Source organism: Salarias fasciatus, chromosome 12 (genome assembly GCF_902148845.1).
Source record: "Salarias fasciatus chromosome 12, fSalaFa1.1, whole genome shotgun sequence".
Classification (NCBI taxonomy): Eukaryota; Metazoa; Chordata; class Actinopteri; order Blenniiformes; family Blenniidae; genus Salarias; species Salarias fasciatus.
This window is the reverse complement of record NC_043756.1, coordinates 12,542,357-12,685,871: the sequence shown is the minus strand read 5'-3', so window position 1 is coordinate 12,685,871 and position 143,515 is coordinate 12,542,357. Positions and strand designations below refer to the sequence as shown.

The 143,515-nt window shown below is 43.5% G+C and overlaps 6 protein-coding genes and 1 pseudogene across 13 annotated transcripts in view; 5 read left to right on the top strand and 2 right to left on the bottom strand.

Moving 5' to 3' along the window:
- Positions 1-245: 245 nt before the first annotated feature.
- LOC115398608 (kinesin-like protein KIF2A) lies at positions 246-14,406 on the bottom strand. Of its 4 annotated transcripts, XM_030105455.1 has the most exons (22): positions 14,254-14,406; positions 7,018-7,112; positions 6,753-6,863; positions 6,135-6,189; positions 5,743-5,859; positions 5,413-5,457; positions 4,173-4,273; positions 3,961-4,056; positions 3,829-3,883; positions 3,577-3,739; positions 3,406-3,496; positions 3,236-3,299; positions 3,044-3,135; positions 2,818-2,960; positions 2,529-2,733; positions 2,318-2,428; positions 2,158-2,225; positions 1,848-1,973; positions 1,081-1,228; positions 888-989; positions 663-798; positions 246-554 (listed from the first exon to the last, which is right to left on the bottom strand). In XM_030105455.1, the coding sequence occupies exons 1-22, from the start codon at positions 14,312-14,314 to the stop codon at positions 469-471; spliced, it is 2,271 nt and encodes a 756-aa protein (XP_029961315.1). In that variant the 5' UTR covers positions 14,315-14,406; the 3' UTR covers positions 246-468. The 4 variants fall into 4 exon arrangements, with proteins under 4 accessions (XP_029961315.1, XP_029961317.1, XP_029961316.1 ...); XM_030105457.1 differs by lacking the exon at positions 1,848-1,973; XM_030105456.1 differs by lacking the exon at positions 5,413-5,457.
- A 6,022-nt stretch (positions 14,407-20,428) lies between these two features.
- LOC115398232 (protein unc-45 homolog B-like) lies at positions 20,429-27,481 on the top strand. The gene is made up of 20 exons (XM_030104908.1): positions 20,429-20,519; positions 20,926-21,087; positions 21,177-21,213; positions 21,314-21,489; positions 21,677-21,766; positions 21,880-22,047; positions 22,129-22,294; positions 22,546-22,716; positions 22,814-22,985; positions 23,115-23,415; positions 23,690-23,784; positions 23,911-24,052; positions 24,504-24,644; positions 24,742-24,869; positions 25,459-25,525; positions 25,605-25,718; positions 26,132-26,247; positions 26,334-26,451; positions 26,551-26,706; positions 27,209-27,481. Exons 2-20 carry the CDS (start codon positions 20,926-20,928, stop codon positions 27,479-27,481), a joined length of 2,793 nt encoding a protein of 930 aa, XP_029960768.1. The 5' UTR covers positions 20,429-20,519.
- Positions 27,482-63,878: 36,397 nt separating this feature from the next.
- LOC115398707 (uncharacterized) lies at positions 63,879-81,647 on the top strand. Of its 4 annotated transcripts, none has more exons than XM_030105615.1 (8): positions 63,879-65,750; positions 78,141-78,208; positions 78,810-79,028; positions 80,395-80,454; positions 80,540-80,590; positions 80,779-80,782; positions 80,892-80,948; positions 81,028-81,647. In XM_030105615.1, the coding sequence occupies exons 2-8, from the start codon at positions 78,202-78,204 to the stop codon at positions 81,422-81,424; spliced, it is 795 nt and encodes a 264-aa protein (XP_029961475.1). In that variant the 5' UTR covers positions 63,879-65,750; positions 78,141-78,201; the 3' UTR covers positions 81,425-81,647. The 4 variants fall into 4 exon arrangements, 3 of the variants coding, with proteins under 3 accessions (XP_029961475.1, XP_029961474.1, XP_029961476.1); XM_030105614.1 differs by having other exon boundaries at positions 63,879-66,387; XR_003932591.1 differs by lacking the exon at positions 80,779-80,782 and having other exon boundaries at positions 78,141-78,204.
- On the top strand, positions 69,962-72,720 carry LOC115398706 (uncharacterized). Its single transcript, XM_030105613.1, has 2 exons — positions 69,962-70,037; positions 70,247-72,720. The coding sequence occupies exon 2, from the start codon at positions 70,763-70,765 to the stop codon at positions 72,179-72,181; it is 1,419 nt and encodes a 472-aa protein (XP_029961473.1). The 5' UTR covers positions 69,962-70,037; positions 70,247-70,762; the 3' UTR covers positions 72,182-72,720.
- A 4,467-nt stretch (positions 81,648-86,114) lies between the features above and the next one.
- LOC115397778 (phosphatidylinositol 4-phosphate 5-kinase type-1 beta-like) lies at positions 86,115-117,471 on the top strand. Of its 2 annotated transcripts, none has more exons than XM_030104236.1 (15): positions 86,115-86,329; positions 96,948-97,045; positions 97,142-97,210; positions 97,930-98,060; positions 100,725-100,842; positions 102,984-103,136; positions 103,722-104,021; positions 110,212-110,405; positions 110,881-110,964; positions 111,663-111,711; positions 111,839-111,923; positions 112,849-113,007; positions 114,807-114,933; positions 116,591-116,714; positions 117,104-117,471. In XM_030104236.1, exons 3-15 carry the CDS (start codon positions 97,142-97,144, stop codon positions 117,104-117,106), a joined length of 1,596 nt encoding a protein of 531 aa, XP_029960096.1. In that variant the 5' UTR covers positions 86,115-86,329; positions 96,948-97,045; the 3' UTR covers positions 117,107-117,471. The 2 variants fall into 2 exon arrangements, with proteins under 2 accessions (XP_029960096.1, XP_029960095.1); XM_030104235.1 differs by having other exon boundaries at positions 86,116-86,329; positions 116,579-116,714.
- Positions 117,472-120,498: 3,027 nt separating this feature from the next.
- LOC115397777 (collagen type IV alpha-3-binding protein-like) lies at positions 120,499-138,635 on the bottom strand (annotated as a pseudogene).
- Positions 138,636-141,046: 2,411 nt separating this feature from the next.
- LOC115397775 (DNA polymerase kappa-like) overlaps positions 141,047-143,515 on the top strand; it is a 5,843-nt gene continuing 3,374 nt past the window's right edge. The window contains 11 exon segments of the mRNA XM_030104234.1: positions 141,047-141,071; positions 141,074-141,149; positions 141,151-141,172; positions 141,379-141,498; positions 141,611-141,741; positions 141,743-141,761; positions 141,945-142,076; positions 142,187-142,337; positions 142,440-142,661; positions 142,870-142,994; positions 143,323-143,489. Of these exon segments, the coding sequence (XP_029960094.1) occupies positions 141,047-141,071; positions 141,074-141,149; positions 141,151-141,172; positions 141,379-141,498; positions 141,611-141,741; positions 141,743-141,761; positions 141,945-142,076; positions 142,187-142,337; positions 142,440-142,661; positions 142,870-142,994; positions 143,323-143,489 (1,190 nt within the window).

Here is a 143,515-nt window from a genome sequence, read left to right as displayed (position 1 = left end):
ATAAAGCAGTCAACTAAAACAGTCGTTTTATTTTCCCACCGGACCACAGTGAGCGTGGAGTCACTTCTGAGGCGACGGATCGTCACGGCGTGGCGTCCGGAGCCTGTCGGTGCGTCGCTCAGTCCATCTGATGGTGTTTTTCAGGGCCGCTCAGGACAGACCGCCTGGTGCCGGGCCGAGGTCTGGAGCTCCGGCCCTGGAGAGCCACCGGCCCCCCTGGTTTAACCCCCCCCCACCCACCCCCACCGCGGTGGAACGCCTCTGCTGCAGTGACGCTCAGGAACTGGGATTTGTTTGGAGCTTGGCAGCGACAGGATCATCAGATTCAGGGAGAGAGTTCGATTCAGAAAGGAGGATCCCCGATAAAGTGTGTCTAGTTTTAGAACGTGGAGGACAGGAGCGCTCCGGGGCCGGAGACCCCGCCCCCTGGGAGTGGTTAATGTTGTGTCACTTAAAGCTCTTCAGGGTCTAAAGACCTCGCGGCTTCTTGGGGCTGATCTGCTTACTGGCTTGCTCCTCCTGCTGCAGCGCGGAGCGGAACGACTTCACTTTATCTGGCAAAGACAAGAAAGCACATCAGAGGGGTTTGAAACTAAAGGCAGGCACTGGAGGTGTGTGTGTGTGTGTGTGTGAGTGAGTGAGTGTGTGTGATGAACCCCTACCCCGGAGTTCAGTGAGGATTTCTATCTTCTGGTCTAGGATCTGTTCCAGCTGTGTGGCGTACGACTCGACGTCATAATCCACCTCCTCCGTCATCTGGATCAACACCCGCTCGTCCTCCAGCCACCGGATGGACTCCTGCTCAGAAACACACCGGCCCTCTCAGGTCTTTCGTTCCGGCGGGGGCCGACCTCCCCGCGCACCGCGGACAGAAGCAACCGGCTCACCTGGAAAACGGCCTTGTGGTCCTCCAGGACCTGCTCCTCCATCTCCACCAGCTGGGACACCGCCTCGTGGAAGGTGAAGAGCTGAGGGGACACTTCCTCCTCCTGCCAAGCACATTCACAGTTTCAGCACCAAACAGAGTCAGTAACAAAAGAACCGCTGGCCGTCCGGCCGGCCGGGCGCCTGTGTGCTTACATTCTGCTCACAGAGCAGCTTGAGGTCGTCCCTCTGTGGCGAGATACTCAGCCAGTCCTCGTCGAGAAGGTCCAGCTGGTTGACGGCGTGGATGTTCGGCCGGCCGCCCTCCATCACCAGGTTGGGGTCCACCGTTAACTCCTTCACCCTGCGGACAGAACCGGAGCGCAATTATTGATCCGCCGCTGCGAACAGCTGTGTGGATGGAGGGGGCGGGGGGGAGGGAGGTGTCGTCATGCACGGGGAAGGGATGGCCGTGATCAATGTGGAGACGTTAGCCGACGCTAACAGGAGCGTGGAAGGTCAGAGCTCGTGTTTAACAAGGCGCTGCAGAGCTGATTAGAGATTATACCGCGCCTGCGGGTCCGCTGCTAATTAAGCGGCGCTGTGAGAGGAATTAACTGCCGAGAGCTGGATCAAGCCGCCGCCCGGTCTGCAGGCGCTCACGTAACTCCTGAAGTCCAGTTGCGAACAACTCTGAGCTCTCGCTTTCCAACTTCCACTCGTCGTGCCAAACGAGTGCGACACAGGTGACGACAACACGGCCACGGATGATCGGCTGTTCAGGAGAAACTGAAAGCTGAGCCACGGATGACAATGACGGCTTGAATCAAAGCGGCGATGGAGAGAAATCAAACGTGACGCCATGCAGATGGAGGACTGGAGAAGCCTGATGAAGTTATAAACACCATGGACCACATGCACTGTGGGTGAAGGGTTGTGTGTGTGTGTTTGCGTGCAGTGCGGTGCTTCAAGGAGTGCTCGACCTGCAGGGAGAGGTTTCAGCAAAGTCATCGTACTCAAAGGTATTGGTGGGCGAGTGGTCGGGGCGACTCCCCTGACCGCCCTGGGAGAAGGGGATGTCTGACGGACTAATCCCAAACTCCTTCACTCTGCACGGCGGCAGAGGGGGCGGAGCGGGGACACGAGAGGGAAGGACAGCAGGGGGAAAAGGAGCGAGAGGAGACACGAGAGTCAGAAAGAACCAACAGAGCGAGAGAAATTCAGTCACAGTAGAAGTACGATTCATTTCAAAGCGGCAGGGAGCTTTAAAGGATTTTTACTGCGTGTTCCAACCTGTTGGCGTAGCGTAGCGTGTTCAGCGTATTCTCGCAGGACGTCATGCCAGGAGAGATGGTGGCAATCTGTGTGGACAAAGCGGAAACCATTCAACTTTATACCTTTACAAAAGACTGATAATCATCCCAGAGATGGTGAACTATTACAAACGACTGACCATGCATGTGCGTGAATTTTCCCCGATGAAGGAATCTCTGAGGACCTGGGTCAGCTTACTGGCCCTGAACGGAGTGTGGGGCTGGTTACGGCCCAGAGCTCTGATGCACTCCTGAAACAAGACGTGACGGATTAAAAAGAGCACAAGCAGGATTATCAAATGAGTCAAAAACGGTGTGAATGAAGGAGGCAGTGCGTGGCGGCACACGGACCTTCAGGGCCAGCAGGCTTTTGTTTATCTCCGCTCCCTCCAGGCGGGTCTGGCGGTCGGCGCTGGAGGTGTCGGCTCCTCTCTCGTTGCCCGCGAGGTCAATGAGGGAAAACTTGCCATGCATCTTTCCCTTCCGCCGAAGAATGATTTGGAAAACAGCGTGGCTGCGGGAGGAGTGCGCATTGGCCGACGTCTGCCCAGATGTTCTGAGAGCAGAAAGAGACACCGAGCGTGAGGAAGTGTGCAAGGAAGGTGCTTCCAAAAGAGATTTCTGGTATGCGTGCATATACCTGCAGCTGTTTCCCACTTCGATAAGTTTCAGGACGTCCTCTGTGCACTTCACTTCCTTCTCCTGAAGCCCCACGACCTGCACTTGCTGCTTTCCGTCCTCCAGCACTCGTAGCTTTGCTTTCCGATTGAGCAGGTCAAACACCTGCAGCGTGCGCAGACAATACAGTCAGCACAGGGTTTGATCTTTATTCAGTGGAAATTTAAAGAAAATGCTTCATCACTTGCCTTTCCACTGTAGATTTCAAAAAACGTAGCATACACTTGCAGGTCTAACTTTTTGTAGTTCGGCTTCTTCAACATCAGAAACACGTCGCGAGCTGAAAGGAAAGACAAAAAAAAAAGTCCAAAAATTCTTCCACCGCAAAGCTTCCTTTATGAAAGCACAAGAAGAAGAAAAACCAAAGCAGCTTTGCTTACCAGCTAATGCATAAATTCCTTTCGAACAGTCTTGGTTTTTTCCTGAAAAATCTCCACCCATAGTCTGAAACCCAACAGAGTGTGTGTGTGTGTGTGTGAGTGAATGTGAATGTCTGACAACCAAAGGAATAAAATAACAAACGCAGGTGGGTCACTTTCATAGAACTCACATGTGTTTTTCCACTGCCCGTCTGCCCATAAGCAAAGCAGGTGGCCATGCCTCTCTCAAAAATGGTCTCCACCAGCGGTCTGGCGGTGAACCTGCGGATAAAACAACACATTAGCTGCTTTACATAAAAACTATTTGTTTTTTGTCAGCACACTGCCGGCTTGTTACGGACTTATAAACCATCTCGTTGGCCGTGCTGTCATCGAAGGCGTAGTCGAAGCGGAACGTCTGGTTCTCTAAGTAGCGTGTCAGGTCGACTTTCTGTTTGGGTTCGTGGACCATCACCACATTCTTGCTGGGGATGGTGATCACATCTAAATCCTTCATGGACAACTCTGGAAAACAGGAGAAATTTTTAAAACGACGAGTAAAAACCTGCTCTGGACACAGCGTGACCGGGAAAAGCAGAGACGGAGGAGCTCACCTTTTTTGTTGAGAGGACGTTTTCTCACACAAACACATATTCTGTGCTCTTCAATCTAGAAGGACATTTTATTATTTAGTTATTGAGGGGGAACTATTAAGAGAGAAGACAACATTTAGAGTCTCCACTCACCAGGTCTGCTGTGGTCAGGGGCCGGTAGTCAAGGCTGGCTCGGAAATCTCGGATCATGTACATGATTTCATAGTTGGGGATGGTGGTGTCCACTTCCTGAAGGGAGACAAAACGATGCAATGGTGCAATATAACCACCAACAGGAAACACTGTGCTCTAAAAACCAATGAGTCGGTTTATAATAATGGAATTTTGTCAAAAGAATTCAGTACCTGAGCTCTCTTCACCCTGAGCTCCTGCTGCTGGAATCGGCGTCTCTCTCGTTTCTCCTGTAGTTTCTCCACCTCCAGCACACAGTTTGACTTCCTCCTCGCTGCCATAGAGCAAAAAAAGAAATAAGCGTTACGTCTCTCTCAGTGTTTCAGTAGAGAGCTCTTTTCTCCTCTCGTCTGTTTCCCAGCCTGTTTCTTCTACTTTCTTGTCACAGAAACTCTGGGCTGTTTCCAACAAGCGATGAAGCAGCCTGAGAGCAGGATGTAACGACTGGCACACGGCATCTCCAGCTCAACACAGGCTGCTTTCACCATCAGGCCAACAACAGGCTTTTACAGGGTCTCTGAAATCTGCTCTCATTTTTTAATCGCTCACATTCATTTTTCTACTTACAGTGGAGAACTATCAAATAACCCTGGCATGTTTTCAGGGAGCACCTTAAAGCTAAAATGGAAATGTCTAAATAAATCCAGAATTTAGCCCAGAACACCACACCCACAGATTAGTATTGTTTTCACATCAATCACAATCTATTAGTAGCCGATATAACAGAACACCAGTTAGCCAACACGTGAGTAAAAGCAACTTCTGATTCTTTGCAAATTTCCTAAAACCCGGTGTTATCTGATTAGCCCCGGCTTGGCTGCCGCGGCTCCAAATTCCCACTGCGAAGCCTGGCTGAAGCCCAGTGAAGCAGCGGCCCTGCTTCCTGCTGGCCCCAGTTCCTGAGAACCCCAACTGATGGAGCAGAGGAGGGATTAATAATCTGCTCTAATCTGGGAGGAGAAGACGAGCTGGGTCGACATCAGGACAAGGAAGCGCAGGAGGAGCACAGAACCGCCGCTACATGTAATTCAATGAATATCGCAGGCGGGGTGACGACGGGGGAACAAATCGCTCCCGTGAGCTGCTCAAGAGATCAGGTTACGGTTTAAGATCAGCAGAGCGACACACAGTACAAACAGCGGCGCCGCCGCGAGCGTACGTGTGCGTGACTCAGCAGAAATCAGAGGAGAGGCGGCGGAGCCACGCGGCAGCACAAATGCTTTTATGCCGTAATACCCAGAAAGCCTGTCTGCTGGAGGGATAGTGTTATAGTGCCGCTTCGTCTCCACGCCGCCGCTCTGATCAAAAACTGATCCGTTCACAAAAATCAGGCGTGTCGCGGATTCTATCGGGGGATCTATCAGAATCACCAGAAAGCAGTGAGGGCAGGGGAAACGTGCAGGTGATACATACAAAGCTGTCCAGACTCCTTTCTGGAAATCGGGTGATGGGAGGACTCTGTGATGAACAGGATTAACAAAAAATATACCACATTAAAGATTACAGATTTATCTAAAATGACTGGAGAGCATAACTCATTAGGAGGAGTCGCCCTTTCATCTGTAGACTGTGTAATAATAGATCAAATCCTTTGTTAGCTGCTGCGCTTGCTGAAGGATTTCCCACGGAAAGATCAGTTCAGCTGCTTCAAAGTCATTCCCTGAATTCATCTTTTTTTTTTTTTTTTTTTTAAGAAACAATAAAAAAGTCACAAAAACGACAGAGGCTGGATTAAAGACAAACCGTTCTGCTGCTGCTGCTGCGTCTGAGCTTGAGTCTGCTGTGTGGGCTGCTGGGATGGAGGAGGCGGAGCCGGCTCTGGCTGCTGAGGCTGCAGGGGTCTCGCCCGGGTTGGAATTGCTAAAGAAAAATACATACAATTAAAAGACCATAAATATTAAGACAGCATTCATGCTTGTAAGGAAAAACGTCTGCATTTTATCTAGTTTTACTAAATATGACAAATTTTGTTGCTTCTCATATCAACTAATTTATTATTTGAGGCAAAAATATACCTTTTCAAAAACAACTTTATAACTCAATACCGGAGAATATACTTCAACTGACATGTTTCCTTCCTTCACTGGATACCAGAGTTCAATGACGTAAACGTCACAGCGTTGCATGAAACAAACCTCGGTTGTCCCTGGATGGAGCATCGTTCTTCACAGGAGCTATTGTTCGTCGGTTCTGCAAGAAATAAAATGCTACATTAACGAAAATCCAGAAATAGAAAAATCCTTGTGCTGGTACCAAATTACGAGGCCAGTTTCAAACAGATTTTCAGAGTTTTTTGGCTTTATCACACACTTGAAAGAAGAATACACTGCACTGCATGCGTTTAACGGAAGCTCCTGTTCAGATTACAGCCCTGATACACAATTATATATTCAGTCTATACAAGGAAACATTTGTGCACCATGTTAGAAGTGTACCGAAGACACCACACTGCGAACCAGGTGACCACTGCCACAATATTTACCCAAATAATCCCACACTTAAGCACGCTGTGTGTAGTGCATGGTAGATTAACAGCACTAATTAGTGGGTTGCCAAGAAGGATCCATGTTCTATATTAAGGAAACTGAGCTGCACGGTAGCTACCAGAGAGAGAGAGAGAGAGAGAGAGAGAGAGAGAGAGAGAGAGAGAGAGAGAGAGAGAGAGAGAGAGAGAGAGAGAGAGAGCGAGTGCTTTAATACAGAGGGTGAGGTTAGAGTTCGTTTTCTTCACTTCAGTTCACCTCTCAACTCACCTTTGCAATTTTGTTGACCTTCACGCATGTAGTTGTGGGAGGAGGCGGGGTCTCTGGGCTAGGGGCGATTTTCTCGTCTGGATTAAGTGCAAATATGCTCTCCAAGTCAATCTGCTCAAACAGACGATTGTTCAATCAATAAATATACATGGCAATAGTTGTATAATCACAGCTGCTACAGAAAGTCTCTGAGTGCATTTTTATTGCTGCGAATAATGAAAAAACCAGCTGCTGGTGGCGGTGAGGGTAATGCATGGCGCCTCACCTCTTTCCCTTTCGTGTCTCCATTTTCTATCCATTCCACAGTGACGCTTTCGTTGTCCTCATTGAGTGAGGTCACCATTGCCTGATGGATACGTCCTGGAAGAGGCCACAGAGAGGAGAAACCCTCCATCAGACTGGCAAGAATGAGTCAGCAGCACCAGGACCCAAACTCTGATGCAGAAGCAGTTTCATAGCGGCATCACAAAAAAAAACAAAAAACATTTAATTTAGCCGGTGTGCTTTATCTGGCTTAATAAACACACATGGGGACAGATGAATTGGATTTCACCGACACCCTGCGCTGCACATTTGCATGGTAACAGAATCATTGGACGAAATACAAAGAGCCTAATGACCACCTGCCACCCCATCGGATCTGGAAGCAGCCCTGTTCAAACACACCCGGGCTTAGATGGAGCAGCACAGTAAAGAACAGGAAAACATTTCATTACGTTTAATACTGTAGTGAATTTAAAACATGTAACGCCAAAAAAAATCTGTCTTGGTCTTACTTGACACTATCAAAAAGTGGCAGCCTGTCAGGATTTCTTTTTTTTAGTGAGCCAATAAGAAGTGCATACAATAACCTGTAAGACATGGACTAATTGATACACTGAGCTCTCCGAATATGTAACTAGTTGGTAACATATGAGAACAACAGTGCACGGAAGCTGCTGCTGACTCGGGAAACTTCATAATAGCGGATATGTCTCCTTGATACATGATGTTCAATGCTGACAAAAGACGTCCTCCGTTTGACATATGATCTGAACCGATTCAACACAGAAAGATTAACCCATTTCACAAGACTATTGACAAGAACGCCGTGGTCAATCGGATCCAATGTTGCACTCATTTCTAATGAATTCACTGATTATTTTAGTGAGAGCAGTTTCAGTGCTGTGGTGTATTTTGAAGCCAGACTGAAAATCCAAATATAGTTTAAATTAAAAAAAAAATGTAAGCAGTAATACTGGCACGAACTGAATTTTTTTTGTAATTAAACAATTATTAAAAGACTATAAAATGAAAAATACATTCCCTTAATCTTGCTTTTTGTGCTTGTTCATTTATAACTCAATACATGTTAAATAAAGGTCAACAAATATAATTTTAAAATATAATCTTTTGAATTTGAAAATTCCCTTCAGCCTTCCCATCGTTGCCGCTGTGGATGTTCGTGCACGATGTGAATTCCCAGCACGGTGACACAACATGTTCCAGGATCCATTATTTAGAGGCACACGCAGCGAACAAGCATGGAAGCTTTCAGCTTCCTCAATTGCTGAAAACTGTTTGATCTACTATGCAGCGCGTTACGTTGGCAGAGGGAAGAAAAAGCACAACTACTGCTCGTAAAAAGAGAGTTGTGAAAAATGATTTGTGGAGTAAGAAGATCAGGAGGCTTCAGAGGGTAAACACACACCCTTAAGATGTATATTTAGATACATATTTTTTCTCAGAATAACATAAACTTCATATTTTTTTCCAGTACAAGTACAATTTCAAAATCATGACCATTTTAAATTTCTATCCTGTTTCAAAATACAGTGAAATGTCTTTTTCCAATCCTGCTGCAATGAAAAAATGCAGCCATGACTCAATTATCTGCACAGTCATCTCACGGGCCGGACTCCACCCTGTAGAGTCCCAGGATTGGCCCATGGGCCATGTTTGACAGAGCTGAGCACATTGACAGAAAGCATGAAGGAAATATTTATTTACTGTCAAAGCTGAACATGAGACGCAACCCGATACAATATCTTCCATCATTTCTTTGGAGGGAACTTTCATTTTTCTTTTTTTTTTTCTTAATTTATTTCCAGTGGTGTGCCACTGCTGAGAGAGAGGGTTTAGCTTTCCACTGCCGCTTATGCTTGCTCATGTGGAATTCTTGGATTTTTTCCCCCCTCTGTTTAAGCCCCTTAAGATGACTGTGTGTATTCGGAGTTACAGAAATAAAATTAAGTTGAACAAACAGATGAACCTCAGTTTAAAATGCAAGATTAAAGTTAAATCTACAACCGCATGATGCAGAACATGTGGCAGGAGCTGAATGAATGGATCATTGAAAAATGTATAAATAGAAATTAGAATTAATTCGACAACTCTCTAATAAGACAAAGTCCACTGATTTCCTGAGAATTATTCCCTCATATTTGCTGCTGCTCTTCTCTATGGGTGTGCACAGCCTAGCTGGTCGCTATGAAAACTTCAAACAATTCCCAATTTTCTTAATTCACCATGAATAAACATTTATTGCGCAACGCATGAGAAGCAAACGGATCTATATCAACATCAAACTGGCAACTAGAATAATAATGAAAGTGTAAATAATAGCATCGAAATGTAACACGACGCCAAGAAATGTGTCAATAATCATACTGTTTTGCCCTGAAGGTCTTAATCATAACACCACACCAACAACAGAGGGATCAGAAATGCTAAGACAATATTTATGATCACAGAAGACTAAAGTCTATTAAATCTGTTTTACTTCCCATTTGATGCAAAAAAAAAAAACAAAAAAAAAAGGAAATGTGTCTGGCTGCTTGGCTTTAGTGCAAACCACAGCCGAGTCACTTAGAGGTGTCAGTTGCCTCCTTCCTTCAAACCACTTCAATGATGAAGTCTAGCAACATATCACAGTAGCAGCTGCACCAGGGAGGACTTGTGAATGTTTGGTAGAAAATACTATCAATCACACACTGACAAAATTATCTCTTGTTAAGAAAAAAATTTGAAGCTGTATATGTAAATATGTATAACATAAATAGTCATCTTTAATAATCTGGCTGTTTTCTCAACATTCAAGATTACAGTGGTTGAGCTCTTTATTGATCTGAAAAATATGAAGCACAAAAAAAAAAAAAAAAAAAAAAAAAAACCCAAAAGGTTGAATACTTGATGGCTCTGTGACCACTGAGAAGGGGACGGGTCATTGACATGAAAGCTGGAACAGCTGTGAGGCGACAGCCTCCTTTCTGTCTTTCTCATGAAACACAATAGTCAGCAGCTCGAGGGGTTTAGGTCCCGTTGAAGCAACGTTCCAGCTGACAACGCCTCGTTTATTTGAGAAAAGTTTAACGTTTACGTGGCAACGTTCTGAAAAAGATCTCCGTTTCCACTGCAACAGCAGTTTGTTATTTTTGTGATGAAACCACACATTCATGCCTGCAGAAACGCAGCCAACGTTCATATACTATTAGGGGTGAATCTCAAATATAAGTCTACCAACATGGACCATAAAACTAGATTACAGAATGGCAGCTCTGAAACTCTGGAAGCGTGTTAGCTGATCTCTGATCGAACATGTCGGATGCTGACACTGATTAAGACGAACAGCAAACACTTGATCTCAGTGCAGATGACAAAAGAGGGCAGCCTAATAGCAACACAATACAACTGTGAACGGCACTGACACAAATGAAGTTATATGAAGCGATCCGTTTTTTCTTTGTTGTGCCAGCTGGCAAATAATGCCTCACATCTTTATCGTACATCGACAGCATTTCGTCTAGTCTGTCAGTGGACATGATTAAAAAAATCTTTATGGACATTTATGGCCACATAAGCCAGAATCATTGAAATATATGAGACAACAGAAAAACCATACAGTTTAATCAAGGGCGGTTTCAGTATGGAAGCACAGTGCAGCACAAAGGGGTATCTTGTGTGTTACACCAACTTAGCATCATGTGATTTTAATATTCTTCTTGTATGTTGTTTAAAGCTCTGTTTAAGAGGTTTCTGAGAAAAGGGGAAAGCAAATCTATTCTACTGAATCCTTCTTGTGGTTATCAAGCAGTCTCAATAAGACAATACACACAACAAACAGCATGGGGGGCCTGCTTAATCTGTCAAAGCCAGAGACCTCAGGCCTGAGCACACACAAGTCCAATACAGTATGACGAAGACCCACGATGTTTGATCTGTGTATCCCAACCTGAAGAAATCTGCAGGGTTACAGCAGCAAAGTGGACAGCATTAATATTAAACAGTGGCGTCACATATTACTCACCAGGTTGTATCAGGAACTTTTCACAAGAAAAAGTGTGAATACATCCTGCAGTATCGACCCGACATTTTCATCAATGCATCCTTAGAGAACACAAGTTTCCTACCAGACATCAGTAAGATACACAGGATGCTTGTGGCTTCTTATAGGCGCTGTGTGCAACTTTTTAATTAAAGTATCTTGAGGATCAAATCACAGATAGCTAGATCGAAGCACAGACCAATGTGACTCCTATTCACCCAGCTTGGCCTGAGGAAACCCCTCGCACACCATATTGTGAATACATCCTCAGTCACGCTGAAGGACGGCCCACTCCACTAACATCCTCTGTGGAAGCAGAAGTACGCACTGTACTCATCTGCCTGCGAGTGGTGTCATATTGAAGTAACACAAGTAGTTTGTACTGACCCAATTGAAAACAAAGTACAAGGACGAATGCAAAATGAAGTGTTTTTGTTCTTCTGAGGTGAAAATACATCCACACAAACACACAAAACAGCCCTTCGCTGAGCCGTCTTGCAGCAACTGATGCTGACATCCTTGAAATGAGTGCAGCATCCACACTGTCCCACTTTTACACTAAAACCTAGCTCAGTGAATATGCCGACACCTCCCAGTAGAGCTGGAGGGGCTTAAAAAGGGGGTGCTTCAAGCTGTGCTAAGCCCGTGAAACAAACAAAGCCTTCAGAGCATCAGTTTCAATATAAGACCAAAGCCACACATTCATGAATGTGTGTCAGCATGTCACAGATGGAGAAATATCACACAGTGTAAAAAGACCAGGCCAGTGGGTGATCAATGCCTTGGAAGGACAAAACTCAGTTTTATCAATCAAAACTCTAAAAAAAAATTTCTAAAAAAACAAAACAAAAACAAAATCTCATAACTGCTGGAAACTCAGGCCCAATATGAAATCGGACCCAGCTGATAGCATGACAGCATGAAATACTAACTAGATTAGATTAACTCGGTTAAATTTGACACACAAAAGCAGTGATCATGAAATTAAAAAAACATGACACAAACACACTCGGGGGAGAGAGCATCAGTCGTGGTAAAATTGAGGGAGCTGGCTGCAACAGATGGGGTGGCGGCTAATAGCCTGAATCTGGCTCTTGAATCTGAACCAGCCCTGCTGCCAACCCCCAGAGAGAGGGCAATCCCTGCTCTGGATACAATACAACAGCAGCTCGCACAAAACTGACAGGCGGGACTGCTTCCCTATCTGGGCCTGTTGCGCAATTAGTTCACATTTCGCCTCTGATCTCATCATATGTGCGACATGACTAAATGTCTCAGAGTTTCGTCTGCAATGATCACAATAGTTAAAACACACACCCTGAGTGATAGGTTTCGACAGAATGCTTTCAGGTGCTTCATCGAAACAATTATTTGTTGTTGAAATGTTTATTGCAAAACACGATCACTGGGTGTATCCCAGTCCTGGAGCAGCCTGTAGGAATGACACAAACTTTTCAGTCATCCTTGGCTGCTGGGCCCTGGAGCAAAGCTCATCAACCATAGAGCACAGGCAGAATAAAGCCGACATTCACACAGAGGGGAGTCACACAGGCAGCAGCCTCTGCGCTTCTCGGTCTACTCCTCTGTTAACCTTCAAAAACAAACTGAAGCTCAAGAGGGAGCATTGTAATCCCATTTTCTTCTTGAGCTGCTATAGCTACATTATGTAGATCTCCTATAATAGGCACAGTGCGGGCTTTGGCCTGTCACCTGGTCATCTTCATGATCGTTTTATCTTGGCGTGAGGTTAAATGATTTCTCAAACACAGCGGATGATCTCAACCAATCCGGTCACTGAAACAATATGATCATTCATTAACACTACATAGTCGGATCAGTCACAGAGAGACTGGAGTACATCGTGATACGTACGCCAAGGAGATTAGAGAAGAGGGTGGTGGATAAAAGCGACCACCAAAAGCAACTGGAAGCTACAGTATACTGTGGATCCAAATTAAAATATGATCATTTCTATTACATAATTCACCTTATTCATATACAATCTTAGGGACCTCAACAAAAACACAAGAGGCTACATCATCCCATATTTGAAAGTTTCAATTACTGCTTGATTATTTGTCTTTTTTTAAATTACTTTTTAATAGCCATCCCCTGAAATTTTGTGAAAATACTTTTTCCATGTACTTGACTAATTTTAAATTTGCCAATATCAGTTAAGGATCAGATGTATGACCTATGCAATTGTACATTTACTTGCATGGGTCTTAGACCAACTTTTTGTTATAACAAAATCAACCATATGATCAAGCCTTACATATATCCTTAAAAAACAATAATATGATATGTTTTTGTCTGTCTGTCTAATGATGGAAAAGTATGATTGAATTTACATCCAGGTAAGTCTATGGTAATTTTTCGAGGTTATGTTGACTTCGATATGTTTTGTATATCAGATACACTTTTTTATGTAATATTCTGAAGTCTGGAGGGCCAACAACAAAATGGCAATAATAATAATTGCGTCAAAATTGATATTTTGAATGACTTTTTGTAGAAAAAAGGGCACACATTACAGTCTTTGGGCAAGTTCAACCATGGGACTTTATAATCGGTCATTTATATTGAAACATAACCTGATATGCCTTCCCTCAATATATACATTTAACGTGAAATAAATGTGTGAAGCTTCACATGTATGAAGTTTTTATGGCTGACCCTGCAGGCTACACGTTAGATATTGTTCTTGCTTTGGGTTTCCATAACAGACTCCTCTGTTTCTGAAAGCCATCAGTGGTTACAGTTAGCCTCAAGCTAATGACAAGCTAGCATCGCTTTCTTACCAACTGAATCTGGTTAGCTTAGATTAGCAATGTAGCTAGCCTGGCCAATCTTAAAATGGGATTCAGTTTCACAATAAATCGTTTGCATGATGCTTTTCAGCTTAAGCTGGTCTGCTTTACTAATTTCACGCTAGACGCATTTTCTGCAACGTAACGTTGATAACCGGCAGCTATCTTTTGAATTTCCAGAGAAGGTTTGCTAACAAAGGTAGGCGCCCATTCAGAAGGCTGCTAGGCCGTGGTTGAAACTCCCTGCCCTGATAAAGCTAAAGCTAACGCGACGCTCCGCGGCCGGTTGGGAACCATGGCAGCTACATTCAACAGCAGCCAGCAACAAAGATCATCAAAACAACTTGAGCGGAGCGAGGAGAGGCGAACGAGACAGGGCGAAACTCACCATCACTGCGCTTTATCTCAACATAAGTACCGACGACAATGTTGGCAAAACACGTCGCCATCCTTCATCACTTATAACGTGAACGGATCCCGGAGAGAGAAGTGAGAGCCGGGCGGCGCAGCCTCTCCGTGCAGCCTTCGGTTTGGTGGAAGATGCGGGCAACACAACGAGGAACGTGACGTCGTCTTCTTCTTCTTCTTCTTTTCCTTTCTGGCAGGCTGTACACATACAGTGTAATGCTGCCCTCTTGTGTTTAAAGAATTACTCGCAGTATTTTATATTCTTGGGTAAAGGTTGGTGGGTGGAAAGAAGGAATCTATAGCCTTTTCTATGTCTCGTGAATTTTTTCTATAGGCAAAGATTGACTTAATTGAAAATACAGTAATGTACAAGAGTTTCAAAATAAAGCACGCCATGTACAAGAGCCATGCGATGTGAAGTGAATTTCACCCAGCTCAGTTTTATTATGACATTTGCAATACAATGCCAAACAAAAAGTCTTCTAAAAGTTTTTCATTTCGAAAATTCTAATTTTTGTATCAGATTAATACCAGAACTAATTCTGTAAAACATTTTCAATTTTTTGTCTATCTATAAGAACGAGACAAAACAAAGCAAAAACACATGTCAAGTTTATTTCTCCACAACCACACATATACATAAAAATTCAGTACTTTACAGTGTAATTAATTAAAACCAGGTAGTTTAAAAGCTTAGTGTGAAGAAATTTAGATCATTAAAAAATAAAATGTTTCAGAAAGGCGTGAAAATGAGAACAAATGAAATAAAAACTATGTTTCAGATCAAGTGTAAAATAACATACAGAGGATCTCAGCAAAAGCAGCTCAGCACTGACAGACTTATTATTCACTTTTAAAACAAAACTACTCCGTTAGCAGAGTTATTTATTTTTATCCAGTCGGGTTACTTTTTCCCCTGCTAAGCATCAGTAAACATAGATTTGGTAACATCCTTTTTGGGGGGGGCTGGTTCTTCCAAACAAACCCAATGAGTCAATGCAAATCACAATATATATAAGCTCTGACATACTGAAAACAGGCTTTTTAGAATGACTACAAATCAAGGGGAAAAATGTATTTTAAACATCCCCTGTATCCCCTTGTGTTTTGTAGCGTTGACTTCAAAAATCACCTTTATTCCAGCTAGAACACGATTGATGCTTCTGAAAATGTCATAAAATTCAAAGATCTAATACACTGTGTTTTATCACAGCACTCAAAAAAAAAGTGACAGTAGACATCCATGCTTTGCTATACATCACATTGCTTCTACATCTGATCTAAATGACATTTTAAAGCCACTCACAGACCCCCGAATGAGAAACATTTCCCCTTCAGACATATTTCTAAGCCATAGTTTATCAAACTTATGCAAGTTTGGCGAATTTTGTATCCACTCATTGATTTTACATCAAATAAAGGACAAATAATTGTGGCAAACTTGAGTGACTGTTTTTCTGTGAATGTCAACGTAAAACCACCAGATGATGCTGCAGCACCTACTAACGTACATAAGGCAGTTCCTGTGAACTCCTACTCCAGAATTAATGTCTCATCTTTATTTACTGGGCTACTAGGTTGTTTGAATTTACCTCGATTACTTCGTCTCTTTCTTCTGTAATCATATGTGCCACTTTCAAGTTTGATTTTGTGTCAATAAACTAGACAGTTCTCCTTACTGTGCCACACTGTCAGGACCATTGGAGTCCCATCTCCTGGCTGGGTCTCCCATCCTCTTCGGTGTCCTAGTCTTTCCAAATTTGCTTCGTCAATCCCACCTGTGTCTATCTGCCTCACTCCCAATCACCCCATCCACCGAGGGTGTCTTGTGTTATGGCAAAATGAAATATTATAGTGTTTTTGTGTTCTTTCGGCCAACAGTTAAACCATATGACTGAAAGTTCCTTAAGTATTACCAGTTATCTTCATGATACATTGTTTTAACTTACATTTTAACTCACAAGACCCGTTGTTTTGAGGTTCGGGCCTGGGAAATTTTCTGATAACATGTCCAGTTTTTGCAGAGTTGGGGATCTCAATAATGACTGCATTGTCTTCCAAGGTTGTTTTCCTCTAAACTGCTCAACACCTGCTCTGGACTACTCTCTCTTTGGGAGGTGTATCGGTTTTTTTTTCTGTGTGTGTGTAACAGAGTGAGTTGGTCATGAGGGCAAGCCGGCTGTATGACTCTGTCACGCCCTGTGCCCCTGCGACCTCGTGGAGGCGCTGGGGTCCTGTTCTGTTTGTCTGCCCTCATGCTCTCCTGTCTGGTCACCTGCCTGCTCCTCTTGTTCTCCTGTCAAGTCACCTGCCCTCATGTTCTCCCGCCTCTTTACTCCCTAATGTGCCTCACCTGCCATGCATTTAAGTCCCGTGCTCCAGGTGTGTCTTGTCGGCTCCTTGTGGGTCTGTCTGTGTGCCTCCATGTCCCTGCCTGCACCTCTGCTCTGTTTGCTGTTTTGTTCCTGTGTTCCTGAGTTCCCGGTTTTCCTTGAGTTCTGGATTCCCTCTTTTGGACAATAAACACTTTTGTACCCCGCCTGGGGTACCCCGTGCCCCGTGGGGGGGGGGGGCTCCTTCGGCTCCTTCGGCTCCTTCTGTCACCCGTGACAGAAGGAGCCGACCACGTCTGGACCCAGCAGGCAGTAAGTCCTACCCCCCGGATTCCCTGCCTCTGGCCGCCGCCGAGGCTGCTCGCCCCCGGATCGTGTGCCTATGGCCCCCCGCCGGCGAAAGAAGCCCGCGCCCCTCCAGGGCGTGTGCCGGCAAGGCTGCTCGCCCCAGCGAAAGAAGCCCGCGCCCATTGGGCGTGTGCCGGCGAGGCTGCTCGTGCCGGTGAGGCTGCTCGCCCCGGCGAAAGAAGCCTGCGCCCTTTGGGCGTGTGCCGGCGAGGCTGCTCGCCCCCGGACCGTGTGCCTATGGCCCCCTGCCGGCGAGAGAAGTTCGCCCCCAGATCATGTGCCGCCATGCAGTCCCGACCTGTCCTGTTCCCCTGTTTGCTGCCGGCGACCCGTTCCTTTTTGCTGCCGGCGTGCAGTAACGACCCGTCTTGTTCCTGTTCGTCCCGTCTGCCGAGGTGCTGCCCCGACCCATCCTGTTCCTGTTTGCTGCCGGCGTGCAGCCCCTACCGGTCCTGCCCCTGTCCGTGCTGGCTGCCCGAGGGAGCGCAGCACACCCCCGTCCCCGTTCCGAGTCTGAGTCCTGTCCCCGTTCCGAGTCTGAGTCCTGTCCCCGTTCCGAGTCTGAGTCCTGTCCCCGTTCCGAGTCTGCCACCCTCTGCCTTGTTGTGTGCCAGGAGGCGCACATGGAGAGGGGGGTACTGTCACGTAATAAACTCATCTCAACCTCACCTTCATGCTTTTTGCATCTGGGTCCTTCCTCCAGTTGTGACACACCCCGGTCATGATGTTATAAATGATTTTTTTGTTAATCCAGCCTTGAAATCTGTGTGAGACACAAATATGTCCAACATACTAGTTATTGCTTCTGATATTGGTAAAACAACTGCAATTGTATTTAGAAATAAAGTATTTGTTAAAGATTCAAAAATATTGCAAGTCAAACTGACATTAATCACAACCAAAATGCACATTTCACTCCTTTGGACGTTTGACATTTTAAATTACTTACTACTACTACAGTCCCAGTGTTGGTCACTAACACCACAGGCCATAGCATCGCTTTAGAACCACGTGCTATTTCGAGACGCATTGAGGGGGCAAAGACGATTTATTAAGCTGCCCTCAAGCCTGTCAAAACACAATATTTAAAAATGGTGAATGATCCATTCAGACATTATGGTCTCATTTCCAAACAGTGATCTGAGTGAGGTATGGGACCTCAGGCTGGTGTTGACTGGTGAACAACAGAGTGCAGGAAGAGTAATGCTCAGGGAGGAGTGTGAAGCCTTTACTCGAGATGAAAAACACGTGAGCTGTATTCCCACCCTCTGCATGCACATTAATGACCGGACACCAGGTCAAAAAACTTTTATCAGCGTGCCCAAGCCCCTGTATCAGGAAGTCAAAGCATATCTACAGAACTTAATAAACATAAGGTGGGTCACAAAATTCAAATCACCTTATTCTTCCCCCATAGTGTAAGAAGTCAGGTGAACTCAGACTCTGTGTGTATCGAGAAGTAAATCGTAAGTCAGTGCCTGACAGACATCCTGTTCCAAGAATACAAGACATGCTCGATAGCCTCACTGGTAGGTCCTGGTTTACAGTACTGGACCAGGGGAAGGCTTATTATCAGGGGTTTTTAGATGAAGAAAGCAAGCCTCTCACAGCATTCATTACACCCTGGGGTTCATATCAGTGGGTCAGGATCCCATTTAGATTATGCTCTGCCCCAGCTGAGTTTCAGAGAAGCATTGAAGAATGTTTGTGGGGCTTGTATGATGACATGTGCCTACCCTGGGGATAATTTGGTCCACAGTAAGTAATTTTTCAGGACTATGTTGAACATGTGAGAGCATTGTTACAGTCAATTAGAATTGTACATTGACAATTCAAGGCTGGCACGTCAGAAAACTTCAACAGATGATAGGCACTCATTCTGTGATCTTTGCAGTTTTACTGTTCACACTCTCAGTGTGATTGCATCCTGTCTCTGTACAGCAGAGACAGGATGCAGTTTCCACTACCATATTCTCTCCTGCTGCGTCATACATTCCAGTTTCACACAGTAGCCTATATGTTTCAAATTTATTAAGTACTTCTTTGTCAACAAAGGTGCTGCCATTTTGTCCAACAGTACACATACAAGCTGTTCTGTTCATTGGATGAGTTTGTGACCACTCAAAAAGCTGCAATCAATGCTGGGATGCCTTTTCTTGCAGATCACTGCAGGAATAAAACTGATGTGATAAGAACCTGTCTTGTATTGCACATGCCTTCAGCTGCTTCACAATTCAGCAGCAGGAGTGCTGATGAGAACCAGAAGGCAGGAGGAGCACATTACACCTATCTTAAGGTCAAGGCACTGGCAACGTTTCAGGGTTGATTTTAAGGTTTTATTTTTATTTTTTAGTGTCTTAATGGTCTTGGGTCGCTTCAATTATCCAACCTGCTTTTACGTTATGAGTCCTCGTGGTCCCTGAGGTCCTCTGGCGCCGGCCTTCTCAGGGTTCCTGGGGTCAGAACGCTGACCTATACGGTGAGGCTGCGTTTCATCACTATGAATGAAGTTCAAGAGTGTGTTGATGAATGTGGACAGTGCTTGTTGGCAGAGGGTGGGCGGGAGGTTCCTGTGTGTGCATGTGCTTGTGTAAAATGGGTGGTGCGTTTTTATTTTTTATCTTCTTGTATTTTTAACCTGTAAAGCAATTTGTGCTACAGTAGTAAATAAAATTTGATTTGATTTAATATGAAAATATTCGCTGAGTCTGGTTTCTGATGTGGCACCTAATTGAAGCAGGTTTCCACTTGACTTTCCAGGGTGTATTCTAAACCAGTTTATTTTGTCTCTCACTAAACTCTGCATGCATTGGGCAGAAGACAGCAAAAAATAAATAAAATTAATGAATAAATAAAAATGCTTACATTAGATCTAATTAAAAAAACAGAAAAAAGAACAAAGAAACATGCTAAGTAAAATAGAAATGGGATTCTCGGTTGGACTATTGTTTTACATGATCAAATTCTCCTGACTATAACACCTAAAGCGTTTAACTGCATGTCATGAAGTCAGAGATCACAGTGTTTCTAGAAACTACCAGCTTTCTCTGTGGGCCTACAGCTGTCTCCCCCACCCTCATGGTCTGCCTGCACACTTTAAACCCCCCCCCCCCCTCCCCAGACCAGGCATTTGCTCGTAGGTTCTCAGCTGTCTGTGCTCTAAATAGACCTTATCAGGAGTAGACCACCTTCAAGGGGTTCATGCTCACACAATTTACTCCATTAAAAAGCACTTTTTCCTCATCAAGTTGGATGATAACAACAAGAACAGATGGGATGTTTGCTGCAGTTAAAAGATTTTTCATTAAAATCCTTTTTTAAGACAAAGATGTCTTCAGGAAGGTGTGTACACTGAGGAATGATCCCCTGCATGTCTCCGATGGTCCATCTTAGCCCCGTCCCACTACACTGTGGCCCACTATAAATATAAATCGAGCTGTCGGAGGGGCACGGTTACTTAAGTCAAGACAAAGTTACACTTCGTAGTGACTTGAAGTCCAGCTCATCTACGCAGCAGAAACACGCAAAACCAAATAGCAAAGAAGAAAGGACACACAACCTAAAGGTACAGTACAGACTTCACCTCCACACTGGGACTTCAGCAGGTACACAGTCTGTCTGTCAGGCCAGCAGGAGGGGATTTGTGTCAGTCATTTGGGAAAGAGACAGGTTTGCAGGCTCAGACAAGAGGTATGAGATCATGCCAAATAAGGCCTGCGGGAGGCCATTTAAACTTAGAGATAACACGTGTATGGCCATTTGCTTCAGCACAGCCAGGCCGACGAGACAACGGTAGGAAGAATGCTAAGAGTCACAAATCTACAGAAGTGTTAAACTTGATTTTTACTGGCGCTGTGTTATGATTCCTGCACTCCGGGATGAAAAGATCCTCACACTGAGTGTATACTATTTAAATGATTTATTTTGTCTTTTGTGTTTTGTTATCACTGACCGTCTCCTTTTTCTGTCAGATGGGAGAGCCAATGCAGTTAAAAGATGAGGGAAACAAGCACTTTCAGGCTGGGGATTTCGACCAGGCCATTGAGTGCTACACCAAAGCCATCAAGATGTGCAAGGACAAGAAGGTGTTGGCTGTCATTCACAGAAACAGATCTGCATGCTATCTTAAAAAGGTAAGCAGCTTCATTCGGCAGCACAAACACAAATTAAATGTGTATTTGTAAATGATCTCACTAAGAAAAGACTATTTTTCTACTTGTAGGAAAACTATTCCAGCGCAGCATCTGATGCAAGTAAAGGTAGTGTGATGACTGAGAAACTGAAGAAACTGAAAATAAGCACTCGGTATCGCAAAAGCCTTGAAATTCATCATGACTGTTTTTTTCACCCCTTATAAAGCAATTGACGTCGATGCAGCCGATGTGAAAGCCTTGTACCGACGCTGTCAAGCCCTGGAAAAACTCGGAAAGTTGGACATGGCCTTCAAAGACGTGCAGAGATGCGCCACTATTGAACCGAAAAATAAGACCTTTCTGGAAACTCTCCGCAGGCTGGGGGCCGAAATCCAGGCCAAGGTCAGTATTAGGCACAAATATCCAAATGGAAATGTTCATCCAGGTCTCACATTTTAAAAAATTCATTCATGGGTCATTGAAGGCAGTGTAGATAGAATTCTTGTGGCCTAAAAATAAATAAGGCCCGAATGAAAAAATGTCACTAACGGCTTGAAGACTTTCATTCAGTTTTCTTTTTTCTCCTCAGCTCAAAACAACGTTCTCCACAGATTCACGGGTACAGAACATGTTCGACATTCTGCTTGATGAAGAAATGGAAAAAGACAAAAAGGAAAAAGTAAGAAGCTTTTGATACTGTTTCTGACTGAGTGAAATTCCTACTGGTCAGAAAACAAGATTAATGTTTTTATCTGGGATTTTGACAAATATTTACTTAATTTAACCGTCCAGGCGGCCAACAACTTGATCGTGCTGTCAAGAGAGGACGCCGGAGCAGAGAGAATCTTCCAGAATAATGGGGTGCAGCTTCTACAAAACATGATCGAAACAGGCAAACCGGAAATGATCCTGGCTGCTGTTCGCACGCTGTCAGGAATGTGCACCGGACATAAAGCGCGGGTGAGTAGAAAAAATGCTACAAAATTCTTTTTCCTCTTAACACAGATATGTATGTTTATCAAATGTCTTCCCCTCAAACAGGCCATGGCCATCGTTAACATGGTGGGTGTTGATAAGATCTGCAGCATCATGGCTGTTGACAATGAGGAAATCGCTCTGGCAACCTGCAACCTCTTCCAGTGCATCAATGACTCGCTCAGTGGGGGAGATAAAAGGGATTATGGGAAGGAAGCCTCCTTGGTTTTAGGTGAGCTGGAAAAGTCGTCCGTCCACACCTGCTTTATCATGAGGAATATTGTCACAGCTATAATTCCCTGTAATGTTTAAGCAAAACAGAGAATATTATGATGAATATTGTGAGTTCTGACTGCTCCCTTCATAATATTCATGCTTGATGTAGAACAAATTTTCAGTTCCAGCTACAAAGTCGTTGCTGTAACCTCTAGATCATCAGCTGATTGCACTTTTTCATACTCATTTATTCTTGTTTCTTCTCAGATGCGGCCAAAGACCTTAAAAACATCCTTCTCTCTCTGTTGGAGATGGTTGGTAGTAAGAAGGTGTCTGGCCACGGCAGAGATCAGGCGCTCAATCTCCTGTGCAAGAATGTGCCCCGCAAGGGGAAGAAAGAAAAAGACAACTCAAGGGCCCTCTTCACAATTGACCATGGTGAGTATAACTGCACGAGCTCACTTTTCTGCCTTAAGCTACAGCCTGTCATTGCAGCGCCAGTCTCTGACGGAGTCTCTCCGTGTTGCATTTTCAGGTCTGAAGAAGATCCTGAAGGTTTGTGGACAGGTTCCTGAACTCCCTGACCAGCTGCTCCTGACAGAAAACACACAGCTGATTGCCAGCGTGCTTCTCAACAAGCTGTATGACGACCTCAAATGTGACCCGGAGAGAAACAACTTCAGGGACATCTGTGATGAATATATCAAGTATGTCCACCACTTCGCCATGCACTATCAACACATGTGACAACATGAAGCGTCCTGCATGACAGCCCAGTCGGCTCAATACTTTCTTTGTTCAGTCGTTACCTTATTGTCAATGCATTTTCCAAACAGATCCAAAATCGACCCCAACAACATGGATAAGACCATCCACGCCATCAACACCATCTCCGGGCTGCTCCAGGGTCCCTTTGACGTCGGCAACGCCCTGATTGGACACCAGGGCATCATGGAGATGATGGTGGCTCTGTGCGGCTCGGAGCGCGAGGTGGACCAAATGGTTGCGGTGGAGGCGCTGATCCATTCTTCTACAAAGATGAGCCGCGCCACCTTCATCATCACCAATGGCGTGTCTCTGCTGAAGGACATCTACAAGAAGACCAAGAACGAGAAGATTAAAATACGAGCGCTGGTGGTGAGTGTGTGGGAAGAAGACTTTCTTATGAGTTTATTATACAGGCAAAAAGAAAAACATGGAAAAGTGAAAACAAAGCAAGGAGTTAAAGAGTTGTAGATACACAGATTTAAGCGTTATGCTTAACATAAACATTGGCATATACTTATAGTAAAAAACAAAAAAATACTAGATAAAGTTTTTAATAAATCATGCATGAAAACTAAAAAGAGAACATAAACATAGAAACATTGGATTTGTGTTTCGTGCATGTTCATGTCTGTGTGCTTTGCAGGGTCTTTGTAAGCTGGGCTCAGCTGGAGGTGACGACTACAGCTTGAGGCAGTTTGCTGAGGGCTCCACTGAGAAGCTCGCCAAGCAGTGCAGGAAGTGAGCGATGAGTCACGAAAAATAACAACCGTTTTCTTTTGTTATTGCATATTGAAAAGATTCATTAAAGCACATGCACGGCACTTCTCATCCACACAACTGAGTTCTTTCCCTCTGTTGTTTTAGGTGGCTCTGTAATCCCCAAATTGATGCCAAAACCAGGAAGTGGGCAACTGAGGGTCTTGCTTATCTGACAAATGATGCTGATGTCAAAGATGACTTTGTGGAGGATGAAATGGCCCTGAAAGCCATGTTTGAACTGGCCAAGGTATGGAAACAACCAACAAACATAAGAAAAAACATCAGCTGTCAGTTTTCAGAGTGTGGGCTTTTACTAAAAAATACTAATCAGACAAGGGGAAAAATAACACTAAAATAGAGACTTATGATATTTTTTTGATTATTTGTTTGTTTTAGAGGGATCATATGTGTGCATTACTGTATAACAACTCTACATTCACTCAAATGAGAATTTATGCCAGATTATACCAAGTAGGTCATTTCATAATACACACATTATTTTCTGATTTATGGAGTGGTGAAGAGACAAATCCAAAATATGAGGAAATAATACAAGAACAGTTGGTATAAATTGTGTAGACCTTGGTTTTTCGTCTCAAAGTAAAACTGGATCTCAAAAGTTAATTTGCATAGTGTTACCATACAAATGTCCTGTTTCAGTCTTCCTGTAACTTCTCTGGTTTCTTGTTGGTTTTCAGTCAAAGGACAAAACCATTCTATATGCAGTGGCGTGCATTCTTGTTAACTGCACCAACTGTTATGACAAAAAGGAGATCATCCCTGAACTGGTGCAGCTCGCCAAGTTCTCAAAGCAACACGTGCCTGAGCAACACCCCAAGGTAAACCAGGAAGAAGAACAGGAAACGTCTCGACTGCATGGAAAGTATTAGTCATGTGCAAACTAATTGCACACAATGAGCAACTTTTCTTTCTTAGGACAAAAAAGACTTCATTGAGAAAAGAGTGAAGCGGTTGCTGAAGGCCGGAGTCATATCAGCCCTTGCTGTCATGGTCAAAGCAGACAGCTCCATCCTGACAGACCAGACGAAAGAGATGCTGGCAAGGTATGAAGCATTTTTACAGAAAAGTAGTGATGAAGCCCTGGGATGTGTTGACTGATACGACCTGAAACTCTGTAAAGCATTCCACAAAAATAACAATAATGATAATGATTATTATAGCACTGTAAGTCAGTTTCAGCTGAGCAAAGACCTGCGTCTCAGGACACATTTCCTGTTTCATATTTCATCATTCTATTGTGTCCCCCTGCTGATGCTGACTTACATTCCCGGGCCCACACTCACACAAACACACATGCACACACATTCTCCCCCTTCTCTCTGCTGCAACTTCTTGGAATATTTACATTTGTGTATTTTGGGCGTACATATTTTATCTTAGTTATTGCATTTAAAGTTTCTTAAACTCTATTTTATGCCTTTTGATCCTGTTGAAAGGCTTCGCGTGCACGGCAGCATATAAACAATGACCATAAAGAGATTCTGATTCTGATTAGATAACAAAAGATTGCATTAGCGTTTTCACCCAAACAATGACCTGATACACATTTTATATATAAATCATATATAAAATAAATGCATTTTTTTGGTTTATGTCAGATTCCTAATGCTTTTTTTATGCTTTCAACTTTAGGGTATTTTTGGCATTGTCTGATGATCCAAAAGATCGTGGTACTATTGTTGCCCAAGGTGGTGGAAAGGTAAGAAACATATCATCACTATCCCAGATATGTTTTATCATTGCATTTAAACTGGAATCACATTTTGCTGTGCCCTCAGGCTTTGATCCCACTCGCTCTGGAAGGAACAGATGCTGGAAAGGTGAAAGCCAGTCATGCCCTCGCCAAAATAGCAGCTATTTCCAATCCAGAAATCGCTTTTCCTGGTGAAAGGGTAAGTGACAAACAATTAGCATGCTTTTGTTTACTTCAGTGTACATTGATTTTTACTTATTCACCTCACATTGCCAACTAAGCATGCCTGTGCACGCATTATTTCATTAGCCGTATTCACACATATAGAACTCACACACCAACACCACAGCTGCCAGGCAAGGTGTAAAACGTGCGGCTCGAAAGAGAACCTACTTCAACTGGCCTAAAGCTGCCCCATTTATCCCAAATTTACATTCCCAGAGGCCTCACATTCTACTCTATGTCTACAAATGGGTTCTCATTATGGACATATCTTGTTTATTTGTGCTTTGGATAATTCAGTATGTCACTCTGAGTTGCTGGTAGAAGTTTATAGTTTAAAAAAGGACATTTTGAAATTAATTATCAGTCAGTGTCTTTGTTGTTTGACAGGTGTATGAGGTGGTCCGTCCCTTAGTCAACCTCCTTCACACAGACAGAGAGGGGATGCAGAACTTTGAAGCTCTGCGAGGCCTCACCAACTTTGCTGGATTCAGTGAAAAACTGAGGTGACATTTGACGCGATGATTATTTTCTGACAAAAACCAAGTTTTTCCAGAATGTGTTTTTTACTTGAGCTTTATTTGTTTTTCAGAGTAAAGATTGTGAAAGAGAATGCTTTGCCTGATATTGAGAATTACATGTTTGAGGAGCATGACGAGCTCAGACAAGCTGCCACTGAATGCATGTGCAACCTCGTAACGTGTAAAGAGGTGAGGACAGCCAAGCCAATAGCATGGAAATCCATCCATACAAACTGCAGTTAAAACAAGTTTTTTTATGTCTGAGAGGTCAACTTCTATTTGTTTTAGGTCCAAGAGCGATACCTGGAAGATGGTAATGACAAGCTGAAGCTCCTGGTGCTGCTGTGTGGAGAAGATGATGAAAAACTTCAGATAGCTGCAGCTGGAGCTCTGGCCATGATCACTGCTTCTCAGAAGAAGCTGTGCACCAAAATGACCCAAGTGGTATGTGCAAGAATCATGTGCATGGGTATAAAATACCAGCATGGCAACAATGTTTGATTAGCATTTGCCCTTGACTAAAAGCTCACCAATTACACCCGCTAGATAAAACATAGTGCAACTGGATACACAGCACAGTGGCTAAAACTATTCCGGATAACCAAATGATCCCATCTTACTTGGCATAAAAGACAATACAGCTTGACAGGCAATAGTTCAAATGATTCATCTCACCTCAGGGCAATTTCGAGTCATCAGTCAACTTCAGATGGTAGTACATTGACATTTGCCCTCTGCATTTTAACCACACCAATTAGGAAGTGGGTATTGTGTGGCAAGCGGTAAGCATTTGGGGGTTTCTCCTTCTTATGATCTTTGAGCAAAATGAAACTGTGATACTTTGGACTGGTTGGTAATATTACTTTGCATGAACAAGGGCAACTCATTTTTAAAACCATGAGAGCTCAAATCAATCAGTAACTGAGTATTCTATATCTACCAACAGACTGCCCAGTGGCTTGAGATCCTGCAGAGACTATGTCTACATGATAACCCGCACATCCAGCACCGCGGCCTTGTGATCGTCCATAACATGTTCAACTCTGACGACAATGAGCTGACCAAGAAGCTGATAGAGAGTGAGATGCTGGAAATCCTCACAATTATTGGCAAGGCGGCAGACAATCCCAAGAGGCAGGAGCCCATCGATACTGCACGCGCTTGCCTTGTCAGAGCTATGGATCTTGGTCTCATCAAGCCTTTCAGCAGCCCTTCTTAAAATGCAACAAACCAAACAACTGCAGCTGACATTCTTCTCTATTCCCTCTGTTAAATAGAGACTTTTTTCAATGCGATTTTTAAGTATTTTTAAGTCTGGCTTAAAATCTCTAAGCATAGTCCTCATAATATCTGCTATTGTGGGATTAGCCAATGAAGTATATTACCATAAAACATCTGTTTTACAGTAGAATTCTTTTTTTTTATTTGTTTGTACTGAGCTGTAACTGTGAGTGGAGGTATAAACATAAATTTGTTGTAATGTATACACTGTGTGTCATTGTTTTGTTTTTTTAAACACTAACACCTTAATCTCTCTTTATCTAGAAAGACATGTACATTTCAGTACCACTGGATCCAACTCAGAGTGTCTGGCGTTAGAGCTGACCCCAGCTGACAGAGTTGATTGAGTTATTGATAAGTCAGTAGTGTCATTTTTTGATTCTTCATCTTTTTCAGAAAAATGGATCAGACATACAAATTGATCATTGTTCTGTGTTCTGTAAAATGTTGTCAATGTATCATTTGGACACCAAAGGAATTGAGGAATTCCACACTGTGCTTGTAAGTTCATGCTTTTACATTACATTCGCCGTCACTGCAATGACTGCAAGAAGCTCTTGTGAGAAGTCGGAGCATAGATGTCAAGTCAGGCTGCCAGAGTAGCTGATTCTGAAAGACACTGGTGCTGGTGGATTTGACAAACGTGATGATCTCAACTGCAGATTTTACAGCAGTGCCTTGGAAGGTAAGGTGCTCCTGAGGCAACTGGATCATAAATGGAACTAGTAGCATCAGAAGAAATAACCTGACTCACCAAACCGAAGGAGTCAGTCAATGCAGACCCAGCGTTCACTCAACAAGACTATTACATCTTTGAACGGCCAATCATTTTAATTCCTTAACTGTGACTTCTTGCTTTACAGGGAATCGTTGAGAATCTTTTTTAAAGTGCCATATAAATAAGTGTATAATAATAATAATAATAATAATAATAATTATAATAATATTAAATTGCGAATTGTGATGAGTTCCACTAATCACAGCTACAGTTGTAGGAGGATGCAGATTAGCACAATAGGCTCAGCAGCAGTACTCACAGCTTTAGATGCTTTCTCAGTATTAAGACTGATTGTTACACACATTGTAAACATTAAGTGCTATCCACCGCTGTATATCTTTTAAAAATGAAAGTGTCACTAATGGACGCTGATGATACATCAGGATTCCTTAATATTCTCTGAGGATTTTCCTGGGATCCTGTACAATGACTGTGATGTGGAATGACATCATAAAAACGAGGAAATTTGGAGTTAATCCAAGTTCAATTCAGCAGCATCCCTAAAATTATTGGACCAAAAAGAAGAAAAAAAAAAACGCATTTGAGTGTGTATTCTTTATTCTTGTTATAATTATAATAAGTACAGAAATAAAGTAAATATTCCGAGTTCGTGGTAATTAGAACCCCTCTCTTGCGCATGTGGTTCGTTCCATTAGCAGCGCCTACCTTCATTCATTTGTCTCGTGCGTCGCGTGTGAGAGATTCAGTAATGCTGGAAAAAAAAAAAAAAGACCAGGCGAAAAATAAAAAGACTCAGCGGTGAAGAAAAGACGTTCTCACAGCAGAAAACCAGAGAAAATCATCCAGGTAACGGCCCGAACGCACTGGACGCGGAAGCGCCGCGCGCGGAAGCGCCGCGCACGGCGCTTCTGATCGCCTCCCATGTTAACCTATCTAACCGGCCGCACCGAACGCGCAGTGGAGCGCCGCGCGCGCCGCGGCTCGCGCTCTGCAGCGTGCCCGCTCCGCTTCGTTCTATGTTTCACGCGAGCCGCGAGCGCCGGGAGCGCCATATGTCAAGCTGGATCAAGCAGATCGGACCAGACAGGAAGTCGGAAACAGAAAAGGCAAGAGAATCCGGTCAATTTTCAAAATATAACAAATTAAATGGGGCCCAGCCCGAAGGGACGACGTGGGCCTGACCTCCGGTGGGCTCACCACCCACCGAGGGAACCGTAGGGGCCGGGTGCAGTGTGGATTGGGTGGCAGCCGACGGCAGGGTGCCCGGCGACCCGATCCCCGGACACAGAGACTGGCTCTAGGGACATGGAATGTCACCTCGTTGGCGGGGAAGGAGCCTGAGCTTGTGAGGGAGGTTGAGAGGTACCGGCTAGATATAGTCGGGCTCACCTCCACACATAGCCTGGGCTCTGGAACCCAACCTCTCGAGAAGGGCTGGACTCTCCACTTTTCTGGCGTTGCCCGCGGTGAGAGGCGGCGGGCTGGTGTGGGTTTGCTTATAGCCCCACAGCTCAGCCGCCATGTGTTGGAGTTCACCCCAGTGAACGAGAGGGTTGCATCCCTGCGCCTTCGGGTCGGGGATAGGTGCCTCACTGTTGTCTCGGCTTACGGGCCGAACAGCAGTGCAGAGTACCCGGCCTTCTTGGAGTCCCTGGGAGGGGTGCTGGACAGTGCTCCGACTGGGGACTCCATTGTTCTACTGGGGGACTTCAACGCCCACGTGGGCGGCGACAGTGAGACCTGGAAGGGGGTGATTGGCACCAGGACACCCTAGGTCGGAGGTCGATGATCGACTTTGTTGTCGTGTCATCTGACCTCCGGCCGCGTGTTTTGGACACTCGGGTGAAGAGAGGGGCAGAGCTGTCGACCGATCACCACCTGGTGGTGAGTTGGATTCGCTGGCGGAGGAGGAAACCAGACAGACTTGGCAGACCCAAACGTGTTGTGAGGGTCTGCTGGGAACGTCTGGCGGAACCCTCTGTCAGCATGGCTTTCAACTCCCACCTCCGGGAGAGCTTCTCTCATGTCCCGAGGGAGGCTGGGGACATTGAGTCCGAGTGGACCATGTTCTCCACCTCCATTGTCGAAGCAGCTGCTCGGAGCTGTGGTCGTAAGGTCTCCGGTGCCTGTCGTGGCGGCAACCCCCGAACCCGGTGGTGGACACCGGAAGTAAGGGCTGCCGTCAAGCTGAAGAAGGAGTCCTATCAAGCCTTGCTGGCTCATGGGACTCCCGAAGCAGCTGACGGGTACCGGCAGGCCAAGCGAACTGCAGCCCAAGCAGTTGTGGAGGCAAAAACTCGGGTCTGGGAGGAGTTCGGGGAGGCCATGGAGGAGGACTATCGGTCGGCCTCGAAGAAATTCTGGCAAACCGTCCGGCGCCTCAGGAGGGGAAAGCAGGTCTCCGCCAACACTGTTTACAGTGGAGGTGGGGAGCTGCTGACCTCAACTGGGGATATTGTTGGACGGTGGAAGGAATACTTCGAGGACCTCCTCAATCCCATCGCCACGTCTTCCGTGGAGGAAGCAGAGGCTGAGGTCTCAGAGGTGGACTCGTCCATCACCCAAGCTGAAGTCACTGAGGTGGTTGGCAAGCTCCTCGGTGGCAAGGCACCGGGGGTGGACGAGATTCGACCTGAGTACCTTAAGTCTCTGGATGTGCAGGGACTGTCTTGGTTGACACGTCTCTGCAACATCGCGTGGCAGTCGGGGACGGTGCCTCTGGATTGGCAGACCGGGGTGGTGGTCCCCCTGTTTAAAAAGGGGGACCGGAGGGTGTGCTCCAACTATAGGGGGATTACACTCCTCAGCCTCCCCGGGAAAGTCTATTCCAGGGTACTGGAGAGGAGGATCCGACCGATAGTCGAACCTCGGATCCAGGAGGAACAATGCGGTTTTCGTCCTGGTCGTGGAACAGTGGACCAGCTCTATACCCTCCATAGGGTGCTCGAGGGTTCGTGGGAGTTTGCCCAACCAGTCCACATGTGTTTTGTGGATTTGGAGAAGGCATTCGACCGTGTCCCTCGTGGTGTCTTGTGGGGGGTGCTCCGGGAATACGGAGTCCGGGGCCCCTTGTTAAGGTCCGTATGACCGGAGTAGGAGTCTGGTCCGCATTGCCGGCAGTAAGTCGGACCTGTTCCCGGTGCATGTTGGACTCCGGCAGGGCTGCCCTTTGTCACCGGTTCTGTTCATAATCTTCATGGACAGAATTTCTAGGTGCAGCCAGGGGCCGGAGGGGGTCCGGTTCGGGAACCACAGGATTTCATCTCTGCTTTTTGCAGATGATGTTGTCCTGTTGGCTTCATCGAACCCGGACCTACAGCATGCACTGGGGCGGTTCGCAGCCGAGTGTGAAGCGGCAGGGATGAGGATCAGCACCTCCAAATCCGAGGCCATGGTCCTCGACCGGAGGAAGGTGGCTTGCCCCCTCCAGGTTGGTGGAGAGACCCTAGCCCAAGTGGAGGAGTTCAAGTATCTTGGGGTCTTGTTCACGAGTGGGGGATGGATGGAGCGTGAGATTGACAGGCGGATCGGTGCAGCGGCTGCAGTGATGCAGTCGTTGTATCGGTCCGTCATGGTGAAGAAGGAGCTGAGCCGAAAGGCGAAGCTCTCGATTTACCGGTCAATCTACGTTCCCACCCTCACCTATGGTCATGAGCTTTGGGTCATGACCGAAAGGACAAGATCCCGGATAAAAGCGGCCGAAATGAGCTTCCTCCGTAGGGTGGCTGGGCGCTCCCTTAGAGATAGGGTGAGGAGCTCAGTCACCAGGGAGGAGCTCGGAGTAGAGCCGCTACTCCTCCACATCGAGAGGAACCAGCTGAGGTGGCTCGGACATCTGTTTAGGATGCCTCCTGGACGCCTCCCTAGGGAGGTGTTCCGGGCATGTCCCACTGGGAGGAGACCCCGGGGAAGACCCAGGACACGCTGGAGAGACTATGTCTCTCGGCTGGCCTGGGAACGCCTTGGGATCCTCCCAGAGGAGCTGGAGGAAGTGTCTGGGGACAGGGAAGTCTGGGCATCCCTGCTGAGACTGCTGCCCCCGCGACCCGGCCCCGGATAAGCGGTAGAAAATGGATGGATGGATGGATGGATGGATGTTTTTTGTTTTTACTATTTTCAATCATTGTCAATCCAATCAGAAATCTCGTAATATGACATACCTACGAGCACAAACAATGGAGGGAAGATTAAATCTATAACCATACTCAGCTTGCTAAATGTACATCATGAAGAAACGGTCATTGTGAACTGAATAAAGTTTATTCAAATGTCCGTCGCGTTGCATCTTGGGCAATTTCAGTATGAGTAGTGAACACACAATGTATACTCAACATTTCTGGCGAATGCAGTATGCATCCGGGAACTTCTCGCATACTTAAAATCGCATACTGCCAGTGTAAACACACTGCATACTCAATAAGTTAGTATGAGTAGTACGTAAGTATGCGGTTTCGAACACAGCCTATGAGTAGTGAACACACGATGTATACTCAACATTTCTGGCGAATGCAGTATGCATCCGGGAACTTCTCGCATACTCAAAATCGCATACTGCCAGTGTAAACACACTGCATACTCAATAAGTTAGTATGAGTAGTTGGTAAGTATGCGGTTTCGAACACAGCCATCGTGTGCGTTTGGTTGCAAATCGAAAAGGGAAAGTGAAACTGCACGAGGCAGCGCCATTTTATGCCCCTGCCGTCGAGATTGTTTTTTTTTTTCTTATATTGGTTTTGTTATTACACTGGATGGAATCAATCTTGGATGGCGAGCCGAGTCCGTGGATGAACCAGATTCTTCTACTACACAGCCCGGTGTGGTAGGACAGAACATCAGCCATTTTCCACTTTCTGCCCCTTACACACATTCACATACACGCCCCGGAACTCTCTTTATTCTTAATTTTCTTCTTTGGACATTTTTCTTTGGGACTGAAGGACAATTGCATCGACAGTACAATTCTTCACACACACACAGAAGTGGAACTTGAGCTACTGAGTGAAAATCACTCCAAAAAGGGAAGCGTTTTGTTAAGTGGTTGATGAACTTTTGGTTTATGAAATGTTGAACATGATTTTGGTGATTAACTTGAATTGTAATTGATTGTATTGGATATTAATTGAAAGAAGGGTGCACCCAGGTAAGAAAGTGATTTAAACTGTGAACCTTACTAAAAGAAAGTGGTACCACAGGGAATTTTTGTTGAAAATATTGTATTTTGTTTCATTGTATTGTGTTTATAATATTGTTCAATATATGCCGGCAACTCATTTTTCAAACTGTGGTCTGAGTCTCATTCATTTTTCCATCTCCTGGTATGAGCCGAACCTGAGCAGAGCCTACTGGTCCAATCATTTTAAATAATCTCATTACATATATTTGGATGAGTATAATTTAAATTGAGAGTAAAGGAGTGTTACAAGTGGCGAGTCAGCCAGCCAGGAGTCATTGTGAAACTGAATGACACTCGAGAAAAAAAAAAAAAAAAATTATAACAATCAAACCCCAAAACAAATTCCAGTAACAATGGAGATTGTATCTCAAGAGTCAGTTAAAATTCCAAATTCAGTTATCATAAAATGACTTACCAACAGTGATCTTGATGAAGAAGTAGCAACTTACCTTGCAAAACACGGTTCAATTAACCGCCACCTTCGCATCGACAACCCAAACTCAGAGTTTCACCAGCAGGTGATTGTTGAGTTCAACCACACCAGTGCTCTGGAAACCCTGAAACCCCTTTTTCCAGTCAGTATCCAAAGCACAGCGCAACCTGAAATCACTTTTCAAATCAAAAGTTTAGCAGAAGTGTATGCAGAAAATGCACAAAATGTCACCAGGGCATATATGAAAGAGCTGTCAGAAATAGCACATGTGAGTGGACACTCACTAAAAGAACTGCTTGAAGAACAACTGGCGAAGCTCACTGTATCACCTGAATCCGTTCAGACTTCAGCTTCTGAAACTGTCAGTGTCACTGACAAAAGCTCCAATGGACAGGTTGATAACTCCCCTGATTCACAACCTGCTGATTCTTCTCAGTTAAATGATTCCACCCCAAACTGTAGCCAAAACCTGATCGATCTCAACCTTCAGATGCATCCCAATTACAAACTCGATCTTAATCCACCAAGTGTGCAGCGAGTTGTAGTTGAGCATGTCGTGCGCAGTAGTGAAACACCATCACACTCACCCATGCCAAGCAGATTCAGAGCTTTCTCTGGGCGCATCCCACGTCCAAATAACGAAGCAGATTACGACACATGGCGCACAAGCATTGAAGTCCTCATAAATGACCCAGCCGTTTCTGACCTGAACTGTACACAAAGAATCTTTGACAGCCTTCTACCGCCTGCAACGGATGTCATAAAGCATTTAGGCCCACATGCAAAACCTTCTGAATTCCTGAAAGTGTTAGATTCTGCATGTGGAGCTGTTGAAGATGGTGACGAGCTCTTTGCTCGGTTCATGAACACACTTCAGAATGAAGGAGAAAGACCATCAGCCTATTTGCAGAGATTGCATGTCTGCTTGACAAAAGCTATGCAGCGCGGAGGTGTCAATGTGTCTGAGTTCAATAAGCAATTGCTGAGGCAATTCTGTCGCGGCTGTTGGGAGGACAGTCTCATCAGTGACCTCCAATTAGGACAAAGAAAAGAGAACCCACCTTCTTTTTCCGAACTGCTCCTGCTCTTACGGACTGAAGAAGACAAACAAGCATCAAAACTCAACCGTATGAGACAACATTTGGGACGGCAGAAACCTGTGTCTAACTATCAAAAGCAACGGGCCGTGTCAAATGTACAGACTGTGAGTACAAATGAATCGGAGTTTGATGAGCTAAAGAAACAAATAGCTGAAATAAGCACACAGCTCACCAGTTGGAAAACAGAAAGTCAAAAACAGAAGCAACCCAAGCAACCGAAATCAAAATGCCCAGCAATCAGTGCAAAAGTTGAGGCCCGACCTGTGAAGAAGAAAGCTCCAAGGACACAGACATTTGCTAAAACAAACGCAAAACCTCGCCCATGGTATTGTTTTCACTGTGGCGAAGATGGCCATATTGTTTCATCATGTGAAAACGAACCAAATCCATCCTTGGTAGCTTCCAAGAAAAAACAACTGAGGGAGAAACAGGCCAATTGGGAAGCTTCTAATGGCAACAATGACGAGTCACATTTAAACTGATCTTGGCCTCCAGTGTGGGACAAGTGGGGGCTACAGAAACCAAAATCTGTCCCAGACCACAGACAACCTCCTTAAAGAAAGCTCAATCAAAAGTGCAGTCAGTAAACCTCCCAAAAGGTTTAATTGGCACCAGAACTACTGCTAATGTCATCATCGCTAACAAAGAAACAAACTGTCTGTTAGACACAGGATCACAAGTGACGACAGTACCCCAGAGCTTCTATGAAAAACACCTATCGAACTTACCAATCCATCCAATACATGATTTGCTTGACGTAGAGGGTGCTAATGGTGAATCAGTGCCTTATTTGGGTTTTGTCGAGCTCTCTGTTATATTTCCAAAAGAGTTTGTGGGGTCAGATATCAACATAGAAAGTGGTACCACAGGGAATTTTTGTTGAAAATATTTTATTTTGTTTCATTGTATTGTGTTTATAATATTGTTCAATATATGCCGGTAACTCATCTTTCAAACTGTGGTCTGAGTCTCATTCATTTTTCCATCTCCTGGTATGAGCCAAACCTGAGCAGAGCCTACTGGTCCAATCATTTTAAATAATCTCATTACATATATTTGGATGAGTGTAATTTAAATTGAGAGTAAAGGAGTGTTACATCATCGTTGGTGCATTTATCAATAAGAATTTCCACAACAGGACCCACGGAGAACTTGTGATGATAGCATGGAGCAGGACCATCCGGCGAAGGGGGAGACAACTATCCATCGCTGCTATCTCCAGATTTTCACCTCCATTCAACGGAGAAGTTACACCACACCTATGAAATAAGCTAACGTTAATATTATTTTGTCATCAGAGACACAAATCAAAAATATAAAAACAAGTATTGTAATTACCGTTTCGGTTGCAGGGTGAGCATCGCTTCTTGCGGCGACAATACCAAGCCACTGCCAGTGCAACTGTTGGTTTAAAAGACTCAAATTCAGATTAATTCATCTATAATCTAAATGAATACACAAACAGACACACACTAAAACGAAGTGAATTCCATCAGAAAACATAGATCTCACCTGACTTTATTTGAAAGAATGATCAGACCACCAGCGATGCAAGAAGAGAGACGGAGAGCAAAGCAGAACAAGCAGGATTAGCAGCAAAAGCCAGAAAAGCAGTTCTCTACATGGAGCTTAAAGAGTGGACAGATTTGTCATGGACGTCTTCATCAGGCTCTCTGGTACAGAAGAATATGTACAATATTTACCCAAAACTATGATGGCCAGAATCACCACGATAGCTACTGGGATCAGGTAACCTGGAACAGCTAGAGGAAATGTCAATCACTGATCAATAAAAACAATAAGCTGCACTGTGTAAAGTGGATTTCTGCGGTCACTCACCACTGGACACCTCACCACTGGACACCTCACCACTGGACACCTCACCACTGGACAGCTCACACATGCTGCCGAAGTCTGTTAGAGAAAAGAAAAAAATGTTACCAAGTGGTTTTTACATTGAATAGATACTGCCATAGGTTATTTATAATAAGATACTAAACTACATAACATGACTACCCCGACAAGAAAGTTTTTAGAACCGAGATGTTTATGAAATATGCAATTTCTTTCCTGTGCAGTGAGAGCAACTGTGAGGAAGAGAAGGTAGTGATAGTTACCAAAAACCTTCTCTGTTAAGATTTGTTCACCAGTCCTTTCGAATTCACACTCGCACATCGTGACGGGTGACACAAATGCGCGGCCGTTGCACAGACAGACACCACCGGGTGGTGGAGGGCCGGAGCAATTTGGGGCGTTGTCCACGGGGATGGGGGTGTTGTTGCAAAAAAGTCGATAGTTGAGGTCAGAAGAAATGTTTGCAGAAAATATCGGTGGCTTTTGACCTGTAACATCACACAGTATGTTTTCATTAGATGTCACTCTTTTGAATTAAATCAGGCAAATTTTGCCACCATGAGCTTAAACATAAAACACAATGCAACAGAAAAGAACAAAGTTAAGTTCAGGAGAAAATTATGTGGGACATTGATTTACATTTGAAGTTTGTTAAGTGCCACAAACCTACCGGCCATTGTAGAGATGTCGGATGTTGGAGATCAGAGCTGATGAAGCCTGAGATATGTCGATCAGATCCTGTCACACACACACACAAACACAAACACAAACACACACACAAACACACAAACACACACACACGCACACACGCACACACACACACACACACACACACACACACACACACACACACACACACACACACACACACACACACACACACACACACACACACACACTAACAATTCAATTCAGCTTCATTTATAAAGCGCCAATCACACACACACACACATATATATATATATATATATATATATATATATATATATATATATAAATATAATAAAACTGCCACTACAAGCTGCAACCTGTCACAGTAAGCGAGTGCTCCAGTGCTCGTCAGGCGCATTAACCTTGTTCAACACGTCACAGAAGATGTAGTCTGGAGATGAGTTTTATGTATTCATCAATTTTACACTTATTTCGGTAAAATTTGCTTGAAAAAAGAAAGGGCTCTTTGTATGCATGAGTGAAAGTTGCTTTTCAGAGGCATTCCGGGGTGTTCCAGTAGGAGAGGCCAGTATATTTCTTACCAGCACGGCGTTCCGGTGCGTTCCGGCTTACTTTCACCTATGGTTTTAGCCTCCATTAAATGTCAAGTTCTTTCAGTTTCATTGATTTATGAAGATGAATAAATTTACTTTGTTGGTATTCAGTAATACAATAATGAGCAATTTGTGATCAAGGATCCACAACAACAAGGAGCAGGTCTGGTAGGACTGCAGAAGCAGTTAGCAGGACACAGAGCCGTCGCGATAAAGCAGGCAAACTAGGCTGGGGCCTGCTGGCCTGGGACCCCAAGACAACAACTGTTATGAATAAAATGCAACGACAAATCGTGTGAGCACCCCTTGGCAGCCAAGGTGCAATGACACTATCAGGAGTCGGGATCTCCCCTCAATGGGGCCCCTCTCAGTAGTAGCTGACAGCACGCAGCAGCCAGCCGGTTTCATAAGCCCTGCAGCTGACAAAATATAAAACAAATCCAAGGATAAAGCGAATTTATCAACTTGAACATGATGGCCTGAAAAGTTAACTTTACATACAATGTGTGTGTGTAGTTTTATTTATATTGTGGTGATCGCGGAAGGAGGAGGTAGGCAATGGATCTGATTCAGGTGAGGTGTATTGTTCCCGCACACATGGTGACAGCTGACATCCAGGAGGCCCCTTCAATACAACGCTTCCGCCTATTTAACCCCACCACCCGTGCAACACACCTCCAAACGTCACCAAACCCCGCCCCTTCTAATGTGACGAGACTCCCTCTCAACAGACACCACAATATTGTACTTTTAAATTAATATGCAACCTGCACTTTTTTCATGTTGTTTTGAACAGTGTGTTTTGAATAATTGTGCACATGATGCCTGAAACGTTAACCTTACTATATGTGTGTGTAATTTTATTTATTTTTACCTGCACTCCTTACATGCTGTTTTTGAATAATGTGTCCTTAGCAGTGTTTTATTCCAAATGTAGATATTTGCACTTTTTGTGAACCAAAACATTTTGTATTTAGTTACTATACTCAGGGGTGCACATACGCAGCCGCTACCTGCGCATGCGCTACCAAATAAAAAAATGCGTACCTGATGAAACATTGTAAAGCTCATTTGCGTACCGAGATTTGGGGACAGCCAGGTGTGTCTGTGTGTCAGATAGGCCAGTGCTCACCCGTCCCGTCAGACCGGGGGGGACGGTGCTCACTCAGAGCTTTCCTTTCAGGTGTAATGTTCTGCTGTTGTGAGTAAAATGATGCGCACAATACTTCAGACTGCTCTGTTTAGTCCCGCGCAGCACTGGGACAAAAAGCTCGCGCCTTCAATTAAGCCCTCTGGTGCCCCCCAGGGGAGGCGCGCCTCACACTTTGAAAACCGCTGGTGATAAAAAGCAGATACTGTACGAGCACTTCTATTTTTCAGAACTTTAAACACCATTACACTATGTGAAAGTTAAAAGGTTTCAGAAATTCTGTTGCACTGCTTCTCTTCATTTACAGTTGAAATTAAAACAGGCTATGTAACATGTCCATGCATCCCTCTATTTTGTTCTTCCTGTAGGTAGGTGTGGGAAAAAATGCATTTAAAAATGTGAGGACCAAGCAACAGCCTAATATTCTCCCCTGAGAACAAGACAAAATATATTATGTGCACCCCTGACTATAGCTACTACTGTACTTATTGGAATTTTATAGTTACTGGTTACTGTTGATTGATGTTATTGTTGTTATGATGGTGGTGAAAATGTTAGGCTGTTGAAGTTGTTTTTGTTATAAAGTGTGTGTGGACTGAAACCGTAACCCTATATTTTTTTTTTTTTGGGGGGGGGGGGGGGGGGGGGGGGGCTCAATGTCCTTCTTGCCTGGGGCCCCCAAATTCCTTGAAACAGCCCTGGCAGGACAGAAAGCAGAGCGGATGTCATGCATATACAGTACATCCCCCTCTCTCAACTCTCAAGCACGCGCAGGAAGCAATATGTAAGGAGAAAAAAAAACAGCGATGAATATGCCACAGTCCCTGCCAAGGGACGACGGAGGGGATTATTGCCAAACACCTCAGGAGCCTGATCGATAGCTTCAACAAGTACTTCCCAAGCGATGACACGCTATGACTGACACTCCAGCCTTTCCCCACCCGCACCGCGCATCACTGCCATCAGAGCCGGCGCCCTCCCCACCTGACAGAAGGTTTTCTCGGCACGCACACAGGAAGAGTTCTGTCTGTAGCTACACAATATGGAGCATTGTCGAAGACTGCAACTGACGTACTTTTCCCGTTTGCATCCACGCATGTGTGCGAAACTGCAAAAAGACCTTTTCTGCGCTGACATACATGAAAAGCAAAGATGACGACTCCTCAGAGTTGACAAAGATTTTCGTGTGGCTGGGAGTAAAGCCAAGAATGGAACCGCTTTGTTCAAACACACAGGCCCACAAATTATATTAGGGATTGTCTCCAGAAAGAGATGTACCTGTTGCCGTGTCCCCGGTTCTCTGCTTCGGGACCGTGACTTACGCCGGGCGCTTCATTTCAGCCGGAGAGAGGGGGTGGGTCTTGTGTGTGTGTGTGTGTGTGTGTGTGTGTGTGTGTGTGTGTATGTATGTGTGTGTATATATATATATATATATATATATATATATATATATATATATATATATATATATATATATATATATATATATACCGTATACACACACACACACACACACACACACACACACACACACACATACAAGACCCACCCCCTCTCTCCGGCTCAAATGGTTCATTCCGAGGAGGAGGAGCGCCTTCATTCATTCCTCTGCTGCGGCTTGTGGCCCGTTGTGATGTGAGTCACCGTCCGCAGCAGAGAACCGGCGACACCGCAACAGGTACATGCTTTCTGGAGACAATCCCTAATACAATTTGTCAAAGTAAAAGTGTTCTCAACACAGCGGTAAATGTCTGTCTTCTGTAGGAGGGTCCAGCCTCCTGTCAGGACTGTAAATGTCTCATAGCAGTAATAATATTACTATGCACACATGATTACTCTGTGCTTTACTGCTCTTTGGTTCTAATTGTCGGACAAAAAAAAACTGCCTTTTTTTTTCGATTCACGACTTCATGAAAGTAGTTAAAAAAATGACCAGCAGGGGTCGCCCTGTATTGATCTCCTCATCACACCGAATTTATAAACTTGATATCTTAATAATCAATAGACATGCTGATATGCTGAAAAATAAAAACATCTCCTGTGGTTATTTCTAATTAATCCAGCTTCACTGGACTGTCGCCTTCATTTGTGATCAGTGGAGTAGCACAGTTTTGTCATGTTTCTTGTTTTTACCATGTAAATATCATAAAACCAGGACGACAGCTCGCTTCCATACATATTTTTTTTTGGGGGGGGGGGGGCTCAATGTCCTTCTTGCCTGGGGCCCCCAAATTCCTTGAAACAGCCCTGGCAGGACAGAAAGCAGAGCGGATGTCATGCATATACAGTACATCCCCCTCTCTCAACTCTCAAGCACGCGCAGGAAGCAATATGTAAGGAGAAAAAAAAAACAGCGATGAATATGCCATAGTCCCTGCCAAGGGACGACGGAGGGGATTATTGCCAAACACCTCAGGAGCCTGATCGATAGCTTCAACAAGTACTTCCCAAGCGATGACACGCTATGACTGACACTCCAGCCTTTCCCCACCCGCACCGCGCATCACTGCCATCAGAGCCGGCGCCCTCCCCACCTGACAGAAGGTTTTCTCGGCACGCACACAGGAAGAGTTCTGTCTGTAGCTACACAATATGGAGCATTGTCGAAGACTGCAACTGACGTACTTTTCCCGTTTGCATCCACGCATGTGTGCGAAACTGCAAAAAGACCTTTTCTGCGCTGACATACATGAAAAGCAAAGATGACGACTCCTCAGAGTTGACAAAGATTTTCGTGTGGCTGGGAGTAAAGCCAAGAATGGAACCGCTTTGTTCAAACACACAGGCCCACAAATTATATTAGGGATTGTCTCCAGAAAGAGATGTACCTGTTGCCGTGTCCCCGGTTCTCTGCTTCGGGACCGTGACTTACGCCGGGCGCTTCATTTCAGCCGGAGAGAGGGGGTGGGTCTTGTGTGTGTGTGTGTGTGTGTGTGTGTGTGTGTGTGTGTGTGTGTGTGTGTGTATGTATGTGTGTGTATATATATATATATATATATATATATATATATATATATATATATATATATATATATATATATATATATATATATATATATATACCGTATACACACACACACACACACACACACACACACACACATACAAGACCCACCCCCTCTCTCCGGCTCAAATGGTTCATTCCGAGGAGGAGGAGCGCCTTCATTCATTCCTCTGCTGCGGCTTGTGGCCCGTTGTGATGTGAGTCACCGTCCGCAGCAGAGAACCGGCGACACCGCAACAGGTACATCGCTTTCTGGAGACAATCCCTAATACAATTTGTCAAAGTAAAAGTGTTCTCAACACAGCAGTAAATGTCTGTCTTCTGTAGGAGGGTCCAGCCTCCTGTCAGGACTGTAAATGTCTCATAGCAGTAATAATATTACTATGCACACATGATTACTCTGTGCTTTACTGCTCTTTGGTTCTAATTGTCGGACAAAAAAAAACTGCCTTTTTTTTTCGATTCACGACTTCATGAAAGTAGTTAAAAAAAATGACCAGCAGGGGTCGCCCTGTATTGATCTCCTCATCACACCGAATTTATAAACTTGATATCTTAATAATCAATAGACATGCTGATATGCTGAAAAATAAAAACATCTCCTGTGGTTATTTCTAATTAATCCAGCTTCACTGGACTGTCGCCTTCATTTGTGATCAGTGGAGTAGCACAGTTTTGTCATGTTTCTTGTTTTTACCATGTAAATATCATAAAACCAGGACGACAGCTCGCTTCCATACATATTTCAAACGGTACTTCTGACAGAGAAGCATCATAGTTCATTTCCACATATGACATGAACTCTGAAACTGGAGCCATTACAGTCAGAATGGTCTTTTTGTTGTCACAGTGTACAATGAGATTGGACAATTTCTCCTTGCAGGAACAGCAAATATTACAAATGTAAAACATACACAAAATAAATGTCACAAAGGATTAATATTTTTTAATGTGAAAGAATTTTGAATAAAATGTAAAATGGTGAATTGTACACTTTAGTGTGACTGTATTGCAGGAATTGAGTGGATATGACTTAGTGAACAGCAGCAGAGAGACACAGCTGCATTATATTGTTGAGCAGTAGCTTCATGGGAGAGTTTAGGATGGCGATGGCTCTTGGAAAGAAGCAGTCTTGCAGTCTGTTTGTTGGGCTCTTATTTTGAAATACCACATCAGATTGCTCTAAAGTTTGGTAACTGATATCATGTGAAGGTCTACTGGCATCCTGAAGTGAAATGGTTTGTGGATATCAAAGGGATTTTTTAATGTGATTTTTTTAAAGTAGTGGGAAAAAATCGCAGAATTGATGTTTTTGGAGGGCTCTTACTTTGAAATGCAACATCAGATCGCTCTGAAGTTTGGTGAGTGACATCGTGGGAAGGTCTACTGTGATCCTGAGGTGAAATGGTTTGTGGATATCAGAGGGATTTTTTTTATGTGATTTTTTTTAAAGCACTGGGGAAAAAAAATCGCAGAATTGATGTTTTTGGAGGGCTCTTATTTTGAAATACCACATCCGATTGCTCTAAAGTTTGGTAACTGATATCATGGGAAGGTCTACTGGCATCCTGAGGTGAAATGGTTTGTGGATATCAGAGGGATTTTTTTAAATGAGGGTAAGTATAATCCCAGAAGTGGTGTGTTTGGAGGGCTCTTACTTTGAAATGCAACATCAGATTGCTCTGAAGTTTGTGGAGTGACATCGTGGGAAGTTCTACTGTCAGCCTGAGGTGAAATGGTTTGTGGATATCAGAGGGATTTTTTGTATTTATAAATCCAGTTATACAGTGACATGTGCCTGCCTGCACTGTTACCGTAATGCCTAGTATAAGCGCGCACCACTACTTTTGTATCAGTTTCCTGTAATAGCGGAGAATAAGTAAGTAGAGATACTCCTCAGGGACGTTTATGCTAAAATACTTGTTGAGGGCCATGAGTGCAGTCATAGCTCACACATACACACAAACACACGCAGCCGTGTGTGCGTGTGCGACCTCACGTACGTGGGTGGGTCGTCTTCGTGCCATCCCGCTAGCATCCCAGCGTGCAGCAGCGCCGAGATCCCAAAGTGGCTTGTGGCCGGCCACTAGGCGGCAATGCCATATGGCCGTTCTGTTGTGCCACAAGCCATTCAGGAGTGGCTTATGGCTGACCCAGCACTGGCGTATGGCACGACCACTAGAGGGAGCAGTGTGTAAACACCAGTCGTCTTGACAACCACAAATTCACTTTACGGTACAGGGTATTTGCGACGTGTTTTTTTTTTTCTTTATTATCAGAACGACTGGAACATTGTAAACATATGAGGAAATGTCATTATGCAATGTGCTTTTAAATTAAGTGGAAGTGCGATTAAGGTTCGTTATATTTTTTATATCTCACACCGACATCTGTAGACGTATGGTCGCCGATGACTTAACAATTAAAGTCAAGTGACCGTCTGTGTTATAGAGGCTACGGTGGCTAGGCTAACCGTTGCCGCTGAGGTGTGTGTGTGTGTGTGTGTGTGTGTGTGTGTGTGTGTGTGTGTGTGTGTGTGTGTGTGTGTGTTGCAAGACTTACATATGTTTTTATGATGGACTGTGCATTATTTATAGTCTCATATCGTAACTATTATAGTTGATTACCTCTTAAAAGGGTCATAAGTCATTATTTTACTTTTGAAAGCATCCGGGTGGCGTTGGCATAAGGCAGCGGACCGGGTGGATAGAGCAGTGCACCGGGGACCGGTGGGGGGGTGTGGTGGGGGGTGTGGCGGCAGCTGCGTGGGGCAGTGCACCGGGGACCGGGAGGGGGGTGGTGGTGGCGGCTGTGTAGGACAGTGCACCGGGGACCAAGGAGGTCGGGGGGTGTGGCAGCAGCGGCACTGGCGCGACCGGGGTGGTGCATATGGTATTACAGGTTCGCCACATGGCGTGTCACATTTACCATATGGCATCACCGGCTGGCCATATGGCTTGCCATATTTGCCATATGGCATCACCGGCTGGCCATATGGCGTGCCATATTTGCCATATGGCATCACCGCCTCGCCATATGGCGTGCCATATTTGCCATATGGCATCACCGGCTGGCCATATGGCGTGCCATATTTGCCATATGGCATCACCGCCTCGTCATATGGCGTGCCATATTTGCCATAGTGCATTTCATTTTTGCTACATGGGATTTCGTGTTTGTTGCATTGCCTTTCAGTTTTACAATGTTCTATTTCTGTGTAATGGCAAGACATGTACTTGTACTTGTATTTTTATAAATTACTGTATATTATGAATAGTATTATATTAAAACAGTTCTAACACACCTGTTTTTGGGGGGATTTTTTTTTTTTTTTTTTAGAGCATAGCTCCAACATGATCTGCCACCAGAGAAAACAGCTGGAGCCTCTCCAACACTGCACTGCGCGTCTTGATCACCATGGAAACCAAGAGGTTCTGCAATCATCTGGAAGTGATTACAACATTATCTCTTAAATGTTGTTTATTTCTGATTAAATAAATGTGTATTTACCCTTACAGTGGTCTGCGTGCTCCTCGTTACTTCCACCTTACCACACGTCCCAATTGAAACAACCACATAGCTCATTAATTTATGATCCAAATATTAATTCATGATCCAAATTATGACCAAGAACTATATTTTAAAATCAAGTGTCTCATATTGGTCATGTAAATAATATCACGGAGAATCACGGACTGAACGAGTGTTTTTTTTTTTTTTTTTTTTTTTTGACAGAGGGCGTTGCTCCAAGAAGTTTGAGCAAAAATACAATTCTCTGCATTGAATAATGACCTCAGGTAGACGTTCAAAACATAACAAAAATCACAAAAAATAGTTTCTCAAACAGATCAGAAGCCCCAATATGTAACATTAAAAAAAGACTGTAAAAAAAAAAAAATCCCCCCAAAAACAGGTGTGTTAGAACTGTTTTAATATAATACTATTCATAATATACAGTAATTTATAAAAATACAAGTACAAGTACATGTCTTGCCATTACACAGAAATAGAACATTGTAAAACTGAAAGGCAATGCAACAAACACGAAATCCCATGTAGCAAAAATGAAATGCACTATGGCAAATATGGCACGCCATATGACGAGGCGGTGATGCCATATGGCAAATATGGCACGCCATATGGCCAGCCGGTGATGCCATATGGCAAATATGGCACGCCATATGGCGAGGCGGTGATGCCATATGGCAAATATGGCACGCCATATGGCCAGCCGGTGATGCCATATGGCAAATATGGCAAGCCATATGGCCAGCCGGTGATGCCATATGGTAAATGTGACACGCCATGTGGCGAACCTGTAATACCATATGCACCACCCCGGTCGCGCCAGTGCCGCTGCTGCCACACCCCCCGACCTCCTTGGTCCCCGGTGCACTGTCCTACACAGCCGCCACCACCACCCCCCTCCCGGTCCCCGGTGCACTGCCCCACGCAGCTGCCGCCACACCCCCCACCACACCCCCCCACCGGTCCCCGGTGCACTGCTCTATCCACCCGGTCCGCTGCCTTATGCCAACGCCACCCGGATGCTTTCAAAAGTAAAATAATGACTTATGACCCTTTTAAGAGGTAATCAACTATAATAGTTACGATATGAGACTATAAATAATGCACAGTCCATCATAAAAACATATGTAAGTCTTGCAACACACACACACACACACACACACACACACACACACCTCAGCGGCAACGGTTAGCCTAGCCACCGTAGCCTCTATAACACAGACGGTCACTTGACTTTAATTGTTAAGTCATCGGCGACCATACGTCTACAGATGTCGGTGTGAGATATAAAAAATATAACGAACCTTAATCGCACTTCCACTTAATTTAAAAGCACATTGCATAATGACATTTCCTCATATGTTTACAATGTTCCAGTCGTTCTGATAATAAAGAAAAAAAAAAAACACGTCGCAAATACCCTGTACCGTAAAGTGAATTTGTGGTTGTCAAGACGACTGGTGTTTACACACTGCTCCCTCTAGTGGTCGTGCCATACGCCAGTGCTGGGTCAGCCATAAGCCACTCCTGAATGGCTTGTGGCACAACAGAACGGCCATATGGCATTGCCGCCTAGTGGCCGGCCACAAGCCACTTTGGGATCTCGCTGTCTCTCCCAGCGTGACTCTTCCCGTCAGAGAGAACCGGCGACAGCAGGTAACTTGCTCTCTGAAAGTGGAGAGACCAACCCTAATCTAATTTGTGAGCCTGTTTGTTTGAGCAAAGCGGTTCCATTCTTGGCTTTATTTTACTCCCCGCCACACGAAGATCTTTCTAAACTCTGAGGAGTCATCTGTATTCGTTTTTCATGTATGTCAGCGCAGAAAAGGTCTTTCAGCAATTTCGTACAGATGTGTTTCGCACAGTTGCAGTCTTCGACAATGCTGTATTTTGTGTAGAGAAAGCGTTCTGTAAGGTGTGGAGGGCGTCGGCTCGGAAGGCAGGTGATGCGCGAGGTGGATGGTGGAAAGGCTATGCAGTACATGTCTGGCGCGTGCCATCACTTGGGAAGTTTGTTGAAGCTATCGATCAGGCTCCTGAGGTGAATGGCAATAATCCCATCCATTGTCCCTTAGCAGGGACTGTGGCATTTTCACTCACCGCTGATTTATTTATTTATTTTATTTTATTTTGTTTTATTTTTGGCTCCTTATAGTTCTTGCTTCCTGCGACTGAACATCTCAATTGCTTTATCGGTCAAGCTGCTGAGTTTAGTGCCGAGATATCTCTTAAGCTGTACTGGTTTCAAGCTCTCGTTTGTGAGCACTTTACAGCAAATTACACGGATATTCTGTGTAGTTCGTGTGTGTGGCTTTGAGACTCCTGCTGATGCTGCTTCCCACCGCGGCCTTGAACAGGGACACGTTTTCTATGAAGCCGATTTTTCCTGACCTGGATGAAACTTACTGCTGCGCATGCAACGCGCGCTTTTTTGTTCTCTCTTTTTTGCTCTCTTTTTATTCCACTCCCACAGAGTTAATTTTGTACCCCAGTTGTATTATTCTGTAGACTGATAGATTTGAGGAAAAACAATACAACATAATTCGAATCAGAATTGGATAGTGGTAATAAACTCTGATATGTTTTTCCCTGAAATTTCAACTCTCTACGGAGCCCCGGACATGACATGGTAAAAAAAAAAATTAAATTGTGGCCACGAATTACTAATTCGTTCCCACGAATTAATAAATCGTGCGCACGAATTACTAATTCGTTCCCTCGAATTAATAAATCGTGCGCACGAATTACTAATTCGTTCCCTCGAAATAATTAAATCGTGCGCACGAGTTACTAATTCGTTCCCACGAATTAGTTATATCATTCATATACTGAACAGTTCAGTAAAGTTGGCAGCATAATGACAGATATGGACTTTCAGTCTCAATAACTCTTTAACAAAATGTCAGTAACATACAAAGGGCGCTGCATCCCATCGTTGTGAGGTGGACGATATGCTACAAGTTCATTTTTATTAAAAATATCTGTCTATCAAGCAGCAGAAACAATATTGATTTCAATCAGCACCCGGTAGTGCTGCGGGCTTCAGGGACCGTCTACAATTTACAAGACGCTGCAACAGTGAAGACAAATAGCTCAAAAAACAAACAAACAAAAAACACCCAACAACTAAAACAACAACAACAAAACAAACGTAATACCACCACTGGGATTTACTACAGTGTCACCATAATCGTTACAACCTTCATTTGTCTCCTATCAAATTTATTGGATATGGTGTTTGTCTTCACTGTTGCAGCGTCTTGTAAGTTGTAGACGGTCCCTGAAGCCCGCAGCACTACCGGGTGCTGATTGAAATCAATATTGTTTCTGCTGCTTGATAGACAGATATTTTTAATAAAAATGAACTTGTAGCATATCTTCCACCTCACAACGATGGGATGCAGCGCCCTTTGTATGCTACTGACATTTTGTTAAAGAGTTATTGAGACTGAAAGTCCGTATCTGTCAATATGCTGCTAACTTTACTGAACTGTTCAGTATATGAATGATATAACTAATTCGTGGGAACGAATTAGTAATTCGTGCGCACGATTTAATTATTTCGAGGGAACGAATTAGTAATTCGTGCGCACGATTTAATTATTTCGAGGGAACGAATTAGTAATTCGTGGGAACGAATTAGTAATTCGTGCGCACGATTTATTAATTCGTGGGAACGAATTAGTAATTCGTGGCCACAATTTAATTTTTTTTTTTACCATGTCATGTCCGGGGCTCCGTAACTCTCCAATTTTCGCTGTGTAGTATAGAGGATGGATGGATGGATGGATGGATGGATGTGGATCCCTCTTTCCACATCTAAAAATTTCAGTTCAACTTTATGTAATCTCAATTTTCCAGAGAAAAGATATGTTTACAGCACTCTTCAAGGAGAGCTCATACAGATATGTCTAAAAAAATTACAATATCATGAAAATGTCCAATATCTTTTGTTTCTCATTTCAGAAAGTCAAACCATAACTCATTGAATGAAATAATTAAAGCCTTTATTTCTTGAAGTTTTCATAATAATGATTTACAGATAATGAAAAACCAAAATCTGCTGTCTCAGAAAATTATGGAATATTTACATAAGATTAACCAAATATTATAAACAAATATGCAAGGCTTCTGGAAAGGATGTTCATTTCTATGCACTCAATACTTGGTTGAGCCTCATTTTGCATGAAAAACTGCATCACTGTGACAGGGCACGGAGGGATCAACCTGTGGCACTGCTCAGGCATGATGGAAGCCCAGGTTGCTTTGACAGCAGTGTTCAGGTCATTTGCATTGTTGGGTCTGGTGCCTCTCATCTTCCTCTTGACAGTAGCCAGTAGATTCTCTTTGGGGTTCAGGCCAGGCCAGTTTGATGGCTAATCAAGCACATTAACACCATAGTCATTGAACTTGATTTTTGACAGTGTGGGGTCTTGTCAACTAGTCCTGCTGGAAAATGAAATCAGCATCTCCATGAAGCTTACCAGCAGAAAGAAGCAGGAGGTGCTCTAGAATGGCTGCATTGACTGAGAACTTCAGAAAACGGAGTGAACCGACACCCGGCAAATGACATGGCAGCCCAAATCATCACAGACTGCTGAAACTTCACACTGGACTTCAAGCCACAATTCTGAGCCTGCACTCTTCCTCCAGACTCTGGGACCTTGATTCCCAAATGATATGCAAAATTTACTTTAATCTGAAAAAAGGAGGCCCAGCCAAGTATTGAGTGCATAGAAATGAACATACTTTTGAGAAGCATTATATTTTTGTTTAGAATATTGTTTTTTGCTGATCTTATATAATATAAAAATTTTATGAGACACTGAATTTTGGATTTTTACCTATATCATATATGAACTTGACTTTCTGTCATGAGTGACTTAAAATATTGAACATTTTCATGATATTGTATTTTTTTGAGACATGTCTGTATGTGCCTGCCTAAAGGGATCAATCAGTCAAAAATTTCTGTTTAGTTCACATATGACCTGAAACTTGTGTGATTATGTTGTCTTTTTATTTCTGAGAGACTTTGAGCAGGCAAGCATCACCATGCAGAATCAGTGTTGTAGAAACAGACTAATTAATTTCCAAACTTTGTCTCTGAAAATGCAACAAATACGTTTAACTTTGAGATGCACAGGTGTAGCATAACAAGCATAACACTTCATGTCTGAAGTGGCTCTCCAGGCATGTCTTGGCATGTGTAGGCATGTCTAGGCATGTCCCAGGACATGTCTGTAAGAAAATATAGTGCATTTCAGAATTTAATACATACATTTGATACATTTTTAAAGCAATATCTTGTGGATCATTAAGAACCTTGAGCTTCTGACTGAGTTGTACTTCAGTAGTTTATTTATTGTGTGCTGTATATTGGTTGTGAGTGGTTATGGTCACTCCCACCAGAGTTAGTTTTTAAATCATATTGATATCATACAGAACCTAAAGACAAATTGTCATCGTAAGTACAACTACTGTTCAGTTACTAACATGATTCGTTTTACCTTTATTTCCCTTTTAACTTCTGTAGTCACATTTTCATTTTTAAATGGATGTGTACAAAATATAAAAAAGTTCCTAAGTGAATAGTTTACTTTGGCCTCACCTTTTACTTTTGCCTGTAGCACAGTGTTAATGGTTAGACAAAAAGGTGCATTCCAATTTTAGTACAGTCATCTGATGTCTGGCATAAACATCAGAGTTAATCTAGAGTATCTTTTTTGCTCATTGGTCTGGTTTACTTCTATTTACTGATTGACCTGTTCCGTTTCTGTTGACCATCTTAGAATATATTAGAAAGTTCCTATGTTGCTGCTGTGTTATTATACTAGTAGGTTCCTATTTGGTGGTGGTTATCGCCCCCTACTGGTAGAAGCTGTAACAATAGGAACTATTGTTTGGTTATGGGTTGACACACGGACCTGTTTGAGTGCGACACCGCCTGAGTTATCAGACCGAGCAGAATGTACCTGACCCGCTGAAGTTGTATTAAAGTCTATAACCCGGTTGGGTTGAACCAGTACTCAGTGTCTACGCTTCTTGGGACGACAGAACGGATTATAACATGGTGGCAGCGGTAGAGGACTCGGTCTGAAGTGTGGCTGCGTGAAAGTTTTCTCCCGGCCGGAGAGTATGCTAATTATTGTTAGCTTTAGCCGCTAGCGTGCAACTGCCGTGTGACGCCATGGACGGATTGAAGCCGCCACAGACGCTGTGTCTGGACTCCAGCAACCTTTCTAAAACATGGAAGAACTGGAGGGACGAGTTTGCTCTTTATGTGGACCTGGCAATGGCGGAAGCAGATGACAAACAGAAGGTAAAACTGTTCAGCTGTCTTGTTGGCGAGAGCGGCAGAGAACTTTTGGATACACTGATGGGTGATACAGCTAAGGATGCATGGAAAATAGAGGATATTATCAAAAAGTTTGATGATCACTGCAATCTCAGCGTGAACGAGACTGTTGAACGATATCGTTTCTTTACAAGAAACCAGGGCGCTGGTGAAACTATAGACAATTACGTCACAGAGCTGAGACTGCTCGCTAAAACATGCAATTTTGGGACTTTGAGAGATTCGCTCATTCGTGATAGGATTGTGTGTGGAGGCAACAACACAATCATGAGAGAAAGACTGCTTCGGGAGAAAGACTTGACACTGGACACATGCTTGCAGCTGTGCAGAGCCGCGGAGCTCTCAAAGGAGAATGTTAAAATGATCACCGGACCGATGGTAGAAGAGGTGCATGCTGTGCAAGGAGCACAGTACCAGAGGAAAGGAAACAACACAGTGGATTGTAAATTCTGCGGGAGAACTCATGAGAAAAGCAAACAGAAATGTCCAGCATTTGGAAAGAAGTGTGCAAAGTGTGGCAGAGAGAACCACTTCGCAGCAAAATGCAAAGCAAAACTGGAGCAAAAGAAAACAAAAAATGTGAGTACAATAATAACAGAAAGTGTGAGTGATGAATATGAAGACATTTCCTGTATCACTGTAACAGAGACTGAGATTGTGGATGCAATGGAGACAGACTCAGGCAAGGATGTAGACCCGAAGAGAGGAGATGATAAAGTGACTGACAAAGTTAAAGGGGACACTCAGCTTCTCTATGCTGCCATGCTGCTAGACAACAACATGGTCAAATTCCAGATAGACTGTGGTGCTAGTTGCAACATCATCCCCATTAACCTGCTGAACCCAGACATCAAGCTTGAACACACTAAATGTGTACTAGTGATGTACAACAAAAGTCAGCTGAAGCCAATGGGAAAATGCAAAGTAAAAATAAGAAATCCAAGAAATCACAAGCTGTATCGCTTGGAGTTTCAAGTGGTGAATTCGGATGTTGCAGTGCCTCTGCTGGGCAGGAGAGCCAGTGAGGCTATGAAATTGATTAAAGTGCACTATGAGAACATCATGGCTATAGACAGTATAGTCGCAACAGAAAAACCTGCAACAGGACAGTGGACAATGGAACAAATCAGAGCAAGCTATGCTGATGTGTTGTGCTATGGTGGTAGTGCAGAAACAGAACGGCAAGCCAAGAGTATGTATTGATCCCAAACCCTTGAACACAGCACTAAAGCGCAGTCACTTCCCACTTCCAACCATCGAAGACATCTTACCGGACTTGTCCAAAGCAAAAGTGTTCACAGTGTGTGACGTTAAGAGCAGATTCTGGCATGTACAGCTGGAAGAGGAGTCCAGCTATTTGACAACATTTGCCACTCCTTTTGGACGTTACAGATGGCTGAGGATGCCCATGGGGATAAGTCCGGCCCCAGAAATCTTCCAGCGAAAGCTCACACAAGCATTGGACAATGTACCTGGTCTGTACATCATTGCAGACGACATCTTAATCACAGGACAAGGGGAGACACAAGAGGAAGCGGAGCGGGATCACGATGAAAAACTGCAACAGTTTCTGGACAGATGCAGACAAAAAAACATAAAACTGAATGCAGAAAAATTCAGGCTGAGACAAAACGAGACCACATACATCGGACACCGCTTGACGGCAGAGGGACTCAAAGCGGATCCTGAGAAAGTGCGTGCTGTTGAACAGATGCCGGCACCAACAGATGTAAAAGCAGTGCAGAGGCTGATAGGTATGGTGAATTACCTGACCAAGTTTTGCCCTCACCTCTTAGACCAATGCAAGGTGTTAAGGGACCTGACACACAAAGACAGTGAGTGGAACTGGATGACAGAGCATGAGGAGGCGTTCCTCAAATTGAAAGAGACCATAGCAAATGCTCCAGTTCTGAAATATTACAACCCTGACGAAGAGCTTACAGTACAGTGTGACGCTTCAGACACAGGTTTGGGCGCAGCGCTCATGCAGATGGGGAAGCCAGTTGCTTTTGCAAGCAGAGCACTGACGCAAACAGAGCGTGGCTATGCACAAATAGAAAAGGAGTTTTTAGCAATGGTTTTCAGCATGGAAAAATTCCACCAGTACACGTATGGCCGTAAAGTCACGGTGCAAAGTGATCATAAGCCATTAGAAACCATTGTGAGACAACCCCTACTGAGTGCTCCCAAAAGGCTGCAGGGCATGATGCTACGCATACAGAAATATGACATAAACGTCACCTATGTGCCGGGAAGAGACATGTTACTAGCCGACACCCTGAGCAGAGTCTATCTTCCCGAGACGACACCTGTGGAGGCTGAATTAGAGACTGTCAACATGGTGCAACACTTACCGATCTCAGCAGGCAGACTGCAGGACATAAGGTCTGCCACAGAACATGACAAAACGTTGCAGCTTCTCATCAAAACAATGAGCCAGGGATGGCCTAAGGACAAGTCACATATATCGAGTGAAATTAGCCCTTACTTCTCATTTCAGGGGGAGTTGAGCCACCAAGATGGACTAGTCTTCAGGGGTGAACGTGCTGTAATTCCTGATGCACTGAGAACAGACATCACTGTCCGGCTACACTCATCACATCTGGGTGTAGAAGGATGCCTACGGAGGGCTAGAGAGTGTGTCTACTGGCTGGGCATGAACGACCAGATTAAGAAGTATATAGCCAAGTGTGACATCTGCAGATCAATGGACATGAAACAACAAAAAGAAACACTGATATCACATGAAGTGCCAAGCAGGCCGTGGGCAAAGGTGGGCACAGATCTGTTTGTGTTTGACAATAAAGACTACCTCATTACTGTGGATTATTTCTCAAACTTTTGGGAAATAGACTACCTGGCAGACACCAAATCTACCACAGTGATAAAGAAACTAAAATCTCATTTTGCTCGCCAAGGTATTCCGGACACAGTCATCTCGGACAATGGCCCACAATATGCATCCCAAGAATTCCAAAAATTCAGCAAACTGTGGGGATTTCAGCATGTGACCTCATCCCCGGGCTACCCACAAAGCAACGGCAAAGCAGAATCGGCTGTTAAGACTGCTAAAAGACTTGCTCAAAGCCAAAGCAGCGGGGCAGGATCCTTATCTTGCTCTTCTTGACCACCGCAACACACCGACGCAGGGCCTGGACACCAGTCCAGCACAGCGATTGCTCAGCCGTCGTACCAAAACACTGCTGCCAACAAAAGCAAGCCTCCTAAAGCCAAAGGTTGTTCGTGTCGGACAGGAGCTGAAGAACAGGCAGCAACGTCAGAGTGCCTACTACAACAGATCAGCTAGAGACTTGGACATGCTTGCCATCGGTGACTGTGTGAGAATACAGCCACTCCCACCACACACAGTCTGGAGATTAGGCAAGGTGCTGAAGTCAGTTGACAGGAGGTCCTACGAGGTTCAGTTGCATTCTGGAGGTGTCATTCGCAGAAATCGCAGATACCTCAGGCGTGCGCCTGGTATGAACTTTTATGACCCTGCCGACATTGAACTCAGCATCCCTAGTCAGCCAGAGACTGTGGGACATGGTCATTCAGAGACTGTTCCCCCTTCTCCACACAGAGACACTGGGGACAAAGACACGCCTACTACAACCAGAGCTGGTCGCACAGTGGGGCAGCCACAGCGGTTTCAGGACTTTGTACTGTCACGCAGATGAATACATCTGTTTCACTGATGGACTTTGGGTGGGTTGCATTGAAGAGGAAAATGACACATGGACTGTTTTAGAACACTTCAAAAAAAAAAAGAAAAGAAGACAGTAAAAAAAAAAAAAAAAAAAAAAGAACAATTGCTGTAACAAAAGATGAATGATATGTTGATATGTACATGCACTTTGAATTGGAGGAAAGGAACTGAGCACAAAAGGTTATGGTTTGCTTACATTTACATTTGTTCATTTGTTTGTGGTTGTTTGCACATTTCAGCCTCTGAATATTTGAGCAATATCAAACTGTGAAAGAGATGCTTTTCAGTTGGATTGACTAAAAATGTTTACAGTATTTTCATTAGTTTCTATTATCAGTTACTGAGAGGAGATTGTTATTGCTAAGGTGAAGGACAAATATGAATGTTTATGTTGCAGTAATAAGTACTGTTAGTATTACAAAATTTTGATTTGTTAGTTACATCCTGGGACAGGGCAAATTTTGAGATAACAGCTCTAACTCAAAAGAGAATGGATGTAACAATAGGAACTATTGTTTGGGTTATGGGTTGACACACGGACCTGTTTGAGTGCGACACCGCCTGAGTTATCAGACCGAGCAGAATGTACCTGACCCGCTGAAGTTGTATTAAAATCTATAACCCGGTTGGGTTGAACCAGTACTCAGTGTCTACGCTTCTTGGGATGACATAACGGATTATAACAGAAGCAGTGCCGTTAAAGTCTGCTGGTGCTTGAGTGCTCATTTAGCTGTGAGTAACCGTCTGGGAGGGAGAGAGAGAATCCAGTGAGGAAAGTTGTGCTCCTGCGTCACTGTAAGTATCCCTCGGTATGTTTAGTCTGATAACATCATCCGGTATCAGTACTGAGTGTTTCTGTTGATCGTTGGAAGTTCTTGCAGTATGTTTCAGTCCTGTGTTTAGATGCTAATAGCCATGCTAATATTAGCTTGCAGTAGGCCTGCACAATATATCGTTTGAACATCGCCATCGCAATGTGCACATGTGCAATAGTCACATCGCAGGATGTGCAATATTTTTTTATTGTTATTATTATTATTATTAACTTTTGTTTTGCTTCGTAAAAGCAGCAAGGTGCTCCATGCTCTGCACAGCTGCACTCTCTTCCTCCCTCCTGCTCGGCACTCACCGCCCCCCTCCCTCCTCCACAGCAGAGAGGAGAGGGGAGGGGCCGCTCTCAGGTCCACTCTGAACACAGGCGACATGCAGGAGGAAGCGACGAAGGATTTAGTCCTCAAAAGAAGGTCAACATCCAAAATTTGGATGTATTTCGACTGTAAAAAAAGATGATACAGAACAAAAAAACGTTCTCTGCCGACAGTGCCTCGTCGTGGTTGCCTCAACACGAGGTAATACGTCAAACCTGTTGGACCATTTGAAACGCCATCACAAGCTCCTGTATTTCCAGAACAATTACAGAAGCCTTTGCCGGCATAACACCATATGATAGGAACTCCAAACAGCATCGACAAATCATGGATGCAATAACTTTTTACCTAGCAAAAGACATGGTGTCATTGAACACAGTGGATCGTTAAAGAGGGATTTAAAAAAATGATCCGCACGCTCGACAAGCGGTATGAAACACCACGTATTTCTCTCAAGTGGCCATCTCCCCAAATACAGCTATTCAGGCCATCTGGTGAAAATTATTCTATTTTTAATATTGCAATATATATTGCAATATATTGCAAGCCCCCAAAAAATCGCAATGTCAGTTTTTTCCAATATCGTGCAGCCCTAGCTTGCAGTGACTGATATATTAATTGATATTAGGACATTTTCATAACATAGTGTGGGTTTCTGTTAAATGCATTGTGTACCAATCTCAAAAGACGACTGGGTTATTGTTTTCATCTACATAAATCAAAGTAGTTTCTGGAAGTCATTGTTATTTGAACCTGGAGAGTTTATACTTTTGTAATTTCTGGCCAGCAGGTGTCACTGTTGACCAGTTATTCAATATGCATGTGTTCTGGTAAATCCCATCAGTATTGAGTTTATTTCTTGTTTAAGACTGATTCTGTTCTGATTGTTGTTAGTTATTCATATCGATGTTAAATATCTTTTTCCCATTAGTTTAATGATTATTGCTTTGTTGTTGTAGGACCACAACACAAATACAAATAGAAACTCCCACCGGCTCAGTTATAAAAGAAGCCAAATGTCTGCCTTTAATCCCTCCAGGGTTCTTGTAATAAAGTAGAAGTGACTTAAGAATCCCGAGCGTCCTGACGCACTCCCAGAGGTGAGCACCACTGATTCAGCAGCGTTAAGCTGTGAGCCCTCATCTCCAGAATAGTTGCAGACTAAGTAGGGTCTGATCCCGAGGGGCAATGCACCCAGGGTGTGTAGGACACTATAGAATTTGCAGGAATTATTTTCTTGGTCACTTGTCTACTTATCTTTAAGGAGTAAACATCCATGGGAAGTTGTGAAATTTGGTACGAGGGTGTACCCAAAAAAACCCGGAATTTGATTATAACTTTTTATTTATGACATTTCAAAATAAAACACCACCGTCGCCTTCAAAATAATCCCCATCTGCATTAATGCAGCGCTCCAGTCGTGTCTCCCACTTCACGAATGCGTCGTCAGACCCGCGCGTAAAAGTGCGGTTTTTTGCCGGCTGCGATTTTTCTGTCACTTCCTCCACAGCTGCAAACCGCTGTCCCTTCAGCTCTTTCTTCAACTTGGGGAACAAGAAAAAGTCACTGGAGCCTACATCTGGCGAATAAGGCGGATGGGAGAGGAGATTCATCTCATTCTTCTCGAGAAACTGCGTGAGGCGCAGCGCCGTGTCCGCTGGCGCTCTGTGGTGGTGGATCAACCGGCTCCACTCCGCCACTCCGCGGGCCGCTTCCTCCTCACATCCTCACAGAGCGTCTGAGGACTTCCATGTAGTAGTCCTGGTTTACAGTCTGACCTGGAGTGACAGACTCACTGTGGACGATACCCTGGACAGCCAAGAAGCAGCTCAGCATTGTTTTCACGGCTGAGCGGACCTGACGCGCGGACATCTGGCCCTTTTTAAACCACCCGAACCACTCATGGACCTGAGTCTTCCCCAGAGCATCATCCTTGTAGGCTTGCTGCAACAAGCTGAGTGTTTCTGCTGCAGTTTTTTCCCAGCAAAAAGCAGAATTTAATGTTTGCGCACTGCTCTGGCTTCCCAGTCAATGTCGCCATTTTGGAAAAAATCGCAGACCCCCGCTGCACTCTGTTACTATAAATAGCGCCTGACAGGCGTCAGTGTCACTCTCGGAGCTCAGATTTCTCACAGATGTGCATGAGGCTTACCTGCAGCACATCTGACGGCCAGAAGTCGGAACTCATTATTATTATTGTTTTCTGACCAAATTCCGTTTTTTTTTTTGGGTACCCCCTCGTACATGCCTAGATCTTGTGGATAACTTGAGTATTTTGGGAGTGATATACACATGCACAGCAAAAAGGCTCTACAGCAGCACCTGCAAAGTTAAGAAAATTCAGACACGACATCACCTTTTGCCTACAGCTACGAAAATCAGTACACGTGTATCAGCCCAAGATGCACAAAAAAGTCCCAAGGACCCATATCCAAACTCAACTTTTCTTTGCCAATTTTGGCCCAAATTTAATTTTTCTGGAGCAAACTCCTCCTAGGGCGTAACTCCAAATGGCCTCAAATTCATTTTTTTGATAGAAGAGGGGTTGGATAGCCAAAGTTATGGAAATCTTCTGCAATAGCTGGAAGGCATGGCCACGTCCACGCCTTAAAGTTTGATGTTTTGCTATGAAACAGGAAGTGCAGTGTAAATCACTTTAACATGGTCCAATCAGTGTGACATGATGATCACCACCGCAGGTCAAAGTGCCACCTGCTGGGGGGAGGAAGTAGGGAGTGGCCTGCACTTGCTCCGATGTGGCTAAAATTTCACACATTTCATCAGAGGCTACTTCTGATCAAAGCCATATGGCAGACAAGGCCACCAGTGATAGCGCCATCTGCTGGAAGCAGAAAGTGGGCTGCACATGCTCTGATTTGGGTGAAACTTTGCACGTTGCATCAGAGGCCACATCTGATCACCGCCATACTAGGAAGTGGGGTGTGTGTGTCTTAACAGTTGTAGTAACCCGCTGTTGCAGTTGGTAAAAATAGACATAAGAAGTACATAAAAGTCAAAATTCATAAAAACACTCAATAAGACACATCTTAATCAAAGACAAAACAAACTAAAAACACAGTAAGGCCTAATTGAAGGCCAGCGAGAAGAGATATGTCTTCAGCTGGGATTTAAAAATTCCTACGGACTTGGCTGCTCGGATGTGTCGGGGGGGGGTTCCAGAGTCGAGGGGCCGCTACAGAAAAGGCTCTGTCCCCCCTGGTCTTCAACCTCGACCTCGGGACAACAAGAAGGCGTTGGTCAGCCGACCGTAACGCTTTGGACGGGGTGAAGGGGTGGAGAAGATCAGCCAGGTACGGTGGGGCAAGGTGGTGAAGAGATTTAAAAACTGTTAGGCGGATTTTAAAATCAATGCGGTAGCGGATGGGGAGCCAGTGGAGCGACGAGAGAACCAGGGCAATGTGAGTGTGTTTTTTGGTGCAGGAGAGGAGTCGAGCGGCCGAGTTCTGGATTAACTGCAGGCGGTGGAGTTGGGTTTTCCGATACCGGTGTGAAGACTATTGCAGTAATCCAGGTGGGATGTGACAAAGGCGTGCATGGCCTGCTCTAACCCTGCCTGGGGAAGGTACGCTTTGATCTTTGCCGAGGTCCTCAGATTGAAAAAGCTTCTTTTAACAACTGCACTAATATGCTGCTCAAACAACGACTTGTCTAAAACCACACCCAAATTCCTCACAGCTGACTTGGAGTTACCGGCAAGAGAACCCAGGGTGTTGGTGTGAAGTGCTGGAGGGGTTTTGCCAAACACAATGACCTCTGTCTTCTCCTCGTTAAGGTTGAGAACGTTAGTCGAACGAGTCATACGAGTCGAACGAATGTCATAAATAAAAAGTTATAATCAAATTCCGGGTTTTTTTGGGTACACCCTCGTACCAAATTTCACAACTTCCCATGGATGTTTACTCCTTAAAGATAAGTAGACAAGTGACCAAGAAAATAATTCCTGCAAATTCTATAGTGTCCTACACACCCTGGGTGCATTGCCCCTCGGGATCAGACCCTACTTAGTCTGCAACTATTCTGGAGATGAGGGCTCACAGCTTAACGCTGCTGAATCAGTGGTGCTCACCTCTGGGAGTGCGTCAGGACGCTCGGGATTCTTAAGTCACTTCTACTTTATTACAAGAACCCTGGAGGGATTAAAGGCAGACATTTGGCTTCTTTTATAACTGAGCCGGTGGGAGTTTCTATTTGTATTTGTGTTGTGGTCCTACAACAACAAAGCAATAATCATTAAACTAATGGGAAAAAGATATTTAACATCGATATGAATAACTAACAACAATCAGAACAGAATCAGTCTTAAACAAGAAATAAACTCAATACTGATGGGATTTACCAGAACACATGCATATTGAATAACTGGTCAACAGTGACACCTGCTGGCCAGAAATTACAAAAGTATAAACTCTCCAGGTTCAAATAACAATGACTTCCAGAAACTACTTTGATTTATGTAGATGAAAACAATAACCCAGTCGTCTTTGAGATTGGTACACAATGCATTTAACAGAAACCCACACTATGTTATGAAAATGTCCTAATATCAATTAATATATCAGTCACTGCAAGCTAGGGCTGCACGATATTGGAAAAAACTGACATTGCGATTTTTTGGGGGCTTGCAATATATTGCAATATATATTGCAATATTAAAAATAGAATAATTTTCACCAGATGGCCTGAATAGCTGTATTTGGGGAGATGGCCACTTGAGAGAAATACGTGGTGTTTCATACCGCTTGTCGAGCGTGCGGATCATTTTTTTAAATCCCTCTTTAACGATCCACTGTGTTCAATGACACCATGTCTTTTGCTAGGTAAAAAGTTATTGCATCCATGATTTGTCGATGCCGTTTGGAGTTCCTATCATACGGTGTTATGCCGGCAAAGGCTTCTGTAATTGTTCTGGAAATACAGGAGCTTGTGATGGCGTTTCAAATGGTCCAACAGGTTTGACGTATTACCTCGTGTTGAGGCAACCACGACGAGGCACTGTCGGCAGAGAACGTTTTTTTGTTCTGTATCATCTTTTTTTACAGTCGAAATACATCCAAATTTTGGATGTTGACCTTCTTTTGAGGACTAAATCCTTCGTCGCTTCCTCCTGCATGTCGCCTGTGTTCAGAGTGGACCTAAGAGCGGCCCCTCCCATCTCCTCTCTGCTGTGGAGGAGGGAGGGGGGCGGTGAGTGCCGAGCAGGAGGGAGGAAGAGAGTGCAGCTGTGCAGAGCATGGAGCACCTTGCTGCTTTTACGAAGCAAAACAAAAGTTAATAATAATAATAATAACAATAAAAAAATATTGCACATCCTGCGATGTGACTATTGCACATGTGCACATTGCGATGGCGATGTTCAAACGATATATTGTGCAGGCCTAGTTAGCTGTCATCCAAGCCTTAATGTCTGACATGCAGTTTGCAGAGGCTGGAGAGCAGCAGAGTCCTCGGCCTTAAAGGGGAGGTACAGCTGGATGTCGTCTGCATAGCAATGGAAGGAGATATTGTGTTTTTTTCACTAGTTCGGAAAAAAGATAAGGACCCATATGAATGTAAGAACTATAGACCCATTTCTCAGGATGCAAAGATTTTGTCAAAGATTTTAGCAAACCGGTTGGACAGAGTGATCGCCTCTTTAGTGGGGTCCATTCAGAAACAGAACAGAAGACAATATTAGAAGGTTTATTAATATTATGTGGGCAGTTTCTGATCTGGAGTCCCCAATTTGAGCTATTTTGCTCGATGCTGAAAAAAAGTTTGATTAGCACCACAGATTTGAATTGGCTGTTGTTCAGTCAGCCATGTTGATCGATCAGAAAACATGGCTCAGTTATGTCTAACATGAAAAGCTTGTTGTGACTGTTGTACTTGTAAAAAATTGCCTTGGCAGCAGTCATTAATCAGTAAGTTACAGTTAAATCTGGAAGGATTATGTCCTCAAAAAATCTTGTAAATACAATAAATAAATCCCGCCCTTGTGATAGAAAAAAAACACAAAGGGGTCTTGTGTAAACAAAGAAATCTTGAAGGGTTGGGCCTATATTTCTTTCCTTCTCTCGATCTATTTTGTAATAAGAGATTGTAATAACACCTACACATTGTGCAATAAATTATCTTTTTGACCCCAGGCTTGTGACTTCGGAATTGAGCCCACTGGTGTGACGATCCTGGAAAAGCAGTGTTCCTCTCTGACAACAACCTGCTCGGTGGCTCCCTAAATGTCATGGTGTCCAATGACTGCATAATTGAGATAAAATATCCCTATGCAGCCAGAAATAACATGTTTATAAGTGAAATAATTATCTGTGCCTTTGTACCAGTTAAACTGTTGTTTTATGTTGTGTGATTTATTATTAAAAATATAAGCAGTAACAAAATAAAACATATTATGTCATAATAAATTAAGCGGGAGCCACATAACCAGTGTGAAGATTTGTAGTTCAGCATCCCTGACACTTACTGCCAAATGAATATTCAAATACTTCTTCTAGTCATGCATTCAGATATTATTTCAAAAATTGAATTGTACTGAGAATGTAATGTCGTAACAGACAAACATAGACATGGAGAATCTCAGATTTATTTTTAAACATTTCAGTTTTGAAAAATTGATTAGAAAAGAAAAATTATTTTTGTAATACATTTAATATATCAAACGTCATGTGGACAATAAAACATATATGGAAAAAAGTTCCTCACTCAGTTTTTTAAGTGCCTGGGGGGGGGGGGGGGGGGGGCAACGATGCCGAGCAGTTCCGAGCAGTGCGGTGCGTCGGAGCGATGCACATGACAATGATTTACAGATAATGAAAACCAAAATCTGCTGTCTCAGAAAATTATGGAATATTTACATAAGATTAACCAGATATTTTAAACAAATATTCTGGAAAGGATGTTCATTTCTATGCACTCAATACTTGGTTGAGCCTCAGTTTGCATGAATTACTGCATCACTGTGACAGGGCTCAGAGGGATCAACCTGTGGCACTGCTCAGGCGTGATGAAAGCCCAGGTTGCTTTGACAGCAGTGTTCAGGTCATTTGCATTGTTGGATCTGGTGCCTCTCATCTTCCTCTTGACAATAGCCAATAGATTCTCTTTGGGGTTCAGGCCAGGCCAGTTTGATGGCCAATCAAGCACATTAACACCATGGTCATTGAACTTGATTTTGACAGTGTGGGGTCTTGTCAACTAGTCCTGCTGGAAAATGAAATCAGCATCTCCATGAAGCTTACCAGCAGAAAGAAGCAGGAGGTGCTCTAGAATGGCTGCATTGACTGAGAACTTCAGAAAACGGAGTGAACCGACACCCGGCAAATGACATGGCAGCCCAAATCATCACAGACTGCTGAAACTTCACACTGGACTCCAAGCCACGATTCTGAGCCTTCACTCTTCCTCCAGACTCTGGGATCTTGATTTCCAAATGATATGCAAAATTTACTTTAATCTGAAAAAAGGAGGCCCAACCAAGTATTGAGTGCATAGAAATGAACATACTTTTGAGAAGCATTATATTTTTGTTTAGAATATTGTTTTTTGCTGATCTTATATAATATAAAAATTTTATGAGACACTGAATTTTGGATTTTTACCTATATCATATATGAACTTGACTTTCTGTCATGAGTGACATAAAATATTGAACATTTTCATGATATTGTATTTTTTTGAGACATGTCTGTATGTGCCTGCCTAAAGGGATCAATCAGTCAAAAATTTCTGTTTAGTTCACATATGACCTGAAACTTGTGTGATTATGTTGTCTTTTTATTTCTGAGAGACTTTGAGCAGGCAAGCATCACCATGCAGAATCAGTGTTGTAGAAACAGACTAAATAATTTCCAAACTTTGTCTCTGAAAATGCAACAAATACGTTTAACTTTGAGATGCACAGGTGTAGCATAACCCTGCCATGAAGTGGCTCTCCAGGCATGTCTTGGCATGTGTAGGCATGTCTAGGCATGTCCCAGGACATGTCTGTGAGAAAATATTGTGCATTTCAGAATTTAATACATACATTTGATACATTTTTAAAGCAATATCTTGTGGATCATTAAGAACCTTGAGCTTCTGACTGAGTTGTACTTCAGTAGTTTATTTATTGTGTGCTGTATATTGGTTGTGAGTGGTTATGGTCACTCCCACCAAAGAGTTAGTTTTTAAATCATATTGATATCATACAGAACCTAAAGACAAATTGTCATCGTAAGTACAACTACTGTTCAGTTACTAACATGATTCTTTTTACCTTTATTTCCCTTTTAACTTCTGTAGTCACATTTTCATTTTTAAATGGATGTGTACAAAATATAAAAAAGTTCCTAAGTGAATAGTTTACTTTGGCCTCACCTTTTACTTTTGCCTGTAGCACAGTGTTAATGGTTAGACAAAAAGGTGCATTCCAATTTTAGGACAGTCATCTGATGTCTGGCATAAACATCAGAGTTAATCTAGAGTGTCTTTTTTGCTCATTGGTCTGGTTTACTTTTATTTACTGATTGACCTGTTCCGTTTCTGTTGACCATCTTAGAATATATTAGAAAGTTCCTATGTTGCTGCTGTGTTATTATACTAGCAGGTTCCTATTTGGTGGTGGTTATCGCCCCCTACTGGTAGAAGCAGTGCCGTTAAAGTCTGCTGGTGCTTGAGTGCTCATTTAGCTGTGAGTAACCGTCTGGGAGGGAGGGAGAGAATCCAGTGAGGAAAGGTGTGCTCCTGCGTCACTGTAAGTATCCCTCGGTATGTTTAGTCTGATAACATCATCCGGTATCAGTACTGAGTGTTTCTGTTGATTATTGGAAGTTCTTGCCGTATGTTTCAGTCCTGTGTTTAGATGCTAATAGCCATGCTAATATTAGCTTGCAGTGACTGATATATTAATTGGTATTCGGACATTTTCATAACATAGTGTGAGTTTCTGTTAAATGCATTGTGTACCAATCTCAAAAGACGACTGGGTTATTAATTTCATCTACATAAATCAAAGTAGTTTCTGGAAGTCATTGTTATTTGAACCTGGAGAGTTTGTACTTTTGTAATTTCTGGCCAGCAGGTGTCACTGTTGACCAGTTATTCAATATGCATGTGTTCTGGTAAATCCCATCAGTATTGAGTTTATTTCTTGTTTAAGACTGATTCTGTTCTGATTGTTGTTAGTTATTCATATCGATGTTATATATCTTTTTCCCATTAGTTTAATGATTATTGCTTTGTTGTTGTAGGACCACAACACAAATACAAATAGAAACTCCCACCGGCTCAGTTATAAAAGAAGCCAAATGTCTGCCTTTAATCCCTCCAGGGTTCTTGTAATAAAGTAGAAGTGACTTAAGAATCCCGAGCGTCCTGACGCACTCCCAGAGGTGAGCACCACTGATTCAGCAGCGTTAAGCTGTGAGCCCTCATCTCCAGAATAGTTGCAGACTAAGTAGGGTCTGATCCCGAGGGGCAATGCACCCAGGGTGTGTAGGACCCTATAGAATTTGCAGGAATTATTTTCTTGGTCACTTGTCTACTTATCTTTAAGGAGTAAACATCCATGGGAAGTTGTGAAATTTGGTACGAGGGTGTACCCAAAAAAACCCGGAATTTGATTATAACTTTTTATTTATGACATTTCAAAATAAAACACCACCGTCGCCTTCAAAATAATCCCCATCTGCATTAATGCAGCGCTCCAGTCGTGTCTCCCACTTCACGAATGCGTCGTCAGACCCGCGCGTAAAAGTGCGGTTTTTTGCCGGCTGCGATTTTTCTGTCACCTCCTCCACAGCTGCAAACCGCTGTCCCTTCAGCTCTTTCTTCAACTTGGGGAACAAGAAAAAGTCACTGGAGGCTACATCTGGCGAATAAGGCGGATGGGAGAGGAGATTCATCTCATTCTTCTCGAGAAACTGCGTGAGGCGCAGCGCCGTGTCCGCTGGCGCTCCGTGGTGGTGGATCAACCGGCTCCACTCCGCCACTCCGCGGGCCGCTTCCTCCTCACATCCTCACGGAGCGTCTGAGGACTTCCATGTAGTAGTCCTGGTTTACAGTCTGACCTGGAGTGACAGACTCACTGTGGACGATACCCTGGACAGCCAAGAAGCAGCTCAGCATTGTTTTCACGGCTGAGCGGACCTGACGCGCGGACATCTGGCCCTTTTTAAACCACCCGAACCACTCATGGACCTGAGTCTTCCCCAGAGCATCATCCTTGTAGGCTTGCTGCAACAAGCTGAGTGTTTCTGCTGCAGTTTTTTTCCCAGCAAAAAGCAGAATTTAATGTTTGCGCACTGCTCTGGCTTCCCAGTCAATGTCGCCATTTTGGAAAAAATCGTAGACCCCCGCTGCACTCTGTTACTATAAATAGCGCCTGACAGGCGTCAGTGTCACTCTCGGAGCTCAGATTTCTCACAGATGTGCATGAGGCTTACCTGCAGCACATCTGACGGCCAGAAGTCGGAACTCATTATTATTATTGTTTTCTGACCAAATTCCGTTTTTTTTTTGGGTACCCCCTCGTACATGCCTAGATCTTGTGGATAACTTGAGTATTTTGGGAGTGATATACACATGCACAGCAAAAAGGCTCTACAGCTGCACCTGCAAAGTTAAGAAAATTCAGACACGACATCACCTTTCGCCTACAGCTACGAAAATCAGTACACATGTGTATCAGCCCAAGATGCACAAAAAAGTCCCAAGGACCCATATCCAAACTCAACTTTTCTTTGCCAATTTTGGCCCAAATTTAATTTTTCTGGAGCAGACTCCTCCTAGGGCGTAACTCCAAATGGCCTCAAATTCATTGTTTTGATAGAAGAGGGGTTGGAAAGCCAAAGTTATGGAAATCTTCTGCAATAGCTGGAAGGCATGGCCACGGCTACGCCTTAAAGTTTGATGTTTCGCTATGAAACAGGAAGTGCAGTGTAAATCACTTTAACATGGTCCAATCAGTGTGACATGATGATCACCACCGCAGGTCAAAGTGCCACCTGCTGGGGGGAGGAAGTAGGGAGTGGCCTACATTTGCTCCGATTTGGCAAAAGTTTTACACATTTCATCAGCGGCTACTTCTGATCATAGCCATATGATGACAAGGTCATCAGTGATAGCACCATTTGCTGGAAGCGCCTCCCACTCCCTTTTGAAGTAAACGTGGAGTGACATAGAGACAGGCAGTTCTCAGCTGCAGACATTCAAAGGAAAACGGTATTCTCCACAGAGTGACTTCCTAAGGTCCTTATGAGTCACGTACATTCTGGTAAACACCTAAAAAAGTCATTCTTTTGAAATATACCTTGTAGTTTGTTTGTTAGTCATGAATAATATGGTACTTGTCATCAAGAAGCTGTAAAGTACGGAGCCCCGGACATGACATGGTAAAAAAAAAATTAAATTGTGGCCACGAATTACTAATTCGTTCCCTCGAAATAATAAATCGTGCGCACGAATTACTAATTCGTTCCCTCGAATTAATAAATCGTGCGCACGAATTACTAATTCGTTCCCACGAATTAATAAATCGTGCGCACGAATTACTAATTCGTTCCCACGAATTAATAAATCGTGCGCATGAATTACTAATTCGTTCCCACGAATTAATAAATCGTGCGCACGAATTACTAATTCGTTCCCACGAATTAATAATTCCCGGGCAACTGGGTGAGCAAATCGAGCGCACCTTCTCTCAAGACTTCTGTAGCGCCTTCGTGATGTCCTAAGGTGAGTGTGTTTTCTTAATTTGATGTAGTCAGTATCGTGTTAGACTCCAATTCAGGCAGTTATTTTATTGAGTCTATGTTTAATACTTTGTTACAATGGGTAGCTATCCGCTGACGTCTCACCCGAGTTACAAACTGTTCCTGTTACTACACGTTGTTTCGCTGTATGAATGTGTAGCCGTAAACTCATTCGTGTCTTTTGGAGCTACTGCCTTGCACACACATCAGGACACTTGTCAAGTAGAGTTGAGGGGTATACTAATAGATATGTTGAGCATAAAGTCAGAGTATTCCATTTATCGAAGTTGTCTCTCTTTTAACCTAGCTCGTACGCTAGCTTGATCACCATGCTAGCTGGTCCGGACTAAATTCTCCTCAGTCTCCGCTTGAAATCACCTAAAAAGTGCCTTCACTGATGATCTCTTTTGAAAGTAACACCATGTGTGTAAGACTCTCAGCTAAGGGAATACATAAACTATAATGAGCCGCAGCGTTTAATGATGCCATCGAAGCACTGCTGTTTGTATCGTTGCCAAGGAACCTTATCAGTGATCAGAATCTGATTTGTATTGATTTGCAGGTTGTTGTTGTTGTTGCTCTGACTGAACTAGGGAAGGTGTCTGTAGTGTTCTCTTGACATTTTTCCTTCAATAACATCAGAGAAGATTAAAATTGCATCATAATATTGATCAGTCAGACGTTCACTTGCATGAAATGTGCTGTAATTCCTTTAAACAATCATGCTAACACTTTGATGGTGTTTTTATGGTCCCGATCCTTGGTTTACACTGCTGGTATATTACAGCTAATAGGACACTGATTTGAAAATTGCTCAATGTATAAAGATAATATTTGATCAGTAAAAATCATTGTTTATTACTTTGATTTGCCAAACACTGAAGTGACAGTGTTACACCTGACAGACAGCTGAAGTCAGCTCTCTAATGTAATTGTTTAAATCAGCTGCATGAACTTTAAAGTTTCAAAGCTCTACAGTGTGCAACTGTCACTAGAAATAAGTGAGATGCATGACAAGTGCACAGAGTGGTAAAACAAATATATTACCGTAATTTACATTGTATTTGCAATAACAGTGTTGCTTTTTGCAACATTATAATGATAGCAGGGACATGGGGCAATAGGTCATTTGGAATCATAGATTGACAATCTGGAAAATAAACTACTTGTTAAGGCTACTTGTTAATTTTGTTTTCCTGCCTTAGAGGTCAACTATGGATACTCGGCTGCGAGAATTTTTGCTGGAGCGCAAACTTGAAGACGTGATCCAGAAACTTGAAGATGAAAATGTAAGCTACTGAAGCAGCTGTGTTTGCTTGCTAGATGTGTGTTGTGTCCTTTTTTTTACATTTTATAAAAATGGGCTACATAAAATGAGAAGTAATGGTTTTGAATAACTACACCTTTGCACCTCCAATATAGTTATATCCTTAGCTTCCTCCATTGTATGAATTAATGAATTTATTTATTGACTTGGAGTATCTTCTATTTTTTTCAGATTGATGAAGCCGTCATTCCACTAATGACAGACAGTGACCTGGCAAAGTACATCCCCAAAGCTGGAGATAGAGTCTCCACTGTGGCCTTCTGCAGACAAGCAGCACTGTCACAAAAATCCCCATCCAGGAAAGAATCCATACTTTCAAGGCTACGACAAAGACTTTCTGGAGCTGAGGGAAGACCTCCAAAAAGCAGATCATCTCAGTGGGCAGGAAATACAAATGCCAAACGGAAAAAGAGACGAATTGAAGTTGGCTGGATGGATTTTGATGAGGAAGCAGAAAGATACAAACAGGTGAAGTCTGTAAATGGAGGAGGAACAAGGCATCTCTCTATCGACAAAGATGAAACAGTGGCAAATATCAAAGTTATGGCTGAAAATCTTTTTTTTCCCAAAGGCCATTAAAAAAAAAACCAAAGTCTTTCACGCTATTCAACTCATATTGACAGCTCACAGACACATGTTAATTTGTCTAAAACAGTAGATGAGTTGTATAACGAAAGCAAAGTCAAAATGTTGCGACTTTATCTGTGCGCCAAAAAGAAAACAATAGAGCAGCCCTCAGAACAGGAAGATGAAGTGGTAGATCTCACCGACAATGAACAGAATCAGGCTGTTGAGTATCTGCTGGTGGAAGACAGAAATTCAGAATCACCAAAGCACTTTGAAATAAATGATGGCACTTCCACAAGTGGACAGTTGGAACTGAATGACACATTACCATGGGATGGTCTGCTAACTGTGGGCGAAAGCACAGATTCTGATATAGTTATGTTCATAAGTGGGGATGACAGACTGGATGTAACTGTGGATGAATCAAACCTTCAAACCTTTCCAGAAAAACAGGATGATGCACCTCATCAAGCAGTGGATCACTCATCTGTGCTTGCAGGGGATGTTCCAATGTCTGATGTTCCAGCCCAAACACTTCCTGAACCACAGTCTTGCCCTGTAACACTTATTGTAAGAAGAGGTCACTGTCTCACTGACCTGATCAATGCTTTCAAGGACCCCAACATTACTGCATCTGAGGTCAACATCAAAATGCGCTTACCAAATGGAGAGCTTGAACAAGGAGAAGGAAGTGGTGTTTTGCGAGACTGCCTGACAGAATTTTGGATGGATTTCTATGATAGCTGCACACTTGGAGTTGAGGTGAAAGTCCCCTTCATTAGGCATGACTTTCAGTTTGAAGAATGGCAGGCTGTAGCTAGAATATTTGTGGTAGGATGGAAACAAGGTGGTTACTTCCCAGTGAAACTTGCATTACCATTTCTGGAAGAAGTACTGTATGGCTCGACAACCAGCAGTTTCAAGGATTCTCTCTTGTTGTACGTATCACAACAAGAAAGATCTGTCCTTCTGAAGGCTTTGGAGGACTTTAATTCGGTGGACACAGATGAATTACTGGATGTTCTCGATGCTCATGAATGCAAGCAAGTCCCTACCAAGGACACACTGCTCCCTGTTTTGGCACAGATTGGACACAAAGTAATCATTCAGGCCCCAATGTATGTAATTGAATGCTGGCGTCCTGTTGTAGGTTCTGTAGCTGATTTGCTACCACCAGAAGGACTGCATCATTTCATTTCACAAAAAAAAACAACCTCAAAAAAAGTGAAGGAGCTTCTAAACTTTCCAGAGGAGATGACAGCAGCACAGTCAACCGTTTCCCGTTACCTGAAAAGGTACATTGGGGAAATTGATTGCAACAATCTTCAGCTTTTCCTGCGGTTCTGTACAGGATCTGATCTCTTGGATCAGGCCATACTGATTGAGTTCATAGAAACAACCGATTTCCTCCGCAGACCACAGTCCCACACATGTGGATGTGTACTAAAGTTGCCCATTGGGTACCACAGCTATCCAGATTTTCGCAGCGAATTCAACAACATTCTCACAAGCTCTATGTGGGTTATGGATGTGGTGTAGGTAGTAATACAAACACTAACATGAAGGGTGTGACTGGTTTTGTTGTTTTAACTATGTAGGCTGTTGCACCTTTTTTATGTCTGGCATTTTATTTTATCTGTTTCTTAAGTCGTTGCTGTGTTTTTCACAATGAAATAGTACGTTTAAAGGTTTTTTCAGGTTTTCTGCAATGTTTTATGAGGTCCGTGTGCTTAGTCAATCTATTACCTGCAGTACCTGAAGTGTCTACTGCAGGTACACTTACTAGGCAAAAGTACAGCTCTGCTTCAAATACCAAAATCCAAATGATTCAGTGTGTTTTGTAATATTGCAGTTGTTTGTTGCAACCCCAGTAGAAACAAGAATGTGAGCCTTTACTCATTTTTAAAGGTGTTCAAAAATAAGTGAGTTGTTTACACTTTAAAGAAGTGTAGAAAACATTTTCTGTCAGTCACTGTGAAGCTGGCTAACGGGAGGTTTGAAACCTATTCTTATCCTGTTAAGCAGACCAACCTGGTCTGCACAGACCATTGTGTATTTTGAAGAAGACCAATAAACCATTTAAGTTGGTATAAAATGTTGATGTCCTTTGTTACATTCTACACATCTTTACTCTTGGACATTTGTAATGATACCACCACAGTTATTTTACACCACATTTTCTAGTGTTAGATGGGATTTGTTATGGAAGACACAATTCTTTATCAAACATTGGATTCTTTTAATCTCTTGCACCATTATAAAAAGAGGCTCAACAAACATCCAGAGCATTGATGATATAACCACCATACGGTTACTTTACATAGTCTTCTTGTCTAATTGATCATAACAGTAGATCTATGGTGTCATTGCCAGTCTGTGTGGGTGCTGTCTAGGGTGCTATTGTCCTTGTCAGAGATGGATACATTTTTTGTGTTATCAGTTAGGTGATGCCAATAAGAGACCAGTTTATTTTTGTTAGAATTTTACCCCAAAAACATTTAGAAACCAAACTTTATTATGAACAACTTTTGAAGCCTTTACAGTTTCACAAGTTTTATATTAATTGAAGGATAGCTCCAGCTGAAAAAGATGAATTTTGTCTAACTTATGCAACTATATGAGTCAAGCGTTTCTTATTTTCTAGCCAACAATAGCTATTAATACTAAATTTGTTAACTTACTCACAGATAGCTAAAACTGAAAACAGTAAGTTATATAGTCTTTTCTGATTATTTTGGTTTAAACAGACACAAGATAATTACACAACTATGAAAAGTCATATGTACATTTTGTTGCAAAAGCATGCACTGAAGTCCAAATACACCAAATGATTTGTATGCTTTTGTCCATTTAAATTTCCTCGAGTAACTGTGGACGCACCGCGTTCCTCAGATGAATATATAAATCAAGTGCCTGGGACATGTCAGATGGGAACTCCAAGCTTGAATCCTCCATTATTATTGTGCACAAATCAAACACGTCCACATCACATGGGACTGAACTTAAAAATGTACAACTGTCTTTACACGTGGTCAAATCTTCAGTCAGTGGAACAAGACAGTCTTCTGCACCCCACAGGTGAGGGGCCATGTACATGACGTCAGGTATCCCGCTGGGCACGTTGGGGTTCTTGGAGGGCCTTATGCGATGAGCATTCCAAACACCCCGGATGTCATTTAATGCTTCCTGTTGAAGAAACAATAATGATTAAATCAAAGCTGGCATACAGTGCATTTTTAAACAGTGATTAAGGCCTATAATAATTGAATATAAGCCTCTTTATTCTCTGCCTTTGCGGTGGGTAAGAAAAACAAAAGTTTGTGTTGACTGTCTGAGCCCTAAGCTGTTTTTACCTAGTTTTGATTCGCCTGGACTTTTTGTGTAATAGGTTAATGCGCTTAAGACTTCAGTCCCTCAATGCAGTTATGTTATGTGCCTTTTTGTTTTTCCCAGGACAACCTGGGCTGTCAGAATAGTGCTGCAGTAATGTCACCTGAATGCACAAATAGTCATGAGTCCATAAATATATAAGATATAACATTATAGAAAATAAATTTAACAGATCGTTTGTGATAAATCACACAAAAGTACGTACTGGACCAACTATAGGACGATATTTTATTCCAGAAATTGTGGGGTCAAAAGTGGGGTCGAGGACTAGATTGTCGTTACAAATCCGCGCCGCTAGAGGGAGCTAAAGTACTGGTGACCAGTAAGCAAATGGGGCCCTCATTTATCTAAACCAGCGGTTTTCAAAGTGTGAGGCGCGCCTCCCCTGAGGGGCGCCAGAGGGTTTCAGGGGAGGCGGAGCGACGGTTTTTACGGTTTTAACATGCATTTTCTACAGAGCTGGAGGTTTGGATTGCTTTCTATTGTTGGATGGTTTTAACGTTATATTTGGGGCAGATCTGGCAACCTCCATCAGCTGACAGCAGACACCAAGACTGTGTGAGTGACAGTGCTGCAGAGCTGGACCAGACACGCAAGGGCATCCAGTGTGAGGCCGGTGTAATTTGGTTTTGAGCTTTCCAACCTGGCGTCAGGAAGAAGCTCCAAAGTTTGGCTGGATTTCACAAGAAAAGATGAAACTGTGGCTACTTGCAAAGTTTTCATGACATGGATATTTTTTTCTTCTGTTCAGGATGAAGATATTTAATGCAAACAATGAAGATATTTAATGCAAACACCCCATGTGTATTGTTTCATTTCTCACTCAATGAGAATTGATAAGAGAATTGATAAGTAATCGCATCGATAAGCAGTATTGATAATGGAATTGGAATTGCTAAATTACTAAATTATATAGTATTACTATACGTCATTGGTTAAAACTGCGCTCCTCTCCGTGACAGGATGAACCAGCGGACTTATTAAAAGTTAAAAATTCTTTATTAATCCCACAAGGGGGGATATTATAAGATATTCTGTAAGAACATTATTTTATTTTTTTTATTCTTTTACATATAAATCCGTACTGAATACATGCATGTGGAACTCATGAAATGTGATCTCCTAGAATAATTATACAATAAAAAGTTGTTTTATGAGTAACCCTATTGTCTTTAGCAAGTTTTTATTATCACAAAATGATATTTGAAAAATATGGGTCGTCTTATTATCAGAGTCATCCAATACTGTGTTATGTACTTTTTTTTTTTTTTTTTGTAGCTGTAGAAAACCTTTCTCACAAGTTTAGGAAATCAGAACGTTTTATAGTTCAAAACATGGAAACATTTTTCCAAATATGAAAGTCTCATTGATTGATTTTTTGCAGTTGTTTATGTATCTCATGATCTGTGCCATTCTGCAAAGCAGGTCCTATCTGTGATGCTGCAGAGGGCCATACACTCTTGACATTTAAGAGAGAGAGGGGTCAGATTCTCCTGCCTGCAGTGAACAGTTTACATATCTTTGGCTCTGCTGCTTGTTAGACTGTCTCCTTATTTACCCTTTTTCATTATTATTACTACAGGGGCTACCAGAGTTTGCTCTAATACAGAAATAAAAGCTTAACTTACATTGTAATGTATCTTATTTTCACAACAGTCTGAGAATCAATACATAACAAACTCAGTGGCTTAAATCTCTAAGGTTACATGCAGGTAATGCAGAGTGGGTGGTACAGTTTCTTGTTATGAATATGGACTTACCTGAATGAGTGGCATGAAACAGAACTGTGACAGAGCTTTGTCAACGAAATCCCCACCGAAAAATCCCTCGTCCTTCAGTTCTGCTAGAAACGTGATCCAGGGTTCAATTCCTTCTTTTCTCATCACTCCCCACCAGCTCTCAATTCTCTGGTTTGCGGTACTTGCTCCTGAGATGTAGCTTCTCTCCGCTGCTCTGTCATCCACGTCATTTCTCCGTAAATACCGCTGAATGTCTCTGACCACCACGTTCTCAGTGCCCATGTCAGTCCGCACCAGCTTAGGGCAGCCCCCACAGCGCTCCACTGCCTCCACAAAGTAACCCCCGATAACTTTCGGGTCGCTGTTCGTGAGTGCGGCCCGCAGCCAAATGACGTTGCGCGAATACCCGTCGATGCAGCCATTAATGCATATCCCATATGGCTTCAGTTTGTCGTATGAGTCTATGTGCCAAACAAAGTTAGGTCCCTCAGCAAAATATTGCCTCCGTCTGAGACGTCTGGACTGGCGAACTTGAGAACCGACGGGGTCAAGTAGAGAGAGGAGGATCCTGACGTCATCTTTTCTGATGGAAATACCGTGTTGTTTACACTTTGTATACATCCACCGGTAACCGTGATCCTTTCCTGTGCCTTGCAGTTGGTCGACAATGAAATCTATCCCAGCGTCCAAGTCGTATCTTCGCCGGTAGAGCAGCCTGGCTCTCAGGATTCTATGTAAATGCCGCTCGGTGATAATAGTTCCTTGCAATGCCAGGCTTTTCAGAATGTCTTTGTAGCTCATTCCCAGTCGGAAATAAAATTCAATCACACTGTCTCTGTTCATCTTGTCGTTTCAGTTTCTTCTGCTGCCTCGAACTTTGACCCAGAGAACACCGATGGGTGTGCTCACCCAGTTGGCCGGGAATGATATTAATTCGTGGGAACGAATTAGTAATTCGTGCGCACGATTTATTAATTCGAGGGAACGAATTAGTAATTCGTGCGCACGATTTATTATTTCGAGGGAACGAATTAGTAATTCGTGCGCACGATTTATTATTTCGAGGGAACGAATTAGTAATTTGTGCGCACGATTTATTAATTCGTGGGAACGAATTAGTAATTCGTGCGCACGATTTATTATTTCGAGGGAACGAATTAGTAATTCGTGGCCACAATTTAATTTTTTTTTTACCATGTCATGTCCGGGGCTCCGTAGTAAAGCCTTTTATTTGAGCTTTAAAAAATGAAGGGACGAGAATGAAGTGTGTTGTCATGGATTTTGATTATTCCTACAAGTTGATTCAAACAAATGAAGACTTCAGCTTCTCTTTTTTTATGGCTTTAAAGGGGCTGTATCATGCTTTTTTAGCAAGTCCAAACTCTAGAAATGGCATTAACATGGTAATAGTTTATTTTTGGCGCTAAGTTAAAGTAATTTTGTGTGAAATAAAAGATTTTCTGGGGCTAATTCTGAAACCCGGAAGAGAAAACGCTCTGTTTCACTGAAAATCCCGCCTCTCCCCCTGTGGACTTTGACTGACAGCGAACTTCAGCCAATCAGCGCTTCAAAACAAATACGCTAGCTAGCTTTAGCTCTTTAGCTCTAGCTTCTCCACACGCAAGGACACGCGAAAACATCTTTTCCTGGTAGAAACTCACCAAGCGAAGACCCTTCAGACTCTTCAGACTGTAGCTCTTGCTTAATTGTTGCTTTCAGATGATGGTTAAAGTTTATCTCCGTAATCGAAGTTACAAAAAGCGACAACGCTGATTGCCGAGGCTTGGGGGGGAGCTCAGCGGAGCCGTCTTCACTGTGTGACGTCAACGTGGGAAAGCAGAGCGTTTTCACGGGTGCGGGAGGGGCTGCCTCTCTGAGCAGCGCAACAAGGAGGAAAGCGCAAACACGCAGGCACGAAGGAAAAACATGCTTTGGGGGTGTTTTTGGTGAGTACATAGCTATATAACAAGGTTAAAACATACAAAAAGTGAATTTTGCATGATACAGCCCCTTTAATGTAGTTTGACGTCAGCCACTGTGGCCGCCATTAAGGCTAACGTTGTATAAAGTCCCCACATGGTTTAGCTTAACGTGGCGTCCTTTGTTTTAGTTTCGCTTGGCGATGAAGCAGTGAAATATTAGAAGCCGCAGAAAACATACTGATGTGTCAGTTTGTTTATTACTTGTGTTTTATTTCCTTCTCGAGCACTGGTGTCCTGGAACTTTGTTGGTGACAGTACTTTTCTGTTGGGTTTTTTCTGTAAAAACGTCTTGAAATGACTATGTTGTAATTGGTGCTATATAAATAAAGCTGAATTGAATTGTCAAGCCCCTGCTCATCATTCGTGTGTGTGTGTTGTGTGTGACAGGATCTGATCTACATATCACAGGATCCATCAGCTCTGATCTCCAGCATCCAACATCTCTACCATGGTCGGTAGGTTTGTGGCACTTCACAAACTTAAAATATAAATCAGTGTTCCACATAATTTTCTCCTGAACTTAACTTTGTTCCTTTCTGTTGCATCATGTTGTATGTTTAATCACATAGTGACACTATTTGCCTCACTTAAAGGTGCTGTAGGCAGGATTCCGCATCTCCGCCATCTTGCTTAGGTTTACCTAAGCAAGATGGCGATTTGACCCATCTAAGATGGCGATTTGAAACCCAGCACAGCCAATCCTGTCCTGTTTTCTCTGACATCACGCCCTTATGCAAGTTAAGCCCCTCCCACAAGAACATGAGACGAACGCCCCTCGACCAATCACGGTTAGAGCCTCATGGGCTCTTCTGATTGGTCAAAGATACCTGGAGCTGTCGAGGTTCCTTTTCAGCTCAGAACAGAGACAGATGGAAACGCTGTGCCCTCGCGGTAGTGCAATTATGCTACACTCCTAAAGGATTATCAATGGATACTCTAACATTTAATCCAAAGAAAACACAGAAAAATTGGCATTGACTAGCAAAATCCTGCCTACAGCACCTTTAATTCTAAAGAGTAACATCTAATGAAAACATATACTGTGTGATGTTACAGGTCAAGAGATACTGACATTTTCCGCAATTGCTGAGAATGTCAGGCGAGTTTTTTGCAACAACACCCTCATCCCCATGGACAGCGCCCCAAAGTGCTCCGGCCCTCCACCACTCGGTGGTGTCTGTCTTTGCAACGGCTACGCATTTGTGTCAGCCTTCACGGAGTCCCAGTGTGAATTCGAAGGGAGTGGTGGTTACATCCCACCAAAGCCAGTTTATGGTAATTACTACAATCTAGGGCTGGGTGGTATGACGGTATAATACCGTGTGACGGTGTAAAAGTGTATACCGGTTGAAATTCTGCCATACCGTTTATACCGGAGAGAGAGCAGATGTCTGCTGCATCTCTCTGAGTCAGTGTACAGTCGTCTGCACTTGCTAACAGGACAGCTGGAGCGTAGTTGTTTGGGTGCGTTTGTGTATTTTCACAGCGTGTCCCGACGTGGTGCGGGGTTTGTTCGCTGCATTTCATTGGTCAGGTCAGCACAGGGTGCGCTCGCAAACGACACCAGCGTATCCAGGAGAGGTGGTATCCATAATGGAGAGAATGCAGAGACTAGCGGCTCCAGGAGTGACGCTAAAAACTCAGGTCTTTTTTTCCTTTCGTGTTGTGATTCAGTGTTTCCTGCAGGAAAAAAGTTTGGCTAGGTAGTGTGACTTCTCGGACCGTCGGGAGGGTGCTCGCGGCTACCGCTAGCGAGAGGCTTTGCACCCTGAGGGAGAGAGAGAGTGCCGCACACGTGGAGCGCAGTCCCCCCCCCCCCCGGGGCTGCAGAATTTAGCGCGGGCAGGGTGCCCAGACTGAAAAGGTCTGGTGGAAACCCTGCTGATTTAAAAAAAAAAATGATTGAAGTTATATAAACCGGAGTTTAAAAAATAAATGAGGAAAATAAGCAAATGTGACAGTTTGGTTATTTTTAAGCAATTATTTGAATTTACAGTGGAAAAATAATACTGTGATATATACCGTTACCGTGATATGAAATTTCTGATGCCGTGATATAAGATTTTGTGCATACCGCCCAACCCTACTACAATCCCTTCCTCACAGTTGCTCTCATTGCACAGAAAAGAAATTGCATAAACGTTTCGATTCTAAAAACTTTCTTGTTGGGGTAGTCACGTTATGTAGTTTAGTATCTTATTATAAATAACCTATGGCTGTATCTATTCATGTCACGGGTGCGGGAGGGGGGGGGAGGACCCAGGCGCAGGCAGCCAGGCGGGGTAAAAAAGTCTTGATTTTCCAAAACAAGGGAATCCAGAACTCAAGGCAAATTGGGAACTCAGGAACACAGGAACAAAAAGGCAAACGGAGCGGAGGTGCAGGATGGAGGCACACAGACAGACGCACACAGACAGACCCACAAGGAGCCGACAAGACACACCTGGAGCACGGGACTTAAATACATGGCAGGGCAGGTGAGGTGCACATTAGGGAGTAACGAGGCGGGAGAACATGAGGGCAGACAAACAGAACAGGACCCCAGCACCTCCACGAGGACGCAGGGGCACAGGGCCTGACAATTCAATGTAAAAAAAACCAAAAAAAACACTTTGTAACATTTTTCTCTTTTCTCTAACAGACTTCGGCAGCATGTGTAAGCTGTCCATTGGTGAGGTGTCCAGTGGTGAGGTGTCCAGTGGTAAGTGACCGCAGAAATCCACTTTACACAGTACAGCTTATTGTTTTTATTGATCAGTGATTGACATTTCCTCTCGCTGTTCCAGATTACCTGATCCCAGTAGCTATCGTGGTGATTCTGGCCATCATAGTTTTGGGTAAATATTCTACATATTCTTCTGTACCAGAGAGCCTGATGAAGACGTCCATGACAAATCTGTCCACTCTTTAAGCTCCATGTGAAGAACTGCTTGTCTGGCTTTTTGCTGCTAATCCTGCTTGTTCTGCTTTGCTCTCCGTCTCTCTTCTTCCATCGCTGGTGGTCTGATCATTCTTTCAAATAAAGTCAGGTGAGATCGGTGTTTTCTGATGGAATTCACTTCGTTTTAGTGTGTCTTTTTGTGTATTCATTTAGATGATAGATGAATTAATCTGAATTTGAGTCTTTTAAACCAACAGTTGCACTGGCTTGGTATTGTTGCTGCAAGAAGTGATGCTCACCCTGCAACTGAAACGGTAATTACAATACTTGTTTCTATATTTTTGGTTTGTGTCTCTGATGACAAAATAATATTAACATCAGCTTATTTCTCAGGTGCGCTGTAACTTCTCCGTTGAAGGCAGGTGAAGATCTGGAGGCAGCAGCAATGGATCCTTATCTCCCCCTTCGCCGGATAGTCCTGCTCCATGCTATCATCACAAGTTCTCCGTGGGTCCCCCCTATGTTTCTTTGTTTTATTTCTCTGAGTTTGTCTACACCTTCGACTGCGTTTCAGCCTTTCGCAATGCTTTTGAGTCCTCGCCTTCGTGACAGGATGATTCAGTTGGAACACATCACACCTTTTTGTCTTGTATGTTTGGTATATATGGAAAAGGAATTTAAAAAAAGTCATGTTAAAGCCATAAAACAACTGCAACCCCAAAAATCTAACAGAGAAAACTTAAACAGCTACAAATGGCTCAAAAAGGTTGAAATAATTTATTCCCATTGACTGTGTGACAGAATGTATTTTGCCTAAATGTATTGCAGCTGGCCCTGTTGCACTGATTGAATCCTGTTGTTTAAACCAGCACAATAGGTGAAAAACCTAGGCGTGGTTTTCTAATCTGAGCTGAATTTTATTCCACATATTAAAGGGGCTGTATCATGCAAAATTAACTTTTTGTATGTTTTAACCTTGTTATATAGTTATGTACTCACCAAAAACACCCCCAAAGCGTTTTTTTCCTTCGTGCCTGTGCATTTGAGCTTTCCTCGTGTTTGTGCTGCTCAGAGAGGCAGCCCCTCCCGCAGCCGTGAAAATGCTCCGTTTCCCACGTTGACGTCACACGGTGAAGATGGCTCCCCTGAGCCCCCCTCCCGCAGGCCCTCGGCAATCAGATTTGCTGCTTTTTGTAATTCCGATTTCGAGGATAAACTTTGACCATCGTCTGAAAGCAACAGTTAAGCAAGAGCAAGAGTCTGAAGGGTCTGCGCTTGGTGAGTTTCTCACAGGAAAAGATGTTTTTGCGTGTGGAGAAGCTAGAGCTAAAGAGCTAAAGCTAGCTAGCGTATTTGTTTTGAAGCGCTGATTGGCTGAAGTACGCTGTCAGTCAAAGTCCACAGGGGGAGAGGTGGGATTTTCAATGAAACTGAGCGTTTTCTCTTCCGGGTTTCAGAATTAGCCCCAGAAAATCTATTATTTCACACAAAATTACTTTTCCTTAGCGCCAAAAATAAACTATTACCATGTTAATGCCATTTCTAGAGTTTGGACTTGCTAAAAAAGCATGATACAGCCCTTTTAAAAATAAAGCTAAGATTGGTGATTATCATCTTAAGAATATAGTCAGAGTCCGCCCATGTCTCTCTCAGGTCAGTACAGAGGTACTAATGCAGATTTTTTCCTTAGTTTTCAATTATCAGAAGCCCAAAGGGATTATCTTGATTCACCAAGAACTCAGGAGGGACGATTTTTATGGTTATTAAAAGCTTACCAAATGATAAAGCTCCTGACCCTGATGGCTACATGGCAAAATTCTTTCAATGCTTTGTGACAGAGTTGACTCCTCCATTGCATGATATGTACATGGAAGCATTTGTCAGAGGGGAATCGCCTCAAACTTTGGCTCAGGCTTTGATTACACTAATTCTGAAAAAAGACAAGGGCCCATATGAATGTAAGAACTATCGACCCATTTCTCAGGATGCAAAGATTTTGTCAAAGATTTTAGCAAACCGATTGAACAGAGTGATCACCTCTTTAGTAGGGTCCATTCAGAAACAGAACAGGGGACAGTATTAGAAGGTTTATTAATATTATGTGGGCAGTTTCTCATCTGGAGTCTCCAATTTCAGCTATTTCGCTCGATGCTGAAAAAACCTTTGATTAGCACCATGGATTTAAATTGGCTGTTGTTCAGTCAGCCATGTTGATCGATCAGAAAACATGGCTCAGATATGAAAGGTTTGTAGTGACTGTTGCAATTGTAAATAACTTTGCCTTGGCAACAGTCCGTCAGTAAGTTACAGGTAAATCTGGAAGCATGACGTCCTCAAAAAATACTTTATCGGATATATTCCCCCCCCCCCCCCCCCCCCCATTTTTTTTAATCACTTAATTGGATTAATGCCATTTTGTTCCAGATGTCCTTTCGACTGAAAGTCATTGTTACGTTCACAACATGTGACTCATTCCCAGACTGATAAGTTTCCTTCACGTATTGTGCAAGCTATCTCAATAAAGTACTGTATTCATGTGATCTAAAAGGCTCTGTGTATTAAATAGACTTCACTTATATAGTATGTTTTACTGCTTCAGTTGGTAACATTTACACTTCAATGGACCAGAGAAATGATGACTGAACCATCAACTTTAAGAATGATCAACAGGCCACTCTGCTATCGCTGTGTGCCCATTCTGTCACGAGTACATTCACAAGGTCATTCTCGACATTCCTGTAAATTAATAAATAAATAAATATATTACAAAAAACACCCTAAACTGATTTTTAGTGATAAATTTCCAAAGTGGTCACAGACCAATCAACCACATCCTCAAATCTGTGAGTAGAACCTGACTGATACCTATCCAGCTTCCATCCTTTGAACTCTTTGAATAATCTTTCAATTATGGCAACTTTTCTATTGGATGCCATCCCAACTAGACCATTAAGACATTTCCCCCCTGACTAGTACATCAATATTAGATCAGATCAACCTATCTTCATTAACAGGCTATATTCCACAGGTCTTAAAGATTGCTGTTAAAATCCCACCCTTTCATCCAGGTGTTCTAACAAGTTACAGACCAATATCCAATCTTCCATTTATTTCTAAAATCCTAGAGAAAGTTGTTGCAAGTCAGCTTTGTGACCATTTATATAATAACAATATTTGTGTCTTTTCAGTCAGGTTTCAGAGCTCATCACAGCACAGAGACAGCTCTGGTAAAATGTACTAATGATCTTCTCACAGCCTCAGGTAGAGGACTGGTCTCTGTTCAGAATCAGAATCAGAATAGTCTTTATTGTCGTCACAACAAGTTACCGAAGTTACAAGTTACAAAGAAATTGCTTGGGTTTTAAAGACGCCCGGGCAGCCAATTAAGCCGGCCACACACTACAGGATTTTTTCAATCTTCCCCGATTCAGACACCACACACTACACGACAGCAGAGGACAGATCGTACCCGATCTTCCTCTCCTGATCTTCTAGTGTGTGGTGTCACTCCGGAGCAGACCACACACTAGCAGATTCTTCAGCCGAGAATCGGCTCCTCACTCCTCCAAATCTCACGTCGTCCGACGTGACTTTGTGCTGTTTCCCTTCATTGCAGTTTGTACATTCATCTCCACTTTCAATAATAAGTGGAGAACGCATTCGTTCCCTCAGTTCATTCATTCACATTGGTATCGCTCCTTCAGTGCAGACCCCCACCTGCCGTGCGCACGGAGCACGGACTGTCAGCACCTTGTTAGAAAATTTAATTGTTCCAGTACAGAAGAGGGAAACGTAGTTTCAGATCATTTTATTATAATTTACATTTAATAATAATTCAGCTTATTAGCTAATCTGTTTGTGTGTTTTTTTTTTGTTATTTTTTTACTTTTGAGTCCCGAGTGCAGCAGTAGAATAAAGTTATTAGCAGACCGTGTCAAATAAAAGCTACTTTTTTAAATCATCAAATATCTTAATTCATTCTTTATGTCCACAGATTTGATAGTTTAAATCAGAGTAAAAATACGTTGAGCTTTGATTAGGAAAGTTTCATTATAGTCCGCTCTGTCTCTGAGGGCACGGAATCAGTGGAAAGTTTTTTTTTTCTTTTATTATTATTTTTTTCTTCCCCATTCTTCCGTGATGGTTAATAACGGAGATTAATTAAAACATTGGGATTATTGCAGGACTGGCGGAGATGCAGATATTAGATCGGAGTTTGGGTCTGAATGGAGGATCCAGTTCATCCAGGAGCGACAGGATTAACAATCACTTTCTGCACGGCTGAGTTTAGAGCTCTGGCTTTTCTGTTTCACTGTCATATATAGTGAATATATTTCACAGACATATATTCATCATCCAGCTCTGACAGCTGTGAGTGGATGTTTTAATCAGCGGCACCTTGGTGAGACGGAGCTGTTCATCCAATCAGAGAGCTTTATTTCGAGGGTGTGGACAGCTCTACTCAGAGCTGATCGGCGCCTCTCGGAGCACCACACACTACAGGATTTGCGATCGGAAATATTGAACATGTTAATTATCTCCGATCTCCCCTTCCGACGCCTCCCGAGAGGCTCCGACCGGAAAAAATCTCTCGGAACACACCGCACACTACACGAAGATCGGACCCGAACTCATTTGCATACTCCCGACAATCGGACCCTGTCGGCCTCGATCGGGAGGAGAAGATCGGGGCAAAATTCGGCCCGATTATCCTGTAGTGTGTGGAGGCCCTTACGGCACTCTGGCACTTCTGGTCCTGTTAGATCTCAGTGCTGCATTTGATACTGTTGATCATGACGTCCTACTAAATAGACAAGAATGTATTATTGTGATTAAAGGGACAGCATTAAACTGGTTTCCATCAGATGTAGCAGACAGGTTCCACTCTGTTAATGTTAACGATGACTCTTCAGCTCGGATCAAATTTAAACATGGAGTTCCACAGGGCTCTGTCTTCGGACCTCTACTCTTCACGCTACATGCTTCCAGTGGGGAATATCATCTGGAAACACTCCTTTAACTTCCATTGTTAAGCCGATGATACACAAATCTATTTATCTATGAAGCCAGCTGACACTGATCAACTACCATTCCACTCACAAAAAAGTAAGTATGCTGTTCGAAATGACTAATTTATTGCTCTAAATGGGCCAATTTGCCAAAATGTTGAAGTATCCCTTTAATTGAATTAACCTAATAAAGAAATTTGTTTCACTTTTTATAGTTTTTTTTCATAAAGTTATAGAGGCATCCATTCCAGTGACTGAAGTTCCCTCAAATCTTCTGCTCCTCCATCATCATCACCACCATCATCATCATCAGCAGCAGCAGAAGCAAACCGGCTGAGGAGGAATGTCGTGAAATGTGGGGTTTGTCCTGCAGGGGGCAGGTTTGCGTTGTTTCCCCACACTTGCCTCGGTGGTGCACTGTGCTCTGGATGGCTGGCTGGTGGAGAGGCAGGGCAGGGACACGCGCACAGACGGACAGACGCACGCAGTGGACTCGGCCAGAGCAGACACACTCTTCAGCAGTGACAGCGAGCCTGTGGTGGGAATAAACGCTGCGCACATTATTGTCATTCATTTATCGGCCGGCGGATCGTCTGCTGGAGGGGAAAAGAGAGGAGCTTTCCGGGGACTGCAGCGGCCACGCAGAGGGAAATACAATCATTTGCAGTCAGAAGAGGAGGATCACTGTGAGTTTGATGCATGTGTGGAGGTTTTACTCGTCACTATTGACACTGACAAACACCGACTTTCACCTTTCTGTTTCGGTGACAAGAGAGAAAAGCTTCTCGACTGATTCGGTGGAAATGACTCATCTTCCCCATCTATTAAATTAGAGGACAGAAAATCTTATTTTTATATAAAACCATGGGTTCTTCTTCCTTTTCTTTTGATTTTCTTATATAATAATAATTGAAGGTGTGTAGAAGGCAGTTCAGTTTCTCCTTAAACCTTCCTAATCAGTTCCTACAGTGTCAAATAGAGCTTTATTTACAGTGAGCTCTATATTGGGTCTGGTGGGATTTTGTGTTTGCTGTATCAACATCATGCTGCTGTTTCCTAATTTATGAGGAAGTGTTTTTGTTTGTGTGTCTGCAGCTCTGTCTCGCCTGTTCAGAGAGGAACAGGTAGTTTGGTGGGGGAAATGAGGCAAGGTTGTTTCAAGATTGAGCATGAGGAGATCAAAGAAGGAAACGCTGCCTGTGAACATGGCAATCGTGAGAAATCTGACATTTTGACCCTCCTGTGGGTAGAAAAGTGTCAATATTGTTAAATTCTGCTTCAGAGGCTAAGCCAGAAAGTTCCCCCTGCTGCTGTTGCTTTAATTTTTTTGCCACAGTATGTTCTGCAGGTCAGATCAGAGATTTTCTGTGTTCTGCTCTTGTTATCAGGGTGTATTTCTAGTCCACCACTGGCCTAACCCTCAGCTTCTGTCACATTAACACTGCTTTTTACAATGAGGTGCAACATTTCTCCCCTCTGGAAGTCAGCGCAGCTCCTTCCACCCTGATTCAGCTCACCTCTGCCTAGAACAGACACCATAAAAGAGAGACAACAGGTTATTGTGTATGATCTAAAACTGACAATCAGATCTCTATTACTCTTTATTGATTACTGTCTCATGAGCCTGGGTTTTAATATCTTTAAACTACCTCATCGTGGTCCATCTGTCTGAAATGTCAAGTTTGTTCGACATTGTCCTGTGACCTTGTGTCTCAACAAAACATAATATCTCAAGCATATCTCATGATTGTTCATATCAGGAAGAACCAGACAAACTGTTATTAAGTAAATGATTAAAAAAAAAGAGAAACATTAATCATGCAAATCTGGCAGACCTACAGGACGATCAAAAGGCAAAGTACAACTTGTAGTGTTGAACTACCATTGTGTATTATTTTTATGATCCCTGTGTTTCCTCGTTTGACTCAGGCTGGGGGGTGGAGGACTCAGCCCAGGTTGATCAGCTTGCGGCACAGGACATTTGAAAGGGAAAACGACTCATGCAAATCTCCTGCTGTCTCTTTCGGAGTCACACCTGAGCTCCTATCGTGTGCTGCCTGCTGCCCCTTGCACTGATACGCTGCTTATCGGAGTGAAAAGCATCTGTGTATTATGTAATATTTTCCACCCGAGTAGCAGCAGAAGTGCCTCAGCACTGCAGAGGCAAAACCTTGTTGACACAAATCATATTTATTTTGCGACTCCCAGCTCTTCTTGTGTCGCAGTTTCCACTGTGGTGCATCTTGGTCTCAAATTAGCAGAGAGATGGTCAGTTTTAACTACGGACACTTTAATTAAAAGCTGGGTGACACCTTTTCTTATCACCAGTGGTGTTTCCTGTTCCAGCTGCATGAGTCCCCATTGCAGAGGTAGCACAACAATTACCAACTGGAGGGATTTTTTTAGCGTCGTCTTGTGATTTTGGGTCAAAGAGCACTCTGTGTACTGTGCTCGTACTGTACCATGGGATCCCAGCAGTGATAGGGCCGAAATAACAAGCATATGAGCCTCATTAAGACAGTTGCGTAAGTCAGTGCCCTGAACAGTAGTTCCCAGCTCCGCGTCTCTCCTGATAATGCTTCAGCTGACCAGTGTGTCCACATGGGTGTGGCTCCATACCGTCTCCAGTTACATTCATGATCTACTGATAAGGAGAGATGCCCATCTGTGTTGTCTGCAATCTGGCACCATACAATGTTTGTGTTTCGTGTGATTTTTTTTTTCTTCCTGCTGCAGGCTCTTTCTCTTCTGCTTGTAGTTTAGTGCTATATTTAAGCTTCTCTGAAGAGCATATGTAGTAATATTCTGTATTGGATCTGTGTATGTTTTTATATTGCCTTAGGTTAATAATCTCAGATCACACCGTATAATTTCCTCAACTCAGTTGTATCAATATAAATTTGATCACTTTATTTGAATTAAAACTCCTGTAGTTGACAGTGTATTTTACTCTTATTCAGCTTGCGATCACTGACTGTTATTCAGTACCGCTTCTTGTAAGTCATTGAAAGGTTGTTTTGCACTTCTATCAATAGTTACTGTCTTATTGGTTAATCTAATACTGTTTTACTTGATCAGACATTGAATTAGCTATTTAGTATAAAATGTGAAACAATCCGCAGAAGCCAAGCGAAAGATTAGATTAGATTAGATTTTTTGGTTTGCAAATTCCAGCATAAGTTTTCATGTTATATTGTTGAACACCAGATTCAGTCAAATGTTCAATCAGTGTTGATCATACACTATGATGCACTGAATCAGACATTTCACATGTGTAAAAATACACTCATCTCCCTGGTGCTAAAATTAGTGACTCATAATTTGTTTCAGAAGTTGGTATCCAGCACTGTGAGTCAGAGCACTGCAGAAAAAAGCTGTTATGAATTGGCCTCGGGTTTGACTCATATGCTTTATTGATCTGATGAGATTTAGGCTCCACACCTCTGTGAACAGGGCTGCACAGCGTGGGCTGCTCCTTCTGTCTGTTATCTGCTTTATTGTCCTCATTCATTGGCAGGCTGCACTCATGTCAGCACATACCGCACAGTGCTGATTGGCTCCCAGCCTCAGTCAGGACTTTATAATTAACTTACCTTGCTCCACACACACACACACACACACACACACACACACACACATGCTGGCACGTCGCCCGAAGCCTTGTGATTTTTGCGAGGAGCAGAGCGTGTCATTTTATGCGTCGCTGAACTGTAAACTGAAGTTCATGAGAAGGTTTGTGTCCAACGGTGGGTCACATTTCATTTGATCAAGTTTTGTGAAGCACAGAGAAGCGATCAAGTCAGCATTTGAAAGGGCTGTGCCAACAACTAGGATACACTTTTCAAGGTTCTTTCTTCAGTCTAAAGAAAAAAAAATGATGAAGGAAAAAAAGAAAGTAATTTTCCAAAACTTTAGCACCTTTAAATTAAATTTAGCTGCATTGGCTGTCAGTTCAGGCAACTTTATTTTTTATTCTTTATATGTGCAAATCAAAGGTTTTGTCACTCCTGTTGTGATGTTCCAAGATAACAAGCAGAGATGCTGGTGTTTTCAGAGATGAAGTTTATCAGTTTTGCATGGATTGAAAGATTTTTGTAATTTACTTTCTGTAAGTTTCAATTTTATCCACACAGTCACAAACGCAGTGATTTTTTTTTTTTTTAATTGAAGCAGTCAATTGAACTTATCAAAACATTTTTTTGGATGCTGTTTTGATATAAGTGCAGCATTTGACATTGATTGTTTACTAAGTCAGAGGCAATCTTGGTATTAGAAGTTGGACATGTTCGAAATTAGCTGAGTGAAAACATACTTTTGACATCTAGAACTGATGGAAGTGATATTGCCAAGTTGCATGGTGGGAGTAAAAGAGTTGAATGCTTGTTCAAAAAGAAACTGCCAGAATCACTCGGCCTCTCTGAGCAGACTTTTCATGCTTCCTCAAAGGTGAAAATACAAATCCACACGACGTCTTATGCAATCTCAATGATGTGACTTGACACTTTCTTGGCTATCGCAGCAGTTTCTTTTTATTTTTTCTGCTTCATTGGCATCTTAAATTCAGGTTCGTGCAGACTGCGATGTGTGAGTCTGTCACTCGGGCCTTCTCCGTGTCAGTGTGAAACGGCCTTCATTTACTTTCCGGCAGCTGAATACGGATGCGGAACTTCCCGGTGTTATCATTTCGATCTTAATGACCTCAAAAGTGGAGTAACCTGCTCTGTGGCCTCGCAGCACATCGACGCCAGCTTTTGACAGAGTGAAAAACAGGAGGGCTGCAGCGATGGCTATTATTGTTCCGCGTTCGCCATTGGTTGCCCCGGTGGCTGCTGGCAGAGCGATTGGTTGGCAGCCTCGCAGGAATTCAGATTATTCAGAGGTTGTAATGTTTGTTGTTGTTGTTGTTGTTGTTTTGGCTTACTGAGTCCCCCGTGTCCCCCTCCCCACTTTCCTGCGCTGATAATTGTGAGGTTTACAGGGGCCCACTTAGGAGACCTTTAGACACTGGAGTGAGAGAGAGCAGGACAGAAAAGGACGAGCGAAGAAAAACAAAGACTGGAGAACTGACCAAATGAAATTCCTCCCCTTTTCCTGTAGCAACCTGTGACCTCAAATCAATAAAGGCTCCGCAGTATCGGCCGCTCCTCCTCTCATGACCAGCCACTTCTAAGAATAATGCAGCAGTTTGTGTCCAAAATGAGATGAATAGATAATAAACTTGTCTCTCTGGGTTGAGAAGATCTTTGCAGAGTTCGGCTGAGATGGGCTTGGCCGTCGTGGCGCTAGTCTGGGCCTTATTGTCCCTGTGCATGTGACCATGTTTTCCACCGAGCATGACGTGAGGCGCTCGCCAGCTTATTGAGCATAATAAGTCTGCTGTCATGTGTTCTGGTCTCCGAGAGCGTCGCGCTGCGCCGCGTCGAAGCAGCTCCTCTCTGTGTCAGTGTCTTTAGAAAACACCGTGTCTCTGTTTTCTTTCCATATACTACCCTCTGCATCTCCCTCACCCCCGCCGTTCCCTCAGCCCAATCACATGACTCCTCTGGACACAGAGGGTGACCTCCTCCGCGCTGCTCCTCATGCAGAGTGGAACACTCTTTGAATTACAAATACACGGACTGAACCCTCTCCAAGAGTTTCTGGTGTTCAGCTCATCGGGAAAAATGAAATACACTGATTCTGTCGTAATATCGCCACAGCTGTTTTATTTTCCTACTGCCAGAAAAGCTACTTTACTCAGTCCTGGCACTTAATACTGCTGCACATCATAGGAAGCAACACAGCTGTACAAAACTTTACATAGTTTCCTCTGTGTGTCCTCCACCTTTTCATTCCTGCTTCCAAATGTCTCACTGGAAAGGTCAAAGAGCTCTGGAAGTACAGCACCATCCCCCATGGTGCTGAAAGGTCAAACACCATCCTAATACACAACAATCGCTGCATGTATGTTCAGAGGAAATTACACAGTCCGTGGTACGGCTCACTCACGCATACCATCGAATCTCCACTGAAAGTGTAATCTTCAGGGTGAGCATGGTGCAGTGTTCAGTACACGCTGTTCGTTCTGGTATATCTGCACTCTGAACGGCATCACGGCTGTTTTTATTACTGATGTTACTCATTCTTTAAGCCTGAGTCATTCCTCACGTTCACCATTACTTTGCTATATCATCTTACTGTCTTTATTACTGTATTAGTTTTTTTTTCCATCATTGTGGTGAAGCTCTTTTTTTTGTTGTTCAGATAGCTTCATCATCAAGAAAAAAAACTTCAGAGTGAAACTTTTAAATATCGATTAGTGTTTCCATAAAATCTTAAATTTTGTGTATAAATTTGTGAACAGACTGGAGCAGTTTTAATCAGACCTAAGGACCACTGGAGGCAGTGCTTATATAAACTACAATGCTCTATTTTATTGTAGCCTGTGTTTGTTTTTAATGTTCATCGTTTTTTGTTTGTTTGTTCTTTTTATGGACCTCAGAGTCGGGAATAGATTGGTTGATGTAAAGCATCAGTAACAGTCAGTCTACTCCACCTCAGTTGTGAAGTTTTAGGTGGTCTTACTGCTGCTGAAAAGCAAACTAATCATGGCTCTGGAATAGCTATATAAATAAATAAATAAATCTGTATTTTTTTTTTTACATAGGTCATACCGCTGCATTTTGATTGGATGCTAAACCACACAGCATTAGAGGCTCAACTCGGCTTCCAGACGTCTATAATGTGGCTACAGATTTAATATAGTAGATACGTGCACACACACACACACACACACACACACAGAGCTCTGCAGTGCTGCACAGTGCCTTGTGTTCACAGATACAATTCATCACGTCTTGACCCCCAGAGGGATGATTATAAATAAATAAAAAAACAAACAAACATACCTCCGCCGGATAGAACACAGTGTAACGTTGTTACTGTTTCTTCACACCATACAGTCTGTTTCAGTGCGCTTCAGTTCAAAATGCTGATTGTTTATAGAACTGAACTATACTGGAAAGAGATTAGTAGAGGCAGTGATAAAAACAATAGAGTTGTATTTACTTCCTCTGAACTTTGCTCATGCATGAAAGCTGCTAAGTTGATAAGGCCAATCCTCTTTTAGCCGAGCTAATCTCACCTCCTGTGCATCTTTTTGATTGTGTCCATCCAAATCCAGATCTCCCTGCTTATCTGGCGTCTCAGTGTGGGATAGCGGAGGTCATGGGAGCCCAGCGGTTTGCTCCTCAGCACCCTGCATCGCTGCTCTGCTATTGATTCTACATTAAGTCTCCAATCTGCTGCAGTAATCCAATAGTATCTGGGGACTTAAGCAAAGTAGAGTAAAATGGGAACCTATATGAAGTATCTGTGTTCTCATGATGGTAATGGTGGGACTCATCACTGATGTCCTGTTCAGATTGTTTGAAAATGATTTTGCTGCAACGTGAGGAGGTGCTGTTCTGTATTTGTCACAGTTCATAACATTTTGTTAAAAAAAAAAAAAAAAAGTATGTTGCTTATTTGCAGATGTGTTGACTCATCTGTCCGACTCCTGACTTTCTGATCTTTGATATTACGACTCCAGTGGTCGTCTGAGGGGCCATTACAGCCACTCAGACCTTTTGACAGTTGAGATTTACTTCATTTGCATAATGGCCACACCAGACGGTCCGTGTCTGCGCGTCTCAGCTGCATGTTTCCCTTCACTCGGCGAGCTTGGCTGCAGACTTGTTGTGCGACTTCCTCGGAGGCTCAGCGGCACCATTGGCAATAACTGTGAAACCCTGGAGCAGATATGACATGAGAAGCAGTGTTTGATCTGCGCTCGAGTGTGTTTGTTTGAAGGGTGGTAGAGTTTCTGACGAGGGTGTGTTGACGGCTGTTCGAAAAACAAAGAGACAGCTGATGAGAAGAGGTAAGTAAGCAAAATTTAATAACATTGCACCTTTTCACAGAAGCATGCTCGTCAGGGAGGGAAGAAAAAGCACCTTGTTGACCAAGTCAGGATATTAACAAAGAGCCAGTCACAGCTGACCCTGAAATGTGTTTGCCAAGGGATTTTGCAGGGGCAAATATTTTGCAATGGTTCTGGACAGTCTCTTTGTCTGGAAGCGGTTTAAGAGGGTATTTGGAGCCAGAACGTGTTCCTCATCTTTTCACTGTACAGAGGCAGGTTTAACATGAAGCCTGTGACCTTGCTCGACTTTCCCAGAGGCACAGAAATAACCCATCCCCAGCTTAGCTCCTTTATGCCAGCCAGGTCTAAGTGGTTTATTATTCAGATTTACACTTTCAAGTGTAAGGTTTCCTTTTCATTGATTGGTTGGGTCACTTTACCCGTTTGATTCTCATCCAAACCACAAAACACCCACCCTCTAACAGAAGCATCGATCTGACAAAAGTGCTTTTTTTTCTATTTGTAGAACATGATATTATGGTTGTGACCTGCCATGTATCATTTTACATGCTGTGTAGCAGCATGTAAGTGCCCTCTTGTATTCCTGTTTGCCACCATTATTTGCAATAGGAGTGTATGACAGCGGTAAGACAGCTGCTTACAATCATCCCTCCGTCCATTTTCACCCATGTGTCTGTCGGTCGGTCTGTCTGGCTTTCTTTTGTTAGCAGATAAACAAGAGACCGGCTGTTGTTCTCGTCGGCTGCCGGCCTCTCGCAGATTGTTCTGGAAACAGTCTGTTTGAGCACCGGCTGGTTTGTGGGGTCAGGTGAGAGAGAGGAAAAAAAAAAAGAGAGAGAGAGACACAACTCATTGACACAATCCATTTTTGCACTGACGCTCTGGCCAGGCCGGAGCTGAGAGCCAGATGGGCTTATTAACATTCCTCAGGTTCAGAGCGCAGACCCAGTCGCACAGAGTTACAGCTCAGGTGGATCAACACCTTATTAAACAGATTCACTTCCACTGACAGAACTCATTATCAGTCATACGACTCTGTAATGCCGCCTGGGTTTGGGTTAAAGCTATGAGAAGAACATTATCTCTGCAGACGGGATGAGTTAATGAGCGTTGTGTGTTTGTGTGTGTTCCTTCACAACAAAGACAGGATAATATTATAAATGTGATAGAAAAGATATAAATTCTGTTCCTACCCAAACAAAGACAAATAGATACGGCTGGGAGGCGAGCAGACGGAACCTGTCTGGTGTTGTCTCCGTGTTTATAGCAACAGAGGAGCCTGTGCTCTGATAAGGAGGGAGTCTGGAGATAAGAGCTCAGTATCTGCCTCATTCTTTTAATATATGACTTATACATATGAATGTGTGCTCATCTAAAAGCACGTCTCCATTTTTTAATTAAAGCTGTCTCTCTCTCTCTCTCTTGCTCTCTCACAAACACGCTCACACACACAGTGTGCCTTTCACAATGAAAGTATTCCTTAAGCGTCATCCAGCAGTGGCTGAGGCCACACACTCCTCCTGGATCACACTTGATCTTTTACAAAGATACTAAATACCTGGCTTTATTAGAAACGTGTGAAGAAACCAAAACAAACCAGACTCCTCCTCCTGGATGTTGTTATCTTCTGTCCAGAGAGAGAGGAATGGATGATGTACGTCAAGTCGTGTGGAGGACGTGAATGACGTGTGAATGATGGACGTGGGGACTTTGATACCATCTTGTTAAATACCTTTCCTCTGTTGTTTCATTCATTGTTGTTTGATGATTGAGTTGAGTTTGAAACTGATATTTAGTTTAATAAAACACATTTCTTTGACCTGAATACAGTGCCAATTAGAATTTTGCAATAAGCAATACTGCATAACTATAAGTGCACAGAGTTGCTGGCTGTGAATAATAACCTAACCAAGCTTCCAAAGGTTTGTGAGTTATTCTTTGTTAATGCCTGTCTATGGATCTTAATCCCACCTGTTGGCACATCTAATAACGCTCTACCTCAAATGAGAGCAACCCAGGTTGAAATCCCTTTTGTTGCAGGAAAAGCATCTGGCATAAAAACTAGGAAAGTCTATTGTACAGATTGCAGTGACTGGCTGTGGTGACACTCATACAAGGAAGCAGCCAAATGGCCGTTTTTTTATTGTTCTCAACAGCCGCTGCCAATTGTACTCGCCTTTTACAGACGTCTTTGTGATTTATCTGAGAATGAGGCGGCCAGATCGTGAAACGTGACTTCCTGACTGTTTCCGAAAGCACACTTTTTATTGTGTTTGTCCAGACCGCAGGTGAAATGGCTTTATTTACCTTGAGGGAGAGATGGATTTTACCTTGCTCACAAATCAATGTAGGTCAGATCCATACGTCGGCTCACATTGGGTCGTGCACAAATGTCTAATGGTGGATTAGGCAGTGGTCCATTATCAGTCTTACCTATTCTTACTTGGGATAAATGTTCCGCTGGCTCCTCGGTGATCAGGTGACTGGAGAACATCGCTCTGAGCGCTGACAAAGCACAGAGACATTGTGTAATACTCAGGGGCTCAGAGACCAGCAGGTACATTTATATGCAGATGGTGTGGGGACTGCAGACCTGCCAGAACTTGTCAAACAGTCCAAAATTTTCTAGGGTTTGAATTAAGCTTTTTGTTCCATGTCTGTGTCCTTTATTTCAGAGAACACTGAGGCACGATTTCTCTGACTTGTGTCATTGTCAAGAGACAAACCAGACAAACTAGGAGGAGGCAGATGGAGAGGTGCAGTAAAAATAACAGGGAACATTTAGGGAGACGTGTGTTGTGTGGAGTAACGCCGTCGCTGTGCTGTGAGCCCGTGGATCACTTCCAGCCCTGGGGCGAACCCTCCTTCACATAAAGTATTCTCGCTCTTTATAGTTGAGCCTCCCTCATGAATTGTTATGAAGCTTCATCCTGACCTCATAAAACCTGCAGAGGGAAAATTGAAACAGAAAAGCTTGCTGTGATGAAAATCAGGGCGATAAGAAGACATTTTAAAGTCTAATCTTTACCTGCCTGGAGTGGGGATTGATGTGACCGGCAGGACGGTATTATTCTAATGCGAATATGCTGGATGATCGTTACACACATGCGTGCCACAGTTCATGAGTGACTGTGATGGCTTAATCGCCTCTCCTATAAGGCGGTGATTAAGAGGAGTGTGATGGCATTAAAATGGCCTCAAACCAAAAGCACACAAGTGTATCGCAGTTAATTAAAGAGCTTTTGCTGGTGGACATATTCCCTGTAGTGCTCAGCTTGCCACATTTTAACTTTCCTGCAGATTCACTTACTGTACTGCAGCGTCTGCCGGTCATATTATTCCCTTTATTTTTTAATTTTCAAGCCTATAGTGTGATGGTGTTTCTTTCTGCGCCCTCACAGGGGGTCTCTGGACGACTCCTGATGGTTGCTGAACCCCACAGCCGAGAGCCGTTGCCCTGATTGCGGTTTGTCAGGCACAGCTTTTTTCCTGAAGCAAGGTGAGTTTATGTAACGTACCTCCGAGCATATTTGAGTTTATTATGAGCCGTGAAATGGCCAGCTGCTACTTCGCCTAACCTTGGGTCCTTTTTCAGATGTCAACTACAGCAGAGAATGGGACGGGAGGGCCTTGGAGCACGAGCAGAGAGAAAACATACAAAAAGGTGAACTACAGTATTAGTACAAGCGTCTCAGTGTGCCTGGTTTGTTTGCCTGTTATGGTGAATATGAACCTGGTCCCATAACATTTATTTTGGAATGACGCTGTTTAGAGCCAACAAGTCCAAAAGGCCATTAAGTCTGAGTCATCTGAGTCCTTAAAATGTCTTTCTGCAGCACATAATGTCCCGACCTCCACCAGGGCCAGCTGCCAGAGACCATTCAAGCCCTGGTTACACTTGTTTTCTTTCCTTTACTTTCTTTTTTTTTTAATGCAGACGTCACTGCTTATGGCAGCTTGTTCTAAGATCGGCCCATTACAAGGCTCTCTTCAGAACCAAACTCTGTTTGGGTCGGGACGACAGAAGTCAAAGGTCTCTTTGTGGTGGCCGTTCACACAACAACACTGCCTGTATGTTTGTGTCCCAGCCTGTTCAGGTTGTTTCTGTGGAAAATATTGCCAACAGACTGTGAGAGTGGGCCTTTCTCTTGAGTCTCGTTTCTACACTTTTGCTTAATTTCATTTAATAAATTCAAACTGCGGGATTAGTATCTTTGGGTGTGCATATTTTTTCATTCCAATGATTTTTTTTTTCTTTTAACATGAACGAGACACTGAATGTATTATATATCTGACGTGCAATGATTAATGAATTTATATAGCTGTAACGCCGTGCTGCAACCAGGATAATGTGATGTTTTCTCTCTCATTTTCCTCTCACAGACCACATCGTCGGCCTTGAAAGGAGCCATTCAGCTCGGCATTGGCTATACAGTCGGCAACCTCACCTCCAAGCCCGACAGAGACGTGCTTATGCAAGACTTCTACGTGGTGGAGAGCGTCTTTCTGCCCAGGTCAGTGCTGCGTCACGCCGCCGCGCTCAGGCGTACGCACACAGCGAGACGCCTCTTTTGCTGTGCATTGTCTCAGAAGCCTTCCCTCAGCATCTGAGTTAATTGTGTGGCGAAGGTTTTTCACCCTGTCATCAGAACTGACTTTTACAGCGGAGGAGACGTTTGCATAAGCTGAAAGTTATTCATCTGCAGGAGCTGGTGAATCAGGAAGCTGCTTCATTAGAGACAGATTATGTGTGGGTGGTAACAGGCTGCTCATTGGCTGTGACACTGTTCTAAAGTGAATGAATGAGGAGGGAGTGACGACCAAGCTTTTCTTGTGTGTCAGCTCAAATATTATATGTCAGGGTCTGGTATTAAAAGCTATCATTAATCACACTCGTTGGAAAGTGCGAGCGCCTGGACATAGAGTCCAAGGGAATCCCTCCACCTCCACAAACTGCACAGAATGATTTTTGCTTGTCTGAGTCAGGATGCTGGGATCAAACTAGTTTAATGGATTATCCTGTCAGGGACTATGAAATCAGCTTGCTGCATGCTTCTCACTGCCACGGCGCAAAAACATCCGTCAGTGTAGAGGCGGCCCTGTGGTCTCAGGCTGTCTGCACAATTACAGCATCAGCTTAAAGAAACTTCTCATAAACTGAGGCACCGCTGTCCACACACAGTGTCTGCTCTGTCACAAACTCCAAAACATTCCAACAGTTCATCCAGAGACTTCTCAGCTTCAGTCCGTGCAGAATCTGTTGTCTGAGGATACACAAAGCTTCCATCTTTTTTTTTTCTTTTCTTTTTAAAGGACACATATAGCTATCATAATACATATTACACACTTTTTGTCCCAACACACAATTTAGCAAGTGAAACTTAGATCAGTGGTGACTATTGTTATGTCTTAAGTTTCACGGAGAGGTTCAGATTCCCATCAATGAGAAGCTGGACCAGGATATGCAAACTCAGTCTTGTTTACTCAAACCTGGTCTTGACACGCACGCTGACCTTTCATTGTGTCAGATCTCTCAGCAACAGCCAAACATAATTTGCGTTTTTACAATGGGCGCCGCAGTGATGAGTGTTAAAAACACTAAAGTCTCTGGCTTTGTGAGATGCTGAAGTGTACAAAATATGAGTTATGTCATCAATGCCATCGAGAATGATTTCTCATTCAAAAGTGAATAAAATGTTTTTATTGCCTTCAGGGTCAACTTCTTACTGTGGAAACCAAACGTAATATATCACAATATAGCACAAAAGAAATCATTCAAGACACAACAAACAAAACCAATTTATTGACTAAAAAAATGAATACCTCCATTGGATCAACTGACATGACAGTTTTTCTCTCTTTTCTTTGCCTAAACATTATTGTTGTGTAATAGCACACAAACACAAACGTCTCTCTGTCTTTGAGCTGAGGGACTTTCCTGAGAGAGCAGCTGAGTGATGGCGACAGCTCAGATACTTTTATTTCCTCCCTCCTCTTCCCCCCCCCCCCCCCCCCCCCCCCCCCCCCCCTTTCTCCTTGTTGCAGTTTTCCTCTTGAGGCTTCTCCTCTGTTGTTCGTCCTGTCAGTCTGGAGATGCCGCAGATCACTTTCACTCCCACTCACACACATCCGCCACCTCCGTTTTTTTTTCTCTCCCTTTTTCTGTTCCTCAGTGGATATATCTCAGATAGCCAGGCGCACATCTTCCCACAGCCAGAAGGTCATTAATTAGACTGAAGTAAAACCGTTCCAGGTAGTAATTGTTTTCCATCCAAAGTGTGCATTACCATCAACAGCTGTCACTCATTCATGACAGATAATTGTTGTTCCCCTCCGACTCTAAGCAGCATTCAGATGTCACTGCGGAGTAATGACGGGGATAGAGTTACACAGCCAGCGTTCACTCTTGCCCTCATTTGTATGATTGAGTATTATACCCACATGAAACGACAACAGTCGCCCCCTTCACACCAAACATCTTTCAAGTTGCAAGATTTAGTGGCGGCCTGGAAAACAAAAGCCTCTATTAGCCTACTTGTTCACTTAGCGTCAACAAGACTGATTCCACCGAGAGTTTATTAGATGAAAGACTCGACGCCTGACTCACGCTAACCTTATTAGATGTGCTTTACTCCAGTGTTGTGGTTTTCCCCTGGAACACGGGTTAGGTTAGTTATGAAACAGGTGCAGTCTTTGTCAAAGCGTGTCTAAAAGAAGCACCTCGTTGACTGGTCAAAATGTAGGTTATTTTCTCATTGTTTGGGGTTTTTTTCGCTCGTCCGTCTCCCCCCACTCTGGAGCAGGGCTCATGTGTTGTCTGTGTTGTTGGTACGCAGTAATCAGAGACGTCCTCGGTCCCCAGGCCAGGAACTGAATACAGGTCAGGTTGTAGCCACAATGCAGGTAAATCTGGTTTCCCATCCGTGAGTTTACCGAAGCCTGTCGGCGTGTGAGCGGACAAAATTGCGGCGGAAAGCTGATAAACTTACACAGTCAACAGATACACAGATTGAGTGTGAGACTTTACTTTCCCCTGGCTGGTATTGTGTCTGTGTGATTGAAACTCTTCAGTCATGTTTCTTCAGTTTTTAATTTCTTCATTGAAGTTATTGCTGCAAACATATCTTGATATGTTTTTTTTTTTTTCCTGTCTGCTTTATATTTTCAACACAAACCAGCGAGGGAAGCAACTTAACTCCGGCACATAAATACCCTGACTTCCGCTTCAAGACGTACGCCCCCCTGGCCTTTCGCTACTTCAGAGACCTGTTCGGCATCAAACCGGACGATTACCTGGTAAGATCAGCGAACATATTTGCTGCTTGTCAGCTGATCCGGCTGCGTGTTTGTTTCCACTCATGATGAAGTAATCAAATGAAGTCCTGCTTCTGACCAAGGGATTTGTGTTGCTCTGAATATCGTGGGGTTAATCAAATGAAGTGCCGACACACTGCTGTTCAAGGAAAATACTGTCTCACAGAGAATTAAGTTATTTTACTTCAATGTTAACTGAATACTTGATATACATAATAACAAACCTGATATGTCTTGTTGATCAGTGAGATTTTATTTTGAAAATATGTAAAACCTTCTACTGCATCCTGTACAGTCACGAAGTACAATCACACATTCAGACCTACTGTGAATTTAGAGCCAGCAATAAGCCTCAATGTTTCTTTTTATAAAAACATGCTAACTAAAAGATGTGGCATCAGTCCGGGAAACAAGAGTACCGACCGCTAAACCACCCATCAACTGTTACCGCACCATTTACTCCACTATCGACCCGTCAGTCTTCAGACAGAAGAAAAGAAGTAAAATGCACATTTAGCTGATCAGTGTCTGCTGGACCACATGCTTGATTATGCATTTATCGGTAATCAAAGTATAGTTGTGTTGTATTACGGGCAGGCCTGTTTTGCTCTCATTATTACACCCCCCACCCCCTCTTCACTGAATGCTTTTTTTCTTGCACATGGGGTGAATGATGCAGACGTGGTGCTGCAGACCACCTCTGAGGACGCCTTTCCATTCGGGCTGCTCCGATCCGCACAGAGCTGAATGAAACCAGCAGATGATGACTCAGTGAATTTCCTGCTGAATCAAAGACAAACTGCTTCAGTTTTTCTGCACAAGCTTCACGTTGACTTGTGGCTTCTGTTTTCTATTTTCTTGCTTGTTTTAGTATTTACATGTATGAGAATATTTGCAACTGAAGGCACATTCATAAAGCCTTAGTCCTCATTGATTTAAACTAAAGCTCTCTGTCATGTTCCTCCACATACACTACGTATTTGTTTGGCGCAAAATTAGATTTTGTGTGATGTTTTCTTAGGCTTCATCCTGTTATGACGCCGTTCTCCTATTTTCCATCTGCCTCCGAGCCTTTCATAAGCCCGAACCAGCTGCATTCTTGTTTTTGAATGGCCAATTTAATTCTGCGTTCGCGAAAGACAAAGGACTCTAGAGGAGAGACGCAGAGACGAAATGTGACTTGAAGGCGGCGGCGGCGGCTATAAGGCGCAGCGGCTTAGAGGACGCACTAATGATGGATGTCCTTGAGGTGATGATGAATTTATTCAGAGAGAAACAGACGCAGTGTAATTAAAGCGAGGGGTTGTACACACAGACGCAGTCTCCCCAATGCAAATGCAATAAACTGCGGGTGTGTTTGTGCTGGTAGCTCAAAGTGATGGAGGAAGGTCATCAGCGGAGGGAGAGTGGACACGTTGCTCTCAAATCTCCCCCGATTAACGCCGCTCTCGCAGGCTCTCCCGCACACGGTGATTGCCACTTCAGGGTGAGGCCTCTTGATCTGTTGTCTGTTGGGTTTTTCTTCTGAGAAACACAGGACAAACAGTGATCACCTGTGTTCGGCTCACGCTAATGGCCCTCGCAGTTTGGCTGTTTGGCCGCTTCTTAGCAGCGAAGCTCCGATGTTCCTGCAGACACGTGAAGCTTGGCAAACGCTGTCGTGCAGTCTGTGAAACAGACCTTATGTTCCTACAGTTAATGTGAGGAGGAAACGGTTGTCGACGCAGAGCTGCGTCACGGAGCGATTTTCATTGCAAAAGTTGTTTCTGTCTGAATTTTAAGTATTTTTGAAATTGGATGACTTGATAATGATGGACTCTAAAAGAAAACACGTGAAAACATTTGCTTTAATACAATATTCCGTTTTAGATTGTCATGATTCATGAGCAACAGGAATAGAAATCTGAAGTATAAAAGGCTTGGAGTGTTTCAGCTTGCTTAAAAATCTGAGGATAAAACAGGTTCTTCATTTATCTCTTAATTCAATTTGAATCTTGTGATCGGCCTTCTTGATGCCAGATGTACTGTTTCTTGTCTCCTCACCTACAAAGACATGTATTTTTTTGGACTTGACGTGTGGAAAAAATTAAATTCTCTCCCTGTTATTTTCTTCCCCTCAACAGTATTCCCTTGTAAATGAGCCTCTGATTGAGCTCACCAACCCGGGGGCCAGCGGCTCGCTCTTCTACCTGACCAGCGACGACGAATTCATCATTAAAACTGTCCAGCACAAAGAGGCCAAGTTTCTGCAGAGGCTGCTGCCAGGATACTACATGGTGAGAAGCTGAATGTGGCTGTATGACGACTTCTCATTGCCTCTTTAACCAAAGCTTTTCTTTTTCTGAAGATTAACTTGAGTTTAAAGTTTAACCGACTGTTGACGCTCAGCTCAGCTATGTGTTAGGACAGATGAACGAACTTTGATCAACTGATAAGACTTTTATGTTTCTGTGGGGAAATTATTGTCTCAATAAATATCTGATAATCAGAGTAATAATAATTCACAGGTTAAAACTACATGAATCTGAGTTACACTGCTATATTAAAGATCCATGTGACCCTTGATTCTGATGAGTGTAAATCCAAAATTAATCTCCCTCAGGAAGATGTCTCTTTTAGAGTCCATTCTGTTGAGCCAACCATGAAAAGCTAATAAAAAAATTAACCTCGGGCTCAATAAGATTTTCTTTTTCCAGTATTTCTTCCAGATTTCTTGGTGATTAGTCTCACTGAGTAAAACCACTTCAGGTGATTTTTAATGAATGGATGTGTCTGTTTGTCATAATTAAATCAGAACCAGAGGAAGTGTGTTTGTGCATGTTGAATCGGTCTGATCCCGCCTGCTCTCCTCATGTCCACAGAACTTGAACCAGAATCCTCGAACTCTTCTGCCAAAGTTTTACGGCCTGTACTGTATCCAGTCCGGAGGAATCAACATTCGACTGGTGGTGATGAACAACGTACTGCCTCGCTCTGTTAAAATGCACTACAAGTACGACCTGAAGGGCTCCACCTACAAGAGGCGAGCGTCCAGGAAAGAGAGGGAGAAGAGCTCTCCCACCTACAAGGACCTGGACTTCCAGGACATGCACGAGGTCGGCCTCTACTTCGACACGGAGATGTACAACAACCTGATGAAGACGCTGCAGAGAGACTGTCGGGTAGGTGGTTATGGGACATATCTTGCATAAGTGTCCTCACAACAGGAAGCACACTATTATTCCAAAAAAGGAAGCTGTTAAACTAGTAAGAAAACAAAGGATTGGGTCGTTTTAGTTTCATGAAAGTAACACTTTCTGTGCTCAAACAGTTGACCTGCACACTGAGATGGGAGTTGAGCGGAGTGTCCTGCCAAAGACTTGTCACTGACTCAGTCTTGTACCTGATTGTGGGCACTTGCATGCCAACATGTGCTGCTCCATACGTTACGTCATGTACAAGTCTGTGCGTGCGCGCGTGGGGCAGATGTTTAGAAAAGAGAATTTTCCATGTGTTTGCCGGAGGGTGGGAAGCAGCTTGTTTTCACTGTGTGTCTGGCTCGCTCCGGGTCTCTGCTCTCCGCCCCGCTCCTCTCGCTGCATAGCTGCGTTTCAGCACATGACAGCTCTTCAAACTCTCCATGTCATCAAGACATGATCCTGAGAGCCTGAGAGGCGCAGAGCTCAGTCCAAAGATAGTCCTCCAATTTAAAGGCTCGCATTCTTCTCTGCTTCAAGGCTGAAGCCAAATGATGATCTGCGTCAAGAAGGGAGTTTGAGCATTTCCCAGATATTAAAAACTCTCCTGTAGCCCAATCACTTCCTGAAAAAGCCTCCCGGACTTCATTGTTTCATTTCATATTGTCAGTCTATATTGCGTCAGAGCTGCATTAAGTGAAGACTGAAGTCATTCCTAAGTCTTGCTGACATGTTTACAGACCCGACAAACCTCCAGTTTTACCAAATCTGTTCAACTTTCACATTCCATATATTAAATGGCAGTCCTAGTTGGGCGAATAAACTGGAAATAATGCATTATAATAATTTCCATTTGTTGAAATTATGATAATACATTATTGAGATTATATTTAAACGAACTCTTAACTAACGCTGTCTTCAATTTCATTTGTTAATTTATCTGTTAATAGGCAACTCAGCCACCATTTAAATAAACCAACTTTAAATGAGTTTTATTGAAAGTGATAGAGGCAGCAGTTAGCGATGCCAAATCACGAAAAAAGATTGATCTGTCGCTGGGGACTGTTTGTTCTCCATTTCGCCATCATTCTGGTTTACTTTAATGTGAATTTAAAGAGCTTTACAAAGTATCAGTACAACATTTATGTACTGTAATCAGAAAACATCTTCGGATGACTGCTATGACAATCATTGAGAACCATAAGTCTTTCAGCGGGGATCGATAGATGACTAAATATACATCAGGGCCTGAAACGCAGTGACTTTCCTGCAATATTACAAGGAAACTAATGGGCTCTCAAGAGAGCTTTATCAGTGACGACTATATGACTTCCAGGCAGTGATAGCAGCTGACTAATGATGGGCTCTGGAGCCCGAAGCCCCCTCCGTTTTGTAATCCCATTTGTACTTCGGCAAAAAAAATGTCTGATCTGTTATTTAACTTGGAATCCGACCAGGTTGTTACTGTAAGCGTGTGTCAGTGTTTTCTGATGAGGCCAGACATGAGGAAGAAAGGCTTTCCTGGAAGAGTCCCTGCTCCGCGAGGCCGACCTGCCAAACCTGGTGACCCTGCGCTGTGCCGTTCGGCTAACAGCTTAATGACTTCCAGCACGCCGCACTCTGCTTTCAATCAGCGAGTGGGAACAGAGGAACCGCGATGGTTTTATCGGCAGACGGAGATTGATGGAGGACGGGTGAGAGTTTGACGTGATGAGCAGTGTGATGCTGTGGATGGATTTAGCCTCACGGCAGATCTCTCGTTGTAGTAAGTTTTCTTCTGTCATGCAGTTGTAAAAATAGAAAAACCTTTACAGGAATTTTCCAAGTGTGAACAGATGTTCGTTTCCCACCCTCGACGTCAACAAAGTCACCATTATGAGCTTTTGCACGAACTTGGGTGTTGTTATACATGTGAAACAAGGAACTTCGTGTGATCCACTGAGGTTATGGCCTTTCTTGTCATCAGTGACTGATATGCTGACTTCCTCAATGTTTTCCTTAATTGTTTTCCCCGAGCAAACTGTAGCCAGAATGACATCCTATTCTCATGCTAACTCAGAGCTTCCTCTATGTTTAACACGTATGTGCGTTTATTGAGATACAGTATGCCCCGTCATCACTACAAAACCCATTAAAATATATTTATCTGAATTATTCTCTAAGCATTTCATGCTCAATGTACAAAACACAAGAAAGAAAGATCTAAAGCTTGTTTTTGTGCTCTGCATCTGGTTTATAATAACATTTACAACATCACACACACCACCTCCACCTCCATGATGTATCTCTGCATTCGGCGTGGTAAAAATCAAGATCAAACATCAACTAATGAGTGCAGGCAGACGGAAGAACCAAAGACCAGGAGCTTTCTACAGGGGAAAGAAACAGACTTCAGGCCAGTGAGACCACGTCAATAAACTCCAGTGGAGTTATATTTTGACCTCTGACTGGTGAAGTAAATAACATTTTCTCTTCATTTCACAGTGGGTGGAATAGAGTCCACATCAAGTTCATATTTCGTCCTCCTGCCCTTGTGGGGAGTTTCCGGTCTGCAGAGGTCAGCCTCAATACAAAAGATGTTCAGGAAAGGAAAAGTGAAGTGAAGAAAACTTTATGTGCAGCCGAGTCTGACTGTCGCACGTGGGGAACAGAAGTTCATGCCGGATCTGATTTAAGGATATGCACACAATACAGAGTGTTAGAAGTCATTGCTCCGTTGTGCCATAAACATATTTTTTCATTTATTATAGAGACTAAATGCAGTAGCTCATATTTTTAATGTAGATGTTTGGGTGGTTTAATATTGTGCAAATATTTTGCAGCAATTGTTTAAAAAAAAGATGTGAAGAGGCAAATGTATATGGAAGTGAATCTGTTGAGCCTCGGCTGGGAGAGATTCTGTGCGGCGTAGTTTGTTATTGTCATGGCTTCCTGCTCTCGCCTCCGAAGCGGGAAGCAAAGTGCCCTCTAAGCAGAATCTCTCTCCATTTTCATGAGTAAGCAGCTAACCCCGTCACCCCAGGACCGGCCGAAAACGCAGCGGGGGTGGGGGGAATGGAGGGATCGAGGAAGTGGAAGTGATTTTTGTCACATCATAGCAGCACTGAGATTACCAAAAAAAAAATGCAGGTTATTTTCCCAGTCTGCTTATTTTTGTTTTAAGTGACTGTCACAGGGTTTGGGTTGGAGGGTAAAGTCGAGTTGACAGATAAAGTTTAAAGAATGTGAGAGAATCACAGATTTGTGCAGCTTGGGACCCTTCTAGGAAATGGCTGGTACACTCTCTTCCTTTTAAGTCTCCTCTCTCCATTACGCTGCAGTTCCCCCGACGCCCACCAAACACCAAAACAACATACGTCATGAATGATTTATGTGGAACTCTACTGTACGGAGGGAGTGAGACAGAGGGCCATGTGTGTGTGTAAAGTGTGTGTGTGTGTGTGTGTGTGTGTGTGCACGTGCAGCTGCCGTCAGTGACACAGAAGTGATAATGACACCGACGCTGATGAGGATGATGTGGAGCTCTCAGCAGAGATTCCTCCGCGCTTCATGTTTGAGTCTGGAGACTTTCCCAACCGAGTGTGATCAAGATGATCAGAGGAAAAAAAAATCTATCTTGGGGACAAGAAATGTCTTAAAAATAGAAAGATTTAGCCAGTGCAGGTGTGAATTTTGTTTAGTGGACAATAAAATGCTGGTGTAAGTGTGAGTGTGTCACGTTTTACTGCGGCTCCTTTTTTTTTTTTGTTCATCCTGTAAATCTGTGAAGCAAAAACAGAAAAAAGAAAACCAAAACTCATCATGATGGTGAGGTGTAATTTATATTTAAACCAAATTAAATGAATGCTCGAGTTTAGTTTATTCACATGTCAGAACACATCCAGCACAAAGCGGTGTTCTAGTGTGTAACTCAAGGTTAAAACCTCAAACATTTCATGGTTTGTTTCAGTCCAGCTTTTTATGGCTCCTCGGTCCAACACTTTAACCACATGACTGACAACCGTTTGATGGTTGTTTTGGGATAATCATCGCATGGTTTGGCAAACAAGAATTCTAGTGTATAAATCTTTGTCACAGGACAACATTTATTATACCTTCACGAGTCTGATGTATTTAGAGAAAGGCAAACAGCATTGTTTTTAAAACCTTAATAACTGACATTTTCTTGTTCTTCAAGGGTCACGAGTTTGTTTTTTATTTCAAAGAGAAAAATGTAATTAACTTTGGAATCAAAGGCCGTGTGTCTGAGGCCTCGGCGTTCTGTCATGAGGAGCGAGTTGTACTCATACATTATGAATGCAGGCATTAGCGCCAGCATTTTGTCGATTGCGTCTGGGCCGTGTCTGTGTGTGTGTGTGTGTGTGCGTTCGGGACTCTGTGCCACAGAGCCAAGCGCCTGTGTGCCCCCGTCTTCCGAGCAGACAGACTCGGGCTTAAGAAAGCTTGCAGTGTATTAGTGTCACTGCGAAGTGGGGCATGAGAGCCGGCGCTGTGGGGAGCGCCGCGGCCTCGCTGGCACGGAGATGGATCGGTGGAGGAGTGCTTCGGGGTGCAATAAACTGAAAAACATCGGAGGTTTGTGGGAGATCAGAGAGTGTTGTGAGTGATAAAGCTCGCTGTCTGTAGCCCTGTTAGAGTATTGGACTTTCCCATTTGTTGAAAGCAAACTGAGCTTTGTTGGAAACCAGAGCGGCGAGCAGGGAGAATGCCGCAAACTTTGATCTGCTGTTCTTCTGATTCACTGATATTATCATTTCAAACCTATTTTTTTTTCACAGCTTTTTGCACAGATAAATGAGATTTTTAGCCGTTTTCTCTTTGCTGTGACAGTTTTATTGTGTCCTGGGGGTAAAGCTGGGCCAGTACACACAGTACTGGCTTTCTGCAGGCGGCGTGGGGAGCATGGCTCTATTCAAAATGGCTTCAGTTTGAATAGGCTGGAGGAGTCCGAGTGAAGAGATGCAAATTGTTGATATGGAGAAGCAGGGCTCAAACAAATGACCCTGTGTTTGAGTTTGTCATTTGGTCTGGATTTATGTACTTTCATGCGTGTGTGTATGAATGTGTGCAACTTATACATCAGCTGCTTCTAAAACAGAAACTTCTGATGAAATCTTCTTCGACCACGCTTCAGAAATTGATTAGAGATCAGATGTCTGGGTCACAGCTGTCATAATTTCACTGTTTTATTTTTGTTCCATCAGTCATATGTTGGAGGGGGATGTGTACTTTCATAACTGTACATTTCGATGTCCCAGACTACAATGACATGGTTTATTGAGTTTATTTTCGGTTTTGTGCAATGTCTGTTTTCTTTCACTCTCTCGCTCTCTCTGCTTTCCTGCATTCACACAAATAAAAAACTGTAGAACCCTTGTATTGCAGAACTATATGAGATTAATCCATAAGAATTCTAGACAAGCACAATAGATTATGTTCCTGTCTAGGTCACAAGATAAGCTTGATAACACGGCGGCGACCCTGACCCCATTCCCAGACCAGACTCCCACCTCCCTCTTTACCCCAGTTACGTCGTAAAACTGCTTTTCTTGAGCCGTGAGAGATGTTAGGTGCGAGTTTCTGGGAAGCTGGGCGAAGGACTCCTCAGACGGGTCAATGTGTAACACTTGGCTCGCTGTGGAAAAACACCTTGTTTATTTTGCTTTAGAACTGGTTTAAACAGATTTCCTTGTGCGAGCTCTCTGCTCACTGGGACATGAAAGTGTGTTGAGGGATCAAAGTGGCAGAAACATTTCATGATGTTTTTGTATTTACTGCCGGGGAGCTGAAGGTAAATCCCCCCCCCCCCCTTCTGGTGGTGGATTGGGACAGTGCTTCTCATTCTTTTTCTCATAATATATTCCCTCTGGAAATGTTTTTTTAAGAGATGGAGCCCCTCTCCCCCCGCCTGCCCCCAACCAGTGCAACACAATTTAGCTTAAAAAAGAAAAGCCATTATAAAAAGAATAGTGTCATCAGCGCTGATTTGGTATAGGGGGCCGTAACACTTCATTCAATGCATAAAATTTAATAAAATACCTTTAATTTCCTCAAGAACACTGATGCTCAACTTTGAGAAATGGTGGAACAGATCTAATGGGTCAAAATGTCAAATTTCCTCCCGCTCAGAGGTTGAGCCACAGACTCACCAAGCATCTCTTATTGCTCTGACCAGGTTTTGGAAAGCTTTAAAATAATGGACTACAGTCTGCTGCTGGGCGTTCACGTCCTGGACCACAACGAGCGGGACGGCGGCGAGCAGGGGGGTGACGGGAAGAGACCCCCGGCTCAGAAGGTGCTCTACTCCACCGCCATGGAGTCTATCCAAGGAGACGGGAAGGCTGCTGAGGCCATCACCACTGACTTCACGTGAGTCGGCTCAGCTGGGCGCACACACACACACATGGACACACACGTTTTCATGTCTTATGGGAACACCAGGCTGACTTGCGTTAATTTTCTGCAGACTTCCTCTATGGGGACTGCATATTTTGTTTCTACGGTGACATGAGTCCCCTTGGGATGTACCCCCAGTAAAAGAATAAAGACACACACACACACACACACACACACACACACACACACACACGCTCGGTTATACACCCGAGCTCATTCCTCATTCATACACTCACGCAGTGTGCACACAGTCAGGCCCTCACATAACCATAGCTACACAAATACAAACACTGACACAGTTCTATGTATTTACAGCAACACGCATGAATGTAAACACTGCAAGTGGCTCTTTTACAAACACTTGTAAAAGAGCACATTGCCTTTATTTAAACAGTCTTGCAGACGAACAGTAGCTGTTTTCTGACTGTGGCTGCGCTTCTTTCACCAGGATGGGAGGCATTCCTGCAAAAACACACAAAGACGAAAAGCTGCTCATCTACCTGGGAATCATAGATATTCTGCAGTCGTACAGGTACTTGAACCAGCTGTGTGTACAGTGATCTATTGCCAGTGAAAAACAGATGTATCGGTTCAGTGTTAGAGCATCCAAAAGTATTTTTAAAAAGAAGAATTTGTTGTCAGTGTTTGCTGGTTTAATGCATGACTCTGTAGGACAGCTTGACTTTTTCAGTTATTGCTGCTGACATCTTGTATTGAATGATCTCCCTGCTCTGATGGAGAGACACTTTACTCCTCTCCTGAGTGGACTCAGTTCTCTTCTCTCTCCGGCACGATTTAAATGGACTCAGCAGACTGTTGGTCTTTTTTATTTACACATTGATTTTTTTTTTTTTTGTCCTGAGAGCAAGCAAGCTGGATAAATGAAGAGTGAAAGGAGCTTTCTGGTTCATCGACTTTTAGACTTTTGGAGATTTCAAGGCCTGACATAAATCTTTGGGTCAGGGCAGCAGACAAACAGGTGATATTGGGTCAGGAGTGATGAATAGGTTCATTTTAAATGCATTTACATCTTCTAATTTGCCTCACTTGAGTCAAACTCAAAAAAACATCATGTTACATAACATAAAAATGTGTTTTCTGCTGCACTACCAGCACAATATAGTTATTTTTTGCTGCATCAGAGAGAGACAGGTTCGGTGGAGCATAAAAGGGAAGTTGTATCAGAGGATATGACTGTAACAAGGCCTCCCCTTGTATGTGTCTCCGCAGGTTAATTAAAAAGTTGGAACACTCGTGGAAAGCCCTGGTGTACGACGGCGTAAGTCGATCGCCCGCTCAAATCTGACCCCGCTTTTGTGAATGAGCCCTTTATTCGGCTGCTTCCTCGCATGTCTGTTAGCCGCTGCCCGATTAAAAGCTCAACATTTCCTCCCGTCTGTCCTCAGGACTCCGTCTCGGTCCACCGGCCCGGGTTTTATGCGAGCCGCTTCCTCAAGTTCATGAGCACACGGGTGTTCAGGAAGAATCAGCGTAAGTCCCACAGTCGCTCACGTGACAAAACAAAGAGGTGGGGGGGGGGGGGGGGGGGGGGGGGGGGGGGGGGGGCAGGAGTGTGAAGTGGAAAATACCATGTGACATGAGAAGCAGAGTTAACCGGGAGGATTTTCTTTGATATGTCCGACTGCACATCTGAGAATCAGGATGATGTAATCGGTCTGAGAGTAACAGACAATAGTGAAACTTCTCTCTTCCTCTATTTTTGCTTTGATGGTTTTTTCGTTTTAGTTGAACCACAGATTCACTTTCATTTAGAAAACAAATTACACAAAAAAAATGACACATTCTCAAAAGTTATTAGCATGTTTTTCAGTTCAAAACATATGTCTGTGTAAGTGTGCAGAATTGTGGCATGCAGAGCTGATTCACTCAGTCGCCCGCTCTGGTAAACACATTAGAGTGGGTACAGTTTGTTCTCAGTGTCACGGGCGTGGCTGGAGGTAAAGGCAGGCAGGAAGGTGTTTGGGAACTTCAAATATAGAAACAAATGTTATGCAACCACATGGGACCCCCTGTGGAAACGGACACGATTGAGGCAGTGATTTGAGGATTCAGCTGCGCTATTAACCGCCGCCAAGTCCTGTCAGAGCGAGATGACAGGAGAGGATTTCATTTCATGCCCTGCTCGGGAGGCAGAATTAGGGACGGCTCAGGGGACACTTGTGTAATCGTCATTGTGCCTTTATTCCGCGGTTCAATAACTAAACTGCTAATTTTGGCGGGAAAGCATTGGAGTTTCATTGTGTGTGAGTGTTGCTTCAGTCAGAGGGTAACTGCCGCTTTCCTTTATCTCCCCCAATTATCCTCTCCTCTCCCTCTGCTGCTTCCACAAATCTCTCTCTTCTCTCTCCTTCTCTCCTACTCAAATGCTTCCTTTCTCCCCCCTTTTGCTCTGCAGTAACTCGATTTTCCCCTTCAAAGAGGACGCGTACTTCCATCCCGGCTCTCAAGTCGTCTTCACAGGAGATCCTTTCATTGCAGGCGGATGAGAGGAATGAAGAGGACAAGAGGGACAGGCTGGGCGGAGCCCGCAGCCTGGACAGCCTGGGCGGACAAGGTACTCAAATGTGTGGAAGAAGAAGTCACGTCCGTGTGACTCTTTCACTCCGATCAATCAGATATGAAATCATGAGCGCCTGCCTCGTGTTATGTAAAAGCTCTTTCGCTGAACTGTGACACCTGTCCGTGAGAGCCTCTGCTTCAGTTTGAGAGACACTCGTTTGTCTGTTTGGATGAGACGACACACGCGGAAGCGTTCACATTTGCATCAGCGAGTTCTGGCCACAAACGATCCTGTCACTGATTTATCACATCTCCTTCCTTGTGCCACTTTTGATAATGTTCACAGACATAAGAAGAGAAGTGCCTGAAGTATGAGCCTTAAACCTGATCGAAAAAGGGCATTTTATATCATTGTTGCACCAACTTTCTTCGTGTGTCTCTCTTAAACTGATAACTAAGACACCATTTCAACCTCAGTCCGTATATTTTTGTGTTTTGTGGCTTATTAGAGCTTTTGAGAAACACTTGAGGGACTGTAAACAACTATAAAGAGCCACTTGCATTCGGCCATAAAGGCGTCGCCCTGCAGAAGAAGCTGTCACTGCTTGAATCCGTGTTTGGCCTTGATAGGAAGTAAATCCAGGCTGCCGTGTTAATGGCGCCCGATCCGATGCAGTGCCAGGATCGGTGTGTTTCTGTCGGGGATGTTAATAAAGAGAAGTGCAGTTGCTTCTCTTCCTCTGGCATTAAATCATTTCCATAATCTGACACTCGTGTGAGTCGTGGTGAGTGATTAAAGGGTGAAAGTCCTGGCCGAGGTGAAACACAGTGACGTCTGACCTTTGTGTTTGATATGACAAACTGGTGTTTGCCTGCACCGCACCGGAAGAAACAAGGGCGTGGAGCAGAAAGAGACGTCAGGGGGTCATGTGTCCTCTTTCCCTTTACATATATTTTCCCTTCTGGAACATCCAGCTGTGATGCAACGCACTATAAAGCAACGCTTCCTGACTTGCTCTTTATGGTCATTAAAAGTTGTCCGAGAGGCCGCAGCATGAGAAATCCATCCAGAGGCTATAGTGGGAAAAGTGTGTAATTCCACTCTGACTCATTCACAGTGTGACATGGAGATTAAATAATCTGGTGGAATGCCATTAAAAGGAAACACCAAAAATAAATACTGACGTATACTCTGATCTTCAAATCGATCATTTCCACTTGTTCCTCTCACACATAAGAACAAACTTAGATTGAAAAAGCGAATCGCTTTATCTATTATCCAAGCTTTACCTGTCTTCACTGCATTGACAACTATTTAAACCATTATTCTCGTATATTTTGTGCTCATATATGTTCATATTGAGCAGAACTTAGCAGAGCTGATGCCTCTGAGTTCCTCTGAAGTTCTTGTTTTTCCATGTGACCCTCCCTTTACAATGAAATGCATTTAAGAATTGACTGTTCTATTGACAGGTATTTTATTTAATCTAAGCCGGAAATCCACTTGATTTGTTTTTAGTTTATGCTTCGCAGTGTGTCCTCTCTTGTGAGGTTTTAAAAATCCACCAGAGAAATCCCAGCAAACAACAAACCAACAGGTATTAATGCTGCATTATGAATTGTGATTGATGACTAATGAGGCTTTTTGCTCTTCCTAGAAATCATAAACACAGGTTATGATATCTAAGTTTCCAGAGGTGCGGTGTGGATCTGATTGATCTGATAGATTCTAGTATCAGACGTTTTATCTACGACAGTCACACCTGTAAAGGAGGAACATTTTAGGAACGGGGCTGGGATTTCAGTCTCTTCTTTCCTCCCTGAAATCTCACGGTTGTTATTTTGTCTCCTCAGCTGTGTTTGGTTCGTTTCTGCGTCCCGATCTGGTTCCCACCGACACGTCCTTCTATGAAGGCTCCTCCATGGGAACCATCTCCACCTCCTCCATCTTTGTAAACGTGGACCACCAGACAGAGGACAGGTACAGCGTCTCCTCATGTCCTCAGCACTCACTCCTGCTACAATATGCTCTGACACTGAATTTCACTGGATCTTCAGTTACTTTACTATTTAAGGATGTAAATTAAGGCACGTCTCACACACACAGAGGCACGTACGCACGGTAAACACGCCTCCGTTCTTGTCACCTTTGCCGTTGCATCATGCGCCCCTTATTAATGGTGACATGCGTCACGGAGCAGGTGACTCAGCTGACTTGGCAGCGTTGGTCCACTCTCCCTCCACAGCGTACGGACGGCGAGCGATGTGATGTGATGGAGGCCAGCGTTTGTCTCTTCAGTGCACAAGACACCTAGAAGTATGAAGTAGAGCCCTTCATTACTCGGATGGCTTTTTTTAAGGCATAGATCGCAGAAATGTTTTCTCGATACGGCACCAACTCGTAGTTAAGGTCAGCGAACTGATTAAAAATTGACAGGTTTTATTGCACTTTTCACACACTCTCCTATCGTACTTGGCCAGCACAGCACCTGGCCTCAGAAGGCCTCTCATGCTCTCTGCGCGTCGCCTCCATCTTTCACCTCCGCTCCCGTCCGGCGGTGTCGGGTTCGGCTCGCTCTCCGAGGCGCCATTGTGTGACCTGCCCGGCCTTGCCCTCTCATCAGTCACCTGCTGCTGGCCTGACATTGTTCTGTCACCTGTTTTCATAAATAGTTAAACAACGGCTTGACACGGTCTTACCTGGTGTCTTTGTGCCGCACACGGACCTGGACAAAAGAAGACAAGCACAGGAATCATGACTCTACATCAGCTAACGGCAATCTCTGCCTGACGTGTGGTCGGCTGGTGCTGCAGTTATTATAACTTTTGATGGAATTTTTTCTTTATATTTAATGAAGTTACCACTCCTCGTTTATGAGGGGTAAAACTGCCTTTTGGAATAATTTTCATGTAAAATCAGTAAACGAGACACACAGCTTGTCCAGTCTATGTCCACATGTCATCTGTCCTCAAGCCAGTTAGATTAAACTCGTCACAACAGAGGCTGCAATACTTGGCCGAGAATCCAAGAGTCGGACCGAAGACATACTGAGTGATTTAGTACCAACAGCTAAGAGCTCACACATGATGGCATCAGTTAAATTTTAAACATTGCACCATGAAAAGTCCTCATAGTTACTTAATCACGTACATGAGAAGAAAGCTGCTCTTTTATCGCCCCCTAGTGGAGAACCAATGAAAATGCTCAATACATTATTTTAAATAATATATTTAAACTATATATTATTTTAAAAAAAAAAATGCACGTATTCACATGTGTAGAAGTGATCCAAATGGATCAACTGTCTGTCAGGTTTTTATAATGATCTGTTGGAGAGCTGTGAATGATGGGAAAACTCCCCTGTTGTTCTGAGGCTTTCTGTTCAGGAGTGACTCTAAGAGTGCTCGTCCTCTTTTCGTGGTAACTATTTGTTTTTCTGCTTTCGAATTTTCCATATTAACCACAAGAGCTTCATTGTTACACTCCACTCAGTTTCATCCTCTTTCTATGAAACGCCTCTCATGAGGCCTGTAATGACCTGAAATCACAGCCACGCTCACGGTTGACTCATCTCTCTGTTTCATGTAAGAAAAGGAAAACCTAAATGAGTGCGTGATTCTCTTAGGTCTCCCTCCAGAGAGGACGTCGCCTCCAGCTCCACCTTCACCCTGGAGGACAGCGCCATCTGCCTCACCTCGGAGCAGAGCACCATGGATGTGGACATAGACCGCGACGACGGCTCCGTTCTCGATGTCTACTTGGTGAGCTTTCAGCTTTACCACGCTTGGTGGTTTCAGAATGTGTCACTTTTACAACCTGATTCTCAAGCTGCTGGCACGTGAGCTCCCTTTGGTGGCACGCGGGGGAAAGTCACACTTTTTTCATAAATGTGTTTGAAGATATATGAAATTATCAAAATAGTACAAAAATTGTATAAAAAACATGAAATGTATATTTAAAATGAATATAAACACACAAGCCCTGGAAGAACATGCAAACTCCACACACCAAGACCCCCCAAGTCCAACTGAGCAGAGTCCATTCAGTTCTACTTCTTTAAAGAATGCATTAATGTGTGGTTTGATTTTTCAGATTGTCATAAATATACCTGAAGCCTTGTTAATATGAATCTGTTTTCTTTCCTCTGCAGTGAAAAGAGCAGCTTTACAATCTTCATTTCTTCCTGCCAAGCATCAGACAATCGCCACTCCCCACCGGACGGGCCAGGCTGGCGTTTGACTCCACTTTCAGTGCTGCTAGATCCATGTTGCCACTTGTATTTGCCAACACATAAAAGTACTGAGATTCCCACTGGCCGATGGACTGAAGGAAAATCCCAGCAACGGACTTCTGCAGGAGCCAAATCGTGTCGCGTTCTGAGCAGTCGGCTGAACCGACGCTTCTTAGGGTATGCGTCAACGCAGCGCCATGAAAGTTTTATATATGTACACTTATTTTCATGACCTACACAGCGACCAGAGCAACGGCTGTGTATATAAACATGAGAAGAGGGTAAAATCCACAACTCATCCATTTCTTTAAATGTGTTGATCAGAGACCAGTGAAAGACATTGTTAACTGCAGCTGCATTGGCCGACGACCAAGATATGTTTACAGTGATTTCCCGATGGCGTGTCTCACAAGATTACCCGAGCCAGACTGCAGTCACGGACGAGGACAGACTCTAGCGCACAGACTGTGACGTGGTTGAACGTGGGATTCCGGATTCTGCTCTGACAGGAGCCCGAAGTGACAGTTACTGGATCCCAGATGAAGCCCAGCAGAGGGACGATGCACAGACTCTTGATATAAAGGCACTTTTCAAATTGGTTATAAGACTTTTATTTTTCTGTGAGGACTTTGGGGAGGTGGGAGGGGGGGGGGGGGGGGGGGGGGGGCGGGGGGGGGGGGGGCTACCCGACATAAGCACAGATCTGGATGTGTGAACATGCACTTTTTTCTGTTTACTACACAAATGCATAGCCGTTTGTCAATTATGCTACATGTACAGAGACGGTGAAGGAAAGTCGTGACTGAAGATGCTTTTACTCAGGATTTTCACTCGATACTGGAGACGTGTGTCCTCTCGAGGAAGTTGTGAGACATGCATCCGACACTTAGAAGCTGTCTGATACCTCTTCATCACGAGCCCACCCAATTATAAATGTTCAACTCCATGATCACGCATCAGTCGAGACCATAATTTATTATGTAAATCTCAATATTTTACCATTTGCTGAAAAAACTTTAATCGCTGAATGTAAAGACAATGCATATTTATATAAATATATATATATATATATATGAGACTCCTATAAATAAAAGGCTAAAATTCAGTGTCTCCTTTATAACTCTATCAGTATTTTATTGAACTTTTAATTCCTGTGATGCTGCTGCAGACAGCTTGTTGGATGTGTAACGTTTGGAAGCAAAATGGAGCTTGGTGTTGATATATTCCACGTCACAGTGGCCTCCAGTAACGGACACGACTCCCCAGTGTGTCACACATTTACAGTAAGTACATCTGCAACGCAGCGGTCTTGCTTAATGCCACATATAAAAAAATCTAAATGAATCCAGGCACCTGGAAAACAATTACCCATAATAAACATGTAATTCCACATCAGTATTGAAGCTGTTTGCACACAGTTGCTCTTTTATCACTATTACATTTTCTATAAAAGTGGAATAGTCCTTCCAGATGTAGTGTTGTATGGTTTCCTATAGATTCTGAAATGTAACTTATTTTTTAAATGTTTTTCCATAACAAATAGAATTTTATATTACGGTGTAAATAAGGTCTAATATCTGTCAATACAATAGAATATTTCTCATATTTTATATTGAGTCAATTTCATATTCTGATGTTTTCTTTGCACTCTAACTTTTTACAATATGTTCTATTAATATATCAACCATCTAGTGTTATATATCAGATCATCAGTTCATATATAGATTTTTTTTCTGCTTAACATGAAAATGAAATTGTTTTAAGATAATAGTTTTATTGTAGAATTACGAAGACATGCTAGATTTAATAGCTTCATGTATTGTGTATCGCTTCTCTATATATAAGCTGACACTGCTGACAATAAGAGTTCATTCCTGCATGATAGAAAACATCCAGTATTCTAATATATCATAAAATGTAAAACCAAAGCTCTTCCCTCGGGGTTTCTCACTGACGGCTTGGATTAAGTGCAAAGTGGATAAACTGAAGGGGGTTGCAGTTCTTGACAGAACTCTGCAGGTAGGTCGCAGCTCCACCATGTTGACACAAACCCTGAACGAATGAACTCGATCTCCAGCGGTTGAAACAACGCGCCGACGCCACTCTGCTGTGTAATAATTTTAATTTACAGAACATTGTCAAATTGCAATACATTTAGTGCAAATAATAACACTTCTGATGTACAACTTAGAAATATACAAAGTGTGTAGATTAAAGACAAATATCAAAATTAAAAACACTAAATGCATTCTTCAGCTGACGTCGCTTACAGGTGTAGGTCTTTAAATCATCAGCACAAAAAAAAAACAAAAAAAAAAAATTTTCCCCAGTTAACCTCTGACCCCCGTTAGGCTGAAAACCTGATGGTTGATTTTCCTCAACCGTGCAGGTCGACTCCAAATGTTTGATTGTTTGATGGCATTAAACATCTAAAGTAAGATTTTTTTTTTTTTTTTTTTTTAAAGTTGAGGTAAGATGATGTGAAATGCTGACTCCAAATCCCCCCCTGCTTCATTTCAGTGTTGATAAATGCACATCTGGTGCCTGTACAGTAGAGAAACCCGGGCTGTGGGGTTCATCCCAGTGTCTAAGGCATTTCGGGGGGCAGATTATCAGTCGAAGGGCGGGAGGCCACTGCGCTGTAGTGTGTGAAATGTCATGTTAGTGTACGACTGAGACTGTCGGGTTGTGGAGATCAACACCGGACGACTTTGCCAGATCCTGAACAAACCGAAGCCGGACTAATTGTCACTCATAAATGGATAAACTTCCTTCTTTTGTTGTTGCTGTTGGGGGGGGGGGGGGGGGGGGGCAGGTGATGGAGAGAATCCTTGGGTGTAGAAAAGCATCCACTTGTCTCTCAAGGACAGAGAGGACTCCTTGTTCGAGGCCGAAGCTGAAATCGTCACCCAGGGTGTCTGCTGGACTCTTCATTTCCCACTCTGCATTTCTTCAGCCCGCCTCTGTCCTCCATTCAAGTCTTTTAACAGTCAATTCACATTTCTCACATCGGTAAACTAACTGAAAACTCGCTCCGTTTTCTCTGCTGTACAATACATTGTGTCCACGGTGCGACTTTATAACAATCTAGAATATAAAGATCTCAAAGCTTTAGGCTCTGACCCCCGTCGCCCCCGGTCGAAACTGCAGACAGGATCATCATCACGAGGGGGACAGCAGAAGGCAACAAAGAGGAGATAGTGTACAACACCTCATCGGAGCTTTTTCCTGTAAATGTCTACTTTCTTCTCTCGTGTTAGTTACTGTAGCAGCAGCAGCAACACAAGCAGCTGTAATACTAGTGATTAAAGCCAACCAAGAAAGTCAAAAGTATGGAATCATAAGAAATGTACAAAACAATTTACAAAAAAAAAAAAAAAAAAAGCAAATAATCGGTAACAATTCCAAAACTACGTAGGAAATTTTTTCAATTTACATACAAATGTGCCCTTCGCCAGCAGGCGGTCCGGCTGGGACGACATCTGGACGCGTTAAAGCCGTAAAACCAGTCAGGAGGAGCAGTCCATCGGGACGGCCCGGTGATATGGTGGTCCTTAAAAACACATTCTGACTTGACAGGAGGAGGAAGTCTTGTAGTCGTTAAGGGCACGTTCAACACGGAGTGACGCGGCGCCTCCTGCAGGCGAGCCTGAAACGACAGACCGCTCAGGATGAAGACACCAGAATCTGGAGTCCCGATCTTATTCAAAGCTCAAACTGAATTCATAGAGGAACGCTATTTCTATGTTGAGAATGTCTGAGAAATAGTCATATTTTCCAAAATACCTGTTTGTGTTCAGAAGAGGATGGGCTTCCCAGCAGTCTTCTCCTGGACGTAGGAGGTGAAGCGCTTCAGGAACTTGGGGTACTCTCTCTTGGCCACAGCTCTGAGGACCGAGGCTGGAGCCCAGCCACCGGGGTTTACTGCAGCCACACGAAAACAGAGAATCATCACAGGCCTGTCAGTACTGATTACAACTCAGCCAGAAGGGAATGACTGCTTCGGCACAGGAAGAGGCCCGAGAGAATGAACATCACGTGAATCTGAATGGAAACTCAGAGTGAATCACTTTCTACACCTCACAAACTAAATCACTTCTGCTTCACAGACAAAACAGAAGCATTTTTACTGTTGAAAGGAAATTCATCTTATGTTATTTTTGCTGTTTCATCATTTCATCCCCCACTGTGGAAAGACACACCGCAGCAGACGGCCAAACAGTTTCTGCTTCGACACAAGACAGACCGCAGCTGCAGCTGGACGTCTGAGCTGCTGCTTCCTTAATTTGGATTGTAAATGTATAGAGTCCATCCTCCTCCTCCTGCAGCAACACGTCTCCCCGACACTTCATCTATTTGAATCGGGTGTGACGAAGCTACAGAAACATGTCCGGTCCAACAAATCCATGAGCCTCCCACCTCCAAACCGTCCTGTTCGAGAAGGATTTCTTTACATTACTTGATTACTTTTATATCGGTGTCTTTTCATTTAGAATTTTGTTTTATCTGTTTTTTTTATGGATAAATTCTGCTTTGATTTTTCTTTAATATTTAACTGTTAATCCTGTCTTTCTTTGTTTTTCCTCATCAACGTTTCAATTGTACCAACACACCTTACATATTTAAATCAGAAAAAATATTGATTTATTATTTGTTTGGTCAGAACGGAATAAAACACATAGGACAGTGACACTTGAACAGCATGAGTTGGGAATCTTAAAACTGTGGCGGTCCAGCACAAACAGTAACAGGGACCCTCTGGAGAGACGGGACGATAAGAATCTTTTTCTCAGATGAACTCCCACGGCCTCTAGTGACTGAAGATCCCCCTGCAGAGTCACTTCATGCTACAATCTGGAGTGAATGGAGGACGAACGGCTCAAGTCTGGACTCAGATTACAAACATACAACAACAGATCTGCCAGTTCTGCTCTCGGCTATCAGCTCTACAACAGACTGTCAGTCGGACGTGTTAATCAACCTGAGTTACTGCAGGTTAACATGATCTTACATCCACACGGCTCATGACTAGAACTCCCCCTAGATATCTTGAACATTCAAAGAATACATGTACTCCTTATCTCCTTGTGTTTCTGTGGTTCTGGCGTTCAGAGCAGGATGAATCTTCACACTGAGGTTCTTTTGAAGAGATTAAAGAAATATTGATTCCGATACTTCTGTCTGCCTCAGGCATAAACCTGAAATATGAAACCCTCGACGCAGGAGCGGCGCTTACCATTGGCAACATAGGTGATCTTGCAGAGGATGTTGTCTCTGCTTATCTCTTTATCCCCCTCTGGTGGGCTGACCAGCGTTTGGCAGATCATGGCAACATTGATTTTGGCACGGACGCAGCGCACCGTGGGCTGAAAGCACAATGAACATGCAAATGATCTGAAATATCTGTAGTTAAATGGACAGAGAGATGCAGGCTAATTAGCCTGAAATGGAGATTTCTTCTCTTTTTCCCCATTAAAAAGCTTTTAAAGGAGCTCGTATTTACAGTGAGATGTCTGTTCTGCTTAAACTTTAATCAGCTGGATGCTGCCGACGATGCAAAAGTGTGTATGAATATATGGAAGCACTGAAGAGTAAGTGGCTCTTACACTCACTGAAATGTTTTGTGTTAAAAGAAATTTATGCGTGAAAATATACATCTAAAAAATATGAGCGTACCGTTAAAAAAGTCACCTTTCGTTCTCCACTTTAGGTCTTATAAGTGTATCAACCTTTACAGTCGATTTTGATTTAGTTGATTTAGATATGGCTGTGAATTAACACAAAAAAAAAAAAATTAATAACCCAGAACACCGATGTTACCTGAGCGTTGTCGTGGTCCACGGAGAAGTGCACACCAGCCACGTGTCGGGATCGTTTCTCGTTCGTGGCCAGGATCTTCCTGATGGCCGACAGGTAGAGGACGTCCCGCTGGGACGCAGGCCAGACTCTCTGCAACACAACACGACACGTTCAGCGGCCGATCCTCCTGAAATCAGTGACCCGCTGTTCCGGCGCCGCCACAGACGATTTACCTTGTGTGTTTTGGTAAACAATGATGGCATATCAGAGAGGCTTTCCACGACGTTGAAGTTTTCAATAGTGGCTGAGGGAGAGAGGCCGAGTTCAGGAGGTTGTTGCAGTCGGACAGAGGAGGTCAGGCGGAGTTCATAAGACGGCAGAGGACTCACTCTCCCAGTCCAGCCTGACGGATGTGTCCCCGAAGTAGTGGCAGACCTCGTGTCCGTCACCCCCTTGACGGCGTGCGTAGCTTTGAGAGGATCCAGGACGATGCCGTTTCTCCTCCACCTCTCTCCTGTACACCTGTGACACAGAGGCGGATTCAGGACTACAGGCATTTTCACAGCCTCACTGGATTCCACTAAACTTGAATGGATTTATTTTTTTTGAATGACTTTTCCCTCGAACCACGACCACATTCAAATCTGCTGCCTTCAAAGCAGTGACTGATGTTTCAATATTCACAGCTCGGCGTGGAGGGAAGTGATTCATGGGCAGCTTCTCTCCTCCTCGCTCACCTTCATCTCTCCTTCTTCTATTACCAGCTGCCAGTTGGCATCTCCACCCACATCCTGAAGAGAGTACGTCATGTGATTCTGCACCATCTCCTCCACCTAAGAGATGGGACAGATATGGATGGACTCCGCGTCAGAGGCTGGCGATCTGCTGCCCATGTGAAGGCACGCGTTCGAAACAGGGCTTCCTCCAGGGGCAAAAGTTGAAAACGTGCATTTTGGGATGCTGACTGTAAGATTAATAATTAATATCCTGAGTAATGGACTCATGGCGCTGGCATTTTATCACGGAGGATGTGATAACATAGAATAGCCTTTCCCCCTCTAGCAAACATAGCAGTCTCTGAGCCGGAACGGAAAAAAAAAAAAAAAAAAAAAAAAAAAAAATCTATAAAACTTTTCTTCCCCGCTTCGTGCTGTTATTTAACATCGCAGTAATGCAGAACAAAGACGGAGCAAAGCCAGTCTGGATACATGTCCTGCTCATGCTGTGGAAGGAAAGGGTAATGTGAGGGTAGAAACAGAAAGGTTGCACTGGATTCCAGCAGTCATGCAACATTACATCAACTTCTGATGACAACCTGATCGCTCCAGGAGTCTCATATCTGATCCATCGGGTTTTTCTTTGTTTTTATCCCAGTCCATCATTGCACAAACTCTGGTCAAAAACTCCTTGAGAATCCAGAGAAATTCATTTTTTTTAAATCCTGGAGCATGATGTTAGTAGACGGACGGCCTCATGCTTTCTGACCGCCGTGAAAAAAGCGGGACGTCGGCATCCGCATGCCCCCCCTCTCCCGGCCGACACACAAGCACAGTACCTGAGCGCTGAATCTGTGAATGTCATCTGACGCGCTGACTAGCTCAACGGAGGACAGGAGGAAGAGTGGCTATGGGGCCTGCGCAGCGGAGAGCGAGGGGGTCCGGCAGAGAAAGCAGGAAAGAACAGAGCAGAAGGAGGCAGCAGATCGGAGACACAGTCAAAGTCTGCTCAGGGAGCTTCGCATCAGAGGGACGTTACGTAAGCTCATCTTCTGGCGCCACCAATCAGCGGTTTATGTTTTTAACTTAGCATGGATGCAATATAGTATTTGAACATGAAGCGCTGAGCTGTTGCAAAACGACACCGAAGGCACAGACAGGAGAGGCAGCCTTGCAACCACGAGAAAAGGAAATTAGCGGTTAAAATGTAGAGTAGAAACAATCTAAGAAGCGAGCCGACGTACCTTGCTGGCAAATCGGTGCGTGCCGATGGTGGAGTAGACATCGTTCGGAGGGGACTGGAGTTAGTCGAGGTATCCTGACCTTCTCCGACTGGCTCTGAGGGACAAACAGTGCAGGAGTGGCATCACGAGAGAGAAACTACAGAACGAAGGCACCAGCGCCTTGAGTAAACTGCTGAAACTGTAATCAGACCGATGGAGATGGAAGAATCAATACTGCTGATCAGATTTCAGTCACACCTGCTCTTCTATTCTTGTCTTGTCTGTCTAGTGCAGCTTCCACCGCGTCCAAAGAATTCATCTTCATTGATCAGGCTGTTGGGCCCCTCCTGCGAAGAGGCAGAGAACAAAACCATAAAAAAAAAAAAAAAAAAAAAAAAAAAAAAAAAAGTCTAAATATGCAGTTATTTTGAAAATCAAGTTCGGGACAAAGTGTTTTCTTTGTCATTTGAGAAACTTTTCAAACCGATTTAAAACACAGAATCTCATCGTTGCCTCATAATCAGGTCCTCCATAGTGTGACTTCTTCTTCAGTTCATTCACAGCTGACTTGTAGGCGTCTTCGACCCTCCTCCTCTTCCTCCAGCTCCTGTACACAAAGGAAACACAAGCAGTGGTTCATTTCAGGAAACTTTGTTAAACCCCTCCCAAAAAACTGTTCAGGCTTCGCTCGGTGGGTTTTTAATTTCACAAATCTACACAGAGTAAGAGGAGCCCCAAGTGGCAAACATGTGGCTTGACAAAGAGTCTAATCCAGCTCGAAGACGGACATTCCTACTCCACCTGAAAACCACTATTCTGAGTTACTATGAAAAGAACCAACAGCCATCATTCACCTTGAAAAAAAAAAAACACTTGGAACTAAACATTATGGGTCTCATAAAAAGACCACGTGCACATTCATTCACCGCCACAGCTTTATGCAGACACATGTTAACATTCCTGTTAAACATTGCCCACAACAACGTGCAAACTGGTTTCTTTTGAGTGATCATCCGATTACCATAATCTGCTTTCAAGAAAATGACAACGTCCACAATCGCACCTCATTTTTAATTCAAACACACCCATGATGCTGTCAGCTATGAGCCTGTGAGACGCGGTGTGATGTCGTCAGTGCTGCTCCGAGAGCCCGATGTACCATTTCCTCCTCGAGGAAAATACCTTCCAACTCCACACCAAAGACCGACAAAACAACAGGCTGTCAGTGCAACAATAGGGAGCTAAACTGGGAGGATTATCTTCCAGTTAACAGGTACCTCTTTCAACATTAAAGTACTTGAAATGAGCAGAAACAGCAAAGTCATCAGTATTTCTGTCCTCTCATGAGAAAATGTAACTGGAGAATTTTCTATGCGGGCTACACTTAAACCCCACTACGCACAAAGAGAGATTAATCACTGCAGTAAAAAGAAGAAATAATGAAATTGTGGTTTGAGAAGTATAAACCCCCCAAAAACACTTAAATAGATGCAAACGTGGCAGAAACGAGGACTGAAGCTGAACGTATAAAGGAAGGTGTGGACAGAGCGAACCAGCCACAAGATAAACAGGAGGGGATCCTGCTGTCGGCGGACTGAGACCTACTTAAAGAAGAGGCTGCAGCTCTGTAAAGGAATCCATTTCTGCGTCTGCCATTTGAGCAGATCCGTCCTCCGGTTGCAGCGACGGCTTCCACAAGCTGGACCATGAAGTCCGGGCAGTCATTTTTCTAAGGCTGCTCTGTGTGCAAAGTCCAGGGAATTGTGTTGAGTCCTTCCAGTGTGTGCTCGCTAAAGATTTACAATTCCTATTTCCTTACTCCACATGCGGAGCTAAACCTGAGCGAGATAAGAAAACACTGCTATTCCTGAGGTAATGCTGATAACACTGAGGTTATTTTCACTCCGGCAGTCTACCTGACTGAAAATAGTTCCCGGCGTTTGGAAGTTTCAGGGTGAGGCAGCACGCCTTTGCACACGGGGGTTAAAAAAAGAAAAAAAGAAAAAGAAAAGAAACAAAACTGGTTGACAGCATCAGCTGGGTTAATGAGGATTCAAGTATGCAGAGCGAATCTTTAAAGACACAGATCACTCTGTGTACGTCAGTGAAAGGAGCGACGGATCAGTGTCACACAGATTCCAAAAACTTTTGGAATATATATTTATACATATCAAAAATTTGCATTGATTAGGACTTAAGCCATAAAAAGAATATGTTAAATTTTATTCATGAATAATTGAGCCAAATGCCTTTTTAATAAACTTAGCATTTGTGTCAGATAAGTTGTAATCCATTTTGGACCTGTAAATTCTGTGATTTAGAAAACTGTCTTGCTTTTATTTGGCTGAATAAAAATGTTTTACATTCACGTTAATTCAAGGGAGATAAATTAAGACTTAAATCTGACCAAAGGCTTTTTTTTCCAGTAGGAACCCAGGAAAACATAAAGAGAGCAAACAATAATAAAATACAAGAAACCACTTGACATGACACAGATGCGAATCACAAAGAACCACACAACAGCTTCAACAACAAAGAAGCAGATCTGAACCAACATCACCACCACCGCTGTATTCTGTCTGTCCTCCAAAACAAATCCTCTTTTTAACACTAAATAATGCAACAGCTGTTCTTCACAGGCATCAACCCTGTTTCACCTCAACTCTTCACAGATAGATCAAGTCCTGAAAGTAAATGACAGCAGCTATTAACTTCCTCCAGCAGCGCCACGCCCGCTCAGACGGCCCACGCTTCACACGCCGCGAGTGACGTTGCGCAATAATCGCAGCGGCGCCCGGGCCGTACCTTGTCCAGTCTCTTCTGCCAGCTGTCCTCTCGTTTGACCATCAGCTCGATGCAGTGGGACAGCGTGGACAGGATGCCCGCCGTCGTGGCCTTGAAGGTGATGGCTTCACCTTTGAAGTCTATTCGTTCATTCCTTTGGGACTTGCGGGGGAAAACACTGACGCGAACGGAAAGAAGAACAAAAAAATAAATAAATAAAAAGTGACTTGAAGACACATGAATGATTGCGCTTTGCCAGAGAAACAAAAAGCCCGTTTTGCTGTAGACAGACTGAAACGACCCAGTGAAGTGAAGACTCACATTCTCTTTGCTGCCATTGTTGTTGTGATTAAATTCGCCGTCGGGTCTTGTGGAGGAAGGAAAGTCATCCTCGTCTTCCTCTACTACAGGTGAAAAAGAAAAACATCGGCCTTAGCTCAACTTGTTGAAATCTTTTCACTGACTCTGCAGGATGCCTAAAATCAATAAAAACTGCTGCTAGCTGAGAAATTTACATGGATCATTCGTATCGAAACAGTTTCTCGCCTCATATCTATAACATCTCTATTTGGCTCTGAGGCTTTTCTCTGCTGAGTTTCCTGAAAATTCCCTAGAAGAACAGCATAAGCAAACAATCTCATAAGTAAAATGTGTCAAAAAGGCTTGGAAAATTCTTTGGTTTTAAGGATCTTAACTTCTTAAATGTTACAAAGCGTTTTAAAGACACTGAAAGCAACACTTCTCTGCTGAATTTTTATTCTGGGTTCTTTAAATCTCCTACAAATACAATGCACAGGATTTTGGCACAAAAACTGCAAACAATATTTGCTAGAGAATCAATTCTTTCACCTCCCTAAGAAAGTAAATCCAGAGACTACAGAGAGGATCTGCAAGGGAGTTGTAAACAACCCGCAAACCAGCTGTAAGTGGATATTGATTTTTATTTCCCTTCTCAATGGTCTTACCACTCAGATTCAATTCTCATGCTACATCAAACCAGTTCAGATGCACAGACTGGAATGCTTTCCGTGCCAGTAAATGTCAGGCCGACTTCCTCCACGCTGCTTTATTCATCTAAAATACACATTCAACATTTCAAAATTGTCACGCTAAACGGCCTGCTGGCGTTCAGAGGCTGTCCCGTACCTCGGTCTCTCTGAAATTCGTCTTTGGAAACGGCATCGGCGCAGTTATCGAAGTACTTCTGCAGGGTGTCCACTTGTCTGCACAGAATGTCCCGGAAGGTTTCCATTTCTGCAAGCTTCTCACGCAACCGGTGGCCCTTCTGTGCGGAGGGAAGCAGAAGTAAAACAGATTGAACAGCAACCGCACAAAAAAAAAAACAAAAAAAAAAACACCACAGGAAATATTCATCATTGTTTTAATGTTTACATCAGACAACATATCCAAATCCACTCGCTGCTGGTGACGGTATTTACCTTGAAGGAGGACGTGGACGTGGAAGACAAGGCACTGGCTGCTGAGGTGAGAGACAACATGGAACCATGACGCCTCAGACTTGTTTCTGAACCGTAACCAGACTCGGCCTGAGGCGGGAGGAGACCCGGAGAGGAAGGAGACAAAACCAAACAGACAAAAAAAAAAAAAAAAAAAAAAAAGATCAGAAAGATCATATAGAATGCTGAACAACCTGCGATGCAACAAGAAGGCTTGTCAAAACTAGACAGTGGGATCAATCCGCGCAGTGAGTAATGCTGGGAGATGGATCTGAGCGGGGCCGACACCCACACAGCGAGGGGACACATCACGACTCAGCCCAGCCACCACAGCTGGGAAGCACTGAGAGGAAATGGCAGCACGGCCTAACGTGCACGGAGTCGGGTTACGGTGAATTTTGAAGGAAAGTAGAGAGAACAGTATGAGATGTATGGCCTGCCTTCTCCGCAAAATGACAGAATTTTAACGATACAGTGTCAAACAATCTTTGATATTACAGTGAGATAGCAGAAAATGTATGACACAATACAAGCCACACACACACTGATCACAAAGCTCACTGAATTGTTTATATGAGTCAGGACCGGTTTAATGACTGTGACGCTATTTGCTTGGGTTTAGTCATGGCGGTGCGCCGAACTTTCCTCTTCATTACAAAAATGTAACAAGAGGCTGAAAGTTGCTTCTGTTGACCACACTGGCGAGCGTAGGAATTTCTCCAGAACAGTGAGCAGTCTGGAGAGAGGGAGTCAGGTGACAACCTCGAGAGAGAGAAAGAGAGAGAGAGAGAGAGAGAACACGTACATTCCTCTCTTCCTCTCAGGATCTTTCAACGCTCGCACCAGTGTGACAGATCGACACGAAACGCTGGCGAACAGCTCAGGAGCTGAGGGCACAACTGCTCACCGACAGACCAACACAAAACAGGACCCCAGTGTTCACACTCATCAGTGTCGATCGGAGTTAACCCTTCCCTCCCACTCATCCAGGTGTAACAAATACAAATAGATCTTATTTATTATTAACACATTTACCCAACCCAGTTTAAAATTTAACAGAACTCAATGTGAACAGACTGACAGCAACTGCAGCGTGTCTTCATTAAAAGCTGCGATTAACACTTACAGGCTGTTGAAACCAATGAAGTGCCATTTTATGATGCAAAGAGCGAGAACTCAATTATTGAGAGCTGACACACGCCGAGAGGCTGAAGTCCACATAACTGTTGGTTACATAAACAAAACAACAGGTTTTTTTTCTTCTTTTTTTTCCTGTTGTCATGGGACTGTGACTGGTCACAGTGCAGAGAGAAAAAAAAAAATCAATAAAATATGAGACATCGTTGCATTTTCCACTTGAAATCAGAAGCAAGTAGCAGACCAGGATGCCCTGGATGTTTATTTTGCGTCGGTCGTTTTGCAGAGGCCAATGACGGCTGAGACTTGACGTCTACGAAGCCCTCCGGCTGCAGCAAGCCTCCACAAACATCGATGTTCTGACAGCAACAAGGACGGCATTTCTTTACAGCTCTTATAAACGATTCCATAACTGTATTTTCATCTGTGCAGGTTTTGGCTGTAACAAACACTCACTTTTCACTAAATGTGGAATTATAGCTGGTTCTATTTATAACTTTTTATTCAACTATTAGTTGACTACAAGACCAGATTTGAGGACCTTAAGGACACAAAAACTACAAGCAATAACACATGACATGCATTTATCAAAAGTGTAATAATTATGAGAAAATCATACCTGGAACCCTATTTATGGCCAATATTTCTGAACAACTTAAACTTCCGATTTATATTTTGATTGAAATGCATGATGCAGCCGCTCCCTTTGTAGTCAAACCCTCTGCTGCTCCTGTATCCACAAGATAAGTGACTGAATTGTGTTGCAAAAACAAACCTCAACCTAGCATCATACTCCTGACTTCCTGCTTTTTAAGCAATGAAACCCAAACTTGTGCAACTCGACTTGAAACGGCTTCCACTGTTTCTCCAGTTTTCTCACCAAGACTGTAGACCTGGACCAAAGCTGTGACCACAGCAGGTTGTGCCATCTTTATGCACCTGGTCAGCTGCGTGACAACCATGCAAACCGAACACCCACACGCGCAACAACAACGGGCTCCTTGAGGATTTTTAATGATAATGAGAGGTGACCGCCTACAGTAACATCTGAAAGCTTCTGCTGGAGAAAAAAAATCCACCTCTGCACACAGCCATGCACTAAAAGCTTCACCGTCGGATAGCGGTGATGACGAGGACTGACGTTCAGGGGTGTTTAATAATAAAAGGTGGTGAGAAGATGGAATCAAAGTGGAAAATTGCAGAAAGGAATAAAACATATGCAGCGTGTGGCAAAAACGGGTCATGTGCAGTTTCATTCATATCACAATAAGAGCAGGGAAATTAAACAGCGATTAATAAAAGTGAGCAAGCAGCATGCCGACATGCTATAAGCCCACCATTCGGCCATTCCAGCAGCCAAAGCAGAGCAGGACACTGCTGCAGTCCTGGCGGTTTTCTGGCCCCAGCATGGCCCGGCGGCGCTCCCCCAACCTGACAGAGTCACAAGCTTAAATCCACAATTCGCATTTCCCTGGACACACCTCACTTTGAGACAAAGGGGAGGTGGGGAAGATATGCCAAACGGGGTCGGCTCAACTCATCTAGATTGAAGAAAGCTGCAGCAAGAAAAGCAAAAAGGTAGGAAGAGGAAAAAGTAGTAATTTGCTCCACAGCGACCGGAGGAGAAAAGGAGAGGCTGCTCCTTGAAGCCGAAGACGCAGCGTCGGAGGGGAGAGCGGAGTCCTCGGCAGAGCGAAGGCAGGCAGCAGAGTCTGCTTTCAGTCGGTTCCTCTGCAGCACACACACACACACACACACACACACACGGGCTCACAGAGGCAGACACACACAGACACACACACATCCTCCACCCTTGCTGCATACATGCATGAAACAGATCACACACCCTGACATGGGAGACCTTTTCGTCTTGGACGTCTTTATGTGCGGCATCCGTCACAGGGCAAGCAGCCATGGCTGGTTGTGTTTGCGAGGGAGAGTAAGGAAAGAGAGAACGGGCTCAAAAGAACGATGAGTGCATGCATCAAAGGGAGAGAGAGAGAGAGATGTGGACTGTCTGGGGCTGTTTGTGTAATGAACCAATAAAAAAGGCGAGGAAAGCCGCCTACTGTTTATAATGACAGAAGAGAGGGAGAGAGGGAGGGAGAGAGAGAGAGAGAGAGGCTGAGAGTGGGAGGGACGCAAAAACGTTTGCCTGGATCCTCTGATCTCGTCCTGTTGGACTCTTCTTGTTCTGACTTACTGATATCCGACTGACTGCACTCTTGAGTTTAATGAGGGCGGGGCAGAAGAGCAAGACTGCAAACAGGGGCTTTCCCCTCTCTCCTCCCACATCGACCCTCTGAGTCCGATTAAATTCAGAGCTCAGGGAGGCTCGTCCACAACGGGCAGAATAAACAAACAAGGATGCAGAAGAAGTCTAAAAAAACGAGAGAAATATGAAATGCAACAAGCTCTTTCTCAAGATGAGGGGAATCTACCACCAGGCAAGTCAGAATGGGAAGGACTGATGTGGCCAAAAACAACAGAGCAGGAGCTGACAGAGATGTTACCCAATGTTTTGTCTACACACCCAGCAACACGAACGCCGTCATTCAGGCTCCTTCGACATACTGAGGTAAGACTGGTTCTGAGGTCCTGAAAAGAAGATATTTCCTGACTCATGGAGAAACTGAAGTACTGTGTCACAAAATGTTTTCATGTCAGGCCCCGTTGAAACCCTGGAAAGGGGAAGTGAATCTTTCTCTCGCCTTTCAGCCCTGAATCTGTGGCGAACTTCAACATGCTTCTGTCACAAGCTGTGAGGACCTCTCTTCTAATCAGACGTTCATCTCAACATCACCGGATTCAGACTGCTCTATGCCAACATCCGACATGCCCGAGTGATGATCAGCCGAAGTCATCAGTGCAAACAGACAGAAAGCCGCCATCTCTCTGACCTCCTGTGATCCTGTCTCCAGATCATCCAGGGAACGAGAAGCACGGCTCTGTCTCAGTCCAGGAAAGACCCAGATCGAGGAGCCGGTAGCAGGAAGCATCCAATCAGAAGTGCACCAGAGATGAGAACGACCCCATGCTGGTTTGTTTAAGTAGCCAGTGGACAAACACCTCGCTCTGTTTCAATATATTTCCTCTACATTTTTGTAAAGCACTGTCAATCTGAATTCTTCTATCTAGATGCACCCTCCTCTTAAACTTATGTTTCCGTGAGAACAAGACTTAAAAAAAAAAAAAAAAAAAAAGCATCCCTACATTCAGCAAGACTTCTCCCACCGCCAACACAAACACATCCACGCATAAAAATATAACTGGGCCTGCACAAAAACATTTCTCCCCCAACAAACCTAATTTGTTATTACAGAAAAGCAAATGACACATGTATGTATTTGTAAAAATGAAAATACAAAGTGGATTTAAAAGCTGTAATCATGACTTTCGAATCCCAAATTAAAGCATATTTACAGCAGATGGAAGCTGATGCTAATCCAGTCGAAAACAACATGTATTTCTGCAACAACTCTAAAAAAAGTGACTCGCAATCTGAACAAAAACATACGCTTTCTTCAGTAAGATGGAAAAATATTCTCCATGCCTCAATGTTCATGTTCCCACATTTGACAATACATTTATTTTCAACATCAAGAAAGAAAAAAAAAAAACCCACAGGCCGTATTCATGTGGACAGGACAGACTGATTACTGCCGTCCTCAGTGACAATGCGGTGGTGAAAGACACACCTCGCAGGTCCTCCTGTGTCCATCTGACACGCCGCCTGCAGCAGTATACTGCAGGTGGAGCTGCATTAAGCTTTCAGAGGTTACTTTAGGTCACAACGCAAACCTAACCCTAAAATACTCTCACACCATCGTTAATGGACTAAAGACCTGCGGTCAGTCGCACTCACGCTTTAAACACTCAGCAGAACCAACGGCCTCATCTCAGTGGAAAAGCACAGCAAACAATCACAGGGAAGTGATTCAGGAAACATCAATATCAATAATAATTTGCAAGCCTCATTTGCAATTGAACACTTACGCAGGTGGAAAAAAATCTGACATTTCATAATCCCATGGAAAATTTCTAAAAAACACTGTAACGGAGCAACAAAAGGCTAAAAGTGATACTATCTGAAACTGTTGCAATGGAACTGGCAACAGATCAGTGAGAACTACGGTAAATAAAGGGGATTTTAGGAGAAGCTGAGTTTCTCAGAAATAAGATAAGCACAGGTTAAAAAAAAAAAAACTTTTAAAACAACTGAGAAATATTGCGGCCTGTAACAGGAAACAAGATCTCAATGCCAGTGTCTACGATAAGTGAACTCATCAAACAATTCAGAGAATCTGAAATGCGCATGAGACAAACTCAATATTGAATCAAGGTATTTGGGTCCTCAGGCTGCAACACATTCAGAACAGGATCCACTGTATGGGTTTCACTTGACACTTATCTGAATAAACGTTAAGATAAAACTCGATCGTGAAAAGAAAAAGCCTGACATAAACACTCAACTCCTCAACTAATAAGACACCAACAAAGAGCAGAAACAAACCTAAACACAACCTGAGCCACATTCAATCTGTTGCATTGCGCATTTATGGTGAGAAGCCACGCATTACACACACTGTGTCCTTTCACAGTCAGCAGCTGCCTACTATCTGATGACAGGGGATACCCCCACCTCAACACCTCACTCCTAAGATTCCTCAAATTCCCAGAGTGAAGTGCTGTGAGTGTGTATGTGTGTGACTCCAAATCCTGGAGCAGCCACACCCAGCTCACAGAACAAAACAGATTAGCTCCTGTGAGCCTCGAAAATGGCCTGAAATTAAACCCGAATACTTAAAAAAATGTGAATAATACCGCCCGACAGTTTTAGTGGATGATTAGAAAAAAAAACCCCAAAACAAGGATTTATTAAGGACTAAGACGCTGACACAATGTAACATGAGAAGATTTGTTCTGATTCTTCGCTTTAGAAGCATAATTCCTACAAATACACGTAATCCATCGGAAGTCTACATGACAAGCGGAACAGAGATGTCAAGGAGAAGCTCGCAGAAAGCCTTAAATCAGTATTGGAAAGAAAACACTCACCTTGTGTAGTTCTATCGAGTCGATCCACTGGAGTCTGTGCTCAGGGTCCTCGGCTCGGAGGTACCAAACACTGTCGTTCACGCTGATGTCAAAACGGCACTCGTCAAACTCGTGAGGCTGAACAGAAAGGAGAAAGAAGCCTCGTGAAAACTTATAAGTGAGGTCAGGGAATCCCAATAATTCAAACAAACACATGAATGTCAGAAAAAATACATTAAATGCAATACATTTTCCACCACTGGAACTAAGTCCTGCTAGAAATCCGCTCTGAATGACACTGGCTGCCTGGCAGCGACATATTCTGGACACATACGGGCTCGAGGCAAGCAGATGCCTCACGATTAACTGGAATTTTAATTGAAAACTGATTTTGTGTCTGCAGTCGCGCCTCCCAAATGACCGCGTTGAAGCTGTGCGAGCGCGAAAACACCGACCGCTCCAGCAGCCTGGGTCATCGTAACCTCTCCATCTACTTCTGACCCCAATGTTTCAACTGTTGCACTCCCCTGTTCCGCAGCGCACCGCACCCAGCTCCAGCCACTGACCGCCTTAGGCACCCAAACACGTGCAACAAAGAATTCCCCCGTTTCCTCTGAGATAGGAATTTGGACCCGACTGAGAAGAGATCTACCCCGCAAGAGTTCGAAATGAGAAATAAGACGCAGTTGGCTGGAGTCTGTGTGTTTCCTCCCCATTGTTCTCGATAGCAGAATAATGGATACAGCTGCTGTCAGCTGACTTAACCGTATGTTGGCCAGGTTTAATTTCATTTGCTGAATGACTCTCATGTGGTTACTTATTTACTGCCCCTGACAAAGGAAACATACACTCCAGCTCTGAACACTCAGTGCCATCACCACGTATGACTTTATACAGCAGATTCTTCCTGGTGGGGCATCAAACGAGTTAAAATGCAGAGATTTATTGTCTGTGATGGTGACCAAAATCCTAATACAAATGTTTCAACTCAGACAGGTGCAGGAAAAAAAAATGCCCTCCAGTCCTAATAGCTCACTTAGAAGAGAGTACAATGTAACCTCAAGTGCATCGAGGCGTGATGGGGAATGGTCAGAGAAATCCAGCCTCTCTTATTATTGTGCTGTATCAGGCACAGACCATAAACCTCCTGCTTTACAATCACGTTTATAACGTTTTCTTTCGGACAAGAACATTCTCTAAACCCTTGCGTCAGCACTGCATTATACCCATGGCATTGGCTTTTTCTTTCCAGAGTAAAGGACAGTGAAATCTTCAGAGTTAGGAAAGAGGAGATTACCAGTTAAACACTGATAACTGCGGCAGCACAAAGACTGAAGTTCTCCTGCAAGGTGCCACATTGAAAACACTTTAAAAGCAGTGTGTTCGTGTATACAGGATTGTATTGAAATGAAGAAAAATAACAGGCACAACAAATGCTGACTATAATTCATGCACAAAAAGGAGCTTGAACTGGCGTGATTTTTAGATAATGAACCTTGGCCTGCAGTAGGAATGCAGACAGCAACAGTTCCTGAATGTTGGGCTTGTAGTCTAGTCTCATGCAGTAGATACAGTGTGTAACAGACTAATATTAGGCAAGAAAAGAAGCAGGGGCTTGTTTCTGCATTCCTGGGCCCTCATAGCACAGTCTCCTCGGACTGAACTGGCTTTGGATCTTTAGGAAATGACAGGGAGGGAGAAGAGGCTGGGCGGGCTGGTCACTCCACTCCTATTAGCCAGTATGTGCAATAAAACTGTTCACTCTGAGGTTACTAAGACACAATATAAAAATACCAACTGCTGTGTGAAGCTGCAAAAAATAGTTGACACAAACACTGTCACCGAGTAAAAAATTGGTTATGGTTTAAATCCAGGTGTGATTTATATGATCCTACTGCCCAAAACTCAAGAAATCACGGTAAAACCATTTGTTTGGCCTCTGTACTTAGTGCCGGCATGCTCAGAGAGCAGTGAATATTTAACCAGGGTGTGGGATTTCAGCTTATCTCTCTAACATGGGGCCCGCATACGATTGTAGCTCCAATCTCTACAGCAGTTTGTGGTCAGCGTTTCGATCTAGAACTGAGGACAACACCAGTTTCAGGTATGCAATAATAGGAAGAGAGGTAAAGGCTTGGGAGCACTCTCATAAAACCGCTGTGCCATGACAGCCTTTGTGTGCAAAAAAACCCACCGGTTTCACTCCTATTTATGCTCATAATAACAGTCTCATTACAAGTTAATGTTTACCCCACAATCACAGTGAAGTCAATACGTCTAAGGCTGTGCCAATGATAAAGACAGCAGGATTAAAATATTCTCCTTCAGGAAGTATCTCCTGGTTCCCGGACTTGCTCACTGAAATGCTGAACAGGTGCAAAAAGCTCGCTGTGCTTTCTATTTGTGCATCAGACAGCAGAGGAGTGATGTCCATTCCTTGCCAGGGTGAACGCTTACTGTGATGACAGCCTTGCTGAGGCACAGGGACCCCCTGCAGCCGTACCCGCTCATCCTCAGACTTGTAGTAACTCAGAGTATTGTTTTTCAACACCACCCATCGGTCCTGCCACCCATGGATGTAATTTGTCCACTGTAAACAAACAAGAGGGACAGTAAACACTCAGCTGTAGAATCAAATCAACACATTTTTTAATACATGTAGCAATAAAGTCATCTGATGAATCTTACTAGTGATGTTAAAGCAACTTTTAGACGAGCTGTGGTTTTACAGCGTCTCATACATGATATTTTGGAGCAAACACTGAACCTAGTTCACCTAAAGTTACCTTGCTCAAGATGCCTCCGAGCTCCACGGGCTGGCCGGATTCCGGGTCCACATCCTCATCCGATGAGGAACTCTTTTCGGACATTTGAATCCAAGTTTAAAGGAAAACTTCAACCTGATTGTATTCAACAGCAGCCGAGCGCTAGCTGTGGATTAGATCACCGTTCAGACGTGACAAACCAGCTGACAGTCTTTTAAAGTTAGCCCCACGTCGGCAAAATGATGTTAATTAGGCAATAAATGAGGGTCAAAAAGCAGCAGGAGAGCGTAACCTATCTTAGGACTTGAACCGAGCTAGCTCGTCTGGATCGGGCTGTTTGGGATCAGCTGGCTCTCAGTTCCTCCGTTTTGCGGGCTTTGTTTTGAAACTGCTCTCGAATACCAATGAGACTAGCTAACTTAGTTAGCGTTAGCTGTCAAACGACGCGACTAGCTCGCTCCAGCACAACTTCCGACTTGTGACGGGTGTCCTCTGCAGTATCAGCGGCAGTCGGTTGAAAAGAAAACGGAGAAGAAGAGAGGATCCGTGTGAACGCGACACCTGAACTCCCATGGAAAGATGAGGGGCAGCGGGCTGGAGCCGCCGCTGTGGTTCCGCAGTTCAGTTAGCTGTAGCAGAGGACGGAGTACTAGCCTGCGTTCAGTCGGGTCGGAGGGGGAGGAGCTACAGCCACGCTTCACTGTGTACCTGCTGCGTAGAGGGGACGGGCCACACACACACACACACACACACACACACACACACACACACACACACACACACACACACACACACCACACACACACACACACACACACACAGTCTCGTATTTCTACCCTTGTGGGGACCGTCCATTGACTCCCATTCATGTCTAGCCCCTAACCCTGACCCTACCCTAACCCTAACCCACACCACAACAAGCCTAACTAAAGAAATGTTTTTGCACTTTTACTTTTTCAGTAACAACAACATGGTCAAGAAAACACGTTTCTCCTACTTAGGACCGGAAAAAGGTCCCCACAAGGCACGTCGTTCAGGTTTTGCTATCCTTGTGGGGACATTTGGCCCCAACAAGGATAGAAATACGAGAACACACACACACACACACACACACACTCTCTCCACCTCTCTCTCTCTCTCTCTCTCTCTCTCTCCTCTCTCTCTCTTTGTAATCATTATCAGTCAGGTTTTTAATTAAATAAATTTGCATGGACTTTTAGTATAAATGGCTATGTTGAAACAACACAAAGTTTGGAAACACGTTTCACCAATCTCTGGCATGTATAAATTGAAGTTGATCCCTGTCCGGATTGTCACTGTAACTGGGAACCTGTCCCCATTGTCAGTTGTTGGAATATGGATCAGCAATGATTAAATGAATAATTTCTAATATTTGTGAAGTCATGAGAAGGTATGGCACCTGTCTCATGAGACCATGAAAGCTACTAACCTGTGTGTGCCCTCTCTCTCCTGTAGTCCCCACCCCAGCCTTTATAAGGAAGGTTTCTACCTTTTAGAAGGGAGTTTTTCCTTTCACCAGTCACTTATGCTTGCTCATGTGGAACTGTTGTGTTTTATCTGTAAAAGTGCCTAGAAATGATTGTATTTTGCTTGGCACTATAAATAAAGCTTAACTGAAATGAATAATAAGTTTATATATTACAATATCATAACAATTTAAATGAAAGTGCATAATTTGAATAATGATAAAATTTAGATTAAATGCTTAGTAATTAAACTAAATATTATGCACATTATTCTGTTGTTTTTTTAACATCGCTATCAAACAATACATTGTTGCTAACTCCTCAGCCAGGAACGTTCCAAGTGACGTCATCATCTGATTTGCATATAGTTTGCATATCTTGGTCAATTAGATCATGCCTCTTTTTAAAACGATACATTGTTGCCAACTCAGTCAGGAGAGTTCTACATGACGTCATCACACAGAAACAGTTAAATTACTTTTTAAAAGTAACTTGTCCTACACTGACTGTTGGTGTTACTTTGTCAAAGCAGTTTCAGTCTGTGTACCTGGTTGTTGCTTTGAATTTGAATAAATGAAAGAAAAGTTGATATATATTTGTTAAAAAACAGTACTGCAGGTTTGTGAAAACTGGTGCTTTTCAGAAAAAAATATTCCTCTAGTGAACTGAGCAGCTTGTCAAGTTGATACATGTGTTTATAGTCACAAACTGAATTCAGCTTCTAGATTTGCATCAATCAAATTATGACAAAACTTACACATTTTCGTGAATATTACTATGAGCATGGATAACTATACCCAAGATTCGGCAAGGCCTCTCATATCTAAAGAGCCCATTTGTTTACTGAATACACATTTGTATTTTCATATCTTTATTATGTGTATAATTTCTGTGTTTTTTTTAACACTTTATAGTGATAATAATCACAATGAAACTGTTCAATTCAATTCAGTCCAGCTCGGTTCAGTGAACACAGTGCTGTCTGAAGTTACACAATCAGAAAGAAACGTTTGTTGCATAGAATCGAGATGAGAATCGTTAATATTACAAATACTACTGAGGCAGCATCATGACCCGCCCTACTCTGCTTCTGATTGGCTCCTACTCGTTCTGAAAAATCATATTAACCAATCAAAACAGAATAGGCGGGACCTCGTCCTTCACAATCCTATGGAAAAACATCTGACCTCCTTTTTGCGTGACGTATGCGGAAGTGGCGCCAAAATTACTTTCGTTACTGTTTTGAAAACATGTAGAGACATGAACGGTAGACAGCTGAGTTGTTCGGTTTACTCTGATCTGGGTTTCTCCTCATGAGCCGGAGGAGGGGATACAATTTGCTTATCTGAGCCGGGCTCATATAAGGGGGTTTAACACGGAGTTGACAGACTTCGACGGGACTTCAACAGGACTCAAGCACAACCGAGGGTTCTCCTGACAAGAGACTGGTCCTCAGGATGGAGAATGGAGCTTCATCTACCAAAAAGAGAGCTTCCTCTCCAGGATGGCGCTCAATGACAACAAGGCTGGTATGGAGGGGCTTGACAGGGACAAGATCAACTATCATCATGGAGACGTCAAAGGTACAAATGAAAGATGCTTAGCTTTGAATCAGATGTCGGATGTGTTTACACATCTACCCAAACCTTTATAACAATATATTACCACTACCAATTAATGGCACACAGAAATGAACAAAAAAGGGACTGAAACATCCATCAGAACTGTTTCCTTGAAAGCCACACTCTTGAAAGGATATATTTGTTTTGTCTGTGTCCTTTTCTTGCAGGGATCCAGGTTTTATGAGAATGAGTTGAAGAAAGAGCAGCAGGTGAATCAACGTATTGAGAAGATGCTGCTTCAGAAGGCACAGATCACCGAGCAGCAGTTAAAGACAGCACAAGTTCAAGTATGGCATGTTCCTGCTTTGGTTTTCTCATGCCGGGTGACACTACAGACAACTATATTTAACTGAAGGAAAACATATTTCAAAAACCTTTGTCTTCATATTCCCTGTGAAGGTGGACAGGATGGCTTCATCACTGGAGAAAAGTCGAGATCTAAGTCGTCTGATTGTTCACGTGGACATGGATGCTTTCTATGCTGCTGTGGAGATGAGAGACTGTCCTGAGCTGAAGGACAAGCCGATGGCTAGGATCCATGAGCATGCTGGTGGGTTCAAGTATGGATGATTTGTTGGCAGGATTTTATAGCTTACTCTGAGATTCTGTACTCTCTTAATATTAATTCACAATCATTTAATTATTGCATGTGAAGTTCTACTCATTTCACATATTTGGCTTTAAATCACATGCAATCCAGAAGTGTTTCATTTGTACTGCACTCTTTCCTCAGTCAACATCTAACTACCATGCCAGGAAATACGGAGTTCGTGCAGCGATGCCTGGATTCATTGCAAAGAAACTCTGCCCAAACTTGGTCATTGTTCCAGTCAACTTTGATAAATACAGAGCTGTGAGCAATGAGGTGTGAACCACATCAAACAAAGACAGATGCAATGAAATTCACAGTATTCATTCTGTAGCTTATTTTCCAAAGACCCTTTAATTTTTTTCTTATTTTTTCGTTTCTTTCAGATCCGAGAGATTTTTGCAGACTACGACCCTCACTTCCAGCCACTTAGCCTGGATGAAGCCTATCTAGATTTCACAGACCACGTGGAACAGAGGCAACATTGGCCGGAGTCGTCACGCACACATCAGTACTGCAGCGGGCGGCTCGCCACAGGCAGGGCTCCTTCTTACAAAAATGTCAATGAATGTACAGTGTGGTGGGTTATGTCTGTTGGATGTTCAGGTAATTTGCATGAACCATTTCTTCTCTGTAAAGATGAAGGACAGATCGAGACTTCCCAAGAGGCAGTGACAGAGGAGCAGGACCTCTCTCCAGTACTTTTTGAGGACAGCTTAAGCTCATCTCCCTCTCTGCCGGGCTCAAGAGACGTCTGTGATGCTGGGGCTAAGTGTGAGGTGTTTGGGACGTCTGTTGAGGAGGCTGTGAGAGAGATGCGATTCCGCATTGAACAGAAGACCATGCTGACCGCCAGTGCAGGTGAGGGCAAAGTGACTGTGATGTTCACTGTGGTCCCTATTTTTCTATATATTCTATAGATTCTTCTATATTTCTATAGATTCCCATTCCTCTTCTAAATGAATTCAAAATGTAACTGCAAGTGACTTGAAGTATAAACTTTTTTTTTCTGAACTTTGTATATCATTATACGAGCTGTTACCAACAAATACACTTTCCAATCTTCAAGGAATTGCACCAAACATGATGCTTGCCAAGGTGTGCAGCGACAAGAACAAGCCCAACGGCCAGTACAGACTGCCGTCCACCAGAGAGGCCGTCACGGACTTCATCCAGACCCTTCCAGTTCGCAAGGTACAGTACTCCTCACTCAAAGTAAAACATAAACAGCGCTTTGTGCTCATGTGAGTGTTTGAGAATGGAAATGGGATTTATGGAGTGGAAAAGAAGAGAGACTGTCCCACTGAAGTGAGCCACAACAGTTTATTTCATGAGTTCATTTGATGACAGACCAAAATAAATGCATTTATTTATGCAAATAAATGAATGTGTGCTTTCTGCGATTATTGAATTTTCATAGACTTTTCATAATGTTTACTGTAATAACTGTTGTTTGTTTTATGTGCTAAAAAATGCCTGAAAGGGATTTACATTAAGTGCATGTTCGTGTTTTTTCGTCCAGGTTTCTGGTATTGGGAAGGTGAGCGAGAAGATGCTGAACGCCTTGGATATTACTAACTGTTCCCATCTAGGCCAGCAGATGGCGCTGCTGTCGTTGTTGTTCTCTGAGACGAGCTGGCATCATTTCATGGGGATTTCTCTTGGCCTGGGCTCCACACACATACCCAGGTATTAACACAGTTCAGTGCAAATGG

What these genes read in the sequence shown, in the direction of transcription:
- LOC115398232 (XM_030104908.1), top strand. Translation starts at nt 20,926, where the DNA reads ATGGGAGAGCCAATGCAGTTAAAAGATGAGGGAAACAAGCACTTTCAG. An exon ending in GGGCCGAAATCCAGGCCAAG is followed by an intron (nt 21,490 to 21,676) that starts GTCAGTATTAGG and finishes TTTTCTCCTCAG; the next exon opens with CTCAAAACAACGTTCTCCAC. An exon ending in GGATTCAGTGAAAAACTGAG is followed by an intron (nt 26,248 to 26,333) that starts GTGACATTTGAC and finishes TTTGTTTTTCAG; the next exon opens with AGTAAAGATTGTGAAAGAGA.
- LOC115398706 (XM_030105613.1), top strand. Translation starts at nt 70,763, where the DNA reads ATGTTGCGACTTTATCTGTGCGCCAAAAAGAAAACAATAGAGCAGCCC.
- LOC115398707 (XM_030105615.1), top strand. An exon ending in CCCACCAAAGCCAGTTTATG is followed by an intron (nt 79,029 to 80,394) that starts GTAATTACTACA and finishes TTTCTCTAACAG; the next exon opens with ACTTCGGCAGCATGTGTAAG. An exon ending in CAGTGGTGAGGTGTCCAGTG is followed by an intron (nt 80,455 to 80,539) that starts GTAAGTGACCGC and finishes TCGCTGTTCCAG; the next exon opens with ATTACCTGATCCCAGTAGCT.
- LOC115398608 (XM_030105455.1), bottom strand. Translation starts at nt 14,314, where the DNA reads ATGGCGACGTGTTTTGCCAACATTGTCGTCGGTACTTATGTTGAGATA. An exon ending in ACGTCCTCTCAACAAAAAAG is followed by an intron (nt 3,740 to 3,828) that starts GTGAGCTCCTCC and finishes CCTGTTTTCCAG; the next exon opens with AGTTGTCCATGAAGGATTTA. An exon ending in AGGAATTTATGCATTAGCTG is followed by an intron (nt 3,136 to 3,235) that starts GTAAGCAAAGCT and finishes CTTTCCTTTCAG; the next exon opens with CTCGCGACGTGTTTCTGATG.
- LOC115397778 (XM_030104235.1), top strand. Translation starts at nt 97,142, where the DNA reads ATGTCAACTACAGCAGAGAATGGGACGGGAGGGCCTTGGAGCACGAGC. An exon ending in GATATTCTGCAGTCGTACAG is followed by an intron (nt 110,965 to 111,662) that starts GTACTTGAACCA and finishes GTGTCTCCGCAG; the next exon opens with GTTAATTAAAAAGTTGGAAC. An exon ending in AAGCCCTGGTGTACGACGGC is followed by an intron (nt 111,712 to 111,838) that starts GTAAGTCGATCG and finishes GTCTGTCCTCAG; the next exon opens with GACTCCGTCTCGGTCCACCG.